The sequence below is a fragment of the Symphodus melops genome (genome assembly GCF_947650265.1).
Source record: "Symphodus melops genome assembly, chromosome: 12".
Lineage (NCBI taxonomy): Eukaryota > Metazoa > Chordata > Actinopteri > Labriformes > Labridae > Symphodus > Symphodus melops.
Window position 1 is genome coordinate 4,972,841 of NC_136702.1, and position 144,179 is coordinate 5,117,019.

The window sequence follows — 144,179 nt, forward strand, 5'->3', positions numbered from 1 at the left end:
AATGGTGGAACTCATTAGAAAAACATCATCTATTCTGAACTATCATTGGAGGTGTGCAGCATCTCTGCTCATTGATCATTTCGGCAGGATGCTCAGAGTTATGTTAATCAGAAGCAGAGCTGAGTCCAGAAACACATGTTGAATGAAATAGATGGAGAAGTGTCTTCTTAATTGCAATTCTGTCTCTTTATTGTTCATTTTAAAGCAGATTTTCGTTCACATATATTATATATATTTTTTTTAATCACATGTTCTAATGATAACTCAGCTGATGTTACTCTATTATACATCAGTACTGTTGTTAATGAGGGGCGAAATGTGAGCAAGTTTAACCTCCTGCAGTGTCCGCCTCACACTACAGGATTTTTCAGATCCTCAAGTCAAGTTTATTTATATCGCACATTTCAGCAACGAGGCAATTCAAAGTGCTTCAGAGAATTCTACAATTCACTGAGCAGATGCTTTAATCCAAAGACATGTACGATCTAGAAAAGAGGAAACAACGTCAGTAAGTGCAAACAAGCAGCTTTAAGCACTGTCTCAGCAATCTCATTAGAGGCGGAGGTCGTCATGACAGAGCTGGGTCTTTAGCTTTTTCTTAAAGCAACATCAAAACCACAATAACAAAGGGAAAATAGAACACTAAAGCAAACCCTTCAAAATCAAAGTACAGATTAAATATGAAGATGTGAAAAATGTAAAAAGATCTAAAAGAAATACAGAAATATGACATTAAAGGCAGTGTTGGTAGTTTTACTTTTAAGTAGATTGATTAAGAAAGTAGCATTCCCTCTGTGCTCTACACCCCCCCCCCCCCCCACACACACACCTTCCCTCACCAGGTCATCTAATGTCTCCTTTAGCGTAAGTAAGCACTTAACTTTATCATATTAAAAAACTTTTCTCACACCTGAGGAGTTTAGATTAAGTTAGTTAATTGCTGTGACAAAGAGATCAAGTTTACTCCATGATTGACATCGCTGTTGACAAATGATCTCACATGTGCAATACATCAGTGTTTGTTGTCAAAGGTATTTTGACTAATTTTACACAGTAGCAGGTGGAAGAAAATTAAAAAAAAAAGAAAGTGTTATCATTGAATGCAGTTTTGCCTCGTGTGCTCTTTGTAGTTATTGTTTAAAAAAAGTTAGTCTCCAGTGGCACAGCAGACACCCTGAAGGGTTGCAAACAGGTGAGCTGCATGCCATGAAAAATAATTGCACAAAGGGAATTTCCCAGCTCAGTGAAGACAGATGGTTAAAATGCAGCATACTGAACGTCTCGATCGCTCTTTAGTTTTTATAGAGCTGGGTATCTCCCTTTTTGCACAATCATTATTCACTCTGAGTGCTTCCCCTGTTTGTAGGCCTGTATGGGCACATTTATTTGTTTAGTGCCACCAAATAACACCTAAAACATATCCATATGTGTGCACCTGCCTTCATCTTTTTATGACTCATGGAGTGGAATTAGAAGCAATAAATAGTGCCGGATGTGAATTTACAAGACAGCGTCATCTAATGTCCTGCTCATGTCACATCACTGTCAGTTTTATGACCACACACACTCACACACACACACACACACACACACACAAACACACACACACACACACACACACACACACTTTCTCCTTCTAGGAACCTCTCTTCCTGCTACACATATGGCATACCACCATCTGCTCTGGGGACTCAGTTACCCTAGCAACTGGTGATGTCATAACACCGTGCCTTATCGATTATCGCTGTGGTCGTCAAGCCGTCTACACCAGTGAGTGCATCTGTGCTGGTGTGTGTTGAAGTTAAATTTGTCACCCTGTCTGAGGTGAACAACACCTTAATGACAAATTTGCAACAGTAGACTGAGACATTCTGGATCTATTTTGATAAAGCTGGAGACAAATCTGCGTGTAAAAACAGGGGGCAGACGAAGGTTAAGCCCTTTTATTTTATCATTTTGGCTGAGAATAAGAGCATGTTCACTCATGTTTCACTCCAGTTCTAACTGGAAAAAGGGCAAGGGGAGCAAAAAGGCATTGTTAAATAGATGAATAGTTAATCATGGAGGGCTAGGGTAAGCTTGAATAATGGTCAATCAAGTGAGCTCCTCTCATTCCTCTTAAAAGCAGCAGACAGTTTCTTAAAGGGCCGGCGTCCGAGAAAGCTTTCCCAAGGGGAAACTGCATGATGAAATGATGTCCTTATATGCAATAGATGCTTCAAAAATCAACCAATACAAAACATCATAGAATTGCATCATTGATTACCCAATTACAATCAAATGCCCAAGAAGACTCAGTCTCATTCGTCACACTTTGACAAAGGTGCTCAGTCTGAACCCAGTGCTAATGCCATTTTCATGCCAAAACCAGTGCCAACATTTGACTGATTTGGCTTATCTGCAAAAATATAACCACAGATGCGACACTCCTCTCACCAAAGAGCTGTGAAACTGAAACACAGGCAAAGTGAATACAACGGATCTCGCATTGCAGCCTGTTATCCTTCTGCCGCATAAAAACAAAGTTCGTTGCCTCGATTAAAAACGATTTTGGTCGAGTCTAAACCCTCATTATAATCACTGCACAGAGAAGAAATCACACTAGGACACTTCCCAACTAACACATAAAGTTGGCTGTTTGAAAACCGCTCATGCAGTCTTGTTATCTCCAAAGTTTTGCCTTTTTGTTTTTTACCTGATTTCATTGTCAATTGTATGACAGCTGGAATTTGTTCATAACTACAGCCAACTGAATGTGTCCAGTCTTTTGACAGCTCCCTCCATGCTTTGGTGTGAATGGAAGCATTCCATTATCGTGATACTTACACACAAAATAAAGGACACTTTTCCCTGAATGAGAAGCAGTTATTACTCTATTTAAGGAAAGAATAAAGATTAGATTTTCCTCAGGGTGGATGTAGTCTGTAACACACATTGCTTTAGAGCAGGTTCAAGTCCTAAAATGAAGTAAGTAATCCCAGAGACTTTCACAAACTGTTGGTGAACTACACTCTACAAATGAAATATTCGAAAACATTTACAGGGTTAAGTTGACTCAGTCTAAAAACTGTAATGTCATCAGGGTTATCCCCTCCCCCAAGAGAAAGCATGTGGGTGTGCGGACTGTGGGTTTGTGAGTTCACAGGAGGGTCAGTGACCATTATTCATTATTCAAGAAGCATTGTGGGTAGAGTAGTGAAACAAACAAAAACACAATCCTCTAATTCTAAACGCTTACAGGTCTCCTATCTATTGAGCCAAATGTATGCCAAACATACTTTACCTTGGAATATTTGTCATGTCTTTTACCCTGTGAACTACATTTAGAGATACTGAGGGTGAATAAATTAAACTCAAATACAGAAAAACAGAAAACCCCTTATAATAGTTTTAGCGCATTTTCTGATTGTGTAATTACAGAGTGAGTTTGCAAAGCATGCAGCAGTTCATCTCCTATTTTTAAAGCATTTAATCAAATCTTAGAGATTTAATCAACTCTTAAAGACTTGTTGGCACCCTTTGTACTGCTTGACTCAGACAAATCTTTTTGCAAGCTAAGGATCCTATATAATACAAATGTAATGGGCCTTCAACCCACACCAAACAAGTCACAATTTCCTCCCTCTACTGTTTAATTTAACTTTTTTTTTTTAATTAGCCCCTTTTAAGTTAATAGCAGCACAATAAACAACTTGACTGTCCCTTTAATGTTAGATATTGGACTACATTCATGTAAAAGAGGAGTCTGAATTTGTCATTAATATTAAAAATTGCACACATAGTTAATGTCTACTACAGGCCACGCTGCAGAAAACAGAGATAGGAATCCCAAGAATCAGCAGAAAGATGTTGAAAGCAGGTGTTTCCTTGAGGAAATACCACGGTACAAAGAATGTGCTATCCACCAGCGACTTGCCTCCACCTCTCAGGAAGAAAAGCTTCCAAGCTGCTGTTTCAAATTTCAAGGCTTTTCCGCTCAAGCTGCCATCTGTACCAGCCGCATTCATCCATGCCTAAGTGATTTTCTTCGTCTGTCTCCTTCACTTTCTCTCTCTCTCACACCCTGCATCCTGTCTCCTTTCATTGTAGCTCTCATAGACCTTCTCTCTGTCCCTTCTTTTTTTTTTTCATTCACATCCTATTCAAGCTATGAAAGCGTTGCATCAAACCCTGTTACAATCAATTGTTTCCAGCCATCACAATCATCCAAAACACTAAACCAACTGGGCATCCAGTGGCAAAAAGGCCTTAAGTGAATAAACAACACGTGTACAGAGACAGCATCCAAAACAATCAGGTGTGAATGGACACACTTTTACTTTTACAGGGTTGGAGGATAATAGTGGTGAATTCATAGACTATATAGAAGAAGTGAAATTGTCCCACTAAGATTTTTGACCATAGCCATCTTTTTTTTTTTTAGACCCAAAGTTACCAGATATGAACAAAAGGGTGGATATATACAGTATATATATATATTTGTTGTTAGTTAAAAAGCTGCTGCATACCCTGCTTCTCCTTTGATTTGAATCTAAAGAAGGGCATTGTTTAAACAATTAGCTTCACGCTGTATTAAAGAAAATAAGGAACTATTGATTAAGACCAGAAACACATTAAGAAAATCTTTATCCAGTTCATCAAGTGAGAAGTGAGAGTCTTTTTCTCATTTCATTTCAGACACTCTTTTTGCATTCAGAGGAAGCTTTTAAGCTATGACTTAAATGTCATATGCGGTCTTTGATTTTAGATTGTTGTCATTATTTCCTTTTGTATCCTCCTGTGTTGCATCCTGTAGTTTTGTATCATATGGTATTGGAAGTGTCATATCATATTGTACTGTATTACAGTGTCTCATTTAAATACTATCCTATTATAGGGTTTAGTTTATCGTATCGTCTTATACAACACCATATGTTACACAACATGTAGTTTTGTAACGAAGCACTGTATCATCGTATCATTTGGTATCAGATCACATCCTATCTTACATCTTATATCCTGTTGAAATTTTCATATCATATTGTATCCAACTATATTAGATCTTATTGTAACCTATCATGTGGCTTTTTGTCATATCTTATCATCATAGTTTTCTCAACTCTTTTCATCCCTGTCTTATGATGATGTATCGTATCTTATAATATCGAATGGTATTGTCATATCTTGTCCAATTATCCAATAGTTTGGTGTCACATATCATACCATGTGGTTATGTGGTAAATAGCTTTCTGTCATTTCTACTGTATTGTATATTAGTCTTGTGTATTGGAGACCTATTGCTATTTGCAGTATTGCTTGCTCATGGTCATTTTGATTTGTTAAGGCATTACCATAGAAGCACCTCTGACCCACGTGTTTAAGGTGTCCTGTCAGATCAGAAGCTTTACTTCCATCAGTTTGAAGGATGTCTTTGTCCACTAACATTGCCTACAGTAGGCTACAGTCCACATATCCTCTCTTTTCATTTTGAACAAAGCAGCGACTTAAATGCTGTGGATTCCCCAGAGACTTCCCCCACAGTCAAATGAAACAGGAAATCAATGCCTCACATTAACCCCTTATAAATCTGCACAGCCCAAAGACCGAGCAGGTTGTGCTTCCTCTTTTATCGCCCACTGCAGATTATATTATTAAGTCGAATCACTGTGAGACTGCCTGAATAAAGCAGGCTTTACTGTACCTTTTCTTCTTGTCTTCTAATCCTTCTGTGCAAGACACTAAACAATGGTCCGTACAGAGCAGTAGAGCTGATAGATTAGGGCTGCTGCATCAGTGCAGAGCACAAGGTACAAGCAATACCTCTAAGGAATTGTGTACTGCATAACTACGAGACAATTTATCTTATTAATAAATGGCTATAGTGTATTGAAGAACAATGCAAGGTGTCAGTCTAGGAACAATGTTAACGTGAGCATTGTCCTTTGTTCGCTGTGGATATTGGAAAGCTAGCTACTTGGCAAATGTAATTTGTTCTGCCTTTACTGTTGTCTCACAATTCTTTGGAAGAATCACCTTCAGAAATTGTAGAAAGTCCTTTTCTTTCAACAGTTTCCATTTATTCCTGACTGCTAGACTTCTGCACTGTCTGCACTTTTTAGTTCCAAAATGAAAAAATAAAAAAATAAAATAAATCTAGAGCTATTAATGTTAAGCCTAAGTCTCACGACAACAATGCTTGTTTAAACTATTACTAATTTATTCTAATTTCTTATCCTTGATGCCATGTACATCTAATCAATCTATAGGTCATATGTCTTGAATGTGTTTTATGTTTGGTTAAAGCTTTCCACGGTTGTGTAGCTTTCCTTTCAGAGACTATGACGGACGGACGGACGGACGGACGGACGGACGGACGGACGGACGGACGGACGGACGGACGGACGGACGGACGGACGGACGGACGGACGGACAGACAGACAGACAGACAGACAGACAGACAGACAGACAGACAGACAGACAGACAGACAGACAGACAGACAGACAGACAGACAGACAGGTGATATAATCTTTGTGTACTAATCAGCATTGAGGACCTTAATCTGAATCTTATGTCCATTCTCACTAAACTCAAGAGTGACCTCTCAGTCATTGAGTTTTTAAAATTAAAATATTTCCATTGTGTACAGTAAATTTCTTATTCTGTAGAGAAAAACACAAAGACAGCCTCTAGCTATTGGATTTCTAAAGCTACAATTTGCAGCGCTGTTTCCATAATGTATCTATGCGCCCACTTTCTCCTCGCAGTCATCAATCAGTCGGCTCAAGATGAATGTCTCGAACAAAGCAATGGAAGCACAGGCCAGACTTTTTTTTTTTTGTCAGTATCGGTTTCCTCAGTATCTAAATCCATTATTAGTACCAGAACTAACATTTGAAGGTGCCAAGAAAACAAGCTTCTCCTGTACAGAAGGGCCACTAATGAAGCATACAGTGCACTGTAATAAATCTAGACATATCGACCAGCCGCTTGTTCTATTGAGAGAGCAGTTCCAGCGTCTGCTTACGTTGTTTCAGGCAAACAGGACACCTAAATCTCATACAGGCTCATAAACATGCAGATATGCCTATGAATGAGCTGACCTGACCAAATACAACACATTTACAAGTTATAAAATCATAACCATTTGTAGAATATAGGTATAGCACAGTTTGCTTTATGTCCAGGGTTTGTTTAAAGATCCTATCTTGTTGATTCCTGGGCACCCTGGCGTCTTTACAGCCCTCTTAAGGATGGATTAAGAGATGTGAAAGGCTGAAAATGGCCAATTTTACACCAAGAGGTGAGGACAGAGTGCTGGCCTGCCTCAGTAGCCATGGCAACAGATGGGAATGGGAAGAGCAGGTACCTCGTCCAAAGCAGGGCAAATTGGACGTTCCGCGACACTTCTTCAGACTGCTCTCCAGAGACAGGGAGCAGGACAGAGGATGCTCGCACTTCTTCCCGGCCCATCCGTCCTTGCAGTCACACCTGCCACAATTACACTGGCCCTGACCTGTCGAGAGGAGAGAGGGGAAGAGGTGAGGGAAGCAAAGAGGTGAGACAAAGTGAAGGCAATGTACAAGGAAATTTCAGATTAAGTGTACTGAGAGGAAAAAAATAAAGTGGACACATCTCGCAGAGTAGAGAGTTGGAATGCTTGTGGAGGAGAGAATAAGGAAAATGGGAGGCTAGTATGTAAAGGAGAGGATGGGAGGAAGTCAAATAAGGAGCATTACAAGGCAAATCTGTATTAGCAGGTTTGCCAAATAAATGCTATTAGTATGAAAGTATCCTACTGGTGCATAAATCTTCATTTTAACCAACAGTGGATACAGTTGAAGCATCCATCATATTTTGGTCATTAATTCTTTAGAGAGACCATGAAAAGGTCATCCCTTCTTCTCCCTGGTTTATTTTTTGACTTATATTGAAAGTTGCACTGTTGTAAGGTTTCTTACAAGACAATTTTGGCTTTGTAAAAAGCCAAAAGTAGGCTAGACTACATTAAGTTAAGTGTGAAGGTTAATATGCATTCAAAATGCTATGCTTTAATAATATGAATATGCGCTCAGAAACTCGAACCAGGCGTCTGATCCAACCTTCATAACAGGGTTCGAAGAAGCTAACTAGACTTTTCTCCTCCATTTCGCCCAACCATCAGCAAGAGATGCATTTTAAACAGGTTTCAGATTTCTTAAGTATAGTACATCAGTATGCTTACCTGAGCAGAAGTCATCTGTGTATCGGTCGTAGGTTGCATGACAGTTTCTCTCATCACACTCGCATGTGTCTCCATGAATATCTCCCCAGTCGCCTGAGGGATCTACATCATGGCAGTTACACTCCCCACACACACAGGTACCTAACAGCAAAAAAAGATTCTCATTGTATTAATTCTCTATTTCATGTGCTCCAGCATTACAATACAGAAAACAAAGCAAAAAAGCAGCTAATTGACAGTGACGTGAAAATCAGGGTGATGCTGCTTACACATACAGTACGTGGGCGGGGTGTGAGTAATTTTTTCTACTTTAACAAATCCTGTCCCCTCAGGAGGGATATTCCTTCACTTTCGATCTCATTTTTCTTCTTTTTATCTATCTACCTGTCTATCTGTCTCTTTGTTTAACGTCTTAGGCGTTGCATCAGCTGAGCAGCAGCCAGTGGAAAACCCATTTTGTCTTATCAGAAGCGACAGAACACAGGGGAACCCCGGGGGAGCCAGGCCAGCTGGCAAGCCTATGGGCAGTGGCTGGCACGTCTGGCCCCTGGCCCTCAATTCAGTGCTCACCACTCGTAATCCCGGAGTTTGGGATTATAGAGCAATCCACTTTACTGTCACCAGAGCAGATACATCACTTTTACTTGTTACTTTTAAAACAAAATCTATAAAATCAGTGTCTTGTTTTAAATACATTCATTTTCCAAATACAGTTTTTGACCAATTTCCTGTTTTCCTGCACTACTTCCACACAAAAAGGGTTTCTCTTTCGACCTTATTATCTCAGATTTAAATTGTTTTGCTCAACAAAATCATATATAAATGCATATATTTAGCCTCCAGCATCATGTGGCTGTTATCATTCTGACAGCACGCCGGTTGGTTTATTATTAGCTCCACCAAGGAGGCTAGGTGAGCTAACAGGCGGAGGGGGTTGACAGTTTGTTGGAATGAAAGAGAATAATCTGGTGGGTATTGTCAGTCAAATCATTCACTCATTCATGTCACAGTGTGAGCAGAACAGGGGATAAAGGTGACTGTTGAGAAAAGTAAGAGAGAGGGAGAAAGGAGGATATTTCCATTATTATTCACAGCACTTAACTTACCCATAACTATACTGGGAAATAAAAGCAAATCCAGCCTCTTTATGTTACCATGTTCCTCGATCCATCTCATGATATAATCAACGGGAATTATCTCCACAATGCTTTCAAGAGGATTAATTCAGAGCATAATGGTTACATATGGAACATATATAGGGATGGGAATTGGGAGTTGTTGCAATTATAATCAGAGCCAGCATTTGTCACTTCTCAGATCTGTACAGAGTGTGTGAATAATGCACTATGACAAGATGTTTGCATAAATTGGTGCATGCAATAAACTAGGGGAAAGGCAACAAAATATATAGAAGGGTTTAATATTCATCTATGGCTACAATAAGGGTAATGTTTAAACAAGAGTTGTTTTGAAACGACTGCAGCAGCATTGTATTTTCACAATTTCCTCAGTTATTGAATTTATATGACGTAATGCAGACATTTCTTACCACCAAAGATTCACATGCGACAGCTTGGTCAGTTTTTTTAAGTCACGTTATCGTCTTTTCTGAATGCTGACCTCTCGTTGTTGTTTTTTTTTTTTTTAATTAAATATTTAAAGTCAGCTGACAAAAAAATAAAAGAGACTGAGGAGTCTCTTTTAGAAGGTAACATATTTGTAAGTTCTAAAACAGTCACATAACACACATGCATGAGATAGAGGCACGTATGCTAACCTTGGCAGTCCCTGTTAAGTCTGTTTTAAATATCGTTGTGTGTTTAATATTTGCATTTATTCACAACAATTTACTCAAACGATGGAAGGGTAAAGTGTAATTTAATTAGCTTTAGCTCTCAAACTGATAAGAGTACTCTTGAAAAACAAATCTCTGTATGAAAAAATCTGCAAAAAGAAAATCTGTTCTGTTCTGTTGGTGACAAAGTTGATACAAGTTAAGTTAAGAGGGCCATTTTTGCCCTCACTGGATTAGACCATTGGCCACAGCCACTGAAACGAGGACTATAGCCTCTGGACGTGGGGGATGCAAGGGCGTTTTTGTGCTTAGCTGAGCAATGAATGAATGCTAAATTTCTAGATTTTGTATTAAAAATAGGCCCTTTTGTGGATACAGGGCCTGAAAAAGACAGAACTAAAATGTATTACATGCAACTGAAGAGCACATTTGATTTATTCATTGAAGATTTTGTTGCAGTTGTCTCAGGAAACTGTGATATCTTGTATAAGCTGTTGTTTTTACAAAAACAGTTACGTTTCGGACTTAACAAAGTTAAATCATAGCTATCAAAGTTGAGGTAAGAAAAATTATCTTTAAGAAAAAGTAAGAATTTGAATGATAAGGGTTCATCCACTTTAAAGAACAAGCGTAAAGAACTTGTAACAAAAGCAGACCAATTTTGGTTTAAGGTAATTTGTAAGAAAAAACCTACAGTACATTTCTCCAACTGATATGAATTCCTTTTTCATTACAGTCAAAGCATCTTTGTTCTTTTCTCCTTCTCTTCATGGGATCCACTGGCCTTTGTTAACCTTCTCTATCCTGAAGAGGTGTACAAAAGGATGCTGCAGCATGAGCACAGTGGATGGATGTTCATGCTGTTTCAGCTGTGCACTTAACCATAAATCATGGGACTGGGTGCGTGTAGCTATACCTTTAAGCCCACCCTATACCACTTAGCCAGCCAGTCCAGTGTAATTAATTTTAGAGAGGTTTACTGAAATCCCTCAGGTCCACTTGAGCTGGGTATAGAAACTCTTTCTCTGACTGCCTGTCAGACAAGCTCTGATGACTATCAGTGGAATTTAAATAAGAATTTATCAACTCAGACTATATACCCTGCATTTATCTTTTTTTCCATTTATCTACTTTTTTTCCCCCCATTTGCAGTGTCCAAGGTGAATCTCAAGGATAAATCTTTTATATTGTGGTTTGACAGATGTCACGATGAACGTGGGTCTTCTTGTCATCCATGCAAAAATGATGAAGGCCCACCAAATTTTTATTTCATTTAAATGTCCACTATTTGTCACTGTTGTTTCCTGTTCACTTATTATTATGGTATAATTTTTGCTTCGTCAGTCATTGGTTAAAAACATCCAAATCTAAAAGCGGATTTCACAAACAGCCTGCTCTACCTATTTGTTATATTTTGGTTGTATTTTTATGTAATATTGTGTATGTTGGCTGCATTTCAGATAATGGACAGCTCAGTTGACAACATGCAATATTATCACAAACAATAATCAAGGCCTAACAATTTAAAATATGTACCAGACATAACCTGTATTATATGCTGGCTGTGAAACAGGTAAACAGACCTCTGTTGCTGCAGATTTTGCCATCTGGAGATGTGCACCTCCGCTTGCTTTCCCATGGGCTGATGTCACACAGGAATTCACATTTGTCTCCATGCCAACCAGCAGCACAGTAACAGTTTCCACAGTAGCACTGGCCGTGGCCTGTAAGCAGATCAGAAAGCATGTGCAACAGCTGTCATTGCTGTAGACTGAAAATTGAACAATTGAACTCCTGAACTGCAATAACAATGGTTTATGATTTGATGTGGACAATTCTTTTAAAAGATGGAAAAATAAGGCAATGCTAACTTACTTACAAGGAAAAACACAATAAATGTTATTCGAAAAATATTGAAAAACACAAAATTCCTAAATAACCCAATAAAAACTACGAAAATAAAAAACAATGTAGCAATAAAACAAAAAGACCGAAAATCAAATCAAAACAATGACATCAATGCAGACCATTGTGGAGTTGGCCTATCAGAATCAAGAATTCAATCCAGTCATAAGAATGGTATAATATGTTAAAGTGCTTTAATCGTTTCTCTCTCACTCTGAGCCAAACAAAAGGCCTAAGAGGTTAACTTAATTGTATATTTTTTAAAGCAGCAACCGTAATTAACATTGTCAATTAGGCACCAGTGCAACCTGTTGTGTAGATGCGGTGGGGAACAGGTATAATTATGCTTAGGCAATAACACAGGCTAATGCAGTAAGCAAGAAACAACAGGAATTAACTTCCAGCAGACTTTGACCTAAAAAGACATCCAGTTCTGTAGAGCTGATCGGTGATCTCAAAAATGCAGAATGCTCATTCAAAGCCTTTTTTGGGGGGGCATACCTCCACACACCTCTCCGTTGTCTTCGTCCAGGCACTCGCTGTCATCACACTCACAGAAACGTCCCGTCACCAGACCCCTGCTGTCCTCGTTGTTACACATACAGCTGCCACACTGGCAGGTGCCTGTAAAAGATATCACTTTTAGTAATGGTTTGAGCTAATTTGTTGGATAATATATTTGTAGATATATACACTCAGTTTCATGTTGAATTTCTTGTGTAAATGTTGTGTGTTTATGTATATTTGTAAATTGCATTTTTACTGCCTTTGGTTTGCATGTTGCAGTTTTTCTAATGTGTTTTTCTTGCTATTTGAAACACAGTGTGTCACATAGGTTTGCGTGTGTGTGGTCTTTTTTTTGTTGTTTTTTTTCGGTCACAGCCGACTACCTCTGTTGGAGCATACCACCCCCTGAGGGTTTTTGCAGAGCTCTTTGCTCTTCTTTTTGGGTAGGTTACACTCCTCCTGGAACTGGCAGGCATCTCCGGACCAGCCGTCATCACACTCACACATCCCACAGTCACAGTAACCGCGGTCTGAAGGGAAACAAAACACACCGCATGCAGTTTACTGTGTCTCGAATCGCTCTACAAACACAAGGAGACACATAGATGTAATCCTAAATGGATATGATGGTAGAGCAATATTCGGAAAGCTCAGGAATTATGTTTATGAGATTCATTAGGCTCCTAGGAACTTTATGCTTCCAGGGGACTCTGTTTTAACAGATGTAAAAGATAAGAAATGTACGTTAAGATGCACAAATATACATCTAGAAAGCAAAAGGCAAAACAAAGAGTCATACTGTAAATCATTGTTTAAGCTAAATTTGCAACCCTTCTGTTCAGAGCTACAATCAGTCAGTGTGATCACAACCTTATTTTCTGTGTTGAGGACCTTCAAACAGATTGACAACACTATTTTTCTTCACTCTGATGGCCGTTGTGAGTATTATGAAAACAGGGGGAATCATATGATGCAAATGAAAGCTGTTGACAAGTTATTATAAATGTTGCTCCCATTGCATTTAGCAGCGAGAGGCCTTGTATGTCACTCTCAATCATTGCCCTGACACGTTCATCATGTAAATGTGGTGTTCATTTCAAGGGCTATCCATCAGTCATTAACTACAGGAAGGTCCCCTGTCCCTCCTCATTATCCAAACGTCGTAGAGGACATCACGGTATCAGGTATAAGGATAAGAAGAAAAAGTGCTTGTGACTCTGAGACAAATTAAAAATTCTTAAGGGAAGAAACATATTTCAATGTAAATTTGATAATTATTTGTAAATATGAAGAATAGTTCCCAAACTGTTCACCTTGCAAGCCCCCCAAATGAGGGTTCCAGAAACTGAAAAGCACATACACAAACACGTACTATGAGGCCTATCCACACTTTGGTAACACTAAAGACGAACAACACTAAATGGGTAAAATACAGAATTGTATATGATTTGAGAATTGTATTTGTTCTTTATTAAGGCAAGTTACGACTCTCTGCTTGGTGATGCACAACCTCCCGGGGGCTCCCTACTTTGGGAACCACTACTCTAGGCTATTACTTTCCATCCTGACTATGTCTCGTACTGCATCTCTCAAGATGTTAAGAATGGGTTTTCCCATTTGTTGCAGATTCTTATTATCCCAATTGTAAAATAGTAAATAAATCATTTAGATTAGATCTGGATATTTGTAACCATGATATTGCTATTACAGTTATTTTGTTTGTGTATTCTACACAGTAAACAGACCCAAAGAGGTCTGTTTACTGAAATCTGGTTGTAGTTGTTGACATTTCTTTTTCGATTGTACATTTAGTTTTGCAGGAGGGAACAACCAGACATTAGCTGTTAAATCGAGTTACAACAAAGTCCTTTCAACGTAATTCAGCCAAATATTACAAAGTCACTACCTCCCACGAGCCCCCATTAATCTCTGCTTGGCAATCACTCTGACACATAAAACGGCCCTCTTTGTCTGCTAGGGGAGAGTTTATGTGTGGGAAGGTTCCTGTCTGTGGACAGTTTATCTTTCTTGGTGTTTCCTGAACAGTAATTCAGTGGCTTGAGGGTGTAAAAGTGCTTCCTACACGCTGCTGTACACATTATCTTACCTAGTGTGTCCAACCATGCAGACACATCCAATAAGGGTCAGAAAGAGAGGTTGCATAGATCTCTGTCACCCTCAATAGCAGTAATAACAAATGATGTTGCATTACCATGATTAGCTGCTAATGAGGATGGTGGCTAATGCAGATAGTTTCATGTTTAGAATAGGAAGCACCTGAGAAGTGTCAAAAACTGCATTTCCTTAAGACCCCACATGAGGCCGGTTCCAAAAGAGAGTCAATCTCCTTCAGGTACGATACTTAAACTTGCAATTTTAGATGCTTGCTAGCAGTTATCTAAGCTAATCTGAGTCACTTAACTTCATCAATTTTTGTTTTATGTTACCTTTGGGGGGGGGTTTTTTTCATGAAATTACAAGTCTTTTTTTGCAAGGCCACCCAATTGTCTGAGTTTCAGTCTTTTAGGTAAGTGAAAATTTAACATTGTACTATTCACTGTATTTGTTAGCATTAGCAGGTATCTGTGCATGGGGATTGTTGTTTGCTTCTCCCATAGACTGTTCTCCTCGTGTAAAAGATGACAAACCATTAATCTTTAATAAATTAAAGACCCAGCTCTTTCATGAACACCTGCACACTTGATTTTGATGAGGATGGTGATGATGATATTGATGTTGGTTTTATTTGATAATAACAATGAGATTATTTAGAATAGTTTTGATGGATTTTAGAACTTTGTGCACTCCCTGTCAGTACTTGTCTTTAAACTTAAAGCTGTTCATTTGCAGTAACTGTTGTTTCCTGCTTTCTGTTTTCTTGCTTGAGTTGTACTTTACATCACTTTGGTTAAAAGTCTATGCTTAATGAATTGTAGAAAACAATTGTGGAAGTGACCAGTTCTTTTATTTCATCTGTTTGTGCTGTACACTGCTGCTAGCGCTCTGAACGGAGATATGATCTAGCAACTAGCAGCTCGTCAGCTAGGTTTTTCCTACCTGCTAAGTAATTTAAATAACAAAATCTCAAGACATATTTTCATCAGAAAAAAACAACAACATTTAATTCTGTGGGAAAGATAATGGTGAAGTAGTTAATTGGCCTGTTTATTAATATGGAAACAGACTGTAAAACCACTTTAGCATGCATAGCCAACCCGTTGTTCCATCTTTGCAGCGGCCAAAATGCAAAAATTGAGGCTTATAAAGGCAGTTGACATTAGAAAGGGTGACCTAATGGTGGCAACTTTCATAATTTAGAATCTATGTTGCAGGATGTATTTTCTTCCTGATTTTAAACACGTATATACTTTTAGCAAATACAAAAAATGTGGAGCATAAAAAATGCTGTTTTTTTTGTTGCAATTACTAGATGATTACATGAAACCAAAAGCAATTTCCTCCTTATGATTAGATCATTTGTATCACTTTTATTTTCAGCAGTTTTGAGACTATTCTGAGTATTTGATGCATTTTCAATTATAAGCAACACTGTAATGGCAGTCATAAATAAAATAATGCATATAATGTAAATAAACCCCCAGAGATGGTCTCTATGCTTATTTATTATTTCCACTTAATTGTTCTCCTATAAAGGACATTTCCCCCACTTATTTTGTTCAGATCATATTCTCCATAACATGAGACTCATTTCAGCGGGTAATTATTCCTGCTTGCTTCCTGCTCCCCGTGGGTTATGGAGCGTGAAACGGCTGAACATCAGCTCATGTTCTATGGAAAATATGTAGGAGACACCTGTCTCAGGTAATAACTCGTCCACTTTGTCTTCCTTCCTGTCTTATATACCTCTCTATCCAGGCATTCAGTTGTCAATTTTGGTGACATCATCATCTAAAAATATACCCAGTCGTGGGCTGTGGGCTGTAAGTGATTAGTGTAGCGTTGTCTATCTACATGCATAAATAAACCCAAATTGCTATGAGTTCATATTTGTGTAATGTTAAGTTAATACAAAGTCCAGAAATGTCTGCATTAAAAGGACAGTCAGAATGTAATGTGTCAAACTACATTATGATGGAAGCCACCAGAATGCTGTGTTTTTGACAACCCAGCCCACTGACTGTACAAGAAAAGCTAAATAATGTGCAGACAAATAAATAAATATAGAGTTAGTCTCTGATTTTGGTGAAACTAGATTCTACTATTTCACAGAGTTCTTTCTGATGGAAACTAGCCTTCCAAACACTGTATAGCTATAGAAAAACACTTGTCCTGATTCCATGAAGTCATCGGGAGCTGTAAAGGGTCCTAATCAAAACAGCTTTTTACTAGTAAACTTGGACAGACTTGAGTAGCTTTTTTATACTTGCAGCCCACGCTGGAATCATTAGGTGACTCACCACTCAGGCACACTGCCTCACAAAGCTCAGAATATCAAAGAAGAGAGCACATCAAAATATTATGTACTGGGAACCAAAAAAATAGATTCATAATGGGCTGTAATGGCTTAAGGACTGCATTCCACTGTGTCTCTATTTTTTATTTATTTTTTCTTTTGTAAATCAACATAAATTCTGCATCAAACATATTAGTTGGATTTGATAGATGTCTAGGATTAGGGAGTTTTTAATTTCATGTTGACTGTTCATATCCTCTGTCTATTATTGTACATTTTGGAAGCAACTTCATAGCTTTATGTCATTCTGGCTGAAAGCGCATTTGGAAGAGTTTGATTTGAAACAGCAATGGACAAGCTGACTTCCTATGTACTGCTGACATGAAAACCCCTTGGGTGGGATCCTCTATGGCTCTGTTAAGGGGGCAAAGAGCCCGCGGGGCCAAGCCAGGAAAAGAATAGAGGCTCTCGAAATAAAAATAGCCTGGGCGAGAGAAAGTGGAAGAAAGAAGGCTAAAATGTACGCTTCCCAGATAACAACAACCATCAGGGGGAATGGCTTTTTTTCTTGGCTGCTTCTTAGGGAGGGAGGAAAGGACACGTAATAAATATAACATAATAAAGTCTGCCAGAATCATAAAGTTACAGATTATTCTGGAGCATACAAATACTTGGCCTTCTGCCTCAATCCACAGTGGCTCTTGGGAAGTTAGTTTTAGTTTTTAGTAAGACATCTTGACACAAAGCCTGTCCTGAGTTTAGATTTTTCTGTATAGTTAAACAGTCAGTCATAACTTAGCAAAGTCATTACCAGAACTTCATGTCAGTGATTTTTATATCAACTGTCCCTTTCTCTGAACGATTATGACATATGGCTGGTCAAAACATGTAGTGAGTAACGAAGACTAGCAACCTACCTGCCTCATACAGCAGTAGGATACTTTGCTTGCTCCACCAGAGGTTTCTATTACTTTGTGTGTCGTCACGTGAAAATTATGAATTACAGAGTCGAAAGGATGCAGGGACTTCTCAGTCGCGGATCCCACGTTTCAGGCGCAGATTTGTAATAATGGTACCCGAATCAGAACAACTCTAATTACAGTAAATGTTATTTAAAATTATTTGATGAAAGAAAATTTAGCTAAATGAATTATAATGTCCCAAAGAAGATTAAACTCAAAGATGATTGCTTTCCAAGAGCTTCAGTCTTGGTATAATAGTCTAATGCTGTTCACTATTGAAGCAGTAATTATTAACAAGTGTTGTAATTACAAGAGTGTTTTCATTGGGACAATTCTATTCGTGCAGAGCCCCCGGCCACCCTCTGTGATTCTGACAATGGAAAAACCATAAATCGCATATTCTCTGAACACAGAGAAAAACATTTGGCTCAGTTTAGAGAGAGAGAGAGAGCGACAAAAAAAATGACAGGGAGAGGGAGGGCTCATCAGTGAGAAGGAAAAAGAGCGACAGCTGTGAAAGAGAGAATGGAAACACTGCCACGTTGACCCTTATCTTTGTCAACAGTGGAGTGATGACCAAAATGTTAAAAAAAACTTTTGCAGCTTGATTTGAATTTTCCTTTAAATAGGCCTATTCAAGATCGGAGTTAACTGCTCAGTTAAAACCCCAAACACTCTAAACTGGAACAGAGGAAGAGAAAAAGGAACAGTGAAATGAAACAAGCTGAGTGAAATGACGGGGAGTTTTTGCACAGTTGGTGGCCAGATGTTAGCCCTGGTCAACATGCCTGTGCTCTATATGGGATGTATCAAAGGGAGCAAAAACATGTCAAGGGCAAATGTATTTATAGAACAAACAAGGTTGGTACCAAAGTGCTTTACAGCGGGCATGAAAACAAACTTCACAAGAGAATGTAAGAATACATTAAAAAGCAATTAAAATATGATCAGGACACATGACAAGGCAAGAATACATGCACACAACCTTGCACATACATACACTCTAACAGGTAGACAAACACACAAAACATGACGGTTTAAATGAAACAAGGTAAGATAAAAATCAAGTAAAGAGTGACAACATCCGTGCTCTATGGGGGAAAGAAACTGAATCACATTTTCCTTCAACTTTAGATCAGCCTGATCTTTGACTTTTCAAAGCTTTTCACTGGAGGGTTTTTATAACACATCATTTACACATACTGTTCACTAGTGTGACCATGTGGATTAGTGAGAATTAAAATATGCAGGTTTGAATTTCCTGACAATAAAAACAAAGTAGGCCCTCCATATATTTTTTTTTGTAGAATTCTTCTCTCTTTTGTTTAGATGGGGATTTAATTGAGATAGTGGCTATCTCAAGGATCCCCAATGAGACAAATTAGAAAACCTAATATGCTTATGTACAATCCCTGGGCAGAACACATTTATAGACTTCAATATCTTGACTGCAGGATAAACTAAAAGATCATAAAAAATCCCTACAAACAAGAACAAGATGTTTTCTCTGTTTTTATTTTTACTCCTTGTGATAGTACATGAGGCTTATTCAGAAGTGCAATGACAAGTAGTTCCTTTAGTGGCCACTTGAGGCTGGTGCCCTCATTAAAACCAACCTTTTTAACAGTAGAAATAAAAGTGTTTACAGTCTTGAACAAACAACTGTTTCAACTGTTTCGTTTTTTCTACTCTAAACAGTATGGGTGATAAAGTTTGAGTGAGTCATCCCTTTTAATTGCATTTAGCCTTGAGTTCTGAATAATTAGAGGCATGGTCACTGTAAGTGCATACCCTCATTTTCAGCCAGACATCAACACAAACAATTCAGTCACTGAACTTAACCTCCCCATCATGTTTGTGTTATTGGGGCCTTTAGGAGATTTCGCAAAGTGAGCTTTGTTTGCTTTTTTGATCCGATAAATAAACAACTCCTCTTAGCTCTCCTCTTATTTTGTGGAAAATTCATAAGCTACAAATAATGCAAGTTTATGAATTTTAAATGTGTTTATATTTGATAACTTAGTGTTTGTGGATCTCTTGCTTCTTTACAGCACCAGCCTCTAATCCGAATATTTCCACCTCTGGCTGAAGAAAACCAACATGGCGGCAGAAAACACTAAACTTGGGTAATGAATTGGCAGAACGAATGGGTGATACTTCCTTTATTTTTAAATTGAGTGCCCAAATCTACAGTGCCCAAAATGTTGACAGTTTGATCCCAACTTCTGCAGTTAACATGTCAAAGGTTCCTTGGGCAAGACACCAAACTCAAAAAAGCCTCAGATGGCATAGCCAGTGGCATGTGAATGTGTATGAATAGGATTAGTTCATGCTGATAGGCACTTTACATCCCAGCCACTGCCATCAGTGTGTAAACATGTGAGGGTCTTATTTTGACAATTTGAAAAACACATTTTCTACATAGGTTTTTATGCCATCAAAATATGCCCAGCTTCTCCATCCAGCTTGACTTGTTGCTCTTATTTAAAAGGCCTGAATTAGTCCATGCTTGCCCGATGAATGCCATTTAAGCTATAAGACCATCTCCATGCCAGGAAAGCTAATGTTTTTGGAAAAGATAAACACACAGTTTATCCCCGAGGAGAAAAAATCTATCGGATCTTATCAGTGGGCAGTTGTGAGAGGCAGAGATAAGCGAGCCGCGGGGAGAGAAATTGGCTGCAGATCTCAGACAGCTGAGCGTGCATCCTGCATGGGCTGCTGAGTAACCTGGGGGGAGAGTATAGGGGGGTATTTTTTCTCAATATGCTTTGAATATGTTGCTGGGCCTTTTATGCACACAGACATATGGCAGTACAGTATGTGTGAACGGGTGTAGCTCCTGAGAAGGAGCCTGATCCTGGCTGTGTGTGTCTGTGTACAGTGTGTTTCTGGGTGTTAAAACCCATCCTTCTTCTTATATGTCTCGGTTCCATTTTGCAGCCTGTGTTCCAGTGAGTGAAACCCTATTATCAGGCTGAACAGGGCCTTCTCGCTCCAGACTGCTGAACCATAATGAGGTCTTCACAGCAGCCAACTTGTCTGCCCAAATAAATCACTCCACCCCTCACATGCACACACACACACACACACACACACACACACACACACACACACACACACACACGTGCATGCATATCTCCATTAGGCCTGTTCTGGATGCACACATATCTCCATTAAATCCTGACACTCATAGCTTGGTGGCTGCAGGGGACAGCGAACACAAAGACGGAGGTTCTTTTTTCTTTACATTAACATAACGTTGGCAGTCTTTCTCATTACTTCTGCAAAGACTTATCTTTTTGTATGTCAAGTCTCGACAAACATATTTTTAACTAATTCAAGCTCATACAATCACACTGTAATAATATATTACTTTGTAATAATTGTGATGATTGAAATATACAGTCATATTTTAGGCTGTAGTTTGTGGTGAAATTAAAATTCAATGCACTATTCTAAGAAGTTTTTTTTTTTTTTACAATACATATCTTGAAGTTAGCCTCTTAAACTCCAAATGTGTTAATGTCAATGTATTATAGCAGAAGTTTTTTTTTAATTTAAACCTCCATTTACTCAAATAGAAATGTAGCAAAACATTAACATTCATTTTGGAGTACTGTTCAACTCAACCTGATAAACAGAAGCCAACATTCACTGTTGTTTTACCTCTGTTGTGCTTTCAAGTGGCCCCTTGGGGGGACGTCTGGCTCCTTAGCTACGAAAATTGTTCCAATTGATAGTCGCTAATTTTATCTGCAAAGGTTGGGTTTTTGTATGCAGTCAGGTAGCACATTATGTATTTATGTAGCTTTAAGCTAACAATAGATGGCTGCTTCTACTGAAAATGAATGTAGTGAGATATAACAACATTTTGGCTCTGAAAACGTAAAGCTTAGGGGAGCTTCAAGATCAAATGATAGTTTCCCTGCATCACAATAATTCCTTAAAACAAAATGGACAAAACAACACCTCTCTGGATGTGAAGCCAAAAGATTCAGAGCTCCTCCTACTGATTGGCTGCAGTTTAAGTCATGAGAACTGCCTCCCACATGTCAACATATAGAACACAGAGGCAGAGGGGCCTTCTAGTAAAATGTGACATCACAAATTTGACAGTTTCATGTTGCAGTATTGCTTATTTGCTTCATCTTTAAAAGTGATTTGTTATTTGTTATAGTATGTTGGCAAACACTGTACTTACTGTTAGACACTTTTTGCAGCCAATGTTTAAGATCAGATCTAAAAATGTAGGAATTTGTCAGGAAAGAAAGTGACTCAGTGTGTTTGGTGTGTTTATTCTGAAAAGTGTGTACAACAGGGAAACACTTCAAAAGTTAGACTTCGGAGTATGCCAAGCACAGACCAACAGACTAATCTAGCTCTTTTTTTTTCTCTTCAAAAATAGAAAAAAAGAGAGAAATAGCTCCTTTGTAATATGCTGGTCAGTGAACTCTACTTTCATGTTGGAAAATTAATGTGCAAAGTGGAGAGTATCTCAGGAGGCAACTTGTTATTGAGTGTGGATGCACTCTCAAGTGTTCTCTTTTACAACTTGTAAAAATATTCATACAAAAGTTCAAAGCCTCCCAACAAAAGCTAATGCCTTGGTAACTGATGTGAACAAACCAGCTGTCTATAACCAACAAAATCCCTTTCAAGTGTTGCCAAGGTGATGTTTGCTTTCAAAGACAAAATGCACACCTCTGATTTGGCAACAAAGAGAGACACACAGTGGTACCAAAATGCTCCAAATACACTCCAATACACGTCTTTTAGTATATGAAATCACATCAAACGAAAAGATATTAAAAGCCTCAATACAAATAGCAGGATTGTGGAGGACTCTTAAGCTTTTTTTTTTTCTCTGAATACCTGTCTGAAACAGATGGTAAACATCTGAGGCCTTTTGCCAAACTCATAATGTATTGCCCACAGTGAGGAGCTCTCCTGCATCATTTACTGACCCTTCCCTAACAACAATATCAAGTAGTAAACGCTTGGAGCCATTTGCACTACTTCAGAGTCTGATGAAACATGACAAAAAGCTTTTCTAGGAAAGTAGTCCAATAATACAAACATACTCCAGCAACCATCAACATCTGTTCTTTGTATCACACTTATAAATCTACGCACCATTGCAAGTTTTCCCAATATATGTGGCACACAACCAGTCATGGCACTCGCAACGTGGTCCAAAGAACTTTCCTGGATCCCTTGCTTCGCAGATGCAGACGCCGCAGTCACAGCGGCCCCGCCCACTGCAGATTTTGCCATCAGGTGTCCGGCAGCGGCGGAGGGATGACTCCGCGGACAGCCGACACTCACCACCCACCTGGCTGGGAAAAAGAGAGAAGGTCAGTTGTAACGCAGCTTTGAAAACTTCTAAAAGTCAAGGGTCAAATGTACTGCCATCTGTGTCTGTTTTCAATACAAAGACCACGTGAGTGGAAACAGTTTTGCCCAGATGTTGAACACACGTCTACCTTTAAACATCAAATATAACGCAATCAGGTTGTTTGTTATGTATGATATTGGTAGTATAAGAAAATCCATTCATTATTTCATACACCTTAAGAGACAGTTTTTTCTGTAGTCCAAAGCTTCTATATATGATGAGCTTGGTGTTTACCATTACCCCCAGTTGGCAGGGCGATGCAAGTTGGCAATAATAACGTTTATCTTAAGACTTTAAAAATACTGCCAATTTTTTAATCTGGTAATTAATGAAAAAATAAGCAATTTCCAGTTCAAATAAATCATTTAAATTTGCTGCTCCAGGATTTCTAAACCGTGGGAATGGATTTGTTAGGCCGGTTTATTTTCATACAAGGGCCTTCAGAGACTCAGAAGAAACCCACATGGATACGTTCAGTAAAAATATCATGACTAGGGTTTAATAAAGTGCAAGCATATGTTTGTTTTGTCACCATTGCCAAGGTCAGACTACACATTATACTGTAAGCATGATAAAAAGACGATCTGGCAGACGTTGGCCTTAAGGATCCGTCTGCCCCAAAACTGGAAGTTGATGTCTGATTTTTTGAGGGTTTACCAAGACACACAGTAAATTGTTAACAGTCTTCTTTCTGGGTGTTGTTTAACCCAGCCCCTCTTACTTCCAGTGTCATTATATTGGTTGTAACAATTGGTTGGGTATCATCATGTATTCTGTCATGTTCAGTATTTATTTCACATAGATAAACAACCCTCTTCCAGATGCTGGTTGTTTGTATGTTTGACAGATACATCAACTCCAACTGACTGCTCAAGTAGACTTCCCCACTTCTTCCAACTGAAGTAATGCCATTTGAACCAATAAGCCAATAATATATACATGGTAGTATCAGGATGTATTGACCACCTGTCTATGCTGTTGTATGGATGTTTTTGGACTCATAATGTACTGAAACATAGTGTTTATTTTTGAGGCGTGTTAGGCTAATTGGGATGATGTGAACAATTTTCCTTCACTAATCTTTCAGTAACCAAACCTTAACTTCGATGCAATTTGTTGGTATTTTACTGGATCTTCCTGAACTACTAGTGGGAAGAAATGCAAGGATTTCAACTTGCAGCCAGTCATTTTGGGTCATATAAAGATAAAAATCACAAATAAGGAATCAAAAAATTAATAAATTGAAGGGATTAAATGAATAAATCAAATTTTAGAAATACCTCAGTTGCCTTTTCCTTGAGCTCACGCCCAAGCAGCTGTTTCTGAGCTCCGTCTTTCCTCTTTGGGATCTCTCTGTGTGATTTGTTTCATTTGGATGCTGTCTGACATTCTTGTTCTATTCCTGCCCTCTCAGACTGTCCAGTTTGGAAACAGTAGACATATTTCAAACAATCAATGGGTGTACAGTACCCAGCACTCCCTGTGTAATATGTTCAGAATGTGAGTGATCTATGTGTCATTTGGAGGTTATTCAAGTTTTACTTTACACATGTTTCACCCACTGAAAGCTTTGACTGGCTTCATCACACTCCTTTGTTAACTTCCTCCATACTTGAGTGAGCCATAATTCATTCTTTGAACAACATGACTAAGAAGTATTGACCTCTTGACCTCTTGAGAGCAAGTATAACCCAATTGGGTCTGGAATTAAATAATATAAGAAACCTTTTTTTTAAAAAGTGCAATCAGTTTATAGGTTAAGGTTTAGTTGCACAGCTTCGCATTGTTTTAAAATAAAACATTGAGAACAAAGCCACTAACAAATGTTGTGGAAGTAAAATAAATGATTGAAAAATTAAAAATAAAGGCAAAGTTTTGTTTGCATATCTTAAAGATGTCCAGATTGAGACTGGCCAATACACATGTTTAATATAGCACAAGACAGGTTGCAAGATGCATCAGTTCAAAACAGACATAGAGGAAATTAATATTCTTTTTTTTCTTCTTACAAACAAAACAATTTCATGTCTAAGAATTTGTCGAAAATTGCACATTTATTTTAATTCCAAAAAAACGTTTTTTAAATTCAGATAATGCTCCTTTGAGGGACTTTCACTTAATCTGATTTTCAGCAACTGTCACAAAGAAATCTTTTTACTGATCTCTCCCTGTATGTTTAAGAAGTGTCTATCAAGAAAAAAGGCTGGAAAAAGGCTCTTCCACCAGTTTGCTTACCCTGCCTGACACCTACCCTATTGAAGGGATGATAGCATATGAAATTTAAGCGTGCAGAAATAATCTTATTTGTTTCTTATGGTCTTATGAGTTTGAAGAAGTCATACAGAGGGATCAGTATTATGGTATTATTATTTGTTTCATTACCAGATAAGAAATTCCCCATAGTAGCTTTAAAGTTTTACTTTACTTGTTTTTAAAGGGACAAAAACTCCTTTTTAAAAATGTTTACTCTATGGAGGGTTGTCAATTGAAATTAACTTCTTTGTTGCTCATTAAACACCCAATATTGAAACCCTATTGCCTTTGCCTTCAACTAATTCACACTGCCCCATCCTGCTCCAGCCTCTGCTGCCCTGCATCATAAGTGTTACATCTACTGTGAGCCTGTTTTAGCTCTGCTGCTGTCAGGGCTGTTTGGACTGCAGGGTTCTTTTCTTGACTCAGCCTCAGCAGCATAAGACTTTGTATGGACAGTGTAATACAATAAAGATAACAGTAAAGACAACGCTCGTGGAGAGTATCCTTAATTCAAGTGTCAATACCTTTTTTAACTCTACTCAGAAATAATGGGTCAATATTAATGTTTAATCTCATCTGCTATTGGCGTACTGCAGCTTATCTTTTTTTAGTAAAGATAAAAATAAAGTTAGGCATGTTGACAGAATCAGAGAACAAATTGGGACATTATTTCATTGTGTGTTCTGTGACTGCACAAATATCTGATTGGCCATCTTCTCTTGCCAGTTGAGTTAGTTTAAGTGTCTAGAAAAAAAAAGGGCAAACAAAAATTTTCCACTGCTGCTGCACATGATAAACTGGAATTGGGTATGTCAGCCTTATTTTTTTTTTTTTTTCCAAATCTGGCGCTTATGTTTCAACAACACATTTGTATTTCATCATGTGGTCTCAGACGTTTTCAGCTCGAGTAAAGCATCTGTGCGACCTGTCACTTCCCCAGTGATGTGCCTCCTTCGGGACTCTGGGCTTTTTGAGCCCATAGAAGAGATTTCCCTCGGAACCTATTTTCTACCCAAGAAAAACAGGTGTACTTTTATGTCCAGCTCAGTGAATCTCAATGCATTTCATTTCTCCATCTTGGGAAACAAGAAAAAATGGCACAGTAACTGTCTGCCCCATGTGTGCTTTGGTATTGGAACAGACAGCCTCTGTGAGAATGGAGAAGCAGATGTTTTTGATGTCAATGCCACGCTGTAGAGGCCTGGAATGGAATTTAAATCCAACAACAAATCAATAAACAAAACCAGCATCGAGAAAAGCTCACCGGCGTCTGAACTAAAACATGCAAGTTTGTTCTATTACTCTATCAAAGCAAATCATTTGCAGGAAATCCATGCTTCTATTCCAATGAAAATATCTTAGGAGGAGACAGTAAAGTATTTTCAGACCAAACAGGAACAAATCTGGAGTCTCTTATTCTGTATATACATGTCCAATTTGAGAAAATACCTGTTTTAAGTTGAAACTTGTGCTGGAACAAGTAATAGTAATAATTCACTTTAATGGAAAACAGATGTTTGTCATGTGACATGACAAAGTCCTCATGTCACAGATGTTTTGATTGTATTTTATTCATATTCATTTCTGTATCATATGGCCCATTTCGCCTTTAATGTAAAGGAGGAGAGAGATTGCAGGGCTCAGGTGAGATTTGAACCAACAGCCACTGTGACAAGGAATATAGCCTCTGCCCACACTCGAACTACTGAGCTAAACCGATGCTCCTTTTTGACAGTTTTAGAACTTTTTTTTGGTCATGCTTGTGTTTGGGTTAAAATCTCTATGGGCTCCAATTGCATCATGTCACTGCCAATTTGGATCTTTACCCCTGTGCCAAAATTGCTTCACAACCTGTTGTTGTACCTGTGGGCTTTTGTCTGCTGAATTTTACGGCCCATAAGGAAGCAGATGAGAAAAGGTTATGTATTGAAAGTCTTAAGAGAACAGGTGGTGCAGAAGCTTATTGATGTTGACATTGTGGATGTTGTTTTCCGTGAGTGTTGTCCGTACAAGGAGAGGCCATAACATTTCATTTTTGCTCTTTTAGCACCCAACCTTTTTACAGTGTGAGATTTAATGATGGCGTCGTACAACAGGTAAACATACAAGGTAGAAAACATTTGCATTCATTGGGTAAAACAATTGAAAACCCCGTAATTAGCTGGATTATCAGCTTTCCATGCTAAAGTGTGCGTGGGTTTGCCACTGCTGTCAAATAAATGCTTTGCACTGTACACTCTAACATACACAATCTAATCACTGCACAGCCACGGTGCACCTGCTTGAAGTAAACACCCCGTCTCCTTCTGCAGCTGAGTTAAGTTAGAATCATATGGGAACATTTACAGTCCTGCTGACTGAGGCGCTCCTTTAAAGGACCTAGGTAAACAGAATTCAGTCTGTGACATCCATATTTTACAAAGTGCCACTTACTTACTCTGTGTTATTTTCCCACACTTGATTTCATTTAAACATAAAACTCAAAACTTAAAAAAGGAAATGAATCCTTTGAGGTTGTTTCATTTGTAAAGATGACGTAAAATCTGTGTTGCAGTCACATAAATGCTTCATTGTTTTCAGCTAATATCTTTCCTCTAGATTTTGCATGAATTTATTTTTGCAAAGTTCTGAAATGACAAAAAAAAAAAAAAAACCTTAGTACAGCCAAAATGTCAGTGAAGCTTCAAATTCATGACCACAAAAGCTGTCATAAAGTTCTACTAATTCCTTTCAGCTGGGACGTGCAAATAAAAGCAGATGAAATTGAATGTTTTGACAAATATTGGGGAGAAAAAGCAGACTTCTCCCCGTGACTTGGCATGCAGGCTTATTGGCAAGACAAGAAGTGTAAAGAAACCACAAGTAACAACTGCAGATGCAGACTTCATGTATAGGCACAAACTTTCCCACATTGTTCTCTCCAACTGTCGTCTTTGTCAGCAAAATAGTGCACCTCCCTCTTCCTCCTTGCTCCCTACACTACCCCAAAAATAAACAAGAAAAAACAACTCACCTCACCGACTGTAACAAAGTGTACTCCACGGTAGAGAGCAGAATGAGAAACAACGGCACCAACATGGACTGTACCAAAACCTCAGTGTGCATGTTTAAATCCCACAGAAACCTGAAGTAAAGTAGCTTGAAGGAATTTTCCCAATCTTTCTCCCCTTAAACAGACAGGACAGGAAGAGAGAGTGAGAGAGAAAAAGAAAAAAGGAGAGAAGCAGAGAAGGAGCAGCAGGCTGGGCCTGAACTAGCTCTATCCCTTCAGAGGCCAACAGTCCTCTCCATACAAGTGCCTTTGATTAGTCCTGACTCTCAGACAAAGTTCTGGGCCTGAGCTGCAGTAGGGAAAACTGCCAAAATGAAAAGTTAAGTCACCAGTTTGAGATGTAATTAGAAACAGACAGATTTTTTTTTTAGACGTTTTGTTCCCAACTTTTTCCAGATGATGTCTCTATGGTGCTGGAGGTTTGCTTCTATTTTTCCATTTGATGCAGAAACCAAATTAGTCTATACCCCTAATTTGTGAACATTGAATAATCATACCATCACAGACTATAAATATTTATTCATGGACAAAGCCTGAGTGACACCCATCTGTTACCTCAGGGGGCTTTGGTCGTCATGCTGAAAATTCTGTCTCACCTTCATTTTCAGTCAGTCACCTACATGTTAAGAGCTGAGACCGACCTTAAGCCTCCTAACAAACTGCTACACTGCACCTGCCTGTCATTCAGGTCAGCTCTATGAATTATTTTTTAAAAATGCTTATCCTTCATAAAAACAAAACAGATGATGAAATGACAGTTATCAAAAAAAATCCCCTTTTGTACAATGCATGTCTATGGAGACCGGAGCTAATCAGACCAATTTAGTTTTATGAACCAGGCTGTAAACATTTCTCCTTTAAATGCTCTTTTTGAATTGTTATGTTACTGCTGTTGCTTCTGCAGCCAGTTTCAAGTAAACACTTGACAAACTGCAGGATTTTGCCACTTAGCTAGAACACATACAGTATACTGTATTGATAGTGTATTTCAAATTAAGTTTTGGAAGAATTCATTGCCTCTAACCGTAAAGTTAAGGGCACTGAAGTTGCTTCGTACCTTTTGGCAGTAGATATTCTGATATCATGGTACAATGACTTCTGTATATTCACAGAAGTTATTAGTAACTTTACTTTAAAGCTCCTGTGAGGAACTTTGAGTTGTGATCTAAACGTTTCCTCTCATCTCTTTGCTGATCATGCCGTGTAACTTCATTTTTACACATTTTTGATGGGGAAAATGTCAGAACATGTTGTTTTGTAATAATAACAATAAGTAAATCATTTTTTTTGTTAATTATCTTATTTGCGTTTTGTAGGGATTACAGAAACATCAATAATATGTTTTTAACTTTTTGAGAACCAGTTCACCACAAAACTCACCACAGGAGCTTTTAAGACTTTAAATGTCTCTTGTGGAGGTTAAATTCAGGTTAATCTTATATTATTCCATCTTAGCCTTCAGATTTGATTGACCAGAGCAAATAAGATGTATGTGTTTGCTGTAAATTAAGGCAAATTTAGTCTGTAGAGACAATTCAAACTGTAAGTGGCAGAAAACTGAACTTTAAACATTATGCACATCAAACCGTGTTACGTTTTTAAGCCATCTAGCGTCTCTGTGCACATGGTCTGCACACTTTGTTCTCTGTCTAGCAGCATTTTGAGTGCATGACACAAGCCTTGGCCAAAGCAAGGCAAAGCTTATGTCAAGGACGAACAGCAGGCTAAAGTGGAAATTTCAACATGCACTGCTCATCTCTCAGGAGCTCAGCAGTGTTCTGAGTTGACCTGACAGAACTGTACCAGCTCAATAATTTAAGGGGACTTCAATCAAAAGCTTGCATACAAATGAATGCTTTGTGTCACCTCCTAACTTAAAGCTACTGCTGGTAATGAAACAGACTGAGATTAGTACGTATACCCTCAATATGACCTCAACGCAAATAAGTTCACAATCAACATGATGGATTATTTCAGAGTAGGTATCAGACAAGGAGATCAACACCTCTCTGTGGAATTAGCCTTTTAAGGGTGTCCAATTTTTTTGGCGTAGCAGTTCAGTGTCTTCAGTTCTCAGCATCCTGACCATAAAAAAGCCCTAAATGTACACTATTTTATGTCACAGCCCTGTGTTGACATAGACCCTTTAAAATTTACCATGCTTTATACATTTGCAAAAGAGAAAGAAAATGTTTTTTTTTTTTTTTTTTTTTTCAGAAAACACTTCTTACACATGTAGCCTACAGGAATTGATAAGTATAAACAATAAGACTGGTTCTTTTCCCACAGCGGTTGCCAAAAAGCGATGCAACCTGAACATTTCTGCAGGAGCTTAAAATTATAATTTGACAAAATAGAGAATAAACATGACTGGAGAACATGAATTAAAAGAAAAATGAAATGATAAATGAATATTAATATCAAAAAAATGCTCTGCCCTCCACCCTCTCACTGTATACATCACATCTTACTGAGTATTCATCTGTTTACATGGCACACGGTTTCCATGTTTTTATAGCCGAAAGGCCTACTGTAAGATTTTTGCTATAGTAGGTTACATTCTTGCCTACTTGTAAAGCTCTTTCATTGCACATATTTGACATGTTTTGCAGATATGGGTTTTTATATTTTCAATCTTTTGAGATTTATGTCCCCTATATGATTGCTTTTTTTTGGTTTTAAACATGTTAAATTGTAGGTTACTTTTGTGCTAATCGTTTTTGCACTAAAACACCATTGGCAATAAACCTAAATCTAGTTCTGATTCCTATTTATAACTGAACACTCTGCATGTATTTATCTGTAACAAAGTGGAACTCTGCAATGATTTACATGGGTGTCATATACAGCCAAAGAAAGTTAGTGTTTACAAATGAAATGAAGCAAATGTAGGTGTATGGGAAACTGTCGTGATGCAGCAATTTGTGGCCCCTCGGCTGTTGTCATGGGGACGGCTGCGCGCCTCCGCTGCAAAGCGCTGCTGCTGGTTGGTGTTGATGTGATTGCAACCTGCGCGCGCGCCCGCCCCACTCTCTCCCGCACGATCCAAGCAAGCTGCAAACCCGGAAAAAAAAAAAAAGCAGCCGATGTGTTGGACAAGACGAGACGCGGCAGAAAAATAGAAATCCTCCTCTCGTAAGTGACTCAGTCTGTTTTCTTAATCTGCTGTGTGTATGTGAGCTAACGGAACATCCAGCTGCTGTGCGTAAAGGATGCAAGTGACGCTCGGTGCTGCTGCTCGCTAGCTTGATGGTTTCCTCCAGGAAGTGGAGAGATTCTCCTCCTCCAGTGTAGGCCTTGGTCAATTATTGTCGTGTATTTGATTGTCAATTACGCGTCCGGGTTGTCACATTGTATACTAGTTCGATTCAATACCCACTGTAGCCCAAACATTTTAAAACATCATCTGTTTAGCTTGTTTTTGACCTATGTAGCCCTCTTAGCACCTAACGGTTTCCATAGTAACCTTGGCTCAGTGGATGTCATTCATTCACTTTTCAATCTCGGTATGGATATGCATTTCCTGATTGATATCTATTTGTATGACAGCTTTAGATATGCCCAAACAGATTGTGCTGTGTTGAAGAGGGGGATGAGCAACACACTTTCTATGATATGATTTCAATTCATAGGAACCTATTGAAATGTATAGGAGGCCTCTTCAGGACTCTGCCAACAGTAGATGTGGCATTATTCTTAATGAGAAGTCTGTGACATTTTATGACATTACAGAAACTGCCCCCATTATAAAAAAAACATAACAGAGGATTATACAAACATGATTTGTTAAACAGGTCGAAGATGCGTCAGTTGTACTGAGTGTTTTCACAGATACCCTTAGAGCTGGGGAGACAACTCTGGAGTCCTGCAGCATGGCCAGTACATAGACAGCCTGGTAAAGTGCACAATTATTTGATTTGATCTGGATGCAATCATAAATGACTCATTACCGGCATGCAACAACTACAGATACCAGTTTGTTTCCTTGTCAAAGTGTTGGAGTTTGTTACAAAATGTAGAGAGAATTTAAACAAATATATCAAATTTGCACCAAAATAATTGCACTTTGTTTCTGCACATCTTTTTTCCACGGTTTTCAATAAGGAGAGAGTGTTTGCAGCTGAAGGTGGGCCATCCAGAGAAACAGCACCCAGCGACTTACTTACGGGCGCTCTGCCCTCTTTCTGCACCTACCATGTCTGCTTCGGCTTGAAAAATGTTCAACTTTAAACTTGTACCTGCATCCTCTTTGCTCGATGACTGATCAGAAAAAAAAAAAAACAGACCTAAAAATAAAACTGAGTAAAAAGAAACTCAGAAGTGTCTGTCATACAGCTGCTGTTGTCAACAGACTATAGAGACCGAACAGATGTGCCACAGGGCCTTAAGTGTCCATAGCTAATCCCATACACATTAATATGCTGCTGACAGCAGGAGCAACTTGGGGTTAAATCACATCCCCCTGGACACTTCAACTGGAGTTGGGGATCCAACCGACACCACTTGAGATGACCAGCTCTACCAATGAGCCAGAGCTGAGTATTTTTGTACCAAGTTTGACGTGAAAGATGTCACAGCAAAACATGCACATTCTTCAGCAAGTGCTTTTTATATTGAGATTATATTGAGCAAGACGTTTTTCAGCCTGATGCTGGTTAACAAAAGATCATTGAGAGTGAAGTTTGTATACTGTAAACCTAAACCACTTTCTTTTATCGTGACTGGTGGGAAATGTCAATGTGACTACTTCACTTTAGACGCTGTGTGAGTCCACCATTACCTTTGAAATATGTTTGTCTTTGTCCTTCCAAGAAATAAGAACAAACAGAAGCTTTATAAGTACATGCCTAAACTCCATAACGGCTCTCTGTGGTAGCGTATTCAGAAACTTTTGGAATGTGCTGCCCACGTCTAACAAACTTTTTTTTTTGTTTGTTGTAATTAACATGATACAGTTAGCGTGTTCTCCTGTCGATTAAAAGTAAAAAAAAAAAAAGAAAGTTTGCCCAGTCCAACAAATACTCACAGCTACAATTAATCTGCCCAGCAATCGTATCTATCCAGCCTGTACGAAACATGTACTCTCTGCAAATGGGAAAGTAATTGCAGTCTCTGCCACCTATACCTCCCACATAATAGCACTTAGACCCTGCAATTTTGTTTTCACTCTTCCTCAAGTCTCTATCTGCATATGTTAAGTGTAGCAATTACACGGGGAAATTGCTTCTAACTACATGGGGTTCATAGGATGGACAGTTTCTTTTCTTGGTAAGAGAATAAAGGGAAACATGGGGTGATGATATTACGTTGTACAATCTTCGCTCCCATCCGTACTGACTGAGTTGTTTTGTTCTCGTGCTTGGATGTTTGTTTGTTGTTTTTTTTTCTTTGAACTTATGAACTTTTTTGACATGACATATCAACTACTTATTGCTAATTTTCAAATACTTAGATCTTTAATTCACATTAAACCAAAAAAATGTAGGTTAAGATACAGTCACACGCTAATGGGTTGAATAATATAAATGTCCCCAAAGCTGAATATATCAACAGACTGGATAATACTAACGCAGCATATTACGGCCGTAGTTCTGATCTAACATAAGACACTGAGACTCTGTGCAGGCTGAAAGATAGACAATTTAATGATCAGTGTGGAGCCATTATATACAGCACAACAGGTGTCATAAATTTCTTCCCACTTTAGATATTTCTATACATGGTCTGGAGAATCACATCACCTTTACTCTTTAAATGTCAAACCTCATTCTACTGTCAACTGAGGCCATACATTATGCTTTTGGAGCACCTCATATGACATGTTTCTCTTCAAATATGGCCATTGCTTCTCAGAATAGATCGTAGTCTGCTAACAGCAAAGTCATTTCTACAAAGTGTAACCAAACTGAACGTATTCACAGAAATTCGTACTATCACACGCAATAGACATACATATACTGTTTTTATGTCCATGGTTCAGAAAAATGAACTGGGACATCTTCAAAATGTACGTTTTGTACAGTCAAATCTTTCCAGTTCAATTTTCGACAAACTAAAATGTTTCTTTGTTGTTGTGTAGTCTTATATCTCCTTTAGCGTCTTGAAGGACTTGTTGATTGCAGTGACAAACTTTCCTACTGTATCATGCTATATCTCTATTATTTCTGCCTCTACTCTAACACGATTAAGATGACTGGAATCAAACATCTGGTGCAATGAGCGTTGATACGTCTGACAGGATCCTCTCCTTCCAGAAAGCAAGTTTCTTTCACTCTGGATAATTCAAACTTTTGATGAGGCAATACTTCCTATTGATTTGGAAATGGCAGTTTATACTGGATGGAGTAGTTTTATGAAAAATATGTTTTTAACTGTGCTGAGCAACATAGACATTGATGATGCTACGTACTACTAGAAGTAACACAGAGAGAATGTTTCCTGTACGTGTAGTGGATGTAATTAGATGTTTGCAGATGTTTAGTGCTGAAGCTGCTCTTGTGAACATCTTATCTCACCCTCTCTACTGCTTTTATGACTGCTACCATTCACTGACTGCTGCCGCCGCAGGACCTCCAGGCCTTCAGGACATTCTCCTTTTTGCATCTCTAGTCTCTCACTCTGGTTGGTTTCTCCACCCCTCTGTGTCCTGGGGATGAACGCACCAATGAGGAGCCTCACAGTGAGTCCCCACTCCCCCCGGTCCACCTCCACCCCCCATCTTTTTCTTCCACAACACCTCAGTCGCCACTCACTCACTCACTCACTCACTCACAGAGTGTGTTGCATATATTGTATGCCTTGATGTCAGACGTGGTGGGCATTCCTGTCTCTATGAGCGTACTGTAGATGTGGGTACTGTATGCCATATAAGCCATGATGTTGACTAACTGTTGTGTGTTATTTACAGGGTATGCCTGATCGCATGTTATGTGCAGTGCTGGAGCAATTTCAGCTTTACTTTTCCCTTTGGTATGTGCGCTTTGTCTCCATTCAGAGTGTCATTTCTTCTTGTTTTACTTCTTATGTTGAAACAGCCTGTACAATTGTCATTTTCTGCATACACACACACACACACACACACACACACACACACACTCACACAAATACAAATACAATGTTACCAAGGACATGCATAACGCCCAAAAAGTGTGGGTCAATATAGCCTCAACCTAAAACTGGGCTAACTTAAGCCTCTACCAGTGTTTGGCGTTGAATGAGTTTAATAATTTGTACATGGTATTTAACCATAAAATGTATAAATAGACTTAAAAATTAAAAGATAATCGGTATTAGTATTGATAAAGAGCTCTCATGAATGCCATATTTTTGTTTACAAGATAGACATCATAAACGAGCCAAAAAAGGTTTTGCTCACTCAGCTAAATGTCATGCTAACAGCGTCGTCATTTGTAGACAGAAGACAGAGCTTTAGCTGGTTAGCCTAAGTACTGTATAATAAGTACGTATGTTACGGTAGGCTTAGCCTAGCTACTGCCTACCATTTTAGTTATTGTCCATTGCAGAAGGAAGTGTTGGAAAACCAAACGTTCAGCCCTCCCTTTGTTGCCTAGCATCCCTGTACACAACCGGGGTCCGAAATCAACACTTGACTCACATATCAAGGTGGCGTGTAGATGAATTAATCCACCAGCAAAGAACATTTCTCAACAGTCAAAATAAATCATTTGTAAGGTTGACTGACTCCTTAACGCCAGATACTGTACTTGCTAGTGTATGTATGTGTGTGTTAGCCTGCGCCTGTAAAGCTCTTGCATCCGGACGAAAAAGGAGACGGAGAGAGAAGCCGCTGCTTCACAGAAACGGCATGAAACACGATCATTTGGGGGAAATGACATGATTATTTTTGGGACAAAAATGTTCTCACAATATGGCGAAGAGAGCTCTGAGATTTCCTCCCCACACTGAATATCTGCCTAACGCTTGGCTGCCGTCAATCTCGAACCATGTACTCAACACTTCATTTTATGCATTTGGTTTATTTGACCCAGGGCTTTTCTGCCCAAAGGTATTGTAATAATAATAATTTACACTTTATTAATCCCACGAGGGGAAATTCAGTTTTTACACTCTGTCTAACACACATAGGCCGAGATACACACTCATGCACAAACAGGGTTCTAGTGACATGCATTAATGGAGAGGTCTCAGAGTGAGGGGGCTGCCCACAGCGAGCGCTCCAGAGCAGTTTGTATTGTATTGTAAGCTAATATTGGGATTTATGTTGTTGGTAATTACTGGGTAAAGGTGACCCATTATTTTGTTGATGCTATATTGACCCCCACATTGATTTCATTCCCGACACGGTGATATTTAGCCGGAAGCGAACACTAACTCACACCTCCTCACACTCTACATGAGGTTGTACGGCTTAATCTGCTGGTTCCTTGGTGTTCAGTCGAAAGAAGATCATTTGTGATCTTTTCAAAGGGTAAGTAATGGGAGCAGTTCCGAACAGCTGGATCTTGATACACTCGTCTTGTGTTCCATGTGTGCTACGTTGTGTATCACAGTGGCCATTCAACGCGGCAACACGTTATATTCAAAAGCACACATCTCTGGCCGCTCAAGTCAGGGTGGCTCATTTCTCTGAATATGCACCAAAGTAAGGAAAATGTTTGACATGCAGAACCCACGATTGAGTCACAGCTCATCTGATACTGTAGTTCTATATTGAATTAGTGGTTGATTTAAGTGTTATACAGTTATTCAATTTTCAAATCTTCAGACATACTGTTGACATACAGCTACTGTATATTAAGTCAATATTTAATGCTCTGATTTTATCCACATAATTGGAGTTTTGGAAAGTGGTACTGCCCCTGCCCAGACTTGGAAGCAGCCAGAGTGTTCTCCTGTTGCTCATTTAGCTTTGGTCACTGTGTGGTCCGCCTCCCTCTCTCTGTCAGATCCACTCTCTGTATAGCACGGCCAGCCCCAGCATGCTGAAGAGGAAACAAAGCTCGCGGGTCGAGGCCCAGCCCATGACGGACTTTGGGCCGGATGAAACCCTCGCAGACAGCGCCGACATCTTCTGGATCAACAAACCAGTGAGTGGGATGACAATATGAGTCAGTGCTGGCTTAACACAATGAAATCATGCTCTGTTATATCTGTTCCATTTAATCCAGATGTTTAATCCAAATACGATCTAAGAGGGAAGATTTAATACTTTGTTGATGTATTGTCCTTGAAATGTTATTCTAGAAATATGGCATGGATTTTAAAATATAGTGGACTGTGCAGCCAAATATACAACAAGCACGGTTAATATTTGTGTTTTGTTTTGTCCTTTCTCTGCAGTGGGTCCATTCTCTGCTAAGGGCCTGTGCCATCATCAGCGTCATCTCTGTGTGTATGAACACCCCCAAGACATTTGAGCATTACCCTCCATTGCAGTATGTGACATTCACGCTGGACACACTGCTCATGTTCCTCTACACTGCCGAGATGATCGCCAAGATGCACATCAGGGGAATCATCAAGGTAGCTACAGACAGAGACGCGTAGTGACAAGAAGCATTGAAACAAAGATCAGAAAATTGTAACACACTTATATATATATATATAACACACATTTTCCTTTCACTAAACTGGAATATTTTACAATACAAAGCTAAAATACTGAAGTTGCAGTTTCACTGACTTGAAACTGTGAAGATGAGCGACTGAGGTGTTTGGTAAGATGGGAAAACTTGACTTTTCCCTTTGGTGTAAGTTGATGTTGGCTTTAAGGGTTTTGGGACATTGTCGTTGACCATATTATCCTCTGACATCACTCCTGAGGTATGTTTGACTTTCTCACTGTCTGTCGTTTTAACGGACAGAGTCATTCAATACATTTGTAGCTAATTTGTTGGCTTAAAGTTGACCAGTTGATCAAATTGTGTCATTGTATTTTGTGAGCAAGTGACTCAATGCTCGTGTTAACTATTGATGTCTCTTCAGTCTGAAAATACAAAGTGAAAACAACTTGTGAGACTCAAAAAAAACCCAACATACTTTTTACCATTTCCTAACTTGAAAACAGAATTATGACTTAATAACCGCATGTGAGCTTCCAACCCGAGCGCCACTTTAGAAGAAAATGACTGCTTTTAAATTTGCCAGCGCTTTTACACGAAACACCAAAGTGTGGATTTTTCATTCGAGTCAGAACATCTACAAAGAGAAACACGTTTTTTCCATCATCTCATCAAAAGTTTTCAAGGGTGTGGCCCCCCCTTTTTTTTTCTGCGATTGATTTCAATCACTGCTTAAATTCAAGCTCGCTTGTTGTTACGACGAGCCGCACATTTGGATGAATCAACACAATTCATAATCAAGGTAGACCGATAATGTAATGTTCTATAGAAGCTTCCAGGAGCAGACAGCTGGTGGATGAAAAGACCGTAATTACAGCCATAAAAGGAGTGGACAGCTTAATTGGCAAATCACAGATAACAAGCAGGGAGGCACTGGAGGACGCAGAAACAAGAATCACCAGTAAAACAGCATACAACCTCAGAAACGTCACTTTCACTTCTTTAAAGCAGAAAACCCATTTTCCCAGTGTGTTTGCAGATACGACTTCCTTTTACTCAAATGGTGCATCACACATTAGAAGTTTAACTTTCCAAATGATTGTCTTATTTGCATGATAAAGTGAATGACAGTTGTCATATCCAACATGTCTGTCCTCACTGAGTGACATTTCCACAACAACAACAACAACAACAAAGAAAGTGCCTGCATGAAACAAAACAAACCACACAGTGTGTTAAAATAATTGCATCTTTTGCTCCTGTCAGTGTGTGACAAACATGCTGTTATCTTTATGGAGTGTTTCAGAACACACACACCCCTCCATTTACAGCCTTTCTTCCTGTGGAAGACTGACCCCCGAAGAGCTTTTAACAGACTCTCTCTGTCTCTGTAAGTGGTAATTAAGTATGCCCATTGTTGCCGGCCCCCTGACATTTCAGTTTGTTCGCACTTCAAGGCCTTAATCATTTTTTGTCTTATCGTGTTCAAAACATGGCTCTTGGAATTTTGTGGTCTGTCTTTTGAAATGACCAAATATCGGTTTGTTGTGTTCCTTGAACATTGTCATTGCACTTTGCTTTCTGTCACAGTAGAAGTGTTGTGTGCCACGTCGGTTATCACTTGATGTGGGCAACTTTGGACAACAAGAAAAACGTGCGGTATTAAATCCTTGTATGACAATATGACATTTTGTTGTTGTTAGAATACACCAGCTGCCCTTAAAAAGAATAAGACCGTCACTCCAATTATAACCTCTGTCAACGACATCGTGTTTTGATTTTACCCAGAGTTTCTCCCGCCAGACTCCTTGTCATTTATCTGCAGCAGGTCTGAGTGAGTGGATGTGAAAACACAGCAGAATATTATCCAGAGAATTCAGCTCAAGCCAATGGGGGGGGGGAATATACTGTGACTGCTGCACTGTGCATAGACTTGTCTGCACGTGACCGCTACGATCTCTGTGCGCCTAATTGAACAGACAGTTTTCTGTTCTCTTCTTCTTGGCTCTTTTGTTGACAACATTCTGCCAAACAATGCCTAGCATTGATATAAAGACAAACATTCTCATTATAGTGTGGTGTATTTAGTAAGTTACGTACATGCTTTCTTGTCTCCTTTAGGAGAAATGTGCTTTGGAGACAGGAGAATGTCACATATAGCTCAACATAGAGAACACGGCACAACACAAACATCTGTATACATGTAACATAAACTTATGGTAATCGATGGTAACTTCCCTGTACCATCGATTTTATTGCACTGTCCCTTTATGCATGTAGCGGACTCTTTACGTCACGTCTTACTTCAGGAAACCTCCACCACCACCCCACCTGTCTAACAGGGATAGTTCTCTTGAGCAGTTATTTTCAGGATGTGTATATATATTTTCAGTGCATATGTGAAAACGGCTTTAAAAAAGCTGTTTGCCTCATTTTTCTTCAAACTTTGTGGAAAGGTGCAGAATTGGCCGAGAATGAAAGATTATGTCTTCGACCACTGTTTTCACTTGATTGTGCACCAGTGTCAAATTTAAGCTGAGATCAGAACATACTCGAACATTTGGTATACTGTACAGTAGTTGAGCTTGCAGAATTACACGTCAGCACACTGGAGTATTTTCAGGCAGAGGTCATTGTATTTTTCCTTTTCTAACTCCGGTTTCTTACACTCTCTTCTCACAGGGGGATAACTCCTATGTCAAGGATCGCTGGTGCATGTTTGACGGTTTCATGGTGTTTTTCATCTGGGTGTCCCTGGTGTTGCAGGTATATTCCTATATTTAGAGTATCTTCTGCAATCATACTGCCAATTCTATCTCAGCAAGTTGTTTTACTGCTCCAAATACAAGTACAACAAAAAAACAATCTACTATAATTAAGTGCCTTGACAATCCATTACTCTTTGTTTTAGGTGTTTGAAATAGCTGGGCTTGTGGATCAGATGTCTCCATGGGGGATGTTGAGAATCCCTCGAGCGCTCATTATGATCCGGGCCTTCAGGATCTACTTCCGCTTCGAGCTTCCCCGCTCACGCATCACCAACATCCTGAAGTACAAAACTATCATGAGCTCATCTCTTCACTTCAGCCCCACCAATTAATCATTAGTCGCACATGCAATAATTCAGGAGACTTAGCTGTGCCTTTCTCCGCTCTTCTGCTTCACAGGCGTTCAGGGGAACAGATCTGGAGTGTCTCCATCTTCCTGCTCTTTTTTCTCCTGCTCTATGGAATTCTGGGTGTTCAGATGTTTGGAACATTTAATCATCACTGTGTTACTAACGATACCCAGAAAGGGTAAGAAGCAAAGTTTAAGAGGTGCTCGGAGATTAATATGTCTATTAATACTCTGCTTCAGCTAAGCAGTGTTAATAAACTGCCATCTTCTAGCTCTTTTAAGAACACTTTCAGTACATTTGAAGAGGTTTTGCCAGCTTTAACAGCAGTCCATATCATGATTTCTAGTGCAATAGTTGCTGTAAGAAACACTTTGAGGATGCTAAAAGACACATACATTTCCCATCTCTTTTGAATACAGAGGATGAAGCTAACACTTACATGTAAGTGCAGAACACCAAAGGTACTCACATAAGCTACAGATGTTCATGGCCTGACGTGAACTCGGCCACACATTAAACCTGTGCATTATTAAAGCTCATCGCAAACAGTATCTTTACTGAAAACGTGCTGCAGCTAGTTTTTATTAGCATGAAGTCATTGAGTTGTTTTTTTTAAGGTTATCGTCAAGCAGATAATATGAATAAAACCAGACCATGAAGAAAATCAGTAACAGTGTGAATCTTATGGCATCTGTACTTCAGATTCCAGACAAAAAAAAAAAGCACTTTATTGATTGTGTAACGGAGATAGAGCTTAGGAACATGTCCTTCTTTAAAATAACCACTTAAAAAGACACAATCTACTCGTGTATTGATTAGTGAAAAAAGCAGATGGAAATAAAAAGCTTACAGTACATAAATCTGGAGTTTGACACATTTTACTGCATTGTTTGTCCACCAGCTGTCAACAAGGTAGTAACTGTGTTCTGCCACCTGAAAAGTTTCCTTCCCCTGCTAATGTACCTGTAAGGCTAAAAGGTGGCTTCAGTGAGGGGAATTTTAAACTTCACATTTCCCTTAAAATACAAGACACAGTAATTTGGCCACAAGTCAAGTTTTTTTTTCTCCTGACTTACCTGTCGACATAATCCACTTAGAAAAAAAACACTCTGTTTACGCTCCACATTGTGATGTACTGCCTTAATTATTACTGCTTAGGAAAGGAGCAGTGTGTTAGCCTCATCAGTCTGTAACCGTTCACTGCAGAGCTGAGCCAAACAGATCCTGACAACATCTCATCACTTGTGATATTTTTGGTTTGACCGTCAAACCCCAAACCCCAAACACATTTTTGTGTGGTGCAGAAACCTTTTTTATATCTGCCATTGAAGGAGTTTAAAGTCAAGATTTATTCCATCCATCCATCCATTTTCCACCGCTTATCCGAGGCCGGGTTTATTCATTTTCATAAAAATAGAAGTCTGAGCTAAGATCGTAGAGTTTAATGTCATTGGAAGGAGCTCATGGCTCGTTAAAGGCAGGGTTGGTCATTTTCTCCAGATACACTTTTTAAGGTTTTCTTTAGTGCTTGATAAATATGAATAGCATGGGCCCTGAAAAAGGAACAAATAAAATCTGGTAGCAGTTCTAAGCCTGCAAAACCTTCATCCAATGTCTGCCAAGGGATGTCAATCTGAGGAACCAATCACGTCTCCCTGTCTCCCTGCACGTTCTCTAGCCCATGCATGCACGAGCCCACACTCAAAGCATGAGCTAAGGTCTGCTTCTGGACCAATGGAGCTTCTGCATGTACGTGAGGGGGCGTGTCTTTTGAGGGAGCACAGAGGGGAGGGAGGTGGCTGCAGACAGAGCACTGAGGGAATGCAACTTTCAGAATCATGCTCGTTTTTGAACATTATCAACCCTGTCTTTTAGACGCTTTGCTTTATAGATTTTACGGAAAAACATAAAACAATTCAGCTGCATGTACGTCTGAACTTATTGATGGACCTGCCTGGTGTGTAAAAAAACAAGAAGAGAGCACAATATCTTAAATTTATGATTACTTGGAAATCCCTTGGCGGCTGACTGTGTGTGATCTAAAGGTGGGAGAGTCTTCCCACATCATTGTCTGGATGAGTAGAAATTTAAACCCATTTGTTCGGGTTTTGAATCAAATCATTTAGTAAAGCATGATGATAAGATGATATCCAGAGTCGTTCCCTTGTTGAGTCTAAAGATAAAGCTCTATTGGTTAAAGCCCCAGGCAGAGCTGACATTAATTCTAATAATTAAACTTTCCGACATGTCCAGCCTTTATATTAAGCTTACTCCTGCTCATCTCTCCTTACTCATTATAGTTCATAAGCACCCTAGAGACAGGGCCCTCATTGACCATCATTCTGTAGTGCAGGATGTTCACACAGTAACATCATCCACATGGCAGCTGTTCGTCTCATTTGTTTGCTGCTGTGCTTCCTTTTCCCCAAATCCCTCATATATTTGCTTCTAATGGGTTATTTTAGAAATATGTCACACAAGGACTGATGCGTCTAATCTTTATCGGCCATATGCCCTTGGCACAAAGTCAAAGCTCTGTAGCTTGTCACACACACAAGGGATTGGATGCGAATTAGGGAAACATTGCAGGGGTGACATTTTGTGATATGGATATTAGATGAAAATGGTTTTGGATTTTTTGAAGTAATCAGGGTCTCCTCCTCTGGATGACAGGATTTCTTCTGTTGACCTCATCGTTATTTAAGTCTGTGGCATGAATAATATTTCCATGTTATGAATATTTGTGCAGCACAAACAAGATTGGAGGTCGGCATTTGTTTTTCTGTAGATTCTTTTAGCAGCACTGTGCCTGTCTGTGTTTAAGTGGGATTTTCAAATTAAAAGTCTGATTAATAGACCTTGGAAACATATTGCAAATGTTGATGATAAAAGCAACATATTACATTTTAATTATTATATTTTCAAATTGGAGGAAGTCAGCAAGAGGTGGTTGTCAACAAGGAAGTGAAATTTTACATTATGTTTCAGTTTATTCTGATCAGATCAGAAAGACAAAAGAAAATCATTAAATACGTATTATCACTAATGTATTTTGTTTTTCATGTGACGTAGCAGGGTTATTAATGTCTTGTTATTACAGGACATTTGGTAGCTCATTCGGGGCTTCATCTATCACCCCTTTGTCGTCACCAGACGTGGTTTCTATGGTGAGCCACAGTGGTACTATAAAAGCCAGCATAATTGGCTTTATCGGGATTCATCACTCTGCCTCTGCTTGCCCTTTGTGATGGTGCAATAAATTATCCCTCCTGATCCCGTAACCCTTAATAAACAATTTGGATGAATGTCTGGGCAGCCAATTTATAGGCATTAATTTTCATTAGTGGGCTCAAGGAGCTGCTGGAAAAACACCTGTGGCTGAAAGACAGAGAGACAGGTGGGGGGGACGGGAGGGGGGGCATATATAATCTGTTTGTGTTTCACACTCAGGCAGAACTTCTTATTGTTTTTAATTCATGTAATTTAATGTATAACCCTGAAATCCTATAAATAATCTGTAGTTACCGGTGATTTGTTTGAATGCACTTTTCCCTGAACAAACTTGAGTTAAGAACACATTTTGCTGTTCAGTGGCCCCCTCCCACTCCCGACCCCCTCCAGATAAAACAAGCTGCGTCGATATTCTTTGACATGTGTTCTTCTTTGTTTTGGTCAGTAATGTGTCGTGGAACAGCTTGGCCATCCCAGACACCCATTGTTCCCCTGATGGGGAAGGCTACCAGTGTCCTCTGGGCTTCAAATGCATGGATCTGGAAGAGCTGGGCCTCAGCCGACAGGAGCTTGGATACAGTGGCTTCAACGAACTTGGTACAGAAAAAAGCGAAACACTGATACATGTACTGCTTTTAAACACAATCCCATTACCCGGACTGTCCGGAAGTGTCAGGACAGTCCCTGCCCCTGAAGTCTTTCTCATATGATTATTCACACATGTAGCCTCAAAGCATGCCGTTTTCCCTTTTGGCAGGTGGGTGGGTGGGGGGCCGTGGGGGGTCTCAGGAGTCAGGACATAATGTCAAATAAATATTCAAAGTATGATGAAGAAAATGTGCGTGAAAAAAAACATCTGATAAAAAAAAAAATCCAGTTCCAAGATGGCCTCTGCAGTACGTAACAAAGACATCATATTCTCGAACATCCCAAACTCAAGATATACCCCATTCCTTAGACAAATGTTTGCGAAATAACCTTTTGTGAGAAAATTAGAGTTTCAGCGTGAAGCTTACTATTCAGCAGCATCCAGCACGCTTATCTACTGAACGGTGCTCAAATCCAATGTCAGTGCCCGCTGCAGTGGTCCTAATCTGCAGATATCCATGAAGGAGAGCGTGAGCCTCACAGTCAACACGACATTAGAGGACATTCACTGCAACAGGCAGCCAAACGCTACATCTACAAAGCAATAAGATCTGATTCATTTGGCGGATCCCTCTCTGTATGAAAGGTTCCCTGTTGGCTTCATTCAGAATTTAGTGAGGATTCAAATACATTATTTTGTAGTCACATCGATGCAGAGGGCATAAGCTTCGTCTGAATATATAGTTACATAGCCCAGATTTAAATAGCTTAATAAGCTCAAAGCAATGATATAATATGGTTACTGTATGTGAGTGATCTGCCAGCTGTCTGTCGCTCCTCGTGACATCTGCTCTCAGCTGCTACTTAACGCTCAGTCGAAAACTGATGTCGAAAAACTCTCACTGATCTGTCGGACTGTAAAGTCACGCGGCTCACTCGCAGTGTTTTTTAAACACTACGACGATACGGAGCGATGTGTCCTCCCTAATTAAATAATCGTTGGCTGAGCGTTTAAAGTACAGACAGTTAATTTTCAAAGAGCAGCCAAGAGTCTCATTTTGTAGTTTGGCCACCGCTCAGTATTTTGCTTAATTAACTACATCTGACCAAATTTGTCAGCGATGGTGACAAAGACACGTATTAAAAATGATTTCATCTGATTAATGAGGCTGCCGAACAGTTAGAGCTCTTATTCTTGTCAGTACAAAGAACGGAAATGTGAGGATAGTGGGGTTGCTGCGCTTTCCCTCCTGTGCACTGTGGGGACATGCTTTGACTACAGACATGAAGAGGCGAATGCTGACGCCTTTTTTCAGTAACAGTCTTGTTAGTTCACGTTTCTAATGACTTCTGTGTCGGTCTTTGTTTAGGTACAAGCATCTTTACTGTGTACGAGGCTGCATCGCAGGAGGGCTGGGTGTTCCTCATGTACAGAGCCATTGACAGTTTCCCTCGCTGGCGCTCCTACTTCTACTTCATAACCCTCATTTTCTTCTTGGCATGGCTTGTCAAGGTTAGAGTCCGTCTTTCTTTACTGCACCTTTCCAAATGCTTTCAGCTCCCCTTGGCGTGGCTGCAGGCTATAGTTGAACACAGAAGGTTTTTGTTAATTGACATAACCTAATCTTTCACCTGCAGACATAACCATTTCCCCTTGTTAGGAGAATTTTTCTCCAGCTAATGAGAAAATGAATGTCATGTCACAGATACTGGGGGATGTCAAGAGGCAGACGTGCACTTGGTCATTTATTTTTTAATTGTCCCAGTGCTCTCTGTTTCTCTGTTTTACTCTTTCGTTATCATTTCTCTTCCGCAGAATGTGTTCATAGCCGTCATCATCGAGACATTCGCCGAAATCAGAGTGCAATTTCAGCAGATGTGGGGGTCAAGGAGCAGCACCACCTCTACTGCAACTACACAGGTACAATCGTCACACTCGTGGAGAATAAAGGGGGCAAAATACTGCCAGCTTCATATGCCTCACCTCATTCTTCTTCTTTTTTTTATCACAGTTTTTTTTTCTCACAAAGACCAACAAATGAACACAATTCACAACAAACAACAACAACCTAAACACATTCCAACAAAACAAAACAAACGCAGATTAACCGCAGCCGACCAGAGCTTTCTAAGTCAAATCTTTCATATTCCTTTGAATTACTGTTGATGTTCCTGTACACGTTACACTGAACCGTTCCTCTTTTCGAAATATTGCCAACAGGGACCGATCCCTTACAAAAACCTTAGAAGTACCTCTGAGTACATGAGATAATCTCTCCGAAGGCAAGTTGGACGTCAGTGTTTCATACCACACTGAGGTATCTTGAGAAGGATCTTCGTCGAAACATTTCTGTGACACTGTGAGGCGTGCAACATAGAAAATGTTTTTAAGAATACACCTGTGCCTACGGTCACAGAAGTCCAGACAAACAACATAATGATATCAAAAGGGTTTAAAGGACTATAACGCCTAAACATTCTCTTTAACTCACTTTGGACTGAGAGCCATTAATGTGTGACTTTAGGACACATAAGAGGACGTTTTAGAATGAGGTGAGCTCATGTGCTCACCTCATTCTAAAGGTCTAGAGTACCTGGTTTCTTTTGCCCTGGTTGTGATCCAGCATGCTCAAAATCTGTTATATCATCAAGGCATACCATATTAATGTTGCATGAATACAGAAAATCAGAGGAATGAACACAAACACATTTTGACAGGGATGGCTTTCTTTAGCTTTGCAAGAGTGCCTGGTCATCAATAAATACCTTCACATGCAGGAGAATCAGCTGCCTCAGGGTCCATACACCATCACATGTCTGTGTGTTTTTTAACAAACTGCAAAACGTTATCTTGAAATCTGCTCTATAATAATTCAGAAGAAGATTCATAAACGTGATAAGGGAGGGCTTGAGGTTGTAGCTTTTCCACTGCTGTTGTTCCTTGTGGATTTTTTGCTTTAAATTCAATTCGATTCAATTAAAAAAAAAACTTGATTTGTACCCGGGAGGCAATTCAAAGGCACACAGAGCAGTAAATTAATGACAGTGCAGCTATACAAAGAATTAGATAAAGTGTTGAGATGCACCTCAAACCCTTGAGGCTATACTGTATGTGTTGGCCAAAGAATGATGGTAAATGTTCGAGCTGTTTTCATTCGATCTGGATGAATTGGCTGGAAACGCCTCTTGATGGACCTGCTTCACCCACATTTGAAATAAGTTATAGACATTTTAGTTGAAACCTTTATTTTAAGGTTTACTTTAAATCCCACCTAAGACGGAATATTTGCTTCATCTTCTCTAAATTGGGGACTTTAAGTCCAATAGTCAGCTTTAGTACAGAGTGTACAGTTAGTGGAGTGTAGGTTTAAGTGTTAATGCACATGCTTCACCGAAAAACCTTCACGTTGATTCAGGCACAGTCACAAACATCGAAGAGATTTTCATACATTTCTCGCAATTTCAACTCATCTCACAACAGTAATTTCAAGGCAACTTCAGGTCTGGGTATCTTTGATGTTTGGCTGTTTGTGAGAACAGGCTTTAAAGACAAAACAAAGAACAGTACTTATGAAATGATTGTTGCATTTATCACAAGTAAACAGCATTTCACAAGAAAGAAATTCGATCAAAGTTTTTTGGCTCAGGAAAAAGACTTGGCAGGCATTTGCTGAATATCCAGTCCTCTCATAACCTAAGTAACAACGGTTTCTATGTGCTCCATGTAATAAGTGAAGTAGGTTTGAGGACACTTTATTTTATGGGTCTCCTCTGCCTCTGTTTGTATTTTACATGAAAATACTTTTATAGTGCAATCAAGTGGAAGAGAGTGTCAACATAAGTGGTTTCAAGACTGCACCACCAACTTTTGATAATTGGATGTTTCGTCTGGCTTCATCAGGCCAATACATCTGGCTAAGTAACAAAAAGTATAAGACACGACACATCCTGAGGCCATGGTTTCACTCTTCCTGTGAATGGTAGATTGCTCTGTGACTGAGAGAGTCACTCAGCTGAGAGCTCTTTGGGATTAGATGGTTCTATTTCAAAGATAGGTAAAGATAAAACAAGACAGAAACAAGCTGAACACTTCATGACCAACAGTAACCAAACCGTGTTGGTGAAGAGCAAGCTGAGGCTTGAGGGAAGGTTCTTGATTCACCAGTTGGCGCTTGTTCAAACCATTCTCATATGTCACGAGCTCTGGTGCACTCACCGAAATCTGATCAAAGATGCAAGTTACCAAAATAAGTGAATGTCACAGGTTGGGCCAGGTCAGACCTCTGGAAACACTTTGGAGAAGATTTGTTTCTTTTTGGTGAGATTTTTTTTTTTTTTTCATCTTGGCATCTTTTCACGATGTTCCCATGATAAATCTCTTTGGAGATATTCTGGGAATATCTGTGCAAAGACCCTTGGGCAGACCCAGAATATCCCCCGCAAGGTCCACCTGAAAGAGTTGGAGTTTAAGGCCTTGGAGAGTAATCCAGGGAGCCTTGCTTAGCCTTACCTTGCTCAGTCTTACATAGGCTTGTTATTTACTGTATAAGCCACCTATGTACTGTATTGAAAATGTAGAATGAAGTACACTTAACATTAGTCTGCTTTTATTATTATTTTAAAGCTACTTAAACGCATGTACATTTGGCTTATGATCCCCAACAAGGATGGTAAAAACCAAGATTGACCTCAGAATGCTCTTTGTGCCCCCGACGCTTCTCCGATCACTTCCTGCGTGAATGTTACGAGTTCAGGCCATAGAGGGATACACAGTAGAGAAGCATAATGAGGACTATTGACGATTTTGATCTAAAAGACATCCAATCTAATTGAGAAGTGATTCAAGTTTAAGGAAGGCTATAATGAAGACAGATTGTTTTGGAGGTTCATTGAACAAAGGTGTGCAGATTCCTCACCAATAATTCAGTCTAGACGTCACCGGTTGATGCCAATGATTTCTATCGGTCTGATATTTATTGAAGTGTAAGTATTTAGCTGTCTCAGTAATGTGCAACCATGTATGGAAGGAGTCGTTTCACTGGTCTTGATTTTGCCCCAAAAAATGTTCGCAGACATAAATGTGATTGCTTCTTTCAACCGGGTTAACCGTGAGGGTGAGAGGAAGTATGTTTGACAAATCAAAAGAAAGAGAAAATATTGTTCAGAAAAAAAACACACATGACACATCATGGTCCCTTCACATATCATAAACTGCACTGACCCTTCCCCTTTTAAATCACTGTTAAAAACTCACCTTTTTAAACCAGCTTTTAATGTATGATTGTGCACTGTCTCTGTCTTATGTGTATTGTCACTTTGTCTGTTTGTCCTCATCGTTTCATCCTCTTTCTGTCTTTTTAAACCAACTGTACAGTGTCTTTATGAAAAGCGCTTACAAATTACATTTATTATTATTATTATTATTATTATTATCACATCACGAGTGAAATGCAGTTTCAGAGCTCGCCTCGATGACGTCACGTTTCACTGGAAATGTTCATGAAGCTATACAAACACATCAAGTTGAATCGAAGAGGGTTGGTGGATGGATGGATCTGAATTTGTATTCTTCCTCTGTTGGCTTTATTAAAAAGATAAATATCTGACATTTTTAACCATAATGGAGTTGGCCTGACAAGCAGCTATCTGTTTTAATAGCTGTTTTTCCTCCTCGGTCTTTGAATTGATGCATCTCGGAAAGTCAAGTAATTGGCACCACTGTTCCGTCAGTCCTGATGGAAGACAGTCTGGTGCCACTGGCATGCGCACGGCGCACGCCGCTATGACCTTGAAAACAATTAACCTTCCCATTATCGAAATAATTGTAATCACATCGTCGTGCCCCAGTCTTTATCTTAGAGGGGGGAAAACTAATTAGTTATGGTGTAACACTTAACTGTCAATCACAGAGGCTGCAACAATATGCTCCCTGAGTCATGTTCCCCTCAGACATGGGCTGCTATAATGTGGCCCCCAGAGACACAACCCCTGCCACACTCTTCATTCCTTGACTTTGCCATACTGTCTTCAGATTTTGATCTTTCGACAGAGCTGTACAGCCTGAGGTCGGGTTGAATCCAATCCTGTTTTGCAGGATTAGACGAATTCTGATGAGTGGAGTTGTAATTAAGGTTGAACATAGAGTCAAGTCACACTGAAGGACGGCTGCCTCGGTGTTTTCTAAAATTGAAGAACATGAACCCTGTGCATTTGATTCAAGGGTTAAAGACAGTCATTTGTCGCATTGTAAGATCAATATTTCGTTTTGGGACAACAGGCTAATTAGGATGACCCATGCATTCGGATACGTAGAGCAACTGCTGGAACGTTGTAGAGTTTGTCTTTGTAAGATGCAAGCTGCAGATCTTAGAAATTAGATTCTCATTGTAGAAAAGAAATAATACAACTCTCTCTACTTGCCTGCCACAGTGGATTGTTCAGGGAATGTGCTGTAGTCGTAGCCCGCGCTCAGCCGACCCACGTTCTCAGGCGCTGGTCAGTTTCAGCAACATACAATAACAAAATAAATCAAATGATTGTTTCATGTGGAAATCTAACGTCCTTCTAATTAACCTCAGCTGCTTTATGTGTTTTGTTCCAGTTTCAAGTGTAAGCATGCTGACATGCTCAACTCTGGAGCGGATGTTCAATATTATTATGCTAAACATTTACATGTTAACATTGTCATTTTGTGCATGGCACTCCACCTATATTAGCATTCAGCACATCACTGGGCCTGTGTGGAGTCTTGTTAGGTATTAATTGCTGTTAATTATGAGTCTTGTCACAGTAGAAGCACATTTCAAGGACTTTTTGGATGTATCTTGAAGAAAATGAAGCATCTGAAACCAGCACTTCATGTTTGCTCTTTGGAAAAATGTACTAATACAGATTAAGCTAATCACTCAATTTGTATATTGATGAGTGAAACAGCTGCCTTGTGATTTTGTTGTTTGTTGTGATTCTGTTTTTTTAAATTGGATTTTTTTTTATTGTCATTTATTGGCTTTTCTGTCCTGAGGCCTACAAACTGTATTTACTTGTGCGTATGCTGTGGTTGTGTGGGTATAAAACTGTGAGTCTTGTGCCTTCAGCCTTTTTTTTTTTTTTTTTTTTGAGGCCACATATTTAATGAAGATGTAACCAAAGGGTCAACGGCGCGTGTATGTTCTGAAATTTGTTCCGTGCTGAATTGTATGCAAGCCTTTTTTGTTTTTTGGTGTGGTCCGCCCCTCACGTAGTGTCCTTGTGTCACAGATGTTCCATGAAGACGCTGCTGGGGGATGGCAGCTTGTGGCTGTGGACGTCAACAAACCACATGGCCGAGCGCCTGCCTGCCTCCAGGTAAACACACCACATAATTAATATGCTGCCGATGCTGCTGCTGTGAAGTGCTTCTCCTCTCTCTCTCATCGTATCCAAGAAAAACATTTAATTTTAGATGAAACTTGACACATTTTTAGCTCAACTGAATCCATGCATTTGTTTGTGACACACTATCTATTTTTTGTTTAAATGTCTCTCGATGTTTTTAAGGCTTTGTATAAATAGCGAGTCAGTACCCTCATCCGTTTAAGAACTGCCACAGACTATCACCTCATCGTTCCCACATTTCTCTGTGTCTTCAATAGCTGTGTCAAATGTCAAAATGATGGGATTTTAAGTCGTGTTTGATGTGTAGAACCTCACTAATGATGTCGTTTCAGTGATAGATGAGTTTTAAATGACATTTACATGATGTGGATGCCGCCGTTGCTTTCGTGGTCAGTGTGATCCAAACGGTTGGGCTTTAAAGATAAGCCGAAAGCAGCAGGCGTTGCTTACAGCTGGCGCACTGTTGATAGCGGTGTGGAGTAAAAAGGCTGAGCCCTTGCTGTGAGAGACTGCCAATAGAATCTACAGCTACGAGAGGGAAGGATGGCTGTCAACAAAACGTCACGTCGAGAATACTTTTCCAGTGCTGAGCTTGAAGGAGGTGCACACGCACACACACACAAACAAAAAGTAGGGTAAAGAAAACGGGAGGAGAGGAAAGGGAACAGAGGACGTGAAATATGCAGCACTTCCATTAAAGCAGCATGTCCCCTAGAGCCTCATCATCAGTTGGAGGCAAGATTTAGAAAGAGGGATAACCAGAGGGATAAACACGGCTGACTTCCCTCTGAGCCCTGTGCTCCATTACGTCGAACACCCAAAGACTGCTTCATCTGCGTCATTGCCTCAAAACAAAATAGCTATTATTGTCTTCCTGTACCAGCAAAGAGCTTTGACTGTAAAATGAAGGGTTACCAGATTGTTAGCGTGAGGCATCGGGCGAAAAGCTTCGACCACCAATGGTGCCGAAGTCAAAAACACTTTGGACTTCATTGGGACTGCTGTGTTGATGGGGGTTCCAACGCTTTTGGCTCAACAATTCTGCCAAAAAAAAAAAGTTTAGCGCATTGTTATGTTCCAACTAGGGATGTGCAGGATTAGCTGACCAAACAATGAAACGCCAAAACCCTTGTCAGTCAGCACAATAACCAGTTGGTTTAACTGTTTACAGTCGGTCATTTTAATGCAATTAGCGGTCAAATCGTGTGTGTAAGCTGTCAAGCAGCTGCCACTTCTAGCCAGGGCTGTAGCTCCTGTTCGTAGGTCCTCTCAAAATCAACATGAGGTCATTTTCTTTTTTTTTTTTATAGAAAAACTGTCGAGAAAGCAGAGGATACTTTTGGGCATGCTTCAATGTGATTGGCACATTGCTTCCAAAGGGACCCTTGAATCAGGATGTTAAAACGTGTATCCTTCCTGTCGTGCAAATACAATCGCTTCTTCATCCAACATTAACGTTTTCAAAGGAGGCTTCAAAGGAGGGTTTGTGACTCCACTGGCGGTGTCGTGGCTAATTGGATTTGTTTAATAAGGTCTATGTTTCTATTGAGGATTAGTCATCTAAATGACTGTCTATCTGAATGACTCAGAATTCAGTTGTTTAGCTGGTTATAGTCCAGCAGGAGAAAGTGCCACCTAGATAAACCTAAAAACAAACAACTGAACCTATTCTGTCGAACTTTACCTTCTCCAATACACACACTATGTTTTTTTGGGATTTTCAACCACAGCATTATTTCAGGTCTGCACCAGCGCCTCAAGGATGTCGACTCTGTGATCACGACTTCCTGCTAGACGACAGAGTTGCTGAGTGTTTTCGAGGGCCAGAGTGTAAAACAACTCACACCTCCATCATGTGGAGCGTTTCGGCCCGGGGCAATGGTCCAGAAAATGTGATAGATGTCTGCTGTCAAACAAAGTCTGACACATGAACAGGACGCGAGGAAGAGAAATAGTCGAGTGAAACAGAGGAATAAATTCTCATCTTCGCATTTGATCTTGATTACAATATAAGAGGAGTGTATTTCATTGTAGGGCCTTTGGTACAAGGTCATGGGGGGGGGGGGGGGGGGGGGTCAGCTCTTTGTATCAAAGCATTCACTGTGAAGCTTTACATCTGCAGCCTTGCTTCTCGGATTATCTGGTATCAATGAGTCTCACCACATAGCATCACAAGCAGTTCATGCTGATGTTTTTGTTTACATTCTTGGAATCGATAAGTGTATGTTGTTACGCTAACTGCAGTCCTTGTGAAAGATGAAGTAACATACATTTCACAGCCACGTTGGAAGCTTAAACAGAGAAAGCATTTGGCACGAGATTTAGCCAGAAGCGCCGTTTGTTTTTGTTTCAGCTTTTGTTTTTATTCAAATTCCAGCCCACCGAAGGCTCCAAAGTGTCAAACATGAGGCAAATAATAATCAAGCAGTGTAAAAGTTGAATGTGACTCAGAGTGACTTTGACATGCATCATGTTGTACTTTGGTTCAAACGTTATTATCCATTGTTTTGAGTCAGCAGTCACTCACTGACAGCACTTTATGGCATGTTCATCCATCAAGACACTTTTTTAAATTCGCTGATGGTGTCAAGAAACTAAGCCTGCTGTGTGATCCAAACCACAAAGGCCTCATCGCAGATCAGAGAGGACTAAAACCTAACTGAATGTTTTCTGTTTACAGATTCTCAGCAGGAAAAACTGTATTTAGTGTCTTTCCAAATCCACTTTAACTTTAAAACATCCAGCTTAGTAAAAGTGTTTTTTTTTTGCTAAATGTTATTTCATTTACCGCAACATAAAAATCATTGCTTTTGCTCTGATGGCTTATGAAAAGAAACACGAAGAGAAAGCAAATGTCCTTTCATCTATTTAAAAAAACCAAAAGCAAAAAAACTGTGAAATTTGAGAGAACATTTGTGCTACAGATGGTACCCTAATATCTGACTTCTCCAGACGTTTTTTTTTTTGCAACTTTAAAGTAAGTGTATATTTGATATGAATAAAACAATACATTCAAACATTTTAAAACAATAGCACTGGGACACTGAGATCTGTTTGTATGACACAGAAAAACCAGATCATGATGGATTCAGTTACCAGAGTGCCAGAGAAAAATCCCTGGCTAGTGGCATTGAGGGCCAATATATAAAATATGACTAATTTGCTAACAATTTATTCTGGTGACGACTCGCGAGGGTGACAACGTTTAACCATTAAGCCGACTAAACATGCACAGAACACCTGGCTGAGGCGGAGGGATACATAAAGTGAAAAGTCCCAGTGATGATGTCAATATCAGCACTCAAAGAATCCCTCAGATGTCTAATCAGACTTCACTGTTGTATGATGGTATTTTTTTTTTTTTACCATTTTCTTTTTCCTGTTATAATAGTCTGTCAAGGCCCATTGAATTACAGTGTCATCTTTTTGATTAATGATGGATATCCTCTTTTCTTTCCCTCTAAAGCCTTGCCAAACACCTTATTACATTGATTTTTCACCCATATCAGAAAGAAGCAGAGCTGGCTGAGCAGACAGGTAGAGTGAAGACAGAAAGGCAGGCAGTGGAGCCGCAGCCTGCAGGCCCATCTGCGAGTGCCAGGGAAGTGAAGTGTGAGTTTCTGTTCTGCTCCGCCTGGCTTTAGAGTAATTGGCCGTCAAATGATTAAAATGTTTCAGGGCTGGCAGGTGGGCGCTATCTACAGGCAGCCTGTGTGTGTGTGTGTGTGTGTTCATCTGTTTGTATGCTGCTACTTCACCCGCACATGTCCAGCGTGTCTTCTAAACCACCTGTTGGTGTCCGGTCAAGCCTCTGTGTGTCAGCCTGTCAATCTGCCTGCCTGTCTGTCTGGAAGTGTGTCTGTGTGTACCCGTCGAGGGCTGTCTGGGTCTGCAGCAGTTGGAAATAACACACAATTGATTAACTACCTTCTCGGCCAGGAAAAAGGCAACTTCACACAAAAAAATAGACTCCAAACAGGAAGCAATTTCTCTCCTACAATGACTGTACTTTTGATGTATTTCATTAATCTTACAGTCACTTAATATTAGCAAAGTTTTAATTGGAAAAAATCTGTAATTTATCATCTTCCTCTGAGATTGATTTCCCTGTTATGACTTTTTCACCAGTGTGACCAATTCACTTTGTAGACAGGTGCTTCAGACAGAGCTCGCTATTTCCCCCTCACTTTAGTTTTCATGCTATGCTAATCTAGCCGTGGAGCCCACTACATACTTCCCAGAAGTATATGATATGACAATAATATTCTTGGCTAACTATTACTTTCTTCAAATAAATTCAATAGTTAATGCCATTTTAATTTTATTTTGTATTTTAAAAAAGTGACAGGCTTTAATTTAGTATGTGTGTACTGTCTTACATCAGGCTCAGGGTGCTTTAGTTCCTGTTTGGCTCCAAATAAAGAACTTTTATTGACCGAAGACTCAATCAATAAATGTTCTCACTACATTGACTTACAAACAGATCAGTCAATGAAAACAGCTAAAGAGGATGCTAAAACAAGAAATGTTGATGTCAGGAGAGGGATATTACTTGTGAGTCTTGAACTGAGTCATCTGGCAGTTTAAAAGTGTTTTTTAGACCAGAATTACAAGTTGGTTAAAATACATACTGTAATATTTTTTTCATATTTTCGGCGACAGTGGTCGAATACTGTGTTTTAATGTGACTTCCTCATTGCCATACAGTATGGATGTAAAACTGCACTGTGGATGGATGGCATCTCTTAGAGGCAGCGGGGAGTCAGAATAAACTGGCATATAACCACTGGACCAGAGCAATGCATTACCATATTCAGCTGAGACATGTGGATGTCAGCCTGCAGGGAGGTCGAAGGCTGGTGGTGTTTGCACTGCTAATGTTAGCAACCCTCTGCAAACCAATTTGAGTAATGCAGGTTGCAAAGTGACACACATTCCAATTTTGTTATTGAAGAATGTGTTGAATGTTTCAGATGCACATTAGGCACTCCTCAGTTTGGACTCTTTTCTGAGTGTGTCCTACCTTCAGAATTATAATTTTAGTTTCATCGACGGGGAAATTATTAGCTAGCAACATCCCTGTAGTCCTTCCTCTATTTTACTTTGAAAATTATTCATACTTGTAGCAGAATTTAAATTATGATTATGTGATGGAATGCATGAGCGACTAGTCATTTGTCACACCCTTCAGGTGTCGGTACAGATTCATGTGATTTTCTTAATACAATAAATTATCCCACATTACTTTGTTTGCATCCTGCTGACTGCTGTACAAACATTGTGTTTTTTTTTTTTAAATGTTCTTTGGGCGTTCCTGTTTTTTTCTTTGTATTTCCCTCATGGGAGCAGCTCAGACCAGTAAAGGTTAATGATGCTTCCTGTTTCCCCCCCCCCCCCCCCTCGATAGACGTGCTCTAATTAGCCCCTAGTGCTCCACCACACTATAATTATACTGCTGATTGACTTTGGTTGCTATATGCAAAAATAGAGGTTGACACTCCATACAGGTGTATATCCACTAGAAAAAGAAATGTAAGTGATTCTGTGGAATGTAACTTATTTTAAATAAAACCAGGACAATTAGAAATGCCTAAACTGTAAAAGCTTAAGAAAGCTTTTGAATGACTAAATGATGGAATGGAAAATGGTTTATTTTTTCATCCACGAGGAACATTTTAAATTGCCTTTTTGTTGATAAGCAGCCCCTCCCTCGTCCACAGAGCTAAATGCAGAGTTACGGATATCCAAGCAGCTCGCTGGGTGGTCCTGAAGTTCAATAAATGAAACACCTTTCTGACCTCTCCTTCCTGAGCAAGAGGTTATTGATTCTCTGGAACCCTCCTTTTACCCCTGCCACCAATCTTCACCCTCAGGATGTTCCCCAGTGACACTGCTTGTATCATTTTAAGCTCGCACACACACGTAGACGCACACACACAGTGTCAAGGTTAAGGTCAGTGTGTCTGCGTATGTGTGGGAGGAGAGGGATGGCACAGAGAAAAAGGAAATTGACTGGATGGAAATAGGCAGCACCAGAGAAGGAAAAGAATAGGCATTTTTATCTATTAAGCATAGAAGGTTAGCTCAACATGTATGATAGGATCACAACTTGTAAAACTCGCTCATGCTGTTCCAAGAAGATCCCAACACTCACCATTGGTTTCTTCTGTATTATTCAAGGTTTTTGTTTTTGTTTGACTCTTACAGTTTGATCATTTATAGCTTGGCAATATTCTCGAGAAAGAAACACATCACAAAGAAAAATCACAGGGCTGAAGTGCCATCTTTTTTTTCCATCTCTTCTCAGCGTTTCCCGTACCAGTTAGTTGGAGTGGCGGCCCGTCACCCCAACAAAACCTCCTGTCCCTCCAAAAGAGAGACACAAAATACTTCATTCATGTAATTTATGTGCATTCATTTTATTTCTGAAAAGCAGAAACGCGTCCTTTTTGTCATTCCCCACCCTTCCTGAAATCAGAATCACAATGTTAAATTGTTTGCCAAGTGTGGCTAATGATAGCATAGCAGCACCACTAGCTTTTGGTCCTCCTTGCGGGTAAACGTCCACGTGTCATTTAGCATTAAATTAGTTTAGCGCAGGTTAATTAACATTTAACTGCTCAGCCCCTAATCATGCACATCCCTTGCAAGAACACGTCATTAATCTGGCCTACACTCTTCCAAGGATCCTTTTTTTAAGAACACATTAGGGGGTGAAAAACGACGAGAGCCATTGTTTGTTATGTCTAGACGTCAGTCGACTTGATGCACATCTATTGATATCATCTGAAATCAAATGAAGTAAAAGTACTGTATGTAAGGAGAGGCCTGCAGGAACTTCAGGAAGTAGAGCACATATGATTGAGAGTAGGAGGCTGCAGACAGGCCGACCATCATGTTTTATTAAGAGCTGTTTTCTAGCCAGACCCATGACTCAGCCCGCTTTAGTTAGTGCCGTAATAAGCCAAGGGGCTGCCACTTCACTGGATCCGCAACCCAGCGAGATTTAACACACCCACTCCTTCTTCACAAAGATTAGAACATCAAGTCTGTGTGGATAGCACACTTAGCCAAGGGTTTAACTTTGCTCCCCCCCCCCCCCCCCCCCCTCCCATAATTTGACAATAGATTTCTGAATTGTTATGTTCAGAGTTGTTTACCATCCAAATGGCAGAATGTGGACACTCTTGATTGTCACCACTTGTTTATTCCATTTCAACAAACACCAGTGAAGAGATAAATCAAGTGAGGCAGTCTGTAATCCCACTCAGTTTTTCCTTAATCTCGGTAAACAGAAGAAAGAGAACTGTAGCAGGAGTCTGCTGCCAGAACAAGGCCCTGTCTGTTAGTGACAATTCCTGTGTGAATGCTGCTACATCCTGCCAGCTCTGTGCACATGTGCTGCACTCCTCTCGTGTAGCGGCAGAAAGAGCATTTGTCCTTCTTGGCAGCGTGCGTGAACAGACGGGGTGCGAGGAAGCAGTCATTGGTCTGTCAGTCTGCCTCTCTGTCCTGGTGGTGTCGCAGTTGCTGCCACTGGAGATGCTCCAGGTATGATGCATGCATTCCCCCCCCGCCCCCTTCACCTCCTCCTCCAGATGAGCCGTCTCTTTATCGACAGCTGATCACGTTGAAACTCGGTTCAGTTGCATTGTCTCACCCTTTGTGTGAGATAGCACTTTGTGTTAGAGAATGAGACTCTGCTGCACTGTTTAAATTGACTGGGAATAAATTGGGTAATAAAGAACACAGGGACACGGAGAATAGCTGTTTGTTTTTTCTTATTACTCATTAGTTTCTTATTTCTCTGTTGTAAAAGAAAACTCTAGTGTTCCAGTTCCTCCAAATACCAATTTACACACCAGTTGAAAAGGTGTCAAATCTTTAAATGTATGGCCATCTCCCCTTTGTTGATTTTCAGTAAAAAAGAGCTGAGTGCATGCTCTGTTTTGCAAAATGGCATATAGGTACTTGGAACTGCGATTTAGGAAAAGAAAGAAATGGAAAAAAAATTCAATTGACAAATATTTTGGTTATCTATGAAACCTTTTGGGATTTAAAAAAAAGTAAGGCCACCAAATATTTGTTGGTGACAGCTTCTTAAAGGTACTTTTTGTAACTCCGACACCTGGCGTTTAAAATGCAGTCCAAACCCAGAACACTGAATAGAGCTGTCTCCCCCAGTCCCCTCCTCCTCATCGATGTGCATGCAAGTTGCAACGGTTCAAACCCTGAAACTTCAGCGTTTGGCCAGGTCTTGAAAAACCGCTCTCCTTCTCTGGCCAAATTAAAACCATTCCTCACTGGTATGGAAACTTGGATGGAGGACATGCTGGCTTCTGCACTGTTGACAGAGAAGACAACACTTCAACATAGCATGAACCCTTAATCTTTAATGACATGGTGTGGTCATTTTATGATTTAATTCAGTAGATATCGTTCATATTGGCGTATAAATCTGACTTTTTTTGCCAGTGGTCAATAAAAGGTCTTAAATGTCGAAATGTTGAAAAATGAAGTAAATCAAAGACAACACTTCAGGTTTTCTGCAAATTATAATCTTTTCTATTCTCTCATGAATACAAAATCTGTTGGACGAGATTTCAGTCAGGAGGGTTGTGTTTTCTATTTGTATTGGTAGCATTGTCCAATGTTGTGTGGAGAGCAAAAAAAAAAAAAAAAGGGCGGAAAGAATCAACCACATTGCACTCCTGGAACCCATTGCTTATCAAGCAGAGATGCTCTGATTCAATTTTTCCGTCCTGATACCGATTATAACAGAGTACTGGATGCATTATAAATGATGACAAAGGCTCAGACGAGAAGGCCTCGGTGCTGAAATCAAAACAGAAAAGTCTTTATACCCACTGTCACTGGAGGCATGGAAAATGAACACAAAGCTGAAGGTCATTACATCGTAAATCCATACATTTTTAAAAATGTGATTAATTCATATTAAAAATAATAATTCATTGTAAAGGGCTGCTTTTTTTTCTATCAGATAGAACGATACCAGAGATCTTTGCTAAATGCCAGCCAGAGCCACAACTTAATGTGTGTGTGTGTGTGTGTGTGTGTGTGTGTGCGTGTGTGTGTGCGTGTGTGTGTGTGCGTGTGCGTGCGTGTGTGTGTGTTCGTGTGTACATCGAGCACCTGGTGTTTCAAAGAGCCAGCCAGAGGCACCACAAATAAATAGCATCCATCAAAGAAGTGTGAAAGGTTTTCAGAGACACACAGGCTCACAAGAAACATCAAACAGCAGGGGATGGCCATCTTGTCTCACAATTGATGCTGTAAAAATTGATTTTGACATCTTGAGGCCATAAAAGGAGTGACAGCGCTTCCAGCTGCACTTGGGCAAACTCGGCCATTTTGCCTCGGGAAGAGTATGTGGAGTGTTATCTGGTGAATTGCACCAAAGAAGGGGAACGTGAGGGAGGGATTTAAAGGTTACTTTGTGGCCGAGTACGCTGCTATCTTCATGCAACAGAGGTCAGAAGCGCACACGCCGGGCTCCAGCTCGCTCTCCAACTTTTCTCAGCCATGTGATTCCCAGAAGCTGACAGAGAATATGGGCAGTGTCAGGACCTTGAGAAAGCCAAACATTTCATACACACAGCCATGTACTTTCTGTTCTCTGTCAGTCTGCCTCAGTCTCTCTCTCTCGCTCTCTCTCTCTTACTCTCTCAAACACACACACACACACACACACACACACACACACACACACACACACACACACACACACACACACACACACAAGTCCTTTCAGCCAAAACACCCATGGGGGGAGAGCGTCTGGTTGCTGGAAATGTCAAACTGCTTTGTCACGTCCAATCTCAGTCAAGGAGTCCAGTAAGCAGAGAGTGTGTAGAGTGGGTTTGTGTGTACAATCTGCACAAACACCCAATCCCAAGGCTATCAGTCGGGACCACAAGTGACGCTTCAAAATATAAAGTAAGAATTCACCTTTGTGACAAAATTTACCGGCAGGCTGGGACCAATAATAGATAAAGACAGACTAAGAGTTGGGAATATAAAACCGTTTAAGTCATGAGAGCAGTCAAAGTAGTTCAGGACGGAGAGATGTGGATGACCTACGGTGATGAGAAAAAACTTGAACTGCAGTCCGTCGAAGTGCCCTCTTTAGAGCTGGTGTTTTGTTTGTCCCTTCCTACCTGCTGTAGAAGCAGGAGGATGTGTGCGAGAACTTGCTCTTTCAAAGGTGACTGAAGACGTCAAGTAATATTTTCAATGATTTATACCCAAATGAAAATGTACTCGCGGATATTAGCTTCTTATCTGCCGACAGGTTCCTCCTCATCTTTCATTCTGAGAATAGCTGAATAAGTGGTCCGTCTCTTTAGCGTTTGGTCCGTATGTATGGCTTTCACACTTGCAGAAATCTCCTGAAAAATCTCTGGATCTTTCCCGGAGGAGCTGCACATGTGAACGCAAACAGACAAAAACATTTCACTTTCGACTCTGTCTGGAGTTTCTCCTGCCAGACCGCTAGTATTTCTCATCATGTCCGAGTGAGCTGATGTGAGAACGCCGCAGGATATTCTCCGGAGAATTCACCTCGAGCCAATAGGAGGGGAGAGTGACGTTTATATACACTGTGACTGCTGCGCGGCGTGCATAGAGTGTCTGCACGCGGCCGCTACGATCTTCGTGCGTGTACTTAAACGTCCGCATTACGGTTTCGCCTGTATGTTCTTCTCGTTTTGTTGACATTTCCATTCCGTTGGACATCACCCAAGATTGACATGATAGCACATTTTGTCATTATATCGTCATTTAGCAGACTCTTGGAGACCCCATACCCCCCCCCCCCCCCGTCTGACAGGGATAGTCTCCAGCTGTGAGGAGCATACATTATGTGAACAGCCAGGTTGAGCAGTCCTACACATGTGCATTATGTGAAAACGGCTGAAGGCTGGTGTTGAAAATTCAGCCAGCCCAGTGACAATTTGCTTCTCTATCACAATCATTCTCCACTCTCCGATCTCACTGTCCTTGCTTCTGACAAATTACAATCATTTTCTCGACTGTAAAAAGTCCTTGTCAGGTGAATATAAGTTATTTTATGCGTTTAAATGTCGACGTTCCTCTGGTCAGGAGCGAGGACGCTCGCTCTCCCCACTTGTCACTCTAATGAGCCCTTTCCATTTTTACACTTTCAGTTCCTTAAAGAAATACTTCATCCAATTAAAAAGTTCAAGCTCAATCCCACCAGTTTATCTACAAACCATCGCTTGTTTCCCGAGCACCAAACACACTGGCAGACTCGGTAGACTTTAAAGACTTTGTTCTGTCAGTGTATTTGTGTGGAGGAGGAAGAGGAGGAGGAGGATGGATGGCAGCCGTCCCGTTCTCCTGCGGAGTTTTGATCTTTTCAGCAACGCTGCAAACACTCTTCATCTGTCTTTAAGTCTTACTCCCAATTTTCACTTTCTGCCATCCTTCCCATTGCCGCTCTCACATACAAGTCTTTTTTTAGGGCGAGTGGTTCTACCCACTCACAAGCTGTTTGCTCTGCCACATACATACAGGCAGTTCAGGGCCGTGATCACAGCTGTCATATTGTCTCCAAACCAACACACTTCTAAATCTTTGTGGAAAGGAGGCGTGCATTGTTACTCCAATTGTTTGAATCGCTTTAGGTCGGGTATAGAGTTGGTTTCTATTATGTCATGTTGTTGTCGTTCCATGCTCCTGATATTCCCACAGGAAATAACACATTTATTCCCCCTTTCCTTTCTTGTTTCTGCCTGCGTGAGTACACACTGCTTCTCTGTCTAGGTGGAGGCTTTTTTTTTCCAGCAGCCAATGAAAGCTTCTTGATTGCTTTGAATTGTCTGCAGTTTAGCTGCTGCCCCTCTCCTCGCCTGTCTCCACCTTTTTATACGCTGTGGAGTCTCTGTTAGCTGAGACTGTTCCTATAGATGCAAAGTCTTTCTGTTTCTGAACATTGACTGTCACTCATCTCTCTTCCAGCCTATGCATTTTTAAACTTTTACATTTTATATATATGTCACATTAATGAAGAGTCATAAATACACTTAATTGGTAGAATGCATTTACACTGATACTTAAACTCAGAGCCACATAATACCTGTCTGTCTTCCTGTCTGAGTAATGACCTTCCATCAGGCTCAAATGATAAACCTCAGACTATTCTCTAATCATTCATCCCTGGCTCAAATCCAAAACGCTTCAACGGGTAACAAATAAAATTGACTTTAGATTTTTCCTCAAACTCCTTCTTTTCTCTTTACCCATCTTGTGAAATTCAAAACCGAGGCTACAAGTGTACACATCTCTGTTTCCACAGCAACTGATGCGCTCGTCTGTGTTCCACATGTTCATCCTGAGCATGGTCGCTGTGGACGTCATCGTTGCTGCTAGCAACTATTATAAAGGCGAGAACCACCGCAGGCACTATGATGAGTTCTACCTGGCAGAGGTGAGACTTGTTTTTGCTTTGTTCTCGTCATTTTGTCATTTCTTCTTTCAAATCTTCCACAAGATGCTCAAGTTTTAATATTCAGAAAACATCCAGACAGACAGCCTTCTCTGATGTTTGACATTGGACGCAGTACACATTTTAAACACTAGGTGTCAGAGTTACATGTTGCCCCATTTTTTTTTTGTTTAACTGCTGCTTTTTTTTTCATCTCAACATAAAGTCACATTAAAACTGCACTCCACATGTTAACTAGGTTCGTTGGATGTCATCAGTATTCAGGTGGTAAAGCAGCAACTAAGACGGATCGCATCTCCTTCATACCTACCTCCCTCTCTCCCTCGCTCTCCCTCTCAAACAGCTGAATGAAGGAGATAAGAAAAGGGGGGGAAAAAAATCACACATATTACTTTCTCTCTCTCCCACCATCCATGTGATACAGACATCGATCCACAGATTTGTTCCAACCTGTGTGAAGGATGTGAGGTGAGAATAAGAAATGGAGCCACTGGGTTTTAAAGTTAGCTTAGTGGCGAGGTTCCAGATTTACTTCCTCCTTCCTATCATATTCCCCTGCTGGGGACTGCAGAGGCCTCGGTGTTCGGATCCTTTACTTAAAAGAGTTCTCCAATGATTTGGTAGTGCGGTAAAATCAAGTTTGGGGGGATAGCAAAAAGAAACAGATGTAAAAATAGAATCAACACAACAGAACATACTGGATGCAGTGTTTCTACCCGGGGTAATGCTCAAAAAAACATCCTCTATTTGTTCTGTTTTGGGTCGCCGGGATCTGGAGCTGATTCCAGCTGTCATTGGGTGAGAGGAAGGAAGGCCCTGTCTGACGGGGGATTCAAAACCAGGAACTGTCTTGCTGTGAGGCGACAGCCCTAACAACTGCACCACTGTGCTCAAAAGAAAGAAAAGAAAATACAGGACTCTGAAGTTTCCTGACGTAACTTGGTTGTGTCTTGTGTTCCAACCCCTCAGACGGATAAATCCTCCATTTCTAAAGATTTTTGAAGGCCAGATCTCGATTCTATGAGTGTAGAAGTCTTGGACAAGTAAAGAAATGTAAACATCTGAAACAGTTTGAATGCCTTCAGGTTAGAGGTAAAGCTACAACCTTTGACTGTAAATATTAACTGACTCAGCCTCAGTGACTGGAGCCAGCCTCAAGTGGACACTCAGTGAACTGCAGTTTTTGGCACTTCCTTATTGGCTTCATTTTTCACGGCCGCTTGGAGGTTGTCGCTTAGATACAGCACAATGAAAACGTCACAATTTAAACCCCTCCAAAAGGAGTGATTTTATTGAAGCCATGACACTTACATAGGAAATGCAATTAAGTGTTATAGCTCTACGTTGATCATGTGCTTGTGTGATCATTACAAAATAATAGAAAGCCGCTACAACTGTGGAATAAAAGCAGAAGAGTGAAAAGCACGCTGCTCCTGCATGAACTTTATGAAAGTCTGTGTGAAGTTCAAGTACCCCATCATTGTCATTGAAGGGAGGCATTGCTCTGCTGCAGTTTGACGATATGTGTGTTTGCAGGAAGAAAATGCCAACCATGATTTCTGTCGTCTCTCTTTTCCTTCTAGGTGGCCTTCACTGTTTTATTTGACCTGGAAGCACTTCTGAAAATCTGGTGTCTGGGCTTCACCGGCTACATCAGCTCCTCTCTGCACAAGTTTGAATCTCTGCTGGTGGTGGGAACTACACTGCACATCTACCCGGACCTCTACCATTCTCAGTTCACCTACTTTCAGGTGTGGATACACAGACGCACATGTTCATCATTTCACTATTCACACAAATGTGTGAGTGTACAAACATACGTTAATCCCTTCTATGTCTTAAGTAATAGACTGACTCACCCGTACTGAAAAGTGCAAATACTATTGCGGTACGAAAAAGGCCCAAGCAGACATTCATCCTTACATTTATTTACTCCTTTCTCGTGATAATGCACACAAGTTCTGATTGTTTTACTTGCGATCTCAACTTACCTTGTTAGTGCCAGTAATGGAAGCATAGAATGTTCTGGAAAATAGAGGTAATAATATTTATGGATGCACGTCCTCTTCGAGCGTCGGTGTTGCAGAGAGGAACAGAAGCTGTGAATCATTTCATGTCGTTTCTTCCTTGTGCTCACGCATAAATGAGAACAAATCAATCATATCACTTTTCAATGATACCCCCCCCCCCCCCCCCCCCCCCCCCCCCCACACACACACACACACACACACACAGACACACACAAACACAAACACACACTTGCAAATTTTCTGTCACCACAAATGACACATCAGATTTTCTGCTTCTCCAAGTTAAACAAAGGATGTAAGACGTGAGACAGTTTGCGGAACATTTACACCTGATGAATTTCGTGCGGCGGGGCTGTTTTCTTCCTGATATTGAGCATATATCTGGGCTGCATTGTGGAGTCTTCTGTACACAAGGCTGACAGCTCCCCAGTTCTCAGAGCAGGAGTGCAAATCAACCATGACGATCGTGACCCATGTGGCACTGGTGCATTGCACTGTAGCATAATCGTCTTTGAACAGAGCCTGTAAGTAATTCACCCAATAAGTTAACCCTGCGACTTTGCTATAGGTCACATAATGTAGGCGATTAAAAAAAAAAAAAAGCTCTGAGGATGATCTGATGGGAAAAGGCTTCTTGATATCTCATTAATGAGCCTTGACCACACAAGCTGCCCTGATGCTTCCCCACGTTAACAGCTGCCACCGTCCATGTGCATTACTGACACTCTCACACGTGATGTAAAAACACAACATGTAGTCATATAACATTGGGAACTATTGTTAATTTACATTTTTCCTGCATTTAAACATTTTCTTTGGCACATGTTCAAACACAAACTTTGTTTTTCTGTTAAATGGGTTTACCTTCCAGGCAGTGATTTCAGTACGAGATGAAAATTACCTTGCAATAACTCGACGATTGCTTTAGCTGAAAAAATCTGTTCCATTGCAAACGGTCTGGTTCTTGTTTTATGTTTCTCTAATCTCAGTTGCTTGTTTGTTTTTTTTGTTGTTGTTTTTTTTTGCATCGTGATAAAAAAGTTGTTGTTTTTGTTCTGAATGTTGTATTCATGAGCTTCCATGAAGCTCTATTATCCTCACATATTAGAGAGGGTTGTGTTCATAAGCTCAGTTGAGATTTGAGGAGAGAATTGGATTCACACTTCAGGGCTGTGCTGTGTTACTCATGGGAAAGAGTTTGCCATTCATTCCTCCTGCTGATACTTTCCCATGTAAGAAAAGAGTGATTAACCTTAAATCTCTGCATATGAACCAGTTTGCAGACTGCAGGAGGAGAAACTATTCAATCAGTGATTTTTATTTGAATTTCCTTTAAAGTCAAGAGTCTGATCACTGCTAAAGGTTAGCCTTACTGCAGACGTAGTCGTGAAAAAATTCCACTCTTTCCTTTCCTGGGAGCTCTTTGCTCGGACCGTGGCTATAATGAGATCCCCCACGGTGATGTAGTCGCTGGCGTAGTCAACGCGGGGTGGACTAGCCCCTAAGCGCCACTTGTGGAAACTAGTTGCAACTGTTAATCTATCCAGGAGGAGGAGCAGTGATTATGGAAGCTAAATTAATTGTCTGAAGAGAAAATGTCACACGCTTTTGGAGCTCTGACACGCACACAAATACTGCACACGAGGCAGAACGATTTTTAATCAGCCAATGGAAACCACCTCAACACTTCCTGTCCTTGTGTTCAGAATTACAATGACTTCAGAAGCAGCACATTTAACAGTTTTGACCATTCATTCAATCAGAAGTGCCAGACATTGTGTCGTTTTTGCACACATCAAGGAGACGTGCTCTGATCTGATTCTGGTTATTGTTATTTGGCTAATGTTGGTTGAAAATGCCGCCTGGGACATCTTTGGTGTGTTCACTTTTGTGTTAAACATTTGCTTTGTCTTGCCAGAAGCCAGAGCCGGGAGCACACACAGGCAGCACAGCTGGAAATCCATTCTTTCGATTAATTATTGCTCTTCTCATGTGTGCAGTGCAGGGAAGGAGACGTGCTTATCAAGTTGATTCCCTTTGTTTCATATTGTATCAGACGTATTGGTGCTATTCTTTGTGTCATGCCAGTAGATGTTGTTTCGATGGCTTTGATGCTACTTGACCGGGGCCTTGCTGATTTCACACTCCTGCGCACAAATGAATAGGTCAGTTTTGATTTTGCTCAGCCTTTTACCCCTGACTGGCTAAATAGAGAAGTAGAGAAAAATGATCATGTGACGTAGTGTAAAAACAGCTTTACCGAATCACTGGACTTGAGCGTTAAAGGTGAACTCTGGAGTTTTTGTCGACAAATGTGAAAGTTGGAGAAACGTACAGATTCTGTGATATATGTTCATAACTCTATACACACTCTGTCCTCAGATGAGATTGCGGTCCCTGGAACACTGTTTGAAGATTAAAACTTACGCGAGAAAGTTGCGACCCGCAACAGTGAAACCATAAACTCTCCTGGCTGCTTTTAAGTTCCAACAGTATTCCAGGAACAGAGTTTGACCTTTGAGTAAAGTTTTGTGTATTCAGTTCAGAAAACACAGCAAAGAAATGTTTCTAATTTCACTCCCAAATTTCCATAGTGCACCTTTAATTGACAATTTTAGCTTAAGAACCAATGGAAAGAGTGTGAATATTGTAGTATCTCTCTGAGTATCCTTTCTGCCTGGCACTTAGGAGAGAATCACTTCCTTTATCAAATAAATTCGAGGCGATATTACTTGGTCACATTTTCATGAAGCCACTTTGCTGGAAAGGATGGGCTTTATTACTCTATGGACTCTTTCCATTGACTTACATTTGGTCAACTGTTACTCCTATATTTACTCACTACTGCTTGTTTCTTTTTGGCCTGTAAATATGATCCTGGGGTACATCCAAAATTTCCCTTTTATTCTATTCTATATTCCATCTCAAAGTCAGTTGTAATTAATATTTCCAATTTGAAGACTGTGTGGTCTCAGACAAGACAAGAATTACCTTTGCTGTAATAGCCTTCTACCCTTTGTGGACTTGCCCTCATAGTCTCAGAGCTGCGTGTGCTGTGAAATGGATAGTGGTCATCACAGTCTGTCAGGAGGAGAAGGTAGTGTCTCCTCATCCCATCTGTCATCATGCTGCGATTGTTATTGCTGTATTTTGTTTACTGTGGGTTTCCTTTCATCCAGCGTTCCCAGTTTGTCTCCTTTATTTCGCTGCGATATCTGGGGAATGAGAGAACGCTCTTTGGCTATAAGCATCAGAGAGAGAGAGGAGCACGATCAATAGCCACTCTCTGGATCCCCGATCAAAGGATGACCAAGATGCATTACCTTTCGGAGCCTGTTGTCACCGCAAGCTATTTAAGGGCTAAGCCAGATGACAGAGCACAACATCACGGCACCTTTACCACTGGGTCTTGATCAATGTGCTCTTTTTAAAATCAATATGTAATCAATGAGCCACTCTTTTCTCCCCTCTAAAAAATAAATAAATATATATATATATATATATATGTGTGTAATTATCTTAAATAAACCGTGTCTCTTCGAATGGATAAAAACAACAACAACAGAGTGCCAGAGATAACGGTAACAGTGATTGTTTTTCTTCTCCTCAGGTGCTCCGTGTGGTGCGTCTCATAAAGATTTCCCCGGCTCTGGAGGACTTTGTGTATAAGATATTTGGTCCAGGTAAAAAACTCGGCAGTCTGGTGGTGTTCACAGCCAGTCTCCTCATCGTCATGTCGGCCATCAGTCTACAGATGTTCTGCTTCGTGGAGGAGCTGGATCGCTTCACAACCTTCCCCAGGGTGAGGAGCCACTTACGCTCACCAAAGAAAGCTGCAATAGCTGTGATCAAATCTTTAGCTTTTTTTTTTGCAGATGATTCAGTCCATACCAGTAAATGCTCTAAACACTTACAAGAGCTCCTCTGAACACACTTCTCTAATTAAACCCTGATGTCTAAGTAATTTCCTCCCACAAAATGAAATGTTCTTAATTTAGAAGATGCAGGTAGTATGTTAAATAGGCAACATAAAAATGATATCAGCCCTTCCAGAAGGACACTTCAGACGAGCGGTGGGGGGACCTGCAGATGTTGAAGATGGGTGCACGATGGGTCGACAGATGTGGTTCCTCCTTTGATTTTTAAGTGCTCACGAGCTTCTTTCTCTCTCATTAGCCACATCCTCTGTTTTTTTGTTTTTTTTTATCCTTCCCTCAAACATTTCACTGAACCCAGGCACTGCGGGACACATTGAGACAGTCCTGAACAGATGCCACTTGTAAGCTGTATTACCCTTCCCTCACATTTCCCTTCATTTCCATATCCATTTCTGTCTCACAAAGCCACATTTAAGCAAGCAGACACACGTGTCAACACCACACACATCATAGTTAATGATGTTTGGCTGTATCCCCTACAGGGCAGACCTGTTGCTGGGTTTATCTTTATCTGTAGTGACTGGGACATGCATGGGAGCAGGTGGGAGGGGTTGGGAAGGGGGGTGAGATGCTAAGGAGGTGGCGCAGGCGTGCCATTTGACTCCAGAGGCCAGAGTGTTGCAGCTGGCTGGTCCCTACACCTTCATGTGACCTCTAACAAGTAGAGAGGAAGCCATCAGAACAGGGTGAAAAAACATGGCTGCTTTCTCTCAATTGCTTAAATTTAAAAATATCCCCATCGCTAGTAAAAAAACAATTTTGGTCAAAAGAATGTAATAAAACAACAACTATAGACCATGTAGACTTGCTATGTAGCAGTTGCCTATCAGCTGTGGCTAACGCTAGCCCGAGACACACCATATGACACAAGTAGCTTACTTTGGGCGAAGGATGCTAGCTTACAATATCTACATTTCCTTGAGACCATTCCTTTCTTTACTGTACTATTAGATATCAAAATAATCACATTTATTAGACATCACATTGTTCTTATGTACATTAGCATTCTTCTGCTTGAATAACAAGCAGTCGAAGTGAAGTTATCTTCACGGATGACAACTTCCACCATCTTTTTTTAAGCTATCAACAAAGCGCTAATTAGCTAGAGTATATAATGTTGTTTTACCTGTATGCTAACGTTTTCCTGCAGATGCCTTTAGGCTGATACAATCCAACCTATTAAAAGCTAGCAAAAGTCAATGTTATCATTACTACAATAATTTGTATAATAAAATGTATGAAATTATAATTTAGTATAGTAAATAAATTTAGTTCAGCGTGTCTCTATTAAAACTATTTTTTCATACTTACTAATGAAAATAGTACTATTGGACTGAGTTCTCACTCAGGCAGTGTCAGTGGAAGCTTAAGACGCTGCTAACCAATTTCTCCCTTGTATGCACGTCAGCAGTGTGATATTTGCTCCTCTGTGAAAAAAACGTGTGTTCTAAATGTCAGATCTTTCTTTTGTCTGTGTGTCTCTCCTATTTCCTTCCTTTCTCAACCTGTCATTCCCTCTCTCACCTGCTTCCACTCTGTGTACTCGTTTGCCCTCTCTCTAGCCTTCTGTGTCTCTCACTTTTTTTTTTTGTCTTACCTTATGTTTCTCTCCCTGTAGGCATTCATGTCCATGTTTCAGATCCTGACCCAGGAGGGCTGGGTGGATGTCATGGACCAGACTCTGGTGGCTGTAGGTCACATGTGGGCTCCTGTAGTCGCCATCTACTTCATCCTTTACCATCTGTTTGCCACTCTGGTGAGGAACTTACTTTCAAAGATAGAAGTCAAATAAGTCACAGGTTGCAAGAGCTTAATTGGGATTTAGCTTATTACGCTGCAGTATTCTTAAATTCCTTTATTTTAGCAAAAACTGGTTGGGGAAATAAGTGGGAAAAGGGTACATTAATTGTTTTCTTCATTCATTCAATTAGTGCCCGCCATCCCTCTAGTGTTCTCTCAAGTGGTACATCTAATCACAGTTAATCAGACTTGCAGGCGTAAGAAGTGCTGACATTTCAGTGTTTGGCCTTCTGATATGGGGAGCCATCAGGCAGCACACAGTCTCAGGATGACTCACGCTTCACCCCAGACAGACAGGAAATCTTCCAGAACAGAGCAAGCGACAAATCCAATTACCAAGCAGACTTTGTACTTTTTAAATAGTCTATTTTATGTTAGGCTAATCATATTAAAATGTGCCAATTTAGTATTCACATTCTCGTGTTGCATCTCAGATCCTGCTCAGTCTCTTTGTGGCTGTCATCCTGGACAATCTGGAGTTGGACGAGGACTTAAAGAAGCTCAAACAGGTAGGAAGCTCTCACTATGCAACGAAAGAGGCTAGAGGCTAAATATGAGGGCAAAAACATGACTGCACTTTCTTTAAAAAGATACCTTTTTTTCTGTTTTAACTAATCAGTATGTATTGGTACTGTGTGTTTGCTTTCAATTGCTCTATTATGTTGGGTTTTTTTTTAAGTGCAATTAAAAAAATGGTGACTTACTTGTTTCATAGGCAATGGCGTTTATAACCCCATTTTTGTGAAACCGTTAAGAGAAATTTTACAGAGAGTTCTTGTTTTTTTCTTGTTTAAAAATCAGTAAACGTGAAGAATAGTCAACGAAATGAGAGGGTTTTTTTTTTGTCAGCATGACATGACTTTGCAATGCTCAGCCACTCAAATAGTTGATCAGTACATTTGTATTCATTTATCTTTTTTTGAAAGCTCTCCTGTGGGCAGGAACAAGGACAAAGTATTTCACTAACAGCAGAGATCAGGGCAACTTCTGAGGTCAATCATACGACCTTGAGTGATCTTTTTAAGTTGTTGAAGTAAAATAGGGTCTCTATTCGTCATGTGCAGCACTTTCAGGATCTGACTGTTTCAAGATGAATGCTACATTTGAGTTGTTCTCAGACCTTGTGTTCAGTTTTTCTGGTGAAGTAACTGTCAGAAATGGACGTAAAAAATAGAAAAATATTAAAAATGTCCCGCTGATTGGTCCGCTGCATTCTCCTTTCTGCTTGTGCACGTGTTGTGTAATTTTTTTGTGCCCACATGTGGACAAGCACCTAAGTACTTTCTTCACTCTCACCTTTTTTTATGGAGGGCTTTTCTCCTGAGGCTTGAGTAAGTGGGCAATTAAATGAAAACCCTGTCAAGTGAGAAAGCTGCAACTGAAATGTTACATGTACACAAAAAAAGGCATTGATGCTTTATCACTGAGTGGGCAAACTTTGTGACGCATTTTCTGTCATTAGTTTCGAGCTGAACAATATTTCGTTTGAACATCAGTGCAATGCAGTGTGTGCGTGCAGTCACATCGCAGAACGTGCACGTCATGTTGCTACTTTTGTGTTGCTCCTACTTTTCTTGCTTTAATGACTCATCTACTATCAAAATCCATCAGATATAAGCATCTGTACTCAGAGAACTGACCACTGTGCATGCAGAGTCGGTTTCCCTGAAATGTAAAAATGTAAAGTTTACAGGTTGAGCTTCTTCCTTCACAGGTGCAACGTCAACATCATGAGTGTGTTCAAGCTAAAAAAAAAAAGCACCTCATCCCAGTGGCTACCTATGTGGAACATAAACAGAGCTGATGTGTCAATGATTGGTTACTTTTAGCGGCTACTCCGGCAGAGCACAAGGTGGAGTGTTGTGTGTGAGTCACAGGCAGCTCAAGACTGTGAGCTTCCATTTCATTCAAAGTCACAATCACGGTGCAAGGCATGAACCACAAGTGCAAGGCAACAGGTTTATTTTCCTCGTCCTACTCCATGTGTTTGTTAGAGCTGCTGTCAGAGGGCTGGACCCACAGTGTGTGCTGACTGCAGGGGCAGGTTTGGATTTGAAGAAAAAGAACGACTTAAAGATCACAATAACACAAATTAAAATCGCTTAATTTAAAATTTCTTAAAAAAAAAAAAATCCTTTTATTCTTTTTTTTTTTTTGCCAATAACATCCAGCCTAACATTGGATGAAAATAAACTTTGGTGACAGATTAAAGTCTATGAAGAAAAATTTTTCCAAAGCCAAATAGAGAAATATATCAAATGAAACTCCTTTGGTCAGTCTCTGTTTGTAGCCTTGGTTTACATAAATGATCTTAAGCTCACTGACGTGTTAACATTAACTCTGTGTGCTCGTAGCTGTCTGCCCGGTCTAAGCTTGCCAGTGATGGTTATTTCCCACTCACACCTGAGTGATTAGGCGCACTGACTGTAAAATTGCTTATTTTACAGGTGCTTCAATCAGGGATATGCAGACTGACTATAAATAGACCATAGATTGTGATCACCCTCCCATAAGAGACGGCCTCTGTGAACATTTGGCAAACAACCAATGACATGACTCTCCTCTCCATAAGATACACACACGTTGGCTGTGAGTGATGAGAAACCAATTATAGTGCATGTGATGAATCCCTTTCGTCCCTCTGTTTGATGAACGACTTCATGGAGCTGCTAATGTTTGTTATTTGTCATTAAAGTGACTCGGGTCCACGACAAGCTTTTTTTTTTTTTAAAAAGGCTGTAGAGAAAGAAAAAGTCTTTTTTTTTTTTCAGTTGGTTGAGCAGTTTTGTTCCCGCGAGTGTTGTGAGTTTGGAGAGGATATCAATCAAAATTTAGAGGGAGAGTTTGACACACAAAACCCACGTGTGTATTCTCCTCCTCGAGACATTTTTAATCCCTTCTTCTTCACACTTGGTTGAACACACAGACACTTGCTGTGTTGAAATTAATTGGAAATAATGGAACAACAAATTGGAGCCGAATAAACTATTCAAAGAGTCTGTTCATGCAAATCATGGGGATTTTTTTTGATTCGGTATTATTGGGAGGCAAATGGTTTTGCTGAAGAGTTGGATTGAATGCAGAAAATAATTCATACGGTAATATTGTTGACGGTTCAATTAAGGGACGCTAATGAGTCCAAATGAGCTCATCAAGGGTGCATTTCCTGTCATACAGAATACTGGATTTTTGGCTTCACTACGGAGTAAATCACGTTGTTAAAAGTATTCAACAACAGTGTTTCTTTGACCCAACACTCCTTTATTCGTCATGCTCTATGTCTGTCAGAACGAGTGGTTGGAAAAAAACTATTCAAACGTGAACTCCATTTAGACACCATTGTATTTTCTTTCTATCCATGAAAGACTTCAAACATACACGACGCGTGCTCACAGGTGTGCGTACGTGCAGCCAAGCTTTGATAAGATCAATCTGCACATCACAGTTAAAAAAAGATGATGGAGCATTCTTCTCACAGTTTACTGTGTTGATTACTAAAGATCGGGGAAAAAAACATTAAAAATCTTTTTTTTTTGCATTTACTTTACTTTTAAAACGCAAGGCTATCTCCTTCTTGTATACAGTCTATGACTTATCGTAACCCCTGGGTGCAATGTCTGGCTTATTAGCCATGCCCTCCATACAATATATTCACAGTTTTCCTCAGTCAGCCTAAAGATCCACTGTCCCATGCTGGGAATTCATTTTACTTCCAAGCCTAATGGGTTTTTAAAATAGTCCTGTGAGTATGTTTCTGCAGCGTCAGTAGCTGCATATAGACAGGGAAATACCTGTGAGTCATAACGTATGAAATATTACACATCGTAGAGGCCAAACGCTTTGTTTGGCTGCAGGTACAGGACTACCTCATGACTCATAGAGCTAAAAATAGATACATGTGGTAACAACTGCATAAAAGTAAAGCACCTGTGACTTACTGCAAAAACAAAAAAACAACTTCTATGAGCGTCCTAAAGCCAAATCAAAAAGCTTTAACTTTTATCTGACAATGTATATTTATTGCTTATATCTGTTCTCAGTGGAGCATTTTTGTTAAGCTGATCATCTCGGATTGTTACCAGGCAACACACTTTGGACGTCATCCTATCGTCATCAGAACAAGTTTTATATTTCCACCTGTCTCTGTATATGAGATACTTTGCTTTCATTTGGCCTAACCACGTGTGTGTGTGTGTGTGTGTGTGTGTGTGTGTTGGCTGCGTGGGTTTGTGCAGCAGCGGCACCGTGCGTCTGCCACGTCTGCCCGTGTTGCTGATTCGATAATGACATCATCAATAAGGCTCGTAAGCCAAAAACATCCGTCATCATTTGTATGCTGATTTCAGTCCAGCCTGTCAGGGGAACGACTTACATCTGTCAACCCCCGACACACCATTCGTCTTGATTTTAGTGTTCATCTGAGAGTCTTAACTTCGAACGTCAGGAGGCCTGTGGGTAGCCTCATCACAGCCGATCGGCGTTAAAGCTCAGTGCTGAAATATCTGCCGTTGTTTCAGTTTCAACTATTGCAATCACATCCTTGGAAGAGCAGTTGTTTTTTTGAACATTCTCCTGCATATTAAGAATGGTCAGTAACAATCAGAGAGGGAGGGGGTAATGCAGGGATGGAGCAACGGATTTATTCCAACATACATCAACCAGGAGCACAGGAAGAAGCTGGAATTTCTTGATAGCACAAACACACACACACACACACACACACACACACACACACACACACACACACACACACACACACACACACACACACACACTGATGAATGTGTGCACCAGTGCATGCTTCACTCATCAGTGTTGATTAGGATAATGCATTTATTGCGTGAAATTAGGTTTGCTAGAAATTCTTAATGAAATGAGTCGTGGGATAGGAGAAAAGTAGACAGCTGAGGAAAACAGAAGTGAAGGGGGGGGGGGGAGTAGACCGCCACCACCAACTTGCAATCACACACCAGCCCCAGGGTCCGACTGCACCGACAGGGTGATTAGTTAGTTACCTTAAATTACTTTAGATAGGGCCTGTTGGTGCTGTTGGCCCCCTGTTGTGTCTCTGCTCATTGATGATGTGAAACAGAGCATTGAACTGCTAGTGAAGTTTAAGTTAGAAACATTTCAGCTTTGCAGTTGGAACAGATTGTTTTTTTTTTTTCTATGCTCCTGTTGTAATCTTGAACACATTTTAAGAATGAACGTGTGCTAAGATGAGTATGTGCATACGTCAGTCTCCAAACTGTTGCTCAAACATCTACACTGCCTGTCTGTGAGCCGTGTGTGCGTGAAAGCGATTGATGTTCAAATCTTTTTAACTAGCAGTTATTGCCTCTCGCAGTTGAACGTTTTGAAACAGTACTTGGGTTAAGAGGGATTGTGGAAAGGAAGTATATTCGCAAGATTGTTGTAGGGATTTCCTTCTTTTTTTCTTCAATGTTTTTTTTCCATCATCGTCTGTAATATTCTCTGAGATCAGAATACATTTGGAGACATATTACGTTGCAGAAATTGTTGCACAAAGACAAATATTTTGTTCCCTCATTACAGCTTTCGTACGGAGATTTGAAAGGAACATGTCAGTGTGACAGACTGACTGTTAGTGTATTCAGCTTCAGCTTCAGATGTGTTCCAATGCAAGTCAGCGGATAATATATGAAGAACAGAACAACATGAGCAAGTTATTTTTCTGTGTGTGGATTTTTCCAGTTTGTCATGTGAAACAAAAGAGAAGCTGAACTCGGGTCCCTGCTTATCCACATAATATAAATGTTTCATTTATCGCTTGACAACAACCGAGAAGTGTTGTGAGGAGTTTTAGTTGCTTAGGAAATAGACTGAAACGAATATACCTCTGTGTGGGCGTCAGACGAGGAGATTAACAGCAAGCCGCCTTTGTGTGAGACGCGTGATATGTCTGACTGTTGAAAAGAAGGGAGGGAGGTTTTTTTGTCATGCTCCATTGTAACCTTAAAGCTGCAGCTGTTTTCTATGCGTACGTGTGCGGGTCCTGCAGTGTGCAACCCAACAAACGCCAGAGGGAAGAAAACAAGGACGAGCCAATGGCTGCATTTCAGGTGAAAAACGGCATTGTCCGTCCATCTGTTGGAGGCTGTTGTTGCTCCGCCTTCATCTGTGGTGTCACAGGTGGGTGGGCTTTGTGATGGGAGAGAGTGATGGTGCGTCTCCATCCAACAAATCATTCCTGCCCACAGAGCGAAGCTGCAGGAGCGAGGGGAGGTGCAGGGAGAGGGGAAAATGTTTATCCTGAGCGGCTAGATATCAACCAAATAGAAAGAGGTGTTTACCCTCGAGGGCAGTGATGACGATGATAGTGTGTGTGTGTGTGTGTGAGTGTCCGTGTGTGTGTGTAAAAAGGAATTGCTCGTGGTGATACATTTGTGTGCAGATTTTTTTTTTTTTTTTTTTTTTTTGCATTTCTGTTTGTGTTTGTGAGAAAGTGAAAATGTGTGGCAATCAGACAGCACCTGAGGCCAGGTAGATGAGTCATGTTGTGCAATTGTGCATTTTGAAAGCACGGCCGCAGAGCGAGGAAAAGCTAAAGGCATAGCTACTGTGCCTGTGTCTACAGTCTTAGTGCATAATACATGCGGACATATAGACATTTGAATCCCTTTCCCGTTGACCTCGGAGACCTATCGCTTTGACCTTTGACATTTTCTCTTTGTCTTCTTCAAAGTGTGCCATCCCTCTGAGTCAGAGTGTATTCTGGGAGACACTGTATCTGCTCTTAAGGCACATGAATGTTTTATTTTATTTTTTTTCATCTCAGTTTGTCCTTATTGTAGCCAAAATGAGGGCATGTGGGCAAGCATTCACATTTTCTCGGTCCCTCTTCAGGTCATTGTTTTATTTAGAGATACACATACAGTATGTTTTTGTTGAACGTTGTTATCTTGGCCCGGTTGACAGACATCGGCCCTTCAGCAAAATATGTGGCATGCACAAAAATCTGTAGCCGCTGCATATCTGCTGGATATCAATTTACTTCTGGAAGGCTACTGTGATGTGTTTATTATTGGGCAGATGAAGCCACCTGTTGGACAGAGTGTGATAGGCTTCATGGTCAAATGTGAGAAAAAAGATCAGTGACAACGCTCTGTGTACGAAATGTTCCGGTGACAATTCAAGAGGAGGGACCGCGAACAACAGTGTAAATACATCAAACCGCTGAGCTCATTTGAAAAAAACAAAAGAAAAAAAAAAGCCAAAGAAATAAAAGCCATGTTTTTTATTAACGTAGAAAAGATCAGTGGCAGCAGAACTTCAATAACAGAAAGAGGAATCAGTTTGAACGCAGCAATCTATGAGATTGCAGCTGTGTGTCTTTAATAGCGTCAGCGGCGTTTACAGAGTCTCGTTGTTCTTCTTCACGATAAAAAAACATTTGAAGCTCAACCTTACTGGAAGGAAGAGAAAGACGTTTGGAGAAAGGGGCTTCTTTGTCAACATATCAGAGATTCTAAAGCACAGTACAAACATTTTTCTTTTTTCTTTTTCCAGCTCGACCCACAAAATGCCTTGGGACAGGATTTCCTCTGCCATCACTCGAGGATAATTGTTGCTCTCAGTGATCGATTCCTGAATTGTCAGATTAAGTTTGGTTCAGTTTAAAGCTGCATATGACAAAGTGGCCTGCTTTGTTTCATAGCCTGTACCGGCTAACCATGCTGCCATCTAGTGTATGAGCTGCACATGCAAAAAGGGGAATTATGATATGTTGGATTTATGGATTTATTTAAGGATTTATGCCTGGACCAGACAGCTGTGTGTGTAAGTGTGTGTTTGTGTTAATGATTGTCTCTCTGTGCAGCAGAAGGTTCCCGTACGCATCAATTGGGATACGAGGACGTATAATGCATGACTTCTCTCTCCTATCCCCAATTTATTATCAGTTTAACCGACATGTTTTCGAGGGAGAGCTCAGTGACAACATGAACATCCTCAAGGAAACACTGTGGGGAGTTCCAGCCGCGCCGCAGACAGATGGTGCGATGTGACACAGAGGTAATCAGATTGCTGCCCCCAGCGTGTCAGGCTTGTCGAAACGCGGCGTGGAGAGACACATGGCGTCGACAGTGTGTGGTCGGCTGTTGAGTTGCGTCTATCTTTTCGCTCCAAATTTGTCAGTGAATTTGGCATTGATGGTGTGAGATCAAACAGGAGGAGGAGGAGGAGGGGGTGAAGGCAGTGGAAACACAAACAGAGGAGAATAAAGAGAAGGAGGGATGTTTTTTTTGGGACTGACCCGATGGCCCTGTTCAGTTGAGCAGGTCACCAGCATGCCAGCTTCAAGCACCTGAAAGAGGACCTCTTCATTTATAGTGTTCATGGGGAAAATGTACACGATCGCCTGTCCACGTCAGAACATGAAGTCGGAAACAGGAGTGCAGCATAAGACAGTACTGAGAGAGAAGCAGACGGGCAGAGTGGGAGCAAAGAGGGAGGGGTCCTCACAGCATCTTTTTGCATTTGCGTGTTTTTCACACGTGCACGTCTGCCTGCTCCCTCTGACTCATTCACACCTGGAACTAAATGTGCATTTTGCTGAGGAGAATTTAGTTAGATTAAATCAGTAATGGAGTGGTTGTGCTATGTCTTCCCACCGAGGATTTTTATTATTTATGAATTAGACTAAAAGCCTGTCCTCCATTTACGTGATTAAAAGGACAAAAGTCACATTTGGGGATTTAGTGGAGGTAGGAGAGGAAAGGCGAGGAAGACGGATGAGGCAGAGGAAAGGGGAGCGTGTTTCTTCGAGGTTCCAAAAACGATGTGCTCTTTATCTTTTCAATGTCACCTTCAGTTTTCTATTGGACAACACTCCGGGCCCTGTGACCCGGCTATGTTTGAAACCTAGCATTAACACACAGACACACAGACACACACACACATAACAAACATACTCGCATACACAATCAAACCAAGTCAGAACATTATCTGAACATAAAATGACTTGTTTTTTTTGCGTGTTGCCTCTTGGCTGCAATCACAGATAAGTTTTGCTCGGAGAGTGCGTATTTTCTGTAAACTCCCCACTTGAGTTTATAATCCTGTAAACAGACGGTGCAGAACAAAAAAGGAACGATACGAAGCAAAAAAAAAAAAACGGAGGAAGACTAGGGAGTTTTATACAGCCTTTTCAAAGCATTTGGATTCTTAAAAGCACTGCCATAGATAAAGATGGAACAGGGATGACTCAGCTACAAGGAACAACTTGCAACCTGTTGATTTGTTCAGTTTTAAAAGTAAATATCCCCGCTGATATTTTGGCTAAAACATAGATACTTGGATATGCAAAAATATTTTTGTAGATATTTTTCTGACGTTGAAACTCATAGCTTTTGAAAAGAAAAAGTGAAAACATTTGATGTCCTAAGTCAACTTTACTGAGAGCATGTAATGGAGCCAGGCAGGGAACATGTGGAATAAAAGGGGAATGACATCTGTCAAAGAGACTTTTCAGACCTGTTTGACATTAATGTATGGCAAGAGCTTTAACCACATGCCAACAGATGTCCTCACAGCACGAGACCTGCATGGACACAATTCACCCACATATACAGTCCTGGATGTTGATGAATGATAGAAACGGTTGCTGCAGTTGTTTTTGGGTGGGTGGTTATTAGAGGTTTACAGGCTGTGTGGCTTTACAGCAGCTCCATAGCACGGCTCATTACTCGGCTAATGAGAGGAGAGGGCGACCCCGCTGACTCGCTCTCAGCTCTTCCACCCCTGGGTGTTACAGCTCGACTGGCCCAAGGCCCGGGGAACCCAACCAAGACTGAGGGAACGTGTGAATAGGTTAGCATGTGAGACAGGGACCGCACATGTTTGGAGATTTCTGCTTGTACTTTCATTATTTTTAAAACTGTAGCACACCAACTTACTGAAAGATTGATTACACATAGAGTCAGACTGGGCAGTTTGTGATCACACATCCACAGCTGTTTTCTGGTGAATGGCAGGCTCTGATGTCTGAATGGTAAAATGCAGAAGGTTGTACATATCCTCCCTCAGACACTTTGGGAATGTGTAGGCAGCAGGTCTGTAGGCGGCTGCTCATCAGTTCCTCATTGTTCTGGTGGTTACTAACACAGATATTCATATGTTCTCTTTTCGTGCCTCTGAGGCACTTTTACTGGTCTGATCAGAGAGTAAAGCGGAATTAGGGATATAACAAGTATTTACAGACATAATGAGTCAACAACTAGTGCTTGTACTTTTCATGCTTAAAGGCAAAGATGACCAGATTTTGTCAGAGAGGTCAAAGATTTTGACCTTTTTCTTTTTGTGCAGACAAAGCTGTGATTTGTGTGTATTTTTTCTCATTTGTTAAATAGCAATGAGGTAATATTGAACTGTTTACTGCCTCTAAGTTAGATAAAAGTTTATGTTTGCCCACTTCCTGGTCAGCGTGAAGCACAGCCTGTTTGGGTCATGTTAGTAAGAAAGACAGCAGATAAGCTAAAAGTATTTAGATATTGGCAGACGTGCCAGTCAATGCTCATTCACAAAATTAGTAGATTACAATGTGTTAATATGTATCATGGACGCCAATAGCGAATGTTCCTTAAGAGCCGCAAAGAAGAACTGATTTTGAGTTGGTTAGCATGTCTGGTTGTCAGCTCCAACGGTGAAATGCGATGTAGCGATGATCCTCTTGGCTCGGTCATCGATGCTTAATTTATAACTTCAATTAAGACAACTGGACTGAAGTTGACAGAACACTCATGAAACAGTCAAACTGAGCACAATGTATTGAACACTGCTAAACCCGGGGTCACAGTGTCTGCAGATAAACAGTGTCAGAATGCTGCTAACGTTAGCGTTGCTAGCATCACCAGGCCTCGGCCTTTCTTGCTGCTTGACGTCCTCATACCTGCGGTGGTTACACCTAGCCCTGGCTGATATTTTAGTTTCAAATGACACATACAACTCAATCTTCATTTTCGTGATCAAAACACGGACAAATCACTTTCCACTAAGATAAGATATGCCATCCGTCCACTGTGCTGGTCGACAGAGTACTAAGGCTGTGGGGCAATAGGACTTAAGATAAGAGCCGAACTGCCGCTAATGTTAGGGAAGGGTTAGGGTAAGGTTTCTAGCTGCTCCTCTTCTCTTAAAGGTGTAATAATAATAATTTAATATCAAATGCGTACAGGCTTTTATCTCTCCTGGTGTTAAAAACTGCAAATAGCATCTCTACATTTTTCAACACAGTGGTGTTCAAGGCTAATCACTTTCAGCTATTACTGAAGTCTAGACATCACAATCATGATATCAGCATGACACAGACTGGAGGGGGGGGGATCTTGGCCAGTCCTGCAGCTGTGTATTAAAGCTGCTTCAGTATGACAGCCTGATTGACATTATTCAGGAGTTTTGTCTCTTCAAAAAATATTTTTTCTCTCAATTTAAATGCATTTTATCCCTGCTGGTTTTCATCCCACATGATATAAGACTCTTCAGCAGTTTGTCTGAGACTGTTTTAATGCTGACCACTTTATCTCCTCTCTTATGCACCCACTGAATTATGGCTGTGACTGAATTCGGTCTAACGCTGATGGCCAGCATTTCTTTTCTTTTTTTTCCTCTTCTTCTCTCACTTCAGCGTCGGTCAGGTAAGCTGCAGAAATCCCAGACGGAAAGCTCCCCAGCTCAGCCGAGCCTGAAATTGGCTTGAATGGAGGGGGACGCAGCGGCAGGTCACCTGAATGGGTCTCAAGGCAAAAAACATTAATCTCGGCTCTATTGTTACACCAGCGTACACTAAATCTCCTTTGAGGCAAGCCAGACACCACTTTTGATTCATCACCCATTGACTTTGGCATAAAGAGAAAACACCAAGACACATTCATACAGTAGGTGAAATGCATAGAGTAGTCCCATGCACAAACGCACACTTAGTAATAATGTTTATCCGTGACCATTTTACATTGACCACCCCATTGTTTTGGGCAACGGAGCAACATTAGCTGTTTATTTGAGCTGTCTTTGGGTTTAAGTGGCAGCAGTCAAATTTAATCTCAAAACTCTGATTAGGCATCCACACAGTTCTCACTTCTGAGAGGAAGAAAGAATCTCCTTAGTCTCAAAGTTCCGGTTACTTACAGACCGCGACTGTCACGCTCCGTAGTAAGTCTGAAATGTGTAACTGCACATGAAATGATGTTGGTGTGTATTTGTTGGAGACAGTCATTCGTCTTGTGTGATACAGTAACACATAAAACCAATTCTCTGTAGAGAATCGATCTTCCTGGTGTGCTCTTTTCCCGAGCTTTTGCATGTTTCATCGATCTCATTTATTGACCAGATGGGAAGGCCCAGGACAATAGTTATTTATGGCAGCTTACTTGTGAACCTACACAAATCTTTCACAGATAAGCCTGACACAGTGTCAGTTTATTTTGCTGCTGTAACCTTTCTGCTTACATAAGCCTCCTGGACTTCCTTTGCTGATTTGTAAAGCATCATATCACTTCTAATAATAATTCAAAAAAAAATGTATTGGTTCATGGTGGAGTGGACTCTGATTTGCTTTCCTGGGTTAAATTGGAATTAAACTCAGTGCCTTCTCATTTATTTTCACAGTAGGTGGGTTCCCAGATGCAGCATATAAAAATAAAAAATAAACATAAATTGAAGCACCACTCACACCTAGTAGTCTTTTTTTAAATATCAAAGTGTGTTCCTGTCAGTGCAGCTTTCTTTTTCCTGGGAAGTAGAAAGAAAAGGAGATCAGAGAGGGATGGAGGCGATGAACAGAATCTAGTAAGAGCGACTGTGCAGTGTTGTATAAGAGATGCGGATTGATGCTCTCTTTGACAGGAGTTAGCAATTTTTTTTTCAACGTTAGAAAAGGGGGAAAAGTTAAGAACAATGGATAGCACAGAAAGTTTTGCTGTAACGAGACACTGCTGCAGATAAGGTGCCCGGAGCCTCTGATAAACTGCACATCTCGCTGAGTTGGCCCAATTGATTAGGACCTTTGGGAACAGTATGGCCCATATTAATTCTACACTGTGTGTGTTTGTGTGTGTGTGCGCGTGCGTGCATGTGTGTGTACGAGTTTGTTGTGTATGCTCGTTTGTAGATATTTTGTTTGCGTGTGTTTTTCTTGCTGGGAATTTCAGCAACCAAATGTAAAGTTACTGTATAAGATGACTGCAGCACTTTCTACAAGTTTCACACAGAGAGCTGCAGCACTAAAGGAGCGGAACACATTTTTACTTTTCATTTTTCGATGCAGGAATAATCAAAATCCACTTGGTGTGGGTTTTTTTTCTTCGCCTTAAAACATGTTGTCTCCTACTTATTTTTCCATGTGTTCCTCTGTCTCTCTTTTTTCATGCTCTGTTTCACTCCATCTTTTCATCTCTCCATCCCGCGTCTATCTTGGGATTCAGAAATATAGACAGAAAGCCTCGGCAAGCAAATACTGGTGCATAATTCTGTCTTCACAGCATGCCACTCACCACTCATCCCACTCAGGGTAAAATAGAATCTCCCGTATTTCAGTCTTTTTGAAAAAGGAAACTAGATGGGCAGATTTCCATCCCCTCCAATGTCAGGTTTCTCCTTCCCCTCAATATGAGGGGCCGTTCCAGTCATTCGAGCACTTGCAGTCAGACGAGCGCTGACATGTATTCCATTGCACATGGAAAGTGTTTGCATTGCAAGACAGAAAGACGTTCGAACCGCGTGACTGACGGAGAGAAATTCAGCCAGCCCGTGTCTCCCAGCGGTTCCCTGCTCTGCATGATAAGCTGCCACTCACCAGCGCTCCAAACGCAGTTCACTTCCAGGCCCTAATCTGTAATGCATCAAGGGTTATCTCCAGGCACCCAGACAGAGAATACCTGCAAGGGAAATTCATCCAGCCTCCGCATATGTAATTAAATGGAAATAATTGGTTCCATTTCCCTTTGTCATTTTTTTGTTTCACCAGACTGCACATGTGCAGGCTGTTCTGACTTTAATTTTCTTTTCTTTTTTTTCTTCTTTTTTTTCTTTTTTTTCTTTTTGTCCATTAACCACTCCAAAGTAATCTTTTCTTTTTCTTTTGTTGCCTCCTCCATTCTTTTCTGAAAAGTAAGTGGGATCTCATGCTAAATGTGCTTGTCTGTGCACTGTGTGGTGTGTAGTGTGTGGTAGGTAAGTGTTTTGCTGCCATCATCAGGCAGAAACATTAAGCTGCACTCATCAAACCCTGATAAAAGCTTTCTCTCCTGAAACACCAAGGGTAACTTCATGCAGTTCTGTACAGTAACTGTGTCCTTCTTTCCTTTTGATATTGCCATTTTAATCCCTCTCTTCTACATTTTCATCCAGTGGCTGACTCCCCTCTTTCACAGTATCTTATCGTTCTCTCTCTCTTCTCTGCCTAAACTGGCTTTTTTTTTTCTCTCTCTCTTCTTTCAGCTCAAGCAAAGCGAAGCAAACGCTGACACCAAAGAAAAGCTCCCTCTGAGACTCAGGATCTTTGAGAAGTTTCCAAACAGGCCTCAGATGGTGAAGATCTCCAAGCTCCCTTCTGATTTCACTGTGCCTCGGATCAGGTAAGCAGCCAATTCATACAAGTTACCTTTTTTTTTAGAAATGCAGATCTACCTAAATGTGTGCTGTGCTGCTGAAAAAAAATCATTCTACAACAAATTACAAAAGCATCACCACATAATTGTTAAACCCCTGCTTTATAACCAATATCTATTCTGATTTTATATACATGCTCTTATTTTTGTCTTTTTACTGCTGCAACACTTTCCCCCACTGGGGATCAATGAAGGATTATAAACTCCTGAAATAAAGTTTGGAAGCGTTATTTTGGTCAGTTATTCCACCCCTTTAATATTACTAATTGGTGTTGTATTAGATATCGTCGGGAAGCCTGATTAGTCACCTTCACAAGAGGTATAATTTGTAGGGATCTTGCATTCGCGGCATGAGCAACGCAGCTAAACGTGTGGGTAGCGTCCAAAAAAAAGAAAGTTCCCAAAACTCCCACCCCATTAAAGCAAAGTGATCATTAAACACTGAGGATGGGAAACCTTTTTCAAGTGTTTTGTCCAGCACTGACATGACATAGGAGAAGAACCAGTGAAGAGCATCAGGCCTAAAAACAGTCTTGTGCAGTTTTCAGCAAGAGAGCCTAACGGTGTCCAACAAAGTAGATATAATCAGTTTAATCATTTAGTTGCTGATTAGTGCACAGAGAAGTACTTCACTCCTTCCCCTCCCTCCCCTGCAGCCCATCTGCCGGGCCACTGCAGCAAGAGCCTCCCCTGACATAATCTGCAGCAAGAATATGCACCATGATGGTTTGGCTGTATTATAGCTTAGTTAACACTTTGAATCCCTTTAAACACATGGATTATTTAAGTAGGAGAGCGTGCATCACACGTCAATGTTTTATGCGTGCATTGTTTTGTTGTGCACTCCAGGGAGAGTTTTATGAAGCAGTTCATTGATCGGCAGCAGCAGGACACCAGCTGTTTGTTCCGGCGTCTCCCCTCCGCCTCCTCCTCCTCCTGTGACCACTCCAAACGCTCCGCCATCGAAGACAACAAGTACATCGACCAAAAGGTACTTTCCCATGATCGTTCACGTACTCACACCTGCTCTGTCTCTCTTACACAGAGACACATAACAACGTGTCACAGGAGACAGATATCAACAACAAGAAGTACAGAAGCAGCATTTTCTTCATTGAACAAAAACAAGTAATGGACTCTCACTGTTGGCTCTCTCAGCTTCGCAGGTCAATTTTTAGTATCCGAGCTCGAAACCTGTTGGAAAAAGAAACTACTATCAATAAAATCCTGCGGTAAGAACACAGCGACACCTCCTGAGTAAGCTTTGTTTTTGTACAACTCAGATCATTGCTGTTGAATTTAAGGGTCTTTCAAAGTCCTTTAAATTAGCAGCGCTGATGGACAAATGGTCAGGTCTCGCCTCATGTACGCCGGCGATCCTCCTCCGACAGGTCGCCCTGGGTTCAGATGCTTCTCTATCCAATATCCTATCAAATAAAGGCATGAAATCCCAAATATATATGTGTCCACTTTGGCGCCCCCTGTGGACCTACTCGGCAGAAGCAGTTATAAACATTAAAACATTTGTGTATATAAATGGTCTATCCTTTTGATTTTGATCCTGCTTGCTTTTGTAGGTCATAGAGAGGCACCACTATTATTTTCATTTTGTTTGATAACAAGGTAAAAAGTCCTCACAGGAGCTTTAAACGATGGACACATCTTAAAGGCGTGTTGCTTTTTAGCGACTTTAGCCTGAATTTAACTCACATGTGAAGGCACGTGTAGTCTGCAGTTTTATACTGCTCCACATTCATGACTCTCAGTTGCTTTTGTCTTTTATTATTAATCAGGACATCATAAGATTTGGGCTTGACACCATCCTCAGAGATCTCAGCTCGATGTGTCTAATATGCATCATCCACAGTCATGAAACACATGGCAGCCTTTGTGTGGGTGAAAGTAATAATGTGTGTGCATATTAGATGGAGCTCTCCTGCAACAGCACTCTGATGTTGTTAATTCCTCCCTCTCTCTCTCTCTCTCTCTCTCTCTCTCTCTCTCTCTCTCTCTCTCTCTCTCTCTCTCATGCACACACATTAAGACACACACCACACAGACCCACTTCAGACTCATTTACTGTCATGGTGAGGTAAATGGATAATTTGCTGTTCAGCACGGCAGAGCTGGCACTAAGTGTAGATTATCTCGCCGGCACCATGTCCAATCCAAACCCCCCACCCCCCCACCCTTATTCAGTCAGTCTGAAAGATAGACAGCATATCAGCAGTCATAACACGTTCTGTCTGGCTTGTCGTCTTCCACACAAACACACAATTAGGCTCTCACAATTGTACCAACGCTGACACACACACACACACACACACAGACGTGCAAACAGTCCAGCATACGCAGGCACTCATGCATGCTTACTGCCAATAAACAAGTAATCACTCTGAATCTCTCTAATGATTAAGGTACACACGCTGCTTGTGCCCAGTGTCATTAGCTCTGTTCTGGTACATGACTCTGCTGTTAGCCAGGACAGGCAGGGATGCCCACAAACACACACACTCACTGACTAATGGAATGATTGGATCCTGACTGCCTGGACCGCGTCTCTTATGGGCCAAGATTGAGGAAAGCCAAATATGGCCTTTTATTCAGAAACATGGACCAGCTCCAGCTGTGTTCTGATCACACACACTCGTGTGTTTGATTGTATCGATCACAAGGAGAGAAATAAAGGACGTCTGGGTTTGTGTTTTCCAGTGCTTGTACCAGGCAGCGTATGCTAAGTGGATCCTTTGAAGGCCAGCCTGCCAAAGAACGCTCCATACTCAGCGTGCAGCATCACATACGGCAGGAGCGCAGGTTTGAGAACACGCACGCACAAAAACAGATGAAGAAACTCCTACACGAACATTAGAGATGCACCGATACTGATATCAATTTTTTAAGTTTTTAACATGCCTGTTTTTTTTTCCTGTTATTTCCTCATAATGCTTCCTGTCTTTTTTTAATGATCTATTGGATTTGATGTTTTTACATTGTGTTTAATAGTCCCTCCTCTTGTCCAATTAGTGACTCCTTCTGCCCAATAATAAAACATCTTCTCTGAATCACTACTTACTGTAGTCATACTAGCCAGTCAGAATTAAACAGATGAGAGGCGACAGACACACATCGGTGCGTGCCACGTCACGATGTCCGCCAACAAACTAATACTGGCTGGTAAGTTCCGTCTTTGCGTGTGCAGGTCTCTGAGACACGGCTCAACCAGTCAGAGGATCAGCCGAGGGAAGTCGCTGGAGACGCTCACGCAGGATGTAAGAAATAAATACACACAATAATGAAAAAAAACCATCACACTTTCATGTACCGGGAATAGAACTTAACGCAACTCCTTAAGCCAGGTAAAAGTTGTTTGACTGATTTCTTTCGCTTGTTTATTTTACCACAAGAAAACTAAAGACAGTGTCTCTATATTTGTTTGTTACTTTGGAAACTATTTCAATTAGTTTTATATTTGTAAAGCCTCATTTTATGTTTATATTTCTGTAAACGGTAGATTTATTGACATGTTTTTCTTACTTTTCTTTAGTTCTCATAAACACTAACAACCTTGTTCCTGAGATTATCTCGGACATACAAACATCTACAATAAAACGCTCCTTTATTAGCTTCATCGTCTTGTCTCTAGCACTCGAGTACCGTGCGCTATCGTAACGCGCAGAGAGAGGACAGCGAGATCAAGATGATCCAAGAAAAGAAAGAACAAGCAGAGATGAAGAGGTAACAACACAAACATTTGCTATGAGGATGAAAGTTTTAAAAAAAGGACGAGCCACATTTCGACTTGACTGTTTTATTGACATTCGGTGTTTTTCTTTTTGTATCTGATCAGAAAAGTCCAGGAGGAGGAACTGAGAGAAAACCATCCTTACTTTGATAAGCCTCTTTTCATCGTGGGCCGGGAGCACCGCTTCAGGAACTTCTGCAGGATGATCGTTCGCGCTCGCTTCAATGCGTGAGGAGACTCTGCATACAGTCTGAACATGTTTTATAGTCTCTCCTGACTCTCAATAACTTCAACATTCAACATCTGTGTCATTCAACCCTCAAAGGGATTTACATATAAACACCTGGTCATGCGGATTTTACAAAATGTTACAATTCATTTCATTTGTGTGAATTTAAATCTAGATCCAAAACGGACCCCATAACGGGAGCAGTGAAGAACACTAAGTACCACCAGCTGTAGTAAGTGTGATGAATTATTGATTCCCTCACTGCTTATTGATCTGTGGGTTCTACATGAGTGAAATCCTCATTAATTCTGGAGCCAAATGATGCGCCTGTTGTGCTTCTCCATTAAAAGCGCCGGGCTGAGGATTTCAAAAAAAATTGTGAAAGTGAAGAGCTGTGAAAAAGATTTCAGCCATAATGCAATCCTGATTGTAATTCAGCCGAGCACCGAGGCTGATTATTAAAGTGAGAGCAGGTCCTTTTGTATCAGATAGTGCTAGAGCTTGGGGATTTTTTTTTTTTTTTTTTTTAATACTGACTACCTGCTGTAGAAAAGATTGGCCTGCACACACACACACACACACACACACACACACACACACACACACACACGTATCCTCTTCTGTCTTTGTCTGCCTCCTCCTCTTACTCTTGAATTATCCTTGAGTAGACACTGGTTTGCATATGAAATCTCTTTTTTGACCTACTTTGTTCTAACATGTTGTTTTTTCTATGTATTTTCTCAACAAAAAAAAAATGATGATCACGTGTGTCCCTACAGCGATCTTTTGGGCCTCGTCACTTATCTGGATTGGGTCATGATCGTAGTAACCATCTGCTCCTGCATCTCCATGATGTTTGAATCACCCTTCACCAGGGTCATGCATGCCCCCACGCTGCAGGTATTCAAAACATTTTTGTGCTGAACAGAACGAGAGAGCAGATGCATAATAACCAGGGACAGATGCCGTTAGCGCCTGTGTCCTGTGTTTCAGATCGGGGAGTACGTGTTTGTGATCTTCATGAGCATCGAGCTCAACCTGAAGATCATGGCCGACGGTCTCTTCTTCACCCCTACTGCTGTCATCAGAGACTTTGGAGGAGTCATGGACATCTTCATCTATCTTGTGAGGAATCTCAGCCAAAACAACAAGTTCTGCATTTAAGCATATTGGGTGATTACACTGGATGAATGAGTGGGGAAAAAAGGCCCTAATAGTAGACCGGTCGCAAAAGCATTCTTCTTATTTAAACCTACTTTGGGGAGATCTAATTTGTCCTGAAACAATCTGATTACTTGCATGTCAGTCATGTAATCAGGTCAGATAGCAAAAAAGTTTGTAACGACATGCAGACGAAAAGGAAAAACAAAAGACTTTTCAAGTAGTATTAAAAGTATAAAGAAGAAGAAATGGACACTGATGAGGCAGAGGCAAAAACCCCGGGTCACATATGCCAAATATAACACATGGACATAATCTCAGTGATGTCATCCATTACTTCCTGAAGATACGCTTTGAAGCCGATCAGCTCAGTGGCCTGTCAGTTAACTGAGCCACGCCCCTCATTAAGCATATTACAGTGTGACTGATAAAGGAAGGAGCTACTGATACCTCATTCATTTTCATGCTGTAAAAACGGGCATTTGAACACGTGTCTTCGAGGGGATTCCTCTGCGTCTGCAGCCCGTCTCAAGAGGACACTCGAGGAGTTTTTTTTATACTTCTGCATTGGCTTCATTTTTCATTAGAGAGCTTGCTGCTTGGTGGTGGCGTGTTTTTTCATCCATATTTAATTGCTTTATGTCCACATACATTATGAGATACATTGCAAGACATTTCTGCGTACTGTTCCTTGTTAGTTATGATGGGAATTACTGTTAAAAAGCCAGTTAATGTTTCATTCTTCACTTGTCACCAAGCTTCTCTGGTGGATGATTTTTTTCTGAAGACACTCCACTCCAAAGGAATCTTGACAACAGAAGCATCTTGTTGAACTCCTGTTGTAACGGAACAACCCGATCTGTTAGCTGTTAGCTGTAGGCTAAACCAAGTGTATGACTGGTTCCCTTACTAAGACTTCCTGGCATTTCTCTGTAGGTGAGTCTGATCTTTCTGTGCTGGCTGCCTCCTGACGTCCCTCCTGAGTCTGGGGCTCAGCTGCTGATGATGCTGCGCAGCCTGCGTCCGCTCAGGATCTTCAAGCTGGTACCCCAGATGAGGAAGGTGGTGCGGGAGGTTCTGAAAGGATTCAAGGAGATTTTCCTGGTTAGTGGTCGATCATCAGAGCCTGACCGATGTGTCATTTAGAGACTAATACCAATTCAAGAGTGGAAAAAATGTCTTGGTCCAAAGATACTCAAAAGACATCGTTGTTAGGAAGAAAAAAAAAAGAAAGATGATTTTTATTTTGCGTGTAAATTCATCTGTTAAATTAGTCAACCCATATTTTAATCTGGCCCTATTTTTCCATGTCAGATTTGTTTGTTTGTGTGTTGTAGAATAGATGCATACTTAGTATTTGCTATTTTTGAATTATTATTGAATTAGTATTTTCAATAGTTTTTCATCGCCTGGTTAATTTACTGAAGGTTTAAAAAGAAAAAAAATTCACGCCATGTTTGTGAGGTTTTTTTTGGGGGGGGGGGGGGGGGTTTCGGCCCTTGGCAGAGATGCACGTTAGCATCAGCACGTCTTCTTATCATTTTTTTTACACGCTCTTCATCTGACTGGCAGAAAGAAATGAGGAGGAAACTGTCTGAAAGCTTTGATAGGAGACGCAATGTCTTTGTCTTTTGATGTTTAAAAACATCATTTAATTTACATTTGGCTTTGCAGAAATGTAAGCGGGATTTGTTAATTAATATTCAAATTTACTGGATTTATGTGTTTCTTGATATAACACTCGCTGCCGTTTCTTGGTTTTGCTCTCCGTCTGCCTTTCCAACACATAGGCTTTATGACGTTATCAGAACTCTGGACTACTTTCAGATTCTCTGTGCGGCTGTCTTAGACTTTCCCCAGCTGAAGTCTCTACATCCACAGCGACCTGACACCCCTGAGCTTGCTCTGTAATCTCACAGGCTCGGATTATGTGGAACTGTCTCTCTTTAAACTCCTGATTGATTCTCCTGCAGGTTTCCATTCTGCTCCTCACACTAATGCTGGTGTTCGCAAGCTTCGGAGTTCAACTGTTTGCCGGAAAGCTTGCCAAGTGCAACGACCCCCACATCCTGAGACGGGTACTGCAAGAAAACTAATCTCCTCTCTAAACCTCCTGTTGCATGCTCCCTGCAGAGACGTACAGGCTGAATAAGTACAAGGGGTTTCCCCTGAAGAATCAATATGCCAATAAGTCCTTTTATCCTACTGCTCAACACTTGTAATAGTATATGCAACAGCAAATCTCCAGCTACATACAATACACTATGTCTGACAGTTTAATCCTCACTCGTGCATTACCCCAAGTCATATTTTATTCATTTTGTAAATTAATGAACTGATCGAGGAAATTGTTTGTGTTGTTTTATTTCGCTTAGTAAACTTCTGCAGTAACCGCCCTGCTTTCTGTTTCAATGATCTCTTTCTTTGTGTTCTGCTGTTTCGTCTTCAAAGGATGAGTGTCACGGTATTTTCCGAATAAATGTCAGCGTTTCCAAAAACCTCAACTTGAAACTGAAGCCTGGGGAAAAGAAACCTGGTTTCTGGGTCCCAAGAGTCTGGTAAAACTGCACTTTTTGTTTTTTTTATTATTACTGCTTGATTTAAGATTGTTTTTTTTTTTTCTTCAGCCAGAGATTGATTGGTCCATTCTGTCTGTCCTTAAGGGCCAACCCTCGTAACTTCAACTTTGACAATGTGGGAAATGCCATGTTGGCTCTGTTTGAAGTGTTGTCGCTCAAAGGCTGGGTGGAAGTCCGGGATGTCATAATTCACCGAGTTGGACCGGTACTGAGCCTTACCTTAACATTTACCTCACCTAACCTTCACATTTCACTCCTGCAGTTTTCGTTCACGGCATTTTAAGAACACTGTAACAGTCTTTATACTCCTTCTACCTGCAGATCCACGGCATCTACATCCATGTCTTTGTGTTTCTGGGATGCATGATCGGACTCACTCTGTTCGTAGGTGTCGTGATTGCAAACTTTAACGAGAACAAGGTAAGACCAATGCATGAAGATACAGATGGACTTAAAGGGGGTTTAACTCAACCTGCTACATTTAAGTTTGTTGTTTGTCTCATCATCAGGGCACAGCTCTCCTCACAGTAGACCAGAGGAGATGGGAGGATCTGAAGAGTCGTCTGAAAATAGCCCAACCTCTCCACCTGCCTCCTCGCCCAGGTGCTCACACGCAAAAAAATAAACACAAGCTTTGTCTACTACTGATTACCTGCACACTGATATATACCTCTTCCACAGATAAAGTACATACTGCCAATATGAGTCTGAGTCTTTAGAAAAGAACACGTGATTAAAATAAAACAATCTTGGGAGGATTTTGAAAAATCGTTGAATCTCTTAGTATTACTCTCAGCACTGTCTGCTGCACTTTTATCAGAGAATCACAACAGAGCAGAAGAATGGTATGCTGTAGAATTTTGTCTGTCTACTTTACGTAATTTTTTAGTAGGAAAGCGTAAACTTTTCTGACTCCTCGTGCCTGTGTCCCTTAACTTTCTTTTTTAATGTTTTTTTTTTTTTTTTTTTTTTTGTGCTGTCAGACTCCAAAACTTACACGTCAGAGAGCTTCCCACAAGTGTTTATTCACGCTAGGTTACAAAGATATTTCACTGCACTCCTACTTCCCATGGCAGTGTCAGTTACGTTTTTTTGTTTTTTTTAAATTGCTCCATTTGCTTAATGAACTTTAAAACGAGTGGAAAGGAGTCGTGTCGTGACATTTGACAAAGCTGTAGATTTGGAAAAAGCGTCTTTGAGCAAACAAGTCTATGTGCGTGATATAAACTGTGTGAGGAAAAGGATTAGTTTCTCCTCTGTTGTTGTGTATTAGAAGTCCGGCTTCTTCTTGAAGTTGATTGTCGAGACATGTGGCAGTGTTATAAAAGTTAAAGTATTCACACATGAGGAGCTGTGTGCACACTCAACAACAACAAGAAAACCTGGTATAAAATACTGCATAAGAAGCTTTATCAGTCACATGTTACGTCTCCCTTCATAGACAGCAGCAGTATCAGTCCTGATAGTCCGGTAGGTTCTTAAAAGCAAGCACAACAGTGTGAAAGTCTCGCCTTCCCCTGATCGGTCATGTGATTCGTGTTTGCGCCCGTGTGATGTTAAGCAGCACCTGGATGATTAATTCATATTTGATAGTCTGTGTTTTTCATCAGCGGTTGATGTCTTCAGGGATTCGACATGATCATCTTAACTCTTTCCCCGCCAGAGAATTCTAGAATGTTTGCCAGCCAGCGCCAGCCTTTTTCACCATTTTCACCAATTTTTCAAGACTCACAGAATATTTTGTTCTTTGAATATGTAAATATTGAATACATCAAAAGAAAGATCAGAGCCTCTGCTTTCATATACAAAAAACTATTTTATTCAAACTTCATTCAATCTTTTTTTATCAGCACTTGAATATCGGCCATTTTCACAAAAAAAACACATTCCGGACAAAAAGCTGAGAAAACAGCACTTTTGTAAAACACACTTATTTTCAAGAAAAAAAAGTGATTTTGAGTTTACATTTGGATTCTTTTTACTTTCATTTGCCAACTACAGTTATATTTTAAAATAAATAAAAATGATTACATAAAATTATTAATTTTCTTTGAATAGTGTAGCACTACAACATTTACAAACTATATTATACATTTTTCTTCTCTTATACACTCAGAAATACTTTGTTTTTACAAACACTTAAATATCATTATTATTTTCAATAATAAAACATTAGTTGAACAAAAACCTGATCAAGAGAGACAACCGTGTCTCCCAGGGAAGTGCCTTCTCCGCAATAGGGTTTCATGTTGTAACAGTACCCTGTGTCAGAATCGCAAAGGATGTAGGATTTGAACCCATATTTGACAGGTTTTTGGGGATTGTATACCCTGAACGCTAGCCGTCCACACCACAGAAGCATACCCTCATCAATGCAAATGTTGGTGTTAGGTTGATACATTTGACTGAATTTAGATATAAGGTAATATAAGACAGGGCGGACTTTGTACAACCTGTCAGTGCTATTTGCTGGCCTTGATTCATAATCATTGGAGTGTAGAAATCTCCATATGATTTCAAACCGGTTGCGGGACATGACCTTGTTGAAGTAGGGGGTGACCAAAATGTCATCTGTAGACCAGTACATTTCAAGGTCAGGCTTACGAATGATATGATCAAGACCAGCAGCAGCATCATTTAGAGGTCCAGGATTCTCAGTGAAAAGGAAAGTCTTTTGGCTGCCAGTTCATTTCTTTCCACATCAGATTACCTGGACCAGGACCTGCACCTGGCTGGTTTACAGACCCTCTTGCTTGGTCACCAGGTACTTGACCTCCACCACACCCATAAGATCCACAGGTCCGACCTCTGCCTCTTTGCTGTGTTCGACCTGTAAATAATTAGAAAGACATTTTTTTTTATTCAACAGTGTGATGTGCACAAAGAGAGAAACGTTATTTTTCGGCCTCTTCATATCATATCTTACCTTTTTCACCTTGAGTAGTTCTGTGTAAAGGACACCTGGGCCTTGAATCCCTGGACTCTGTGTGTAAAATGACAGTAAAATGTCAAACAAATATTCATTTGGTAAATAGTTTGTGTACAAAATGAAAGCTAAATTATTTCTTTTTTTATCTTCTCTCACAAGTTAGCAGATGCTCTTGTCTTGTAGTATCTAATAATCATACAATCCAAGTAACATACTATCAAACTAAATAAAATATGTTATCATGACTCACCTCTTGCACCTAGGTGTATGTCTGGACCTTGGAGACCTGGACTCTGTGTCTGGAAATTACAATAAAATGTCCGTCAAAAATTCGTTTTGTACATAGTTTATGTACAAAACTGAGAGATATGTTATTTCGACGTCACGTTATCTCATGAATTATCAGATGCATATGCTATCACGGTGAATAAAAAAATAACGTGATCATATCTTACCTCTGACACGTCCTGAATCCCTCCATTCACTGTCGCCGCTGCTGTCTTCATCCAGATCAGTTTCACGGAGGTCAAAAAGTGAATTATCAGAGTCTGTATCGATAATTAACTCTGTAGTTTCCGCAGCCGAATATCTCCTTGCTGGCGCCGGCATGTTTGTACTGTTCAAGAGCTTTTATCTCATATCTATACGGCTAATGTTGACTTTTTGACGCGCGTCAAACTCACATATAGACTGATAGAACACCGCCCGCTGGAAAATAAGGACGAAGAAAATGTTTGTTTTTTTTCTCTCTACTTTCCCGCGGGTGGTCTTGTTTGTTGGTTTTTGACCCCACAGTCCTGTAACTTTTTCACAATGTCCGCCAGAGCGCCCCCTATCGTATTACACTGAAAACACCAATTGACGGAATATTCCGTCAATGGCGGGGAACGGTTGGGTTCCAAATGACGGAATATTCCGTCAATGGCGGAGAATGAGTTAATGACGACTTGTACCGCTAATGAAAAAGCCGAATAGGAGGGGAGACAGCACGGATGACTCAGTCGCTGAATCATGCATGTCACGCAGCCTTCTGCAGGGAACGTGTTCTCAGAATTTATCAAATTTTCACACCTCTCAGCTTCATGCTCTCTAAATTCACCTTTATATGATGAGCGGAACCCAGGTGGATGTCGAGTCCACTTAAGTCTTATCCACGCTTGTACTCTATATTACCATCGATCGTCGACACTCGGGGTTACTGTACAATTACTCTGTTGCTCTTTCCCTCTGTGATTAGAGTCGTGAGAATAGTTTAAAGGGCCTTAGAGGCATGGTGGGAAATGTCCTGTTAGTACAGCTGAGGCTGAGAAGTAACAGGAAATCAATGGCCTCAGTTTCAGTCGGCAGTGCCGCTGACACCAGCAGTACCAACATGACTTTGATCCACGTCCAAAGGCCCCTCGGCACTGGCACCACTCACTCACTACTGGCAGATCATTACAGCACAGAGATGGCCTCCCCTCACACGTTTCTGCTCAAAGTACTCCCAAAAAATGGTCTCTGTGGTCAGCCGTCATGGGTAATCACAGAGCCGGTTGTTAGGTCTTTATTTCATGTTCACGAGATATTAAAACCCCTGCTTCGAAGAGAACAACGGGCTTTGATTGAAATTTGCAAACAGGACAAGATTTGTTTGTGTGTGACCAGGATGCAGTTATTCAAATGCAATGCCAGATTCGTGACACGAGAGGAAAAGCACAAACTTGAAAATGCAAAAGCACATGAATGAAGAATTAAATGTCCGCTTTTTTCTTCTTCTTTTTTTTCTCTTTTTTTTTTTTTTGAGAGCCGCACTGCAGTAACTGCTTTCTGCTGGAGGAAGAGTAACATCAAGTTGATTTGGGTTGGGCTCCATTAATGGCCCATCACATTAGCTATTTAAATCCCTTTATAAAACGGCTTCATTTTAATAATGGCCTCAAGTAGCAACCCTAACTCTCATGTTTGGGAGATTGATTTTTCGTTGAAGTCGCTTTTAAAGCCAGTAACGTCACTTTTCAACAAGTTAAAATCTAAGGCCCGTTTACACTTTCTGTGGCGTGGTTACACCTAATGTTGACAAAAAAAAGGGCATTTATATACATACAATGTGTAAACCTGCTGCACATGTCTGTGAGTTCACTCTGATGGAAGCAGTCCATGAGTGCCACCTGCTGGATGGTGAAGGACATAACCACAGAATCGAGCATCAGCTGAGTCATAAAGCTCACTGCTGAAGACAGTCCAGACATTGACATTCTCAGCCTCGCTGTTGAAATAAACCTTCTCCACCCTGATTTTGTGTGTGTGTGTGTGTGTGTGTGTGTGTGTAGCTCTGTAGAAACATCTCTGTTCTTCTCTCTCTCTGGCAGAAAATGGCGGTTTCAGAGCCAAGATGTACGACATCACCCAACATCCCTTTTTCAAGCGAGGCATCGCTGTGCTGGTGCTGGCGCAGTCCGTGCTGCTCTCAGTCAAGGTAGAGTCTCATCTCATTTTTTTAATGATTTATTTACCAAATGTGTCTTTTCTCTTTTAACCGCTTGCGTGTGTAAAGTAAAATTTAAAGTCTTTGATTTGAAACCTGCTGTGAAGCTCAAACGTAAGCCGACTTCTTTACATGTGTGCGTTTGAATGTGATCTTTCCCAGTGGGACGTGGACGATCAAGTCACTTTTCCTCTCGCCACCATGTCCGTAGTCTTCACTTTTATATTTGTCCTGGAGGTGAGCGTGTTTCTTATATCCGTTTTTATAGCTGGTGAACTTTCATTGGTTCGTCTGGTTTCTCACGTCTGTCGGATGTCACTCGTTGATGCTGTTACCTAGGTGACCATGAAGCTGATAGCCATGTCTCCAGCTGGTTACTGGCAGAGCAGACGGAACCGCTACGACCTGCTGGTGACATCACTGGGCGTCATCTGGATAGTCTTGCACTTTGCCTTACTGGTTAGACGAATGACTCTCACATTCAGAGAACACTGTATTCAATCTGAGAAGGACAAAGTCAACAGAATACATTTCCTCCCTGCAGAATGCGTACACCTACATGATGGGGACGTGTGTGATTGTCTTCAGATTCTTCACCATATGTGGGAAACATGTGAGTACACGTTTGTTCAAGAGCAGAATCTACTAAAGCCCTAAAAGAAATCTGTTTAAATGTGTGTATGTGTATGTGTGTGTGTGTGTGTGTCTCCGTGATGAATGAAGGTGACTCTGAAGATGCTGCTCCTGACTGTGGTGGTCAGCATGTACAAGAGCTTCTTCATCATCGTGGGCATGTTCCTCCTCCTCCTCTGCTACGCATTCGCTGGTGTCGTTCTCTTCGGGACTGTCAAATATGGAGAGAACATCAACCGGTACGGCTCAGCTCCTCCCGGTGACTTAGCGCAGTGATGTCTGCAGCAGATGCGATAAGTCAACATCTGTCTTCCTCACATTGTTGCAGGCACGCCAACTTCTCCACGGCAGGCAAAGCCATCACGGTTCTCTTCCGTATCGTCACAGGGGAGGATTGGAACAAAATCATGCACGACTGCATGGTAAGATGAGCTGCAGGTCCAGCACACTTTTCCACATGGGGAGAACATTGGTGTCCAGTCTCAGTCTCTAAAAGTCCTGTGAGGAGGTCTGAAGTGGTCATGAAATGAACTCAAACGATTGCAGATATTTGTATATCATTGTTTTATACTCTTCTCACCTTCCCACATGTAAGGTTTCAGATGAGTCGTGAAACAGCAAGCTGACTTCCAAGCCAAAGATTTACCATGAGCTGCATGTTAGACATTTAAATAAAGAAGGATGACATGTTCACTAGAAGGGACTACCGAACACACACATGCACAGGACAAGGAGAGATAGCATCAAAACCTGGAAGTTCCTCACAGGAGATTTAAATATTACGTGTTTTTATTTGTTTTAAGAGGCTCCTATATTTTCTGCTGCGGCAATCCAAACACAATGGCAGCATATGGATTTACTGTTTCTTGTACTCACAGCAAAATTAACAGCAACTCCAAGTTGTTGTGGATGCTCCACAGACCTCGCTGTCAGCAGTTTTCACTTCAGCTGCTTTCTAACAAGTAAAAAACCCTGAATGAAAAAGTGCTGACACGACTATCTGCAAGGCTACATATTCCTCTGTGAACTTTGTTGTTGTTTGAGTGGAACATCTTTTCTGACATCACGTAAAACATTTGATATATTATAATGTCCCTACACTGACTCAAACGATGTCCCGCATGTCTTTCCACAGGTACAGGCTCCTTTCTGCACCCCTGATAAATTTCGCTACTGGGAGACGGACTGCGGCAACTATGCCGGCGCTCTCATCTACTTCTGCTCCTTCTACGTGATCATCGCCTACATCATGCTCAACCTACTCGTAGGTCAGTGTGTGCTGGCTCACTTTTATGACCGCAATAATGGGCACCAGATCTCGTCTCACAGAGTTGTACATTTGGAGCTCACCTTCAATTTGAGGACAAAAAGCTCGTTAACATGACTCGGCTATTAAATGTTGTGGTTAAGACTTTTATTGAGGTAATTTTCCAGTCAATGTAACATCCCAAAGGCATAAAAACAAGTGTTTGTGTATGCGTGAAAGCCAGTCAGGGTGAGGATGTTGTGCTTTGACAGCAGCATCGGCTCTATTTTATTTTCTGCCTTATGTTGCTCAAGCCTGCACAACTCATAAAGCGCGCCACAGAGTTTCTTCTGAGGCGAGGGTTTCATCTGTCTCAGCTTATTATCATCACGATGAAATGAAAGCTCCTCATGCAGAAGTCCTTCTTTATTCACACGTTAAGAACTGTAATACGAGGAGTAGGAGCGAGGTGAACTGACGGGGCTGATAAAAAGGAACACAGAGAGCATGAGGAGGAAGGGCTTTCTTGGACTATGCCCAATTGTTAACAGTGAGAAGGGGGGACTCAGAGGGCAGAACAAACACCTCGCTGTGGGAGGGGTTACTGGCCTTTATGATGTCACAAAGGGAAAATCTCAAAACAGCCTGTTCAATGACAAAGACAGACTAGAGACACGTGTTAGTGTTTAAAAAAAAATGGTGAAGTGCGTTTTGCAGATTTTCTTTTTTTTAAGGTTCAAACGTTCATTTCATTATAACATCCTGTTAAAACACTTTTCTAGATATTACTCCTGTCACTTTTTCGTGGAAAAAATATATCAGATTTTCCATTAAAGGAAAGCCATGTTATTTGCTTTTTATATGTTTCTAATGGACTCTGAGTCTGTCTGAAGATGATGATGATCATCATTATCAACACCTGGAGAGAATTGAATAAGTCAGTCAGTTGGCGGAGGCGTACAGCCACAAGGCCGAGATTCATTATCATATAAGTTTGATTCAATCAAGCAAACACTGTGATATGGTTCATTTGTTTGGCAGTTCACTGGTAGAAATAGATATATAGAGGGTTTAAGTGCAGCAGTTCATAGTTCATGTACAATTAAATTCATGCCACTGATGCAACAAAAAGAAAAGTACCATGGACTATTCTGCATCTTTAATTATTCATTTCTCTTACCACTGCTGCAGCCATCATCGTGGAGAACTTCTCCCTCTTCTACTCCACCGAGGAGGACCAGCTGCTGAGCTATAATGACCTGAGGCACTTCCAGATCATCTGGAACATGGTGGATGACAAACGGGAGGTGAGAAATTAGCAATAAGAGAGGAGGGGGAGAGGGTGACAGTCGTACAGCTATGAGCTGAAGACAATATAGAAAAAAGATAAAAAGCAGGAAGAGAGCTAATGAGAAGGCCTGAAGGAAATGAAGTGTAGCACTTAGCAATAGAAGTCAGAGCAATTGGAACAGTGGGTGCTGGATTATGAATGTAGACCTCCTCCTCTCCATCCACGAAGTCATATGGACGTATTGTCGACTTATTTTCCTTGTAAGATGTAGTTCATATTTCTACTTTTAGTCCAACCACAACCTTCTCAGCCTGTTTATTTGGATCCTGCATTAGCCACTTCCCAAGTACCAACAAATCTTCTCACATGTGAAAACTTCATATCTATGCAATCACTTAAATACAGCGTTGGAAAAATCGTATAATGATTGTTTGTTTAAAACGATGCAGTGTGTTTAGTGTCAGGAAGAAAGAAGGCATGTCTGCATAAATCAAGTTTCTTCATTAAGGGATGTTTGGAGTTAAAAAAAGGAAGACCCTTGAAGGTGAACTGGTTTCTTTTCAAGATTTAATTTGAACACATTTGCCAAAGATGACATATGCATGCAGCCAGGGAAAAAAGAAGCTGCATCTTGTTTCTATATTCCAGGCTGTAAACCTACACAGGAAAAGTGTTTGTTCAAATCTGAGGAAATTAAAAAGAAGCACTGCAGTTAGACATCTGGGGTGTTTTCAGCTGTCTCTCTCTCTCTCTCTCTCTCTGAGCATCAAAAGGTCACTGCCTCTCATCTAACCCGGTGACTGCTTTGACTCTTTCCTTAGGGTGTCATCCCCACGTCCAGGGTGAAGTTCCTGCTCCGCCTGCTGCGAGGCCGGCTGGAGGTGGATTTAGACAAAGACAAGCTGCTCTTCAAACACATGTGTTACGAGATGGAGCGACTTCACAGTGGAGGGGACGTTACCTTTCACGATGTTCTCAGGTGACCATGACAACCTCGTGCACGTCACACCCAAGCAGCACTCCTCAATAAGTAACGAGTATGAAACCGTGTGAGGTAAGTGATCAATTGTGCGTGTGTGTGTGCAGCATGCTGTCATATCGCTCAGTGGACATTAGGAAGTCTCTCCAGTTGGAGGAGCTGTTGGCCAGGGAACAGTTGGAGTACACCATTGAAGAAGAGGTTGCCAAACAGACCATACGCATGTGGCTCAAGAAGTGCCTCAAACGCATCCGAGCGGTGAGTCCCCAAACAGCCAACACACAAACACGCTCGTCCTCAGGATCTTTTACCATCATGCTGGACGAGTGCCGCCTGTCTGTACACATCACACACTGACCACGTGTGTCCATGTGTGCACTTGTAGAAGCAGCAGCAGTCGTGTAGCATCATCCACAGCCTGAGAGAGAGCCAGCAGCAGGAGCTGAGCCGCTTCCTCAACCCCCCCAGCATAGAGACCACCGTGCCAAGTGAAGACCGCAATGCTAACAACCCAGACAACCCCTCGCAGCCTGAGGTAAAGGCCCACATCCATAGCGACACAGCACACGCTCAGACATGCTCACAGCGGGATGTTTAGCAGGCACATCATCCGATCGGCAGGTGTGCGGTTACACATGTGAAACAAAGGATGTCTCCTCTTTGTTTAGATGAGTGGTCTCCAGCAGCTCCTGAGCCCCACGTTGTCAGACAGAGGAGGCTACAGGCAGGACTCCTCAGACCTGGGGAGACCACAGAGGAAGCTGGGACAGTGGCGTCTGCCTGGAGGTGTGTACCACGCTGGAAACTCTCGACTGCAAAGTGGCACTTTGGTTTTTTTTGTTTTTGTATCTCGCTGCCCTGGAAAAGGGCGGCTTTCACACCATTTTTCACAAAAGAGGCAAAATTAGAGCCCCAGTGCTTCATCAGATGATCATTAGTTTTTTATTACAGGTATACAGATTTCCTCACAAGTGTTTTCTGGTTTAATAAGAATACAAAACTTTATTTTAAAGAAAAGATAAGGCAGCAAACCAAGCTTGAGCTTATTAAAATATCATATAGTGTCTTTCAAAGTGTGCTCCGAGTCCATTACATTGAATAGACTCAGTAAACATTGTTGATAGAGTTATTAAGTAATGCTTCTAGATAAACGTATACCTTAAAAACATTTTCAATATTCACATGAAGAAGCTCCATTTTACTTCCTACTTTCATTTTACGTTATTGGCTGCAATATTGATGTTGGTCAGTTGTCCTTCTTCTGAGATTTCTCTCAGTGTTGGTTTCGATGTTGGAAAGCTTCCCCATCCTGTCGAGCTCTCCTTTTAGTTTTCACAAAGAAAATGCACTCTGGCTGTGAATTGTCAATTTGTCTTTTTTTTGTGTACACTGTTTCAGGACACACAAGTGTCAGGGCCATCGGGTTTAAGATGAACCTGGTCAACGATGAGGCATCCTCAGGGTCCGAGGTCAAGAAGTGGTGGACCCGTCAGCTGACAGTGGAGAGCGACGAGAGCGGCGACGACCTCATCGACATTTAGAGACTGAGACTCAGAGCATCCTGCCGTTTGTTTTTGTTTTTTTTCAAGGGAAGCTTGCTGGATTACTGCTCTCTGTTTTCTTCTTGCTCTTCCCTCAATAAAGAAACACTTTTTGAAGTCTTTTTTTTAATCAGGTTTAGGACTGTTAACAAAGAATGGCAGGCTGTATGTGCAAGCTAGTGACAGTTTATTTTATTTTATTTTTTTGTTTTGTTTTTCACGTGCAGCAGCCATTATTTTATACCTCTCTGGTAAAACCCTTTCTTCTTTCATTTCCACTCGTAATGATTGCTGAGTTTTTCTATGCAGACACATGTCGTTGAAGCAGACCATGAGTGAAAAGGAACATTTTTCAATCATGCATCTGCTTGTGTTCAGTGTTTTTTACTGTTCTGCTGTTTCACACTGGTTAATAATGTCGATGCAGCTATTTTAATTTGTGTTGTCCTTTCATGTTAAAGCTTCGTCTCTTTGAATCAGTGTTTCTAAAATAAACTATCTCAGAGTATTAATTGTCTAAAATAGAGATTTTCATATACTGTCCCTTTATACCTAAAGCCGCTTGTTCTTGTTGGTGAAACAAGCAAAGGAAAGCAACTTTTGGATTGATGACTGTGAATGTAAATGAAAGTCAGATCTATCTTATGTATTAGTGTGGAATTAAATCATAGAATATTTTGTAAATGATTATAAATGAGGAGCTTTATCTAGTGATCATTATTCTAATAAAGGCCTACAGTGTGAGGCATTTATGGACCAAACGTGCTCTCAGACTTTCTCTGTGAAATAGTTTGAACTGACCCTGTCGTCATGGCAACATCATCACTATAAACAGGATAATTTCATACCTGAAAGTTTCAATTAAAAGTCATTTATCTTACTTATGGAGTCAAATGAATTTCACTAAAGAATATTGGAGGGGGAAAAAAATCAATAGTTAAATGATTTGTTTCTCCAACATTTTTAACTTCTTTAACTTTCTTTATCTTCAACTAAAGTTTTCTATCACACATTTTATGCTTAGTCAAGTATGATGCCATACAGTTTTCATTTGTTTGACATCTATATTTGTTTGATAATTTCCTTATTACCATTCCTTATTTCCTTTCCTAACAGCTCTGAAAAGTGCTTCAGGCCCCAGCAGGTTTTCATCATTGTTGTAAAAGATAAGCAAATAATTGATTAAAAATAAATAATTATAATAATGATAGAAATTGATAAACGTAAATACTGCTTTCCTTTTGCACTTTTTCTTTTTTCTCAGGGTTTCTTTTTTCATGTCACTCATACAATGACCACTTTTCCCTGTCCAATGAAAACAACGCGTCTTTAAAATTTCATTTTGATTCAAAATGAAATGAAAGATTTAATTAGATTTTTTTTGAACACATTATCAAAAAAAAATAAATCAATGATTCCTACAGGAAGCCTGTTGCCCCTTCTGTTGTCACGAGCTCAATTCATGAGGAATTTAATTACCCCTCTCTGATTAAAAAAACATGGGATTAGACTAACGAAGGGGGTAATTGGGTGGACAGATGCTGTTTAATGATTCTCTTGGAACACATCTGCTCAGATCAAACACCAACCCACGTCTTGATAACACTGCCCCCAACTGGATATAACCTGAACTACACTGCTGAAACTGTCTTCTTAATATACTGTACGGTCCAAGTGTTTTTGAATTTTTCTAAATGTATGACCTGCAAACAGCTGACCAAAAGTTTTAGTTGAAGTGTACTTTTCATTCATTTTCACACAGTGTTTCCTGCAGCGTTGACTACATTATACTTCTCAGTGTTTCCCTCCTCCATGTCACTCTCTCTCTCTCTCTCTCTCTCTGAGTCATTTCTTATCCTGCCGCCCAGCACTTTCTCCAACTCACAGTGACGCCTCGTGATGACGGTCTCGACATCTGCCGTGTGCAGCTTGCTGTGAATCGAGATGACTTTCCATCCAGCCATCGGGGTCAGAGTGAGTCTGCCATCCGCAGAATGACATTTGGTTGACCCAGCAGACAGGCAATGTGAGTACACACACACACACACACTCACACAAACAAACTCATACACAAAGGTGAATGAGTATTTGCATCTCATTTTCTTCCTCTTGGTCTTTGATGATGTGTTTCTTTTGAGTTAATTCATCAGGACTTGATCTAATTGACTAATGCACTCAACTGCCGGCTGCAGCGAAAGCATTTCCACTTAACAAGGGCCCTTGTTAGATGCAGAATTAGCCCATTAAAACGAACAGGGTCTTCATTTGTCCATTGAAACCCCCTTTACGTTTCACAGTTGATGGAGTGTGTATGGGGGCAGCCTGGATAATGAATGCGAGGGGAGAGCAGTGGAGAGAGTTGAGAGAATCAGCTGCCGGTGGGACGTCTCCTTGCTCTATAGAAATCATGACTTACTCACACATTCCAGTCTCTCGATGACTGAGTGCTCCCCCCGACATATGGTCCTGTAGGGAAACAGTGTGACATCGGCCCTCTTGCCAATCAACTGTCTTTAATTTCTCCTTTTCTCGCTCTTTTCTTCTCCTCAACCATCGCCTCTTAAGCTCCACTTAGCTCAGAACTGGCTCATCAAAGGCCTCTTTTTCCTTTTTTTTCATTTTCTCTCTGCGTGGTGGACCACTTTTTTGTCTTTTAATTGCCTCTGCATCACACCAGCTCTTACGGGGCCTGTTGTTTTTACCCTCTCTATTGTAATTTGCCCATCTCTCTCCCCCGTGCATGTCCACTGCTTATTTAGGGCCTAATTGAGGCACTTTGGTAATTGAGGAGGAAGTTCTTAAGAGCAGAGGGAGAGTGTCTGGGAGTTGAGATTACCTGTAATTAAAGTACATGATGGCTTTGATGGCTCTGTCCCCTCCTGGTGAGATGACGCCTTCAGTTTCTGACGCCAGCCTCAGCATCACATGGACTAGAAACAGCCTCTTTTGCCTCTGCTCCAGTACTGGACGTCCGCATGCCTGACACACAGAACCGTTAGGAAAACCTTTATATCAAACTCACACACACTCTGTACACCCCCCAGTGCAGTTGTTGAAAGCTCTCCTACAGCTAATTAAAAACTGGTTCTGTAGGAGGACGTGTTAAAAAAAAGTAGGTATAAATCAGAGCATTGTTGTCACCCTCCTCCAGAGAGTCCCAATTTAAACCCTTGAGACTTCACACAGAGACGATGTGACCAGTCGGATTAATAACCAGAAAAGAGGTGAGATTACCCTAAAATGTGTTAACGCATCAGGGTGTCAAACAGCCGGGATGCTGGTGTAAGTTTCTCGCCAACCTTTGATCTGCTTTACCAATGACAGTATGAAAAGTTTGGAAATCGCATTGTCAGAGAACAAAAGTAGAGCAAAAACTACAGTAGCTGTTTTCACACATGCACTAAACGTATCAAAAATGTTCCTGACATTTTTTTTTGCGTGAACTGCATGAACGGCAAAAATGTTCAACCAGACTTTATCGTGACTTTTTCCTGCCAGCCCCCAAGTGAAATGTCTGCTTGAAATCGAGGTGAGCTGATGTGTGAGTGCAACAGGTTATGTTTCTGGAAATTCCCTGCAACCAATGGGCAGGTGAGAGGTTTGTGCAGGGTGTACAATGTGCATTTGATAAAGCTGTTTCATTCTGTTTTTTGTTTACCAGAAAGATCTTTTTACTCATTCGGTAATACACCAAATACGTCCAATTAAAATCACTTCATGTCTAGCCTCCTGAGACCCCCCCCCCCCCCCCCCCCCCTTCTCTTCCTCCTGTCCCACAGAGAAAACTCCTCGCTGGGTGTAGGAGCAAATCCAGACGATTTGAGGGGCAGGATATTCGTACATCTTATAAACATCAGGAATGCACATTTCTAAACCAATGTTTAATTCAACTTTAAAAGGAAGCTATGCACAGGAATTTTTGATAACATGGTCACAGCTCTGAGAAACCCTCTACTGGCATTTTGATGTGACTCCAATTTAATAGCTACATGTTAGTCAGACTCAGGCTCCAAATTTCTGTAGCTTTAAATGAAAATAACCTGTGTCTGATCACGTCCCCTTTGGAATGGCTGGAGTGGCCTTAGCTTTCTTGCACCAAGCCGCGTTGTGACGTCACAAACGGCCTGTTTGAGAACACGTTTTATAAAAAAAGTGGAGCAGGCAAAAGATGGAGAGGATGGACTTTTCTCATAATTGTGGGGTTTGTAGACAGGCGAGAGAAACATTTTAGTGTTTGAAAAATATGGTAAAGCATATTTTGCATAATGTGGCCTTTAATAAGAGGCTGTGACAGCACGGTAATTGTTTGTGTGATCATCTGTCTCTCTGCCTATTCACCATTTTCTCCTCAGCTTGACAAACTCTGAAGCCTCTTAAAAGTCCTTCTTGCTATTCCTGTGCACCTCAAGAGCTCTCTTGAGGGCTCACGTCTTGTGAAGAAATCCTTAGAAAACGAAGAATTTTCTTAGAGTCGTGTCCCTCCGAGCAACTCTTTGTACTTTTAGGAGCCTTGCTGAATACGGCCCCAGAGTTCTGACCAGACCAAAGGGAGGAGTGGAGCCATGATTAGCTCAGTCCATGAAACCTGATTAAGAATAAAACGAGGTGAAACAGTGTTAACGCTCTCTCTCACTCAGCTCCTCTTTGCTATTTTCCTTCTAGACGTGACTGAGAGAGTCTCTGCGGCCTTAAACTTTTACAGCTCTAAGACATAATGGTAATTATGACCACATTCTTTTTGGTTCTTAAAATACTTTGACTGACGGTCCCTTTATTTTACGTGTGAAAACGGATCTTGTGTTTTCTTAATTTTAGCATAGCTGGATCTCTGTTTACCCCCACGTCGTGACTCTTTCCCTCCTTTTCCACACGTTCTTCGCCTCATAAATAAGGTGACGGCAGTGCAAATTAGCCGCCTGTAACTCATGTCAACATCCACCCCAGGTCCGAGGCCCGATCCTGTCCCCTTGTTTTGAAACAGATGGCTACTACTACAATAAAAAAGTAGCAAATTATTTTAACAGCAGGCGGCAAAAGCAATTAACAACTGGCATAATGTGTTGATTAAAATCCATTCCGGTCTCAATGAAGGGAGAAAAAACTCTCATTTTCCACTCAGTCAGTTGGCGTGCATCCACCGCTCAAAGTAGCCTGACCTTGACTCGACCACAGCTGTCGTTCACTTAGGACCAGTGTGCACATCTTTAACCTCATTCCCTTAACGCTGCTATAAGTATGCAGTAAAAAGAAGTCGCCGTGTTTTAGGCTTATTACTTGTAACAAAAAACACTTTTAAAGTATCACAACATCTAATATTACTTTTTTTCCTTTCATGGTCTGGACTGATTCAAACCTCTGGTATGTTTTATGGTGTAAAGGAAACTGCTGTGTTAAGTCTTTGACACTTGATTTATTGACTGTTCTGGGAAAGTCACTGTGCTAGGAGCTACTTCAATTGAATGTATTTGTTTTATAGGGACAATTTAATTTAAAGGCATGTATCCAGCAAAAAAGTGAATATTGGTGTAAAACCGACAAGGTTCAAATATAAACTCAATCAACTGTACAATGACCAAAACATTTTTTTCATAGGATGTCTGTTTTCACTGTTGTTCTCCAGTTTTCTAATCTCCCCCGCTGATGCGAAACAGGCTGTTTTCTGCCTAATTAGACCCTGGATCTTCTATTTCTCCATAAAAGTTTGATTTCCAAGCCTGTTTCATGCTAGACATGTATCCCTCAGATTTCAACTCACACTTCTGGCTGCTTTTGTAAATGTGATGAATGCTGGAAGTCATTTTAGGGGCCTTTACCTCATGTACCTCATCAACAGCAGTCAATTGTCGTCGCCCCCCCCCCCCCCCCCCCCCCCCCCCCACACACACACACACACACACACACACACACACCGAACATGGAGCAGCCAGTGAGAGGCTGTACTTTGTCTTTGAGCCAGAAAATCTCATTTTCACTAAACACCTAATCAGCCCCATTCATCTGGCTCTTGTTCCCCAGTTCCCCCAGTTCTACACCTGGCTTTGGCGTCTTTAATTACTGGGAGACGGGGCTTTGTGTGATCAGGAGCCAAGATTGGAATATGAGTGGCAAATTCGGAAGGAAATCATACAGGCTCGAACCAATTCAATTACCCACCAATCAAAGTAGAAAGGCCTGTAATTGCAGTGAAAGGGTAACAATGAGGCTCCGCTTCAGTCCGAGCATTGAGGGTATTATTAGCTAGGAATAATGCATACCTGCAGGGGGTGCTATGCTCAAACTATTAAACCTCACTGCAGCGTGCAATCTTACAGATCACTTGGAAAGCATTTTTTAATGTGACTATAGCCCTCGGTGAGACATTACCTTATAATTTCCTGTTTTTAACTCTGCTATTATGTGAAATTGTGCATGAATATGGTGTTTGTGAGCAAGGGAGCAGAAAATGGGTATGACATTATGAAGAAGCAAAGCATGCACGCTGCAGTTTGAGTCAGAAAAAGACTATTGTAATGTGCTGAGAGAAACAGAAAACACAGAAATATCTCAGAAAATAAAACCACAGAGTTCTACATTTACATTTGTCCTCATATTATTGGGAAGAAACTTAATAACTATTTTAGTCATCTATGTTTTTGTGATTTTTCCAGTTTGAACCTTAAACATGACGTGGTTGGAGGTTCTGTGATTGCATTTTTTTTTTTCACATTTTGTGAATGAAAGGTAAAAAATAAACAGTGTGAAGACTTCAGTTTGGGCCTACTTTTAGATTCATAGAGATTATTTGTCTATTCCACCTAATTTGAATTATTGAAAGAATCCTAGTTTTACTATTTTACTTAAACAACAGCTGCAGTCATTTCATAATCTGCACTTTTAAAAAAAACTTCCTGGTTAACAGCATACTCGACTTAAATGTTAAGATAAGTCATTAAGGGGAGTGTCGGTAGCACCCTGTGTACGGAGCCCATAGTCCCCAAAGAAGGTGGTTCGGGTTCAAATCCGACATGTGCCTCTTTTTCCCTAATGTCATTCCTCACTCTCTCTCCCTGGTTTCTGACTCTATCCATTGTCCTTTCACCACAATAAAGGGCTGAAAATAAACCGATAAAAAAAGAAAAACACAAAAAAGGAAGTTGGTAAGTGTACTGGGGTTTTTTTGTAATCACAGACAAATGATAAATTGAATGATTGTGCAAATAACACAGATAGATTGATTTAAAAGAATTTGCTCGTGCCTTTATGACAGGACATTCTGGGAGTTCTGTTTCTGACCTTTAAAGCCATGAAAGCCAAAATAAAAAAATCTAATTGAACACTTCTTCACATGCTGTAGTCACATGCTACTCAACTTAAAGAAGATAAAACTCTCAGGCTGCAGGAAAAAAAAAAAATCACACAATAGAACAACACGTCTTTTCAGCTCAATAGGCATCCATACGTCGCTTCTTTTTTCGACTGAGATCAAAGACTGCCTCTAATTTTTATCCACCACCTGCCAGCTTTCCCCCTCCTTTTCTTGTTGTAGATTGTGAATGATTTTAATTTCTGAATTTGTCCTCTAACTGTGTCATTCTCATCCCCGGACCCAGAGAGGCATCAGACACAAAACAGGAATGGTGGAGAAAGAAGCAGAGAAAAAAAGATGTTTTTTCTTCCAGCTGACAGAAACCCCCGTCTGGCTGCAGATTGGGATAGTTTGGGACACTCAGGTACAAGCTGACAACTTCAATTTTACCTTTCCTTTGTCTGTCTCCTTTTATTCCTCTTTGTTCGGCTGCATTTGAAGATTGCAAATCAGGATATCAAACAGGAATGCTGTTGTCGTATAGTTTGTTTTTCCAAATGTGACCTCTTTGCCGCTCGGCAGTCACACTCCATTTTTCAGATTCCTAAAATTCAAACTCACGCTCCCACGTGCACACACACACAAACGCACACACAAACGCACACACACACACACACACACACACACACACACACTCAAACACAGACACAAACAAATAAAATCAAACAACATCAAACAGTATCAAAGTGAGAATCAGTGTCCTTCATGGATCGTGTGATGTTACAGATTATTTTCTGCTCGGCTTGTCACAGCTCTGATTTTTTAAGACAGTGTAGATCTGATTTCAAAAATAAGATTTCGATATTTGGCATGACAACTTCACAGCAATTAATTTCACACCAGGGAGGGGACTTATGAGGATCACCTGAGTGTCTGATCAAAAGATTGTTGAGAAAATCTGTTTTCATCCAAATTTAATTATCGGAGAAAACCCTATTATCATACCTCACTAAGACGTGAGTTTCAGTCAGTTTGAATTTTAAGCACTTTTACCAGATACAATCCTGGTGAATACGTTCTGAACACATGCACAAGCAAGTCAATATTTCTACTAAGTAAAATAAGTCAAAGATTTTTACAAGATTGATCACTGAGGTTCCCTTCAGTCAGCCATTTACCAAACAATACATGACCACTGATTGTCCTGGTGTCTCTATCGGGGCTCAAACTGAGAGGACGCAGTTCAGGATGATACGTATATACTGTACGTTATACTGTAGATGTTGATAGATTTTTTTAAATGTGTATCATGTTATCTCATTTGTATCTTTGTAGTATGGTTATTATCGTACTATATCATATCTTGTTGATAAAGTAATCAAACTGTATGGTATCATCACATATCATATTGTATCATTCTGTATTGTAGAGAGTCTTTATTGTGCTGTTGGTACTGTACGGTATCATTTGTCTGGTATCATAATGTGTTGTATCGTAATCGTGCTGTATGACGTGGCATCGTAATGTATCGTTATGTATCATATGAGATCGTCTCATTATGTATCATGTATCATCATGTATCCTATCATCTCATAATGTATCGTCTCATTATACAACTTATTGCATTGCATCGTACAAACACAAACAACATCAGAAATAGACAGTTGCCAGACCATTGTGTCAGTTTGTGAACTAAGCAGATACTCTACACTGTATAGAAACGACTCGTCCTAAATCAGTGGTAAGCAGTAATGGAGGCCGGGGGATCCACACTCAGTGGAGCGCAGCTGCAGGCTTTTATTGCAGCGGTCTCTGGGTGGGAGGGGGGGGGGGAAATCCAGGCACTTGACAACACAAAAATATAAACACAAGTTTATCTTCTTTCCCGGGACTTCTTCTGTCTTTAAGTCTCCTGATTATCCAGAGTCCTTCTTCAGAAAAGAGCTGTTGTACAGGCAGCTGCAGTTGATAGAGCTCCCGCCATCTTTATTCCTATAATCAGAATTGACTTTATCAGCACTTGGAGATGATACAGTGTCTATGAAGTCAGCACCTCTTCCTCATTCGTGATTTACAGCTCTCTAGCTTTCAATGACAGAAGATTTATTATGTTTTGACAAACTCTGCAATGTCAGACATTATAGAAAAAACAGCAAGCAGCTTCAAATTGAGTTCAACTATAAAAGAGAAAAAACACATTTATTTCAAAAGTGTTCATTCCCTTTCTAGTCGACCGAAGTAATCAGTAAGTGGTGCTGGTTGGATTTGAATGGGGATTGATTCGTCATTCATTTTATGAAATCATGAAAGGGAAAATAAGCTGTTGTCTGATTGGAGGACATGAAGCTGGTTAGTCGCCAGTAAAGCAAAAAAAACAACAAAAAAAACCTCCAAAAGTAAATAAATTGTGGTCTCAATCTTGCAGTGTGATGAATACTATGAAAAAATCTATCTTTAAGGATATACGTTAAACAATCCAATGCTCGGTAAAAGTAAATAAGGAAATTAACTTTATTTGTGTTCTTTCTCCCGCTGTCTCACGTCCCTCTTGCTCTTTCTTTTTGTATGAGACATTTATTGAGTAATAGCAGTGTTTTTGTGTTGAACTATGAAATTTATCTTTGGATCATTTTTGTATTTACCTCGTTTTGTGCCATTGTGATAGAACGAGGAAATGTGTTTTTCTATTTATGTGTCTTAACAGTGTCATAATGGAGGGGCCGTGTTGAGACACGGAAATAAAGATTCATCCATTTAGAGAGGTAAACAAAGCAAAAGATCATGTTTTTCGTCTGCACCAATAAGAAGGAGGAAGTAAAAACAAAAGTTCTTAACCAAAAAAAGTTTCATGGAAGGATCTAAAAGAAAAAAACATTAAAAGAAGTGTATTAAAAAATACTTAAGCAAAATGTTTTATTTTAAAAAAAGGTCCAACAACCATTTACGAATACACAAAAATGTGTAAAATATTAAGTGTTCAAAAGAAATTTCACTCAAAGAAACATATGGTCCATGTTTTAAACAGCAAACAGGACCAAAAGTTACATGAAAGTTCAACAGAGTCGAAATGCAACTTTTTAAATTTAACCATAGTTATCTCAATATATGACCAAAAACATCTATTTATACTTTATCTATTTTTATGTGTCTTTGTATCTATGGTATTTGCATCAGCTGTGGGGTTATTTCAATTGTTTTTCTAGACACATCGGAACAAACCAAACACTGTCTCGACAAGGCATTATGTTTTTAAAGTTTCTTAATTTACCAAGGGAGGTTTTCTTTTTACTTTTAACTTTGATTTTATTCATATGAAGTCATGAATATTTAATGTAATGTTTAATAACTCTTGTACTGGAAATACTTCAAAAGTTTTCAGGAAGTTTAACATTAACTTGGGTGTACTTTTTTCTGTCTGGGGATAAAACATAAAAGACCAGAGGGGTTGGGGTTTTAAATACTTTTCTTTTTGGCTTTGTATATATGACTGTTCTTCTTTTGTGTTCGTTGTCTCTGATGTATTCCCACTGCATCTCTTTGTTTTCGTTATTGACAAAGACTTTAAATATAGAATAAAGATGCCCATGTCGAAGCACCAAAAACAAGCCCGTACCTCCAAAACAAACAGTTGTTCTCACATACTGTACCTATAACATTAACCATATTGAATAAAGTACATCTATCTATAGTAATGGCCATGTCAGGTGAGGATACCTACATACTGCGTTTCTCCCATTGAAAGATGTTAAAGTCTAAGCTAATATGGCATTAAAAAGAAGTTTACTCAACACTGAAATCAGTGATCAGCTCTGACCCTTTTCTTTTTTCTTGTCATGGTAAACTTTCTCTAATGTCCTTTTTTATTCTCTCTATGACAACAGGAGGCATAATATACACACAGCACAACCTCTTTTGTAGCTGTTATAGGGAAGGGCATGACATCGATGATATCTATCACTCCACATGAGCTTCGTTGGCTTCACCGACTCTGACTCCTCATTGATGCTAGCTGTGCCTTTGGTAAGTCGTACGTTCACAGAGCAAAGCTGGTATTTCTTAAGTTACTTCATGATTCTTTTTGGCGGGAGAATTAAAGCTCTGATTAGGAGTTTTGATATAGTTTTAAAACAGACTTATAATAATGCCAGTACATTTTTCTGACCTGCAAAATTAAACAGAACCATTAGCATAAAAAACGCGTAAGCCTTGCATGGGACTATGTGTCAGCAAGAGAATTTACATCTACCTGCTCAAACAGCATTTTTTTTACATATTCCTCAGCAAGTATTCACTGAGTGATACATTTGCATTTAACAGAAACCACCACCTGGATGTGGTGCCGGTGCATAAGTGGTCATTTTGGCACCCCGTGTACAGAGGCTGTAGTCCTTGACACCACAGGCCAGGTTTGAATCTCACCTGCGGCAACTGTCACTCTCTGTACATTATCCAATGTCTTGTTTCTTCAATACAGAGAGTAAAAAAAAGAGGAAGCTTGATGAGAACATTTTTACAGAAAAAAACCTCATCACATGCATGAACATGACAGGATGAGTACGGAGATAAAACATTCCCTTTGTCCTAAGAAAAATTGGGTTATTCGTTTTGTTGCATTCATACATCTGCTATGAGATATTTCACAATTATCCTTCACTACATACTAACACTAGAGTATAATAGATGCAAACAACAAAAGCATAGCCAAGCATGTAGCTTGTGTTGTTTGTGGAACCAAAGAACTTAACTCAGAAAACTGATGGATATGAGAATCAAAACTGTTTCAATCAAGAGCCAATCTCCCATGATGAAAAATTATGACAATATGGAACTGCCTAAGAGGTGCAGTTCAAGTGAAGTCCACTTCAGTTATGCTTCAAAGCCCAGCCATTCTGCAGCAGAGTTGAACATGTTTACAGCCTGGTAAAAAAAAAAAAAAAGAAAGATTTGGGCTGAATCGCAATGTCTGTATTAATAAACACTGTACGAGTGGTTGAATCTGTTTGTAAGAATATGAAGACAAAAAATCAGCCACCGCATAGAGTAAATGACAACGTTGGGTGTTGGTTTAAACCACCAAAATAATCTGGATGAAAGTAAAGTGATGAAAGTAAAGACTTCTGAAGGAGATTGTAGTGATTTGAATTTTCTCGTATGTACAACAGTTGCAACAGGCGGGAGGCTTAATTGTTTATCGCCTAATGGGGCATAAGTTCTTACACCAGTCCTAATGAAAGAATCAAAAGTTGTAGGTTCTCAATGAGCGGTAAAAAAAAAAGTCATAAAACAAAAATTAATGGAACCGTGATCAAAGACACAATATTAATTGCAAATACGAGAGAGAGCCAAGAAAGGATACTTGTGGAACACCTATTGTTATTGGCAAAAACGTAAGCTTTGACATCATGGAATATATAAAACTGGCATTTTTTTTAAAGGACAATGGAGTGAAACCTAGTATGACTACATTTATACGTGAGAAGAGAATAAGTAACTTGTATCAAAAGCTTAGAAAAAACCCAACTTCTTCTTCTCCATTGGACTAGCAATATAATAAACATCTTGTGCAACAGTTATGATGGTAAATTATATTGGTCTAAAACAAAGATACTTTCATTGCCAATTAGTTATTAATACCTGAACTTCAATTATTCAACTGGAGGATTGCTCAGTATGTGAATCTGTACTTTATTATACTGGAAAAGGTTTCTGTTGTGCTGGCACGCCATAAAATAATGACACTGTTCACAGGAAAGAATAAGCTGTACAATGTACATCATTATCTAAAGTGTATCTAAATGTATCCTTCTGCCCTTCAGCTAAAATGCCAGATAAAAGGCTTCACAAAAGCAAAGAGCTGCTTTGCAAGACTAATAACCACTTTTAACCCTCCAATGTACATTTAGAAGCTTACTTCGAAATGTGACAATGCATAAGATTGAAAAAAAACTATTTACCCCATGCTGTGTGAATGACGGAAAAACAAAGCATCAGTGTAGTGCCGGTATAAGAATGGAAAGACTCCTTTCATGTTTTGTGGCAGTCACATATGATCTTTACAAAGATTGACCCTTTGTGCAGTAATACACGACTGCAGGCTAAGCGTCTCTCAACTGTACCCCAAACACTAATGACTCATAAAGCCTTGCTGCCACCTCAACTTGACAAATGGCAAATGTCAGCGGCATATTCTCCTGGTAGGCATAATTTTATTAAGTGCAAATATCACTGTGCTCCTTAGGAGACACTCAAAGGTTAGACCAACAGCTGCAGCAGTTTCATGTGTATTAGCTGGGATTCTTTGCAGCGAGTCAAGCTCCCCTGAGTTGATGGACACAACCAGTCAAGCATGAGGAAGAATACTCTAACTAAATGCAATAAGGAGAAGCTAAGGCTAAGATCATGTTTATTTAAAAGCCTAGGACAATAACCCTAATGGAGGACAGTGAGGTAAAGGCGGGGGAGAGGCAGGAAGGGAAAGGGAGGGAAAATAAGAGACTGGTGGCGGATCATTTTTTCCCATTTATTGGCTGTGGTAATTTGTTGACTCACTCATCCATGCAGAGTCTTTATGTTTAATGCAGGCCTCCAGAGGGGGAAAGGAGGGAAAGAGGGGGTGGTTAGGAAATGGAAAGACAGGCAATAGGGGGTTAGGGGGGTACCCTGAGAGATTAGCCTCCACCTCACAGTGTGAAAGACGGAGGTGGATGAATATCAGCCGTTAAAGTGGGCCTCAGATGCTAATGGGGGCTTCATATTGGATTGACTCTCCTCGATACACCTGCCAAATAATTAATGGGGAAAATTAGCCTTTCAGATGGTGTGTACGAGTGAAATAAACAGTATTTATTACCACAGAAATTACTAAAATTAGTGAATTAATTTCAGAGTTGTTACCAATAACGAGAACAAGAACAATAAGAACAAGCCTTAAATTTGATAATTGAATTAAATCTACTCAGCCTATACTGCCTAAATGCAGTATTTGTATTTGTTATTAATGTACTGATAAACAATTCCTTACCAAAACCACGTTTTCAGATAATCATCATATGACAAAAAAAACAGTGTTGTGATAGTGTCATATAGTAGTTAATAATAGCTATGAAAATGTCTGCAATTATTAGCTGGTTGCTTCTTTTTACATCGTCGTTATACAACTGCAATAACTGAGGGTCTGATCAAAAGGTGAACATTTGATTTGCATTGGAGTCAAGACAACCAAAATGTTGTGTATATATTAAATATGTATATGTATAAAACACGTTTATATCAGCATCCAAAACAGGCAGTATCATACAGTCCCCATGAAAAGGAACTTTTAGACTGCCATATTGTGATGTATTTCCACCCAAAACCGTATAGAACCAATCACGAAAAAATCAAGAAAAAAGGCGCAACATGAAGTCTGGATGGAGTTGATTGGATTGTGAGCTTAGACAAAGCCTTTTTTTAATTGATTAAAGGATTGGTAAACACCCTTGAGTGCAGGTTGAGGAAAACCAATTTTCCAAGGTTTTACAAGTGTTCTTTAAATGTCAGATTTAGGGATGTCCCGATACCGATACCAGTATTAACTAAGTTATGCCTCCATTCCAGTGGCATCAATAAGTACATGTACTCTGTTTGCAAAAAAGTGGTATCCTGCCCATCTCTAGTCAGACTCTCAGAGGATTTATTTTATTTTTGACAGATAGTAAAAGATAACAGAATTAAAAGCTAGAAATTGTGTTTTTCACTAATGCGGGCTTGGAATGTTAATCGTAGCTGTAGCAAATCTATAAGTCAAAGACCATTACATTATATAAGGAAACGAGAATTGTTTCAGAAAGCTGCCACATTGTTGTTGTATGTGTTTCTATGATAAAAACATCCTGTAAATTATACTTGGATACATCGCCGGTGAACATATTCTCTTCCTCAGGTCTGTTTCACTTGTGTGCTTGACTACAGTCAATGCAGAGTTCGTTTTTATAGGAGATGTAGTTGGCAGAGACAACTCCCAACCAGTCTCAACTTCATTGTTGTTATTGTTTTGATTGAGAGCCCCCTTGCGGCAGAATCTACATACTGTGCTTTTTGAGAAATCAGAAATTCTAACCGTAGAAGTAAAACGTGTATCTGAAAATCTCTACGGAATTTCACACTCTTTAAAATATCACAATAAGGACAATTCAAACACATCTATTGACTTATTGTGAAGATGAACTCAATGGCAGATTCTCCTTAACTCCCCCGGTCAATGTCATCCATCTGTCAGATCATCGTCTGGGCTTTGACGTGTGCTGTGGTCTGACACCCGTCATCCTCACCCAGCTGTTACCGGCCTGCCTGCCCTGACCTGGACCTTCTAAAGGGTCATACCCATGTGGTCAAACATTGGTGGCCCACTGCTGGCAATGGCTCCCTGTGAATCCCATTTACAGAGAGGGTAACCACTGTCTGCTCTACTTAGAGACCTGAAAACATCCACCTGTCCTTAACAAATCCTGACACAGATTGAAGTCTCCAACATTTCATTTTTTTGGTGTTTTTCAGTCATACTGTGAGGTTTCATGGTAAATAAGTGTTAAAATCTATCTTTCCTGAAAACTTTTTGGCAGATTTTCACATCTACTTCCAAAAGCCGTCTGTTGAAAGTAAAGAGTAAGACAGCTTAGCTGGACATTGGCATGTGATGGCCTGAACAGCAATGTTGAAGCTTGAGGGACAAATCCCAGGATCCAAATCAGGGACAAAGAATCAGAGCATTTGCTTTTTGTGTCCACCATCTCAGAGGAACCTGGAAGTTTTGCAAGTCAGTCTGTAAACATCTACTACTATTTGAGATCTGAATAAAAACTACATTTGCAATGGAGTCCATACAATACATGCTCTGTATTTTATCAGTGCCAATGGCGAAGTCATTTATCATGTATTTAATTGAGTTTCAGAACTCTTGTGTTGTTCATTTTACACCTCTTGGGTAGCTAAAATTGGTATAAAAAAATATCTTTTTCATCATAATGCTAATGCTAATCATTGAAATTACTAGCTTAAAATTACAGGTAACGTGTTACATGCTTGATGTTGAAGTTCTGAGATAGTCTGAAGGTCCACAAAAACATGTCTAACAAAAAGTAATCTAAATTGTTTAACAATGGAGTGCTTTGAAGTTTTCAAGTGATTTAATTTTTTTCCCATCCAAAGCACTACAGGAAGTGCTACAATCCTCTTTTTTTTGGATGACTTTAACTATATGGCCATCAAAGGCTACTTCTTTCTCAAAGTGCTCGAACCAAAACAAAGTGTTAAATGCACATGTATTTCCTGGGTCTTAACAAAGTTCTTGGAGCACTTTCTGCAGTTAACATGGAGCAATAGTGGACAATTGGAGCACAGGTGTTTAAAGTCTCTCAGCATTACATCAAAAGGTATGTTGATTTACTCCCAACCTGAAGAATGTTCTTTCTGCCAAACACCTTACAAAATGTCACATATTCAGCCACTTCTCCCTCACCTCATATTAAGTTTAGAAAACAGACAAACATGAACTCTCCTTGTTTGACTTTCATCTATATTTAGTTCTCTTTTCTCTTTTAGTACTCCTTGATTTACATGCCACAGAAGAGACAGTGTTACATTAGAGCATCTCTTGGGTATAAAATGACATAAATAAAAGTCTGGAGACACCTCCAGCTATAGACACCGATGTTCATCTCATAATAAAGGAATCAGCGGACTGCTCCATACACCCTGCTGCCAGAAATAGCATGCACGATGTACGTGATGTGCAAAACATCTGCGCCCCTCTATGAACCTTTCCCCAGCGTTTGCTAAAATGTGCCTCCAGAGCATGATGCACACACACAGCTGCATACCCTGGTTAATATGTGTGTCCAATACACAGCTAAACTGTGTTAGAGTTCCTTAGGGTGTGTTTGCGTCTGCTGTATGATTGTGTGAGCTAGTCCCCAGATTCTTCCCAGTATCACTCCTCAGCACCCTCTCTCCACCAGCGCTGTCATAAGATAATGTGACAGGCTGTCAATCAAAACAGGGCCCGGGGTGCCATGGCGACAAGAGAGGGTTTTTGGCAGTACACTTTTGTGAGCAACACCAGGGAGAAGGCAGCAGCAGGGACCAGGATGCTGAAGAAAAAAAAAGAATCAACCTTGCCTATGCCAGGTCTCACACATCCACGCATCTTCTTTTTTTTTTTTTACAACCTGCCTCTGGCAATCCAATTCTTTAGACTGTCCTTCTGGTTTGAATCCTGACCCCTGGAAGAGAGGAAGCCTGTGGGGGTCACATGCAGACAAAATGTTTCACCCTATTCCCCTGAGAGAATCAGCCTTGTGTCAGGAGAATGATCTGAGTAGCAGTCCTGTCTCTGAGCCCAGGGGCTGACACTGTACAGTAGGCTAGCTGGGTGCTGCCACTCTTTCACTCTGATGTGTTATGAAGGCTACGTCACTTGGGGAGTCAGTGCCACAGACACCTGTGGAGGAACTCCGTAAAATAATGGAAATGGACAGGAGCTGGTCTTTAACATTGTCTGAAGAAGAGTTTTGACAACTGCCAGTGTTGAGAATTATGAACGTTGCTGCTGGAATTGAGTTTAGATTATTATAGTTTCTTCTCTGTTAAGTTTAATTTACCTACTGATTGCAAGCACAGTATTTCTGTTGATTGGTGACATCTTGCAAAATGTATGAAATCTAAAGTTTGTATTTAGATAATGTTATACCTACTTGGACAACAAAAATGTTCCCATAATATTATCAACTATTCAGTGGGGTTAGGTTAAGGGCTAACATCAAAACAAGTCATCAAAAATTAGTTTTACGCATTTACATTGTTTTTATAGTTCAGATTCACCACTTATCACGTTTTTTTCAGCTGCAGCTTTTTGTTTTTAAACCCAAAATACTTGTTGGCATGAGACATCCTACAAGAAAGTGTCACATCAGTCAGTCGAATCTCCACAGGGCTGGACATGCAGTAGGGCAGTTAGGGATAAAGTAGTTCTTTGAGATTGGCATTGGTGTGGATGTATTGCAATTTCATGGTGTTGAAAAAACCCAGCACTAACGTTTTGGTCTCAACAGCTTATTCCTTTATTCTGTACTAAGGTGATTCTTTTAATAATTCATCCTTTTCTATTTATTAAGGGAAAGAGTTGTGCATCAAATTGGTTGTGGTTCAGTTGACTGACTGCTGGGCACCCTATTACTGTTTATCAGGAGGATTAAGCCCTGCCTCAACTTAACATCTTCACCTGTTTCTATTTTGATGTTAAGTTTGGTGGAGAAACAAATCTATGCATTATTTTACTTGCACAAGGCTACAGTTATGTTTGGGCACATTTCTGTTCAAACAGCCTGATGTAGCCAGAATGCATTGTGTCCAAACAATATTATATTGTATTATATTATATTAAGACATAGAACGCAACCTACAAGGAATCTTTGCAGGACTGAAGTCAGCACAAATGTGTGCTTGTGCCATCACAGCAGAATGTAAATACAATAAGAAAGGCTTCCTGCCTGCTGAGGGTCCCTATGCTGACTCCATAATGGACGCCGGGCTGTGAAAGCCCTTATCATAAATGTCCCCACTTGGTTGTTCTTTGGCCGCATGAAGAGAACAAAACAGCATTTCACCAGCAGCCAAGGTGCAAAGAATAACACACTTCATACACAATGCTTATAATGATGTTTGAACTCAGTGTGTAAAAGCTGAATCTGTTTAAGCCCAATGTAAGGGAGGAGTAATGTATACAGTACAAGAGCCGCAAAACATGTGGCTTAGTATGGCTGTTAAATGAACAACCTGCTTCATTTAAAAAAGAAACAACTGTTTCTCTCATCTTTGAGACACAATTATGCAAACCAATTAGATCCACACTTTTAAAACACAAACATTTTACAATTTCCCTTTGTAGCATCTGCATATGTCTTTTTAAACATTTTTTTTGTACATTTAAAGAGGAAAATATGAGCGTGCCTTGATCAGAGTCATCCTCAGAATACGGCACGATAGAGTAAAATAGGCATGTTATCACTTTTCTAATAAAGTAAATAAAGCTCCAAAAAGTCAAAAAAGTTAAAAGCAATTACTGAGACAGAAATGCTGAGACTTTTTACGAATGCATAAAAGTTAATCCTGTGTTCTTGCTGAAGGTAAAGTGTTTCGAACAAAAGCTATGTGATTTCTTCTCCCAGCTTTGAAAACAAGTTTCCTCTGACACATTGGCAGCCTAATAAAGCAGCAAACTTCCAAGCAGAAAATCTCTTCCAAGTTTGTTGGCCATCTTCTTTGAAACAAATGTACTTTGTTTCACTCCAAAATGCTTACTTTGCACTTATGCACAATCATTACAATGTGTCATCTCATCGCTTTTTCTTCTGTAGACAATGGATATTAGCGGCCGTCTTAGCTCTTTAAGTGATAGTGTCTTTGCTCTGCCTGCTGTGCTTCCCCCTCATTAATGCAAGCGATTCTCCATCACCAGCCTCTGTGAAGGGACTCTCCTTATGCAGACCACAGAACTCTGACAAGAAGGAAATTACTGTTAGTTTTCACACCTAATTAAAGTGTAGACTGCTTATTTTAGATGGATAAGACAATATTGATGTCATTCTGTTACAAGACAAGGCTTTGACTGTAAATAGGCGCTCTTATGGTTGCTGTATGGATCCCGCACACAGCGTTGTTTGAGGATGTTTCTCAGACTGTCCTGCAGCAGTTTTCCCCTTAGCTGTACGAGGCACACAATGAACATAAAAACAAGTATTTTTTTCCCTCTTTCGTAGCCCTGATTTTTGTTTTGCCGAGACCTCCCGTAAACCCGCGTCACGCCCCTGGGGGGCGGGGGAGGGTCTAGTCGCCGCGACCTCTCCTAGGACCAGATTGTTTGACTTCAGGAAAAAGGAAGGACTCTGTTTTAGTTCTTAGCTCCTGTGTGAACTGCTAGAGTCTGGGTATGTGGAGAGGAGAGATGACTGTCGTATGGCTTGTCACTGTTACTCTCTGCAGCATTATTCCAGTGTCGCTCTGTCAAACTATATTCATAATCAATCAGAAATAAACAATATATACTCAAAAGCAATGCTTATTAAGATAATAAAACCTATAAAAGAGAGCCGACTGACCTGCATGAAGTCCCATTCAGAGTCAGAGAGTTTCTTCAGTAGCATGGCTGCGGGAGACTTCTTCTGGACATCTGTCTTTTTGGAAAACCTTTGAACCAAATCAACAAGACATGTTTGTTCAGATTCAACAACCAAAGTGGTCTAACTAACTTTGAGAGGACAATGATGACACTTGTTGAGCGTTTGTAAAACTCCAACAGCAATCTGGCAAAACAAAAAAAAAACAAAAAAAAAGTTTATTTGTATAAATTCTCCTATGGCACTATTGAGACACAGTTATTAAAATAGAAGTGTCAAGGTTTTGTGCAGCAAAACATAGTTAAAATTTGAATTCAGCGTATTTGTATACATTCTGCTGTGTCACTATTGCGACACAGTTAGTAATGCAGACATATTTGAGGGAAATTGTAATTGTTTGAATTAAAAAAATAATAATAATAATGGAAAATAGATATTTTTATGCGTACACAGATTTTTTTTTTGCGCAACCTCTCCTGACCCCCGCGTCACGCCCACTGGGGGGCGGGCGAGAGTGAGGTCGCTGCGAGCTCTCCCTATGTACAGTATGCTTAGCTTCACTCAGCAAGCTCTCATTTTTCTGGAAGTTGTTTTCGAAATCCTTCAGTGGGCTTGTTATAGAAATGAATTTTCACTGTCTGCGAGAACATGCTGTATTTTTCCGATTGACTGAACAGAAGGAAATGAGAGTGAACTGAAGAGAAACTGAGCACCCTCAGCTGAGAGCAAGAACACACAGGGATATAAGAGAGGAAGAACTATTATAAATAGGTTTCTTGATAAAAGTCAGTTCTGTGCAAGTATCTGTGAGGTGTTCGTCTGCTGCATACGTGAGTGAGTGACAAAAGGTGAGCAAATTAACAGTTCTTACTCGCAGGTTGGCATGGGGAGCTTTAGAAAAGCCTTGAACATCAACAGCAACTGATGAAGAGCTTGGAAATGCTTGAAACGGTGTTTGATTTTTCATCTGGCTCAGCTCAATCGTGGAGACATTTGAATTCAGCACCTTTGAGGTGAATATTTCAAAAGAGGATAGTTCAGCTCCACCGCATCAATAGTCACTTACAAGAACTTTGGAGAAGATGAAACACGTATAACGATACAATACTGTCTTTAAGAATAACTTTGCGGATTGTGATATTAAGAAACTTTTGATCAGATAAGGTGAGGCTTACAGTTTTAGCAGAATAATAAGTAAAAAGTGTCTTTAAAGAGGCAGGGCATGTGACAAGGGATGACTCTGTACCTGGTTTATAATCAATTATATCTCACTCACCTTTCTTGTAGACGTCTGTTCTTTTGTCACCCAGACAAAAATAGGAATGTATTACAAGAACACTTTGGAGTCCAGTGACTTTAATGGGGGATGTTGACAAGTCGCCTAACGGTTCTCTTGCCTCCAGAAGAAAATATACAACTACAGTTTTTAGAAAGCAGAATAATGAATGGATTTTCTAACAGCTTTGAAAGATTTGCAGCAGATGCAAATCTGCCTTCACCAATGAATTTAAGCCCTTCCAATGGACATCTATCACAAGCATTCAATGAATTCAAGCCTTTTCCACGGAGTTTAGTCTTTTCCTGTCAAATTAGTCTGAAATTGATTAAGAATCAATTTGCTATTCCATGATAATAAAACCAAAAGAACTTGATCCATTCCTACAATATACTGTTGCTCAACCTGGAACAAAAGGACACATTACACAAATTATTAATAACTTGAGGTGATGTGATATTAATCTATCTATCTATCTATCTATCTATCTATCTATCTATCTATCTATCTATCTATCTATCTATCTATCTATCTATCTATCTATCTATCTATCTATCTATCTATCTATCTATCTATCTATCTATCTATCTATCTATCTATCTATCTATCTATCTATCTATCTATCTATCTATCTATCTATCTATCTATCTATCTATCTATCTATCTATCTATCTATCTATCTATCTATCTAAGGACAATGTTAACATGCAAGTTCATAAAAAAGATGACATGACTACATTAGAATTTTACAATGCACAAAATTGGTCACAAGATACAAACTTAGAATAACATGAGTCTTCTTGTACAATGTTGTCAAGTTGACTATAATTTCAGAAACAGTCATCTTGAAGGTCTAAAGTGACTAATTGATGTAAAAAACAGTTTTTTAATAAGTGAAATACTTATTCTAGCCTCACATACCTTTAGAAAAGTGTTATTGTGAATGTGTTATGTTGTACAAATTGTGTTCGTCACATTAATTATACTGATGTAACAGTACAGATTTTACGATGTTATGTCATGTGATCATGAAATATTGTATTGTATACAGGACATGATCAGAAGTTTCAAACTGCTATAGTTTGATATCGAGGCGGAAGTCAACATTTAAAGAACAATGTTTTTCTACGGATTCAACCAAAATATATTTTTTGTTTGGGGTCTGAAGGGGATAAACATGCATTAGCCTGGGAGATGATTCTTTTTCCCAGGTGCAGAAGTAATTCTGGCACATCTATTCTTGCCAGACAATCTTTTTTAAAGATGGAGAATATTTCTGCACAAAGCATGTTTAACAAATGTAAACTTTGCCTGTCATTAGTAATCATGTTCTTTAATAAACAAGTCTTTGGAGAATATCGTTGTATATCACCTGCTGTGATCTGAAAGAAAGAAAACTGTGATTAACAGCTAATGATGAAAAACACATGCAGAATGCATCCCTCATCGCTCAACATTGCGTGATGCTCAGCCATTTTCTTCACTTTCACGCCATTTGACCCTGACCTTTCCTTTCTGCTGTGACTCTATGTCAGACTGCACACAATCAATGTCTGTCACCTTCTGCGTGATCACAAAAACAGGGGACCCGCCCTGACAGGGTCTCTCAGCCCTGTCTCCCTGCATTTGGGCCACTGGATCTTGTATTGGTGGTACTGGGACATCCTCCCTCATTATCTCCTCCGCCCCGCCCTCCCACGGCCTGCTGAAAGTGATGCTAATAATATGAATTCCAACCGACTGACATGGGTGAAAAACCAGGAGATGTAATCCATACTTCATGCATTTTGCATGGAGTAGTAATTAGGATTTTTTGGGGAACTAAACGCTTCTGCCAAAGTACCCATGTTCCTAGTGAGACAGGAAAAAGTCAGCTGAAAGTGTGCAACATCAAGGCCAGATATATTAACCTGACTACATCAAGAATTATATGAGTGCTCTTGACTGATTTGAACATTTTTAAATCGAGAAACACCAATTCTTCAGATGTTAAAGCTCCATGAAGTCTAGCAGCACCCATAAAAAATGATATTTTACCGTGCACACATCAGGATTTATGTTTTGAAGCTTGGCCTTAATTATGTGTGCTTTCTAGCTGAATACATGTCTACTTCCCTAACCAACCCTGAGACTAATTTTAAAGGTCTTAGAATCTGCCCCGGACAATCTGTCCCCCCTTGTCGCCCTGGGCCCCTGGCCCTGGCCATTAGGGAGATTTCTTGTCTTCCCCTAAGCAATGACAGGTGAACTGGAGCACAAAATCCCAAAGCCAGAGATGGGCCTCTCCACAAACTCAGAACCTCTAATTCTTACAGACACTCGTCTTTTTATTATCACTTTTATGACCGTAAATGTCTTGTGACAGACGACAGATAACCAGTGTTTTAAAGGCAGCTGCACTATCCGTGACTAACAAACACGTTTACCCACCATGCTGTTATTCCACGGAGTGACAAATGCAGGCAACTATCCTAACAGACAGCTTTAATACAAGTTCAGACCATGCCAGTGCAAGATGGAGACTGCACATCACATTTAGCATCAATAAATGAACCCTGCCCCCCTTTTCAAATACACATTTTATAATTTGGCCTAAAGCGGACACATGTCATGCACTTTTTTGTTTTCTGATAACACTGGTTTCATGCTTTGACATCGGTCAAGTGTGGCAAGGAGAGTCCAAGGTAAGGTGTATAATAACCAAGAAATTAGTTTAATTGAGCTGACAACGCCACCTGGGGAATTTCACCCCAGGAATTATATGAACACCTTAATTGAATAAGTCCAACACAGGTTCGGCAACTGAAACAAGACAGAGACATGGTTCCAAAAGAAAATGTCAATTTATTGAAAACTTAGACTCGTATTATGTGTGAAGACACGGGTTTTAGTTATTCTGTTAATAAGGCAAAAATCAATTTAGGAACATGTACAACAGTTTTATTACAATACAATTTATTTTATTTTTTAAAAAAAGGTCCAATCAAAAATCCAGGTTTTTGACACCTGTGGTAAATGATGGCCTGCTTGCTCTTACTGATAGAGGGTGCAGGGGGCATTCTGGATGGCAAAGAGACTACTGGTAAGTTGGTTAAACTGTTCCTGTTGCCTTTTCAACATTTCCTTTAACATCTTGAATGTAGGTTACCTGACCCTGAATGAGGACCTCCCACCAATGCAAACTGGAAACCTGCAGTTGACAGGACAGAGTTGCTCCGACCTCTGGCACCCCCTGGCAGTCCCTCCCGCTCCCACCTTATGGCCTCACTATAGACTTCAAGCGAAGTGGGTTGACGTCGGACAAACTGCTTCAGTTCCCTGCGGAGGGCACAATCATACACATGTTCAACAAATTGATCATGCAGCAAAATACAGGAGTTTGGTAGGCCATTAGGAGTATTAGTTACAACCCTGTCCATCATATACTTGAGGCACGGGAAATTCCTGTAATTTCTCACCCTCCTGTTGCTTTCTTGAGAAAAAAATCTTCCTCCAGAGAAACATAAGACTTTGAACAAACATACAACTCTTGCAGTATATCAAGGATTCTATCTGAAACCTCCCTTTCCTCTCTAGGTCGATACCTTATCTCTTCTCCTGCCTCACCTTCTAAATGATCATAAATGAAGGCAGCTTAATCAGCTCTAGTCAAATGGAGGGCACGCATGCATGCTTTAACTTCCTCTGCCCATTCTGAAATGCTTAACCCGGTTTTACCTCTAAACACTGGACATTTTCAATCCCTCGGGACATAAACCAGTCGCTCAACTACTGGCGCACTCAATGGAGGTCGAGAGGAAAATTGTTGTGGTTCCAAAAGATGTAAATGTGTTGAAAACTTAGACTAGTATTATGTATGAAGAGAGGGGTTTTAGTTATTACGTTAATGAGGCAAAATCAATTTAGGAACATGTATAACAGTTTTATTACAAAATAATTTATTTTATTCTAAAAAAGTTCCAATCAAAAATGTAATTAAAAGCAAAAGGGGAGGTCAGGTTGAGTGGTGCCAGCACAGGCCTAATATCTGAGGTTGTGTTTCCAAGGAGTGCACTTTACTCACCACTCGTGAACTCATGGCAAACAGCAAACGGGCAGTGTGTTGCCTCTGTCCTGATCGATTAATCAATCAATCAATCAATCAATCTTTATTTGTATAGAACCAATTCATAACAAACGCTATCTCAAGACACTTTACAAAAAGAATAGTTCACGAGTTTGTATCAGCATCAGCTGTGGTGCAACAGGGGAACAGGGGCAGACTTTGTTGGGATGAAAACTTTTTGTTAGATGCAGAGCCAGCAAGAAACAGGTGGAGGGAGAAAGGAAGGGAGCGTATGATGCAATGGTAGAACAAAAGCTGTTGAATAAAAAAAACTCCAAAAATGAAGACAAACGATCTCTGTTTTTAAAGTGTATAGGTGGGACAAATAAAGTTTTTTGTTAATTGAATTGAATTGAGGGCTTCCTCCAACTCCTCCTTAAATATTTCTCAAATAGGCTAGGCTACTGTAAATCAAGACATTTTTGTACAAATTATAGGAATACATTTGTACAAAAAAGGGCAGATTTGCACAGTACGTAGATAAGACAATGTGACCAAAAGCATGATCCTAATAACTTGCAGACATACTTTATCCCTCATTAACAAAAAAAAAAAAAGACATGACAGAATTGAAAAATGAATTACTGCGGTTGCATTAATGCACGTTATAGCATATAGGGAAGTTGAAAAGTACACTTGTTTTTCTTTACATTTATAAAAGGAGAATGTTGCTTGACTTAGTCTGAGGCTTCAACTATTGGTCAACAAAGAACACGTGACGGTGACGATGAACCGGAAGTTTGGAAGCCTGAGCGTGTATATTTGTTTACAGTCGCGAGTTCTCTGTCTTCGACCCGCCGGGTCTTTCTCCCGTGAATGAAAACCTGCGAAATATTTTTTGTGTGAAACATCTAAAACAGATATCTTGTTGTAACGATAGACCAACAGCAGTGCAATCGTGATGTTTCAGTCTTATACATGGTAAGAGCTCCCGCTAACAAGACATGCTAAAGTCACGCTTTATTAGCCGGCTAACTTTTAAGGTACCCTTCACTGTGCATCATCTAGTGTCAATGAAAGTGTCATTATTATTTCGCCCTTCTTTTACTTCTCATCACGTTTTTTGTTCAGATGCTGCTGGTGGCTTCTCCGTGAAATGAATGCTTTAAAGCTTGCTAGTTAGCCAGCTGGCATGTAAGCTAACATGGGAGAAACACAGGACAGGGTGACCTCTCTCAACATGACATATCTCAACAGATAAGGTATGAATCCGCCCACTTTATAGAGAACAAGCTTTCATTTCAAGGCTGCACTATCAGTGTTTACAACCCGGGCTGTTCATGGCTTCTATGGCTGCTGTCTTCTTGCTGTTGCTCCTCAGGGATCAAATGATGATACAGAATCACCAAAGACCCAGATCATCATGGCATTATCTGAGGTTTATTGGGATCACCAAATACCCCTGCCAAAGCTCGCTCCAGTCCAGGCCAAGGTCACCGTCGCCCTGCTGGCACTCCTGTGCTTTATTAACAGTTATGACGGGGAGTTTGTCTTTGACGATTCAGAAGCTATTGTCAACAACAAGGTATTTATTTACCCCTCTCACAGTTAAATACAAGTCTTCAATATCTCTCTGGATCAATAATCTATCTATCCATCCATCCATCCATCCATCTTGCCTGTGTAAGTGTCACTGGTATCATTCGATTGTTTTGTGTCTGTTTCAGGACTTGAGACCGGCCACGCCTCTGAACAACATCTGGAGTAATGATTTCTGGGGAAGCAACCTGAGTAGCAACTCCAGTCACAAATCTTACAGACCTCTCACTGTCCTAACATTTCGGTGAGAGCACATTAACCCAATAGGGGTAAATGGTAAATGCTTCGAGCTGCTGTGTTTCCCACAGATGTGGCTGTTATGCAGACCGTTGCACTTGTATTTCACTAGATTTGCCTTTTGCTTTAAAATTGAACTTCTGCTATACACCATTTACTTTAAAAGCCCATCTCTGAGGTAAACTAGCTTACTTTAATTTGCAAAACAATCCATGCTGGTGCCATAGAAAGGAGGGTTAGTTCGCCTGAGATAGGACGATGGCAGATTCACCATTTTGGGACTTGTTTGTTTGACTTTAAGTTAAATGCTGTCTGCAGATGTACTGGTATCTGCTCTGTGTACATGTTTATGGAAAAAAATAAAGGTGAAGTCGTGGTCAAGTTCAATTAACATTTCTTGAAAGTTATAAACACAAATAGTCAGGAGTGGTTTTTTTAATGTTAACTGAAAAAAATGTCAAGTTTTTTATGTGGAGAACTGATCACAAGAGCTTCCATGGGCTGGACCTCTATTTTAGTGCATGGCATGTTGATGTACAAAAAAAAAAAATGATACTGCAAACAAGTGCTCTGATTGAGAAAATGAGAGGAGTCACTATGAATCAGTAGAGAATCTGTTCTTTCAGCATGGCATAGTGTCTCTTAGACCCATTTTACCTGTGAAGATTTATCCAACTCAGGCGCACGAATAAGAAGTTTACTTTCACACAGGAACTCCTTCCTCTGCCTATGGCGGGCACTCTTCCTGGAAATCAGGATTATTGTGGGAGTTATAACTCAGCTTGTGGGTCATAAAAGACAGATGGGGATGGAAGAAATGAAACACTGGCACCTGCACTTGATCTTTTACTCGGAAGCGTTTGGTAATCACCATGTCATTAGCTAATTGGTGTTTTTTAGAGTGTCATCTTTCAATAGTTCGAGTCACTAGCTGTGTCACATGGGGTTTTAATATACACCAAGGTTTTCATTTATCATCCAGCACACTGATTGGCTGGTGAAGTAATAGTGTGTGTCGTCTCCTCTGGTGCATTTGGTCATTTCTTGTTTCCCTCTTTGATGACTTTTAATCAGCTTTACCAGCTTCTGTCTGTCTAAGGCTCCTCTTGCTCAGTCATTCTTTGAAGTGGCAGGTTTCTTTCTTGAACCATCTACGACAACGTGCTGCATTTCTCTAAAGACTTGAAACTTTGGGTCGCTATGAGGTTTAAGTCTGTTCAAGGAAAAACGCAGAAAATACTTGTTTGATTTTGGAATTCTGGGTGAGTGTAGCGCAGCCGAGCAATGCAGCATGGTGACACTTCCAGGGTGGCCTTTTCATTCACTGAGAATCCTACTGTGGGAGCTCAGATTTCCAGGCTTCAGTAAGATAATACAAACAATAATGCAATATGGCATTAAAATGATTGTATTATTTGCAGTTCAAAGTACGATTGAAAGTGCAGTTTATGCTCCCGCAAACTGACCAAAGAAAGTTTGAAAGTTAGAGATTTACTGTTGGTCATCTTCCTGCTTGCTCTCACTTTTTAAACGTCAAACATTAAACTCCTCTTTTTTTTTTTTCCTTCTCTTGCAGGCTGAGCTACCTCTTGGCGGGAGGCCTGCATCCTGTCGGCTTCCATGTGCTGAACATCATCCTCCATGCTGTCATCTCTGCCCTGATGATTGACGTGTTTGCTATCCTGATTGGTGGACTGGCTTACGATGACGATGGTTGTGTGCTTAACAACGCTCCCAAGACCTCTCTGCTTGCTGCCCTCTTCTTCGCTGCGCACCCTGTTCACACAGAAAGTGTAAGAAGAGTTTGAGCCTTTTTTTTTCTTTTACTTTTTTTTTTTAATATGATTTAAGAAGAAGTTTCCCTTGGAAGTGCTGGTGAAACCCTTTCTCCAAAAGTCGTAGATCAGGCCCAAAAAATCCAGCAGAAACCGACTGAGCACATCGTATTTATGGGCTCAAACCCGAGGAGGTGTGTCAGCCGGGTCTCATGCATGCATTTGTGTGAAGTAAGCCAATAATAATCAGTCCTTTGGGTAGTGTTGAGAGAACGATGTTGATCACTTTGGAATCACCACATCTCATATGTTGATATCAAGATCTGCTGCACCAGTTGGTCCTGACTATGTGCCTCTTCTTCTTGCTTTTAAAACACGGGCTCGCTTGGCTCATAAACTATCCGATCTTTGAGAGGAAGCACTGTTCGTGGTTTTTGCGTTTCAAATAAAGTTTTCAAAACAACATGGACTCCTACAGCAGCCCATCATGCCATCTTGGCATACACCAGCCTGGAGGTTTTTTTTTTTTTTACTGGACATGCAGTGGTTCCATGCCAACAACAAAAGCCTCACCACAGCTGGGAGCGCAGAGCCAAGGTCCGTGTGTTAGCACAGCCCGATTATTAGCCGAGTTGGGATGCTTATTTGACCTGCCAGAATATGTGTGTGTGTGTGTTTTTTTTTGCTGTAAAGCCTGGCTGGAAGGCGGCAGCTCCCCCTCTCCGTTCTCTTTAATCATACAGGTCAAGGACTGGGTGAGACCTGGGGGGTGGGAGGCAGGCAGCCTGTTGGCTTAGGCCTGCTGTATGTATCAAAGCAGGCAACCCCAGGATGCCAACCAAACTGTACCCACACACTGTATAGAGCACACACACACACACACATAGAGCGTGCTGCTAATGAGAGATTCTTTCTCCCTCTGTTAATAAGCCTCCATTTGTTGCTGGATGCAAAACAGAATATGATATAAACAAATGAAATAATTGATCAAAGGATGCATATATTAATACCATGTCTTATAGTATACGTTTTCATCTTGTCTTATGATTTTTTTTTTTCGTTCTTCTTTTCCCTTAATAAGGTGGCTGGTATTGTGGGCCGTGCAGATCTTTTGTGCGCTCTGTTCTTCCAGCTCTCTTTCCTCACCTACTGCAAAGCTTTCAACAGAGGTAGGCACCTAAACCCAACCGTTCCTCTTTCCTGTGACACTGTACTGAACAAAGATCTGATAAACACAGTGCCAGCATCAAACATCACGGACCTGTTTGTTTATGAACTCATCTGTTTGAACAGCAACTTTTTTTTTTCTTTTTTTTTTTTTTTTTCTTTTTTTCGAGCTTCGACCGTCATTGACCAGCGTCGGCCTTGTCTTTGTTTTCCCAGGGAGCGACAGAGATGACAGCTTCTCTGTGCAGTGGGTTGTGGTCAGCCTCTTGCTGTGTGCTGCAGCGATGCTCTGCAAAGAACAAGGCATCACAGTCTTGGTACAAAGTCTTTTTTTTTTTGGTTTGTGTGTGTGTGTGTGTGTTTTAAAAGCTTTTGTAGTAGTGAGACGATGATTTCCTTTTACCCAGGAAGAACAAAGTCTTCAGTGAGAAATGATCAGGGATGTAATAACTAAGTTTACTACAGTTTAAAATAACTGCCATCATGTGGCAGATGTCACACGACGATATCAAATACTGACTCTACTTAGACTCAAGCCTTGACGACACTTACTGCACTCTCGAGGAGGACTCTGATTTATTATTGATAAAGACTGTTTTTGAATAGTGCCTTATTTAAGTATACAGTAAGGGTTGACTTGTGTGTTCAAATAATACCCATTCATGTATCTTGTTCAGCATCAGTTCCTAAAGAGGGCCTACAAGTTGGACATTTTGCCTTCAAAGATTTACCAACAAATGCAAGCCAGAGCAGTGCAGCATAATGTTAACGAAACATTAAGGAGAAGATGGGGACGACCTCAGAGTCCAACCAGTTAGCTCCTATTGTCAACCGGTTTCATGTTGATGACTGTGTGACTAAACCAAACAAGAACGGTCCTCTGCCAGCAGAAAGTGTTAGGATAGTCAAAAGCTAAATGCCAGCAATCTCTACCAACACCTAAGGCTGTCGACGCGTCACTGTTCCTCAACAGCGGCGCGATGTAGTTCTGCAGTCATTGGGCCTTTGTCGTTGTTTTGTGTCTGTTATTACCTCGGGTGGTAATCATTAGCTGAACTTGGTGGGTTGCTCACTTAAGGCGAGTTCCTGCCTCAAGTGAGCAATATGGACGTAAGTGACGTGAGTCTTGATATCATGAAGGGGAAAATGAGGTCAGGTCAGAGTCTTTACACGCTCCTAAGCCAGGCCATTAAACAATATTCATATCTATATATAGGGTGAGTAGTATACAGCTGTTAAAAAGAAGCAAAATAATTAGATTTGTTTTCATCATCTTGAACTGTCATCTCCAGTGATTGGAGCTCGGGGTCTATTTCTTGCTGACCTATATACATTTTAAATGTCATTTCTCCGTCGTCCTCTATATGTCTCTCCCTTCAGGGTGTGAATGCAGCCTTTGATGTCCTCCTGATCTGTAATGTTAATGTGTACCAACTCAGCCAGAGGCTCCTCCTCAGGAAGAATCCACTCGAGGTGAGTTACAATTCATTCACCCCCCCCCCCCCCCCCTTTTTTTTTTCTGTCATAAATTATGCACTCCTCTGTGTGATTAATGTCACTTCACATACATCCTTAATGTAAACTAAACAGGGCTTGTGTTGTTCCACACATGGCTTTGTGTTTGTCAGTGACGTGGTGATATTTCTCCTGACAGGTGAGTGAGATATTGCGAACAGGATTGCTAACACGGTTGGCCCTCATGGGCCTCGGAGGACTCTCGATGCTCTATGCACGCTGGAGGATCATGGGAACAGGACCACCAGCATTCACTGAAGTAGACAACCCAGCATCTTTTGAAGAAAATGTCTTTCTTAGAGTGAGTTTTATTTATTTATTTATTTTTTATTTAATTGTGAGATGAGGTATGCTAAAGGCCTGAAAATGTCTGTTTTCTTTGATTAGTTCAATTAAAAAATGGGGTTTCTCCTCATCCACTGTCACTCTGATTGACTTTTTCTGATTTTAAAACACTTGTCTTTCCTTCTCTCGCCCCTACCCTCTCTTATTCTTCACCCCCCCTTGTTCCCCTTTGATTGGCAGATCGTGAACTATAATTACTACTACTCTCTGAATGCCTGGCTGCTGCTGTGTCCCTGGTGGCTGTGTTTTGATTGGTCTATGGGCTGTGTGCCTCTCATTAAGTCAGCCACTGATTGGAGGATGGTGTGGCTGCTGCTGCTCTGGTGCGTCCTGATAGGCTTGATAAGTCAAGCCTTATGCTCGCAGGACAACCAGAGGAGGAGGTAAGAAAGAACTCGCTGTGGATGAGATGGAGTGCATGTTGGCCTCTTATGGCCTCAGACCTGATTATGAAAATATTGCTTCAACCGCTGCAGTGTGACCACGGAAACATCGAAATTGAGTTTAAAAAGTCTCTTGTCGGTTCTCAAAGTTTCCCTCATTTTGGAGAAGTTTGCTCAGCTTAATTTCCTCTCCACAAAGCATCAGAGTGCCATGTTCATGTATATAATCCTCTGGCCTTGTCTGTGCCCTCTCCCTGTCTCTCTCCCTGCCAGGACACTGACCTTGGGCCTGGTGCTGCTCGTGGTCCCCTTTCTGCCAGCCTGTAACCTTTTTTTCAGGGTGGGCTTCGTCATTGCCGAGCGAGTGCTCTACCTCTCATCGGCTGGTTACTGCTTACTGCTGGCCTACTCCCTGGGACACTGCTGCTGCCGCTGGTCCAAACACAAGGTAAGGCTAGAACACACGGAAAAGATCACGCACAAAGACAAAATAAAGGACAGCACAACCTGCTGGACCTTTAGTTTCCAGCAAAGATTCAACCCTGTGAACTTTGGGGTTTCTCTAAGCCTTAAGAGTCACTTTGTCTGTTTTTTTATCTCTTTATTGAACCACCTGTTCCTGCGGCTTTGACAATGACTCAGCTGTAAGTGGATGAAAGTAGCAGCCGCTGTTCACATGTTACATACTGTATATGTTGTAGAAAAAAAAAACTAGCTTTATTAAAGGCCTGGTATGTAGATTCTGCTCTCAATCAATTCAATAACAAAAGATGACGTTGAAGCTGGGCGGGGAATCATGGGAGTTCTCCTTGCTCAATACTTGCTTACTTACATGCTTTGTCCTTTGAGCCGAGTGCAAAATATAAACGGTCTGAAGTGGTTTTCTAGATGATTTTAGTGACGCAAGGCTTCGGTGAGTTCCCAAAGGACAACAAACGTGGTTGTTTGATATCCTCATGTCCTCTTTTTCCAGAAGCTGCTGTGTGCGTCTGTTGTCGTGCTGTTGTGCGTCTTTGTAGCTCGCTGTGCTCTCCGCAGCCACCAGTGGCGCTCGGAGCGAAGCCTCTTCACCAGCGCCCTCTCCGTCTGTCCGCTCAATGCCAAGGTAAATGCCTGTTTTTTTTTATTTTCTGCCTGTTTGTTCTTGTGTCTGTGTGAAACTCTGATGCCTTACGTGTCTGAATCCTCAGGTCCATTACAATGTTGGCAAAAACCTGGCAGACCGAGGGAACACTACCACTGCCATTAATTATTACAGGGAGGCAGTCAGGTATGTCTCTTTGCAAGCACAAGCGTCCCACTTATACTTGTTGATTTAAAGACTTGTATATATGAGAGAGGCAGAGATGTGTTCACTGCAGGGTTTTTTTTTTTTTTTTTTTGTGACTTTCAGGCTCCATCCGAGCTACGTCCATGCCATGAACAACCTGGGGAATATCCTGAAGGAGAGGAACGAACTGATCGAGGCGGAGCAGCTGTTGTCTAAAGCTGTTTCCATTCAGTACGTCACCCAGCACATAATTACCACTGCACCTTCCACTACACATCAACGACCATGTCATTAGCTAATTCCAAAACCAAATTTCCTGGAAAAGCTCCCGACTGATTTGTGTTTTTTTTTTTCTCTCTCTCTCTTTCTCTTTTTGAATATGTTTGCAGGCCTGACTTCGCTGCAGCTTGGATGAACCTGGGAATCGTTCAGAACAGCCTGCAGAAGTTTGAGGACGCAGAGCTGAGCTACTGGAACGCTATCCGCTTCCGGAAAAAATACCCCGACTGCTACTATAACCTCGGACGCTTGGTGAGACGCTCGGGTGAAAAGGCTGCTTATCAGCTTTTAGGAAGATATGAGAAGTGGTTTTAACGAAAGCAGAGTTGGGATCCGTTTGTTTCCAAAAGATTGAAACCTCCAGAAGACGTTTCATCACCTCGCCTCTTGTTTTGACAGTACGCTGACCAGAACAGACATGTGGATGCCCTTAATGCATGGAGGAATGCAACAATGCTAAAACCGGACCATAGTCTAGCCTGGAACAACATGGTCATCCTGCTGGACAATACTGGTAGGCACAAAATACATAAGCAATTTACGATAAGAAATACTGAAATCAGTCGCCACTTTATTTCCATCATCTTCCATACAAACCAATGAATATAACAGCCCGGACCAGGAGACGCTCAGAATGTCTGTTCAATAAAAAGAAAAAAGAAAAACTCACAATAGACAGACTCGCGATTGTGTTTCTTTCTTAAGTCTGAACAGGCGCTTAATGGACAACAAGTTCTCATCAGACAGACAAAGCTACATGTTGGCACGTCTTTCCCGCTTGACTCCAGTAAGGCAGGGCGAGCGGCGTCTGATAGAGCAAATCTGTGGCCGCTGACGGACTGAATGGCGAACAGAGTATGTAATGATTGGGATTAACAACATGTAACCCCCCCCCCCCCCCCCCCCAGTTTAAAACATGGTACAAATGAGGAGATAGGTCTGATTGGTAGTTGTCATCATGAGTACACACTGTATGGCCGGTATATGTTTTCCAATGGCTCTGCTTTGACTTTATGAACGATGCGTGTTATTCATAGTTAGGGCGTAAGATGTACCCGCATCAGCTCCAGCAAGCAGCCTATTGTTAGCTTGACTGAAAGTTAGGCTGAGGCAGCATTTCCAGCACGGCGGCTGCTGCTGATGAGACTCTGGATCCCCCTGACATCCCTCAGGCCTTGTCCTGTAATATTTACAGTCTACAGTTTTAGCAGGTTCACAAGGCTGAGTTGAGTCGGCGTGGACAGGAAATAGATCTGGTCAGACACCTGACAGGAAAATAACATCTATTAAGGGTATAATGTCACCTTGTTTTGTCCTGCTTGTTTTTTTTGTTGAGCTGAAGAAAATGTGCACCCTGGTGGACATGAAAGACGCATTTAAAAAAAAAAGAAAATAAAAAAAACACTTGTTTAGAACATGAGAAAATGTTTAATGTAATGCCATGAAAAAGATTTTTGAAACCTTTCTAATGATGCTAACGTGTCCAAGCATTTGTACATTTTGGTTCAGAAGTCTCTGTTCAGTCTTCATCACGTTCCAGCTTTAACAGCCAAGAAAAGCTGGCGTTTGTTATTTTTGGGAATGCAGGAAATCTAAATGGCCAACAAGATTAGACCGGAAGAGCAGGAATCAGTAATGCTTGAAATTTATGTATTAAAGCTTTGTGTTGTGAGTTTTGAAGGCACTCTTCCCTGCCGTGTGGAGAATGCTCTGATTTCCAAACGCTCGAGCCGTTTTGTCAGAAGCTGCTCCCGCGGGGGCGGAGTCTCCCAGGAGGGCACTGGAACTGTCCAATCAGGGCCCAGTATGTTCCTGCTCAAACATGGGCAAGCACAGCCAGAACAGCGCTCGCTTAGAGTCCCCCCCCCCCCCCCCCCCCCCCACACACACACACACACCACATTTGTTCCCCAAATCTGACATAAATAATTCTACCCGTCTCCCCAGCTCCCCAGAAAACAACAAAAAGAGGAAAAGAAGAACAATAGGTGTCTCTTTCCAAAAAAAAAAAAATAAATAAAAAATCTGGAATTTTCTTTTCTCTTTGGCGTTCAGCCCCTTTCTTTGCTTTAGTTCATTATGCAAACAGAAGGCTGAACCAGTGTAGACTGAGGCTGAGGTACCACACAGTCACCAATGGAGTCACGTCTTAGCAAGCTGCGTCCGAAGGGCAACAGCCATGACTCAGGACATGTCTGTCTGTCTTTCTGTCTGTCTGTCTGTCTGTCTGTCGGTCTGTCTGTCTGTCTGTTCCCCATTTCTGGCCAGACATCAGACGGCTCTGTGACAGAGATCAATAACCCAGTGGGGCTTGTGTTCAACCTTAATTAGGAGACTAAACCGCTCCTCCATGTGTGGAGAGGATAAAACTCTGTTCTAGACACTGCTGACAAAATTCAGATTCTTTGTATGCCGGCTGTTGTTACTGTTGTGTCTTTAGTTTTTTTTTTTTTTTACTGGTGTGAATTTTGAGACAGTCTGAGTCTAACATATTTTGGCTCTTTTAGATGCAGCCTGTATCTGTCAAACTGCAGGTGTGGCCAGTATGTAACTAAAATCCGAATAAGAATCAGAATCGGCAATCAGTTTGAGCTGCTATACTTTTCTCGACATGTACAAGCATGTAACATTAAATATTAACTCAGTATGTTCAGGACAACGGTGCAGGGGCGAGGAGTGCAGAAACTTTAAGATAAACAAGATAATGAAATGTGTAACAGAAGGGTTCATTTACAAGAGTATAAAACTGAAAGATAAATGCTTTTCAGTCAATCACCTGAAGTATCCAGGTGATTATGTAGAGCACGTATTGGGCGGCTGTGGCTCTGTTGGTAAAGTTGGTTGTCTCTCAATCAGAAGGTTGGGGGTTCAATCCCCGGCTCCTGCAGTAACATGTCCGACTTGTCCTTTCTGCAGGACTTTCTCCTTCTGCATTGTCGGCGGCATATGAATGGGATGATGGGATGGTTTCCTTCATTGATATCTCTGCTATCAGTGTGTGAATGTGTAGGTGGGACCTGTGGTGTTAAAGCGCTTTGATTGGTCGGAAGACTAGAAGAGAAATTCATATAATTGAAAATGTATTTTTTTTAGTTTTGAGACAATTTGTCTCCACACACTTTAGCCGAAGCTAATTCTCGATGCCTGTCCCTACATGAGCCTTTACAAATAATGTGGCTGTTTGTTTGTTTCGTTTTCATCTTCAAGGTAACTTGGGTCAAGCTGAGCTGATTGGCCGCGAAGCTCTGAAGCTCCTCCCCAATGACCACACTATCATGTTCTCACTAGCTAACGTCCTGGGGAAACAACAAAAATACAAGGTGAGTGACTGCGGTACAAACTTCTTCAATCATAGTTCATCAGACCTTATATATTAATTTTTGTCTGGGGCAGGATTGTAACATTGCTGTATAAACTGAAGAAGTTTACATTTTGGTTTCAGGAGTCGGAAGGTTTCTTTCTTCAGGCTCTTCGCATCAACCCAAACTCTGCCAGTTGCCATGGCAATTTAGGTAAGCAGCTGCAACACACTCAGAAGTTAAAGGAAGTATTCTGTGTGCCAGCAGAAGCGTTAATGTGCAGCCCTGACGACCTATACTGAACACACTAAATGAAAACAATTAAAGTCGCTGCTGCTTCTCAGCTTGAACACGGTGCATTCGTCTTTTCCTCAGCTGTGCTGTATCATCGCTGGGGAAAGCTGGAGCTGGCAAAGAAACACTATGAGCTGTCTCTAAAGTTGGACCCCGAGGCTCCCGGGACCAGAGAGAACTACAACATGCTGCGACGCAAACTGGACCAGCTCAAACGCCTCACACCCTGAGGGAGCCTGC

General features: G+C 40.6%; 3 protein-coding genes across 8 annotated transcripts in view; 2 read left to right on the top strand and 1 right to left on the bottom strand.

The window, feature by feature from the left end:
- itgbl1 (integrin, beta-like 1) overlaps positions 1–28,709 on the bottom strand; it is a 42,032-nt gene extending 13,323 nt beyond the window's left edge. For both annotated transcript variants that reach the window (XR_013780239.1, XM_079357228.1), the window contains exons 1-7: positions 28,452–28,709; positions 22,921–23,123; positions 12,792–12,938; positions 12,403–12,525; positions 11,580–11,720; positions 8,202–8,342; positions 7,347–7,493 (exon numbers count right to left, since the gene is read on the bottom strand). Coding sequence is in view for 1 of the 2 variants with exons in the window: in XM_079357228.1 (XP_079213354.1) it covers positions 7,347–7,493; positions 8,202–8,342; positions 11,580–11,720; positions 12,403–12,525; positions 12,792–12,938; positions 22,921–23,123; positions 28,452–28,543 (994 nt within the window). In the remaining variant the exon portion in view is untranslated. The remainder of the gene's footprint in view (positions 1–7,346; positions 7,494–8,201; positions 8,343–11,579; positions 11,721–12,402; positions 12,526–12,791; positions 12,939–22,920; positions 23,124–28,451) is intronic.
- Positions 28,710–31,528: 2,819 nt separating this feature from the next.
- nalcn (sodium leak channel, non-selective) lies at positions 31,529–106,780 on the top strand. Of its 5 annotated transcripts, XM_079357116.1 has the most exons (48): positions 31,529–31,625; positions 32,322–32,385; positions 34,680–34,747; positions 35,058–35,169; positions 35,398–35,459; positions 37,418–37,558; positions 37,812–37,994; positions 40,715–40,798; positions 40,944–41,083; positions 41,200–41,328; positions 44,827–44,978; positions 46,340–46,482; positions 46,786–46,890; positions 52,227–52,313; positions 64,681–64,812; positions 66,414–66,581; positions 70,471–70,662; positions 72,417–72,554; positions 73,033–73,107; positions 87,053–87,189; positions 88,072–88,213; positions 88,381–88,454; positions 89,935–90,036; positions 90,422–90,491; positions 90,866–90,957; positions 91,070–91,192; positions 91,369–91,425; positions 91,973–92,093; positions 92,187–92,318; positions 93,291–93,458; positions 94,328–94,432; positions 94,806–94,912; positions 95,018–95,138; positions 95,255–95,353; positions 95,443–95,536; positions 100,214–100,320; positions 100,492–100,566; positions 100,669–100,788; positions 100,874–100,942; positions 101,053–101,201; positions 101,291–101,384; positions 102,098–102,230; positions 103,400–103,515; positions 104,321–104,478; positions 104,586–104,736; positions 104,864–105,013; positions 105,147–105,264; positions 105,877–106,780. In XM_079357116.1, exons 5-48 carry the CDS (start codon positions 35,418–35,420, stop codon positions 106,017–106,019), a joined length of 5,238 nt encoding a protein of 1,745 aa, XP_079213242.1. In that variant the 5' UTR covers positions 31,529–31,625; positions 32,322–32,385; positions 34,680–34,747; positions 35,058–35,169; positions 35,398–35,417; the 3' UTR covers positions 106,020–106,780. The 5 variants fall into 5 exon arrangements, with proteins under 5 accessions (XP_079213242.1, XP_079213240.1, XP_079213244.1 ...); XM_079357114.1 differs by lacking the exon at positions 32,322–32,385; XM_079357118.1 differs by lacking the exons at positions 32,322–32,385; positions 35,398–35,459 and having other exon boundaries at positions 35,058–35,167; positions 37,415–37,558.
- A 25,768-nt stretch (positions 106,781–132,548) lies between these two features.
- Positions 132,549–144,179, top strand: part of tmtc4 (transmembrane O-mannosyltransferase targeting cadherins 4) — an 11,740-nt gene continuing 109 nt past the window's right edge. The window contains exons 1-19 of the mRNA XM_079358388.1: positions 132,549–132,757; positions 132,908–133,038; positions 133,158–133,361; positions 133,504–133,619; positions 135,189–135,405; positions 136,469–136,556; positions 136,771–136,871; positions 137,935–138,027; positions 138,209–138,370; positions 138,595–138,797; positions 139,071–139,245; positions 139,771–139,902; positions 139,988–140,067; positions 140,191–140,298; positions 140,457–140,598; positions 140,746–140,860; positions 143,554–143,666; positions 143,789–143,858; positions 144,021–144,179. The exon at positions 144,021–144,179 is cut by the window's right edge and continues 109 nt beyond it. Coding sequence (XP_079214514.1) covers positions 133,200–133,361; positions 133,504–133,619; positions 135,189–135,405; positions 136,469–136,556; positions 136,771–136,871; positions 137,935–138,027; positions 138,209–138,370; positions 138,595–138,797; positions 139,071–139,245; positions 139,771–139,902; positions 139,988–140,067; positions 140,191–140,298; positions 140,457–140,598; positions 140,746–140,860; positions 143,554–143,666; positions 143,789–143,858; positions 144,021–144,169 — 2,226 coding nt within the window. The 5' untranslated portion in view covers positions 132,549–132,757; positions 132,908–133,038; positions 133,158–133,199 and the 3' untranslated portion in view covers positions 144,170–144,179. The remainder of the gene's footprint in view (positions 132,758–132,907; positions 133,039–133,157; positions 133,362–133,503; positions 133,620–135,188; positions 135,406–136,468; positions 136,557–136,770; positions 136,872–137,934; positions 138,028–138,208; positions 138,371–138,594; positions 138,798–139,070; positions 139,246–139,770; positions 139,903–139,987; positions 140,068–140,190; positions 140,299–140,456; positions 140,599–140,745; positions 140,861–143,553; positions 143,667–143,788; positions 143,859–144,020) is intronic.

Excerpts from the sequence above, each read along its gene's own strand:
- nalcn (XM_079357116.1), top strand. The coding sequence starts at position 35,418 with ATGTGCAGTGCTGGAGCAATTTCAGCTTTACTTTTCCCTTTG. Across the intron at positions 40,799-40,943 it reads GGGTGTCCCTGGTGTTGCAG|GTGTTTGAAATAGCTGGGCT; the intron begins GTATATTCCTAT and ends TCTTTGTTTTAG. Across the intron at positions 95,139-95,254 it reads TAATTCACCGAGTTGGACCG|ATCCACGGCATCTACATCCA; the intron begins GTACTGAGCCTT and ends TTCTACCTGCAG.